The sequence below is a fragment of the Corvus kubaryi genome, unplaced genomic scaffold (assembly GCF_017639235.1).
Source record: "Corvus kubaryi isolate FWS band 111438036 unplaced genomic scaffold, C.kubaryi_AGA036_p1.0 37387, whole genome shotgun sequence".
Classification (NCBI taxonomy): Eukaryota; Metazoa; Chordata; class Aves; order Passeriformes; family Corvidae; genus Corvus; species Corvus kubaryi.
Window position 1 is genome coordinate 1,665,145 of NW_024581129.1, and position 125,398 is coordinate 1,790,542.

Sequence of the window (125,398 nt, forward strand, 5' to 3'; positions counted from 1 at the left end):
GCAGTGCCCACAGGGCTCAGTGCCCCACAGCCCTCAGTGCCCACAGCCCTCAGTGACCCACAGAGCTCAGTGACCCTCAGTGCCCACAGCGCTCAGTGCCCCACAGCCCGCAGTGCCCCACAGCGCTCAGTGACCGACAGCGCTCAGTGACTCACAGGGCTCAGTGACCCTCAGTGCCCACAGCGCTCAGTGACCCACAGCGCTCAGTGCCCACAGGAGGAGAAGGCAGCGTCTTAAGCTGTGCCAAGGGAGGTTTAGATTGGACACTAGGAAGAACTTCATGGAAAAGGGCATTAGACATGGGAATGGGCTGCCCAGTTTGGTGGTGGAGTCACCATCCCTGGACGTGTTTAAGGAAAGACTGGACGCAGCACTCAGTGCCATGGTCTGGTTGACAAGGTGGTGTTTGGTTGCAGATTGGACTCGATGGGCTCAGAGGTCTTTCCCAGCTCGCCTGGTTCTGTGTCCCATAGCCCTTCATCCCACAGCCCTGCTGTGGTTCTCAAATAGCAACCAAAAATCATGTCTATCAATGAGTTTCATTGAGTGACCCTCAGAATGAAGTTAGAAAAGGGTCAGGGAAGTCAGAGTGGATTTTGTCTCTGCTAGCATTAATATTTATACCTGTTCTTAAGCTTGGGAGTGTTTCCAATGCTGGGAAATATTTCTATTCATGCATTCAGTTGCATTTGGCTGGAAGCCAAGGTATGAATAAGGTGCATAAATCTATACTGGAGCTTGTGTCCATGTTGTTATATTTCTGTATGCTTCTATATTATATAAGCAAGGCCATCCAAGGATAGCTGAGAATTCATTTTCTCTGCTAAATTTCTTGCACTGCATTAAAATCTTTCCCTGCTTGTAAGTAACAGAGAACTAAACACACAGGAGGAGAAAATGGTATGAAAGCATAAACAACAGAGTTGTTGACAAGACTAGAGACAAGTTCATATTGCTTTAGATTTTACCTGGACACTGTGTGCTTTTCATGAGAAAACTAAGAAATTAGTAAAGCAATTTTTTTGTTTGTTTCCCTTCCCCCTTCCCACAGTCTAAGTCAGCATTTCTGTTCTTGCTGAGGCTCCTGTACAGGAGGCACTCCCAGAGCAAGAGTCTGTATGTCCTACTAAAATTAGATAATGCCTCGACCACCTCAGACCAAGAGAATAAAAACTCAGTGATCAAAAGGAACTAGTTAAGGGTTTCCACTTTCATTTATTCAAGTGAAAAGAATGTTGTAGAATCCTAATTTTGTGCAAATTGGCTTATTTGAACTGACATAGGAAACAGTGATAAAATCCATGTCCTTGCTTTTACTATTTAATTATATTCTCTTTGCATGCAGTTTGATTTTTCTGATCAAAAGACTGGTCCATATGCAAGAGCAAGCTTAAAAGAGATCCAAGTTCAGTCGGAAATCTGAGGCACAGATAGAACAGCAGAGTTCCCATCCCAGTTGATGAACAATGTGAGTGCAATGACTTAGGGAGTCTGGTTCAGAGGTGTAGATCAGGGTTTCAGATCACTTCAGTTTGCCAGCAGAAAGACACTGGCATGACAAAATCCTAAACCCTGTGAAAGTCACTCTGCTTTCAGATACTATTACTGAATATCTTGATTCAGTAGCTTCATTCTTTTTCACCAAATCTGCATATATTTGTGATTGCACCTTGTAGATGAAAACAGTGAGAAATAAATCTTTGAGTCAAATTGATGGGAATGTCTGGAAGTTTACAGGCTTGTGTCACTGGTAGAAATGAGGATGTAACACCATCATGGAAGAATTCGTGATCTTTCATTCTAGTCACTTTTCACCATGTGGAGATGGAATACTTTAGCTGTGATCGATGCTTTGCTATGATTTGGTTTTTTCTGAATCTTAAAAAAAAGTTATGAATGTTCCATCAAGAATGAAAATCAAATGAAGTTTTCACTTTGCCAGGTACATACGGCAGCCACGTGTGGTCAGCGTTTGCAGGGTGCTGTCACAGGCCGCTGAGTCACTGATTTGAGTAAAAGAAGACAAAATTACTTTTGTGGAAAATAGATTTTGAAACTTATTTAATATTGCTGGAAGGCATGTGACCTACCCAGCTATCACAGGAATCTGTGACCCCTTCTCTGCCCCCTGTGCCACAGAACTCATTGTCTCAGTTGTTGTCCCTCAAGGAAATGACAGCCCAAATCCACTGCTGCCTTAGGAACCACAGACTCATTTTGGCAGACTTGCATGAAAGGTGAATATGGATTACTGACCTCTCGTTGCTGTGGAGAGCTCTGAAAGGAATGATTGATTATCTGCTGCATTAGCAGCAGGAGAGAGACTGCAGGTCACTTTTTAGCTAAGTGGCATCATTTAGCTCTTTAAAAACCCCCAGATATATGAACTTTTCTGCATCTATTTAAATAAACGTTAGCCAAAGAGTGCATTTGAAAATAGCAGCTATGGATTGGGATACAGGGAGGATTGTCTTACGGGCACACAGTATGGAACATGGTGGTGTTCCCTACTACAGTGTTGATACACCATGGTCTTGAACGACAGAATTTACTTCCATAGCAGAGATGTGACCACAGCTTAATTTGGAAGGCAGTCAGCCCAGCAGTTTGTCACTGTGTCTTTAGACTCCTTGCCACTAGCAAACCAGCTGTCAAATAGAAGTTGTATTGCTCATAAAGAAAACATTTTACATCTGAGAAGTTCAAAGCTGCCTTTTCACATTATTTCATGCAGGGTTTTGTTCCCCACCACCCCTGAGCAAATCCAGTTTCAGCACCAGCGCTAGGTGTGTGTTACTAACGTGTGGCCCAGTTAGCTGGGATCTGAAAGAAGAGATCAATTGTTTTAAAATATCCTTTTTTTTCCATGGGCTCTTCCTTTCACCCTTTATTTTCTAAAACTCTCTATGTACTCACTGCTGGCAGATTTTATGCTTAAAGTGAGTGGCTAATGCTTGACTTGAGAAGAAAGGATGAAATAAAATAGGCTGACAGCTTCAGCAAAGGAGCTGGGCAGAGGAGGAGGGTGCTGGACATGCGTTCCCAGCCAAGCATCCCTCGCTGGAAAGCACCTGTGATTTAGCTGCTCCTGGATCTGCGGTCAGTCTTGGTGCAGCCTGACTTCTGTCCGAGCTGTGCTTTGACACTGCACTGTTGGGGTCATTGTATAGTGCAGTTGGCAGATTCCTTTTATTATTTTTATATGAACGTTTAATTTAAATTCTAGACAAGCCTGCAAATAGTAAAATAAGACTGCTGTTTCATTGATTATTCAGATTATTGAACTTTTGCGTCAACCATCTAAAAATCCAAAGGAATGTTTATTTGTTTCCTGAAAGAAAAACTTCCTGCTTTTTATAGTCTAAGGGACTATTTGTTTTAATTAACAGTGAAAAAACTTTGCATCTTCACCCTGCAGTAAGTCATTAACTGCTCAAATCTCCTTCGGAGTTTGGAGGCAATGGGATGTTTCAGGTGCTGGATGTGCGCACGGGTAGGAGGGGTTGCGTGGAGACCGAGGGAGCGTTACCAGCCTGCGCCGTCGGGCTCTGCCCCAGCCTCCAGCTGGGCTTGTTTGGGAGGCAGCGCTTGGCTTCCCTCCACAGCCCCGGTTCCGACACTGGGCTCCAAACTGCGATCCCGCTTTTCCCCACTGACTCGGCTGTGCGGACACACCTACCTTTGACCTCTCCTGGTTTGCTTTGTGGCAGTAAACACCCGAAATTTGCTCAGCTAATACAATAGCCCTGTACTTTTTGACAGAAACGCCTGTGGTTAACCTCTGTGGGCTGCATTCTGCACTAAAATGAAGGGTGGTAGAAGTTAAACAATGGGTGTGACTACCACAAGATGGGTGTTAGTGGGAAAGTGGTGTAACATCCACTTAGCATTCCAGAGATGTGAAACATAATTATGATTTGAATGCCAAAGATGTAAGTTGCAAGATGAGTAACTACAAGGACATGAAAGCCTCCCTTATCTTCCTTTCTATCCCACTCAGAATCATTTTGCACACCCACAAAACTAATACAAGTAGTGTCACTTGATGAAATTATACCTGATACATGACTTGTACCATCACTTACATTTCTGTCAGTGTGGGCTCTGTTTATACCAAAGGAAAAATTCCAATCTCATTTACAACATTTTAAGTTGGAAGTAATTCTGCTCTCAGTGGAATTACTCCCTATTAATACTCCCACTCAGATCAGAATCTGACCCAGGCTTTGAATTCTGTCTTATTTGCTCTCAGCCTTTCCTGTCATTGACAGAGGTCCTTGATCTGTAAAGGGCTCCTCATCGCTTCATTTATGTATCTTTGCAGAAATGGCTTATGAGCAGGTCTGTAATGTTAAGAATTGTTGACTAAATGAGCCCTGGGAGCAGCTGGTTGCCGAGTATACAGGAATAGCTGCTTCATGTCTTTTACATCATCCAGCATACGTGGGAAGGAGAGCAAGAATGCAGAAGTGCAGCCCATGCCTACATGGGGGGCTACACAGTTCTGTAGCAATTCCAGCATGGAGAAGTTAAAGAACAAAAGAGTAACTTGGGGGGGGGGGGGGGGGGGGAAGCAACTAGTGGGGGAAATAATTGTTGGTTCTAAACTTTTCAATAAAATCTTTATATTGGTATGTTTAAAATCCAAGGTCAGCTCTGAACAGAGGGCATGTGCTGTCCCAAGTTGTTACCTTAGTAATTGTCTGATGCATAGATCAGAATTGAAATCTGTATTTTAAACATTTAAACATACCCCGGCATTGTTCCTTTTATTTTCTTTATAGATTACATTAAAACCTAAGCTGTTACCAGCTTCTCAGAGGTGACACCTTCAGATCAAAACAGAGGGGTGAGGCCAGGATTTGGGACTCAGCTTGGTGCTAGGTTAACGCTTGTAACTGAACTGTTTCTTTTCTGTACAAAATATGCACCTAACAGGGGGACGCAGTGATTTGTCAGATACATGTTCATCTGTGCCTTCGTGTCTGACTGATTTCATTGCCTGAAATGAGCTCTAGAGTGGATAAAGCAAAGCACTTACTCCAAAGTGTTTGATGAGCTGAGACTACCTCGTTATATTATTGTGGAATTTATTTCCTAGAAATACCATAAACATTTACTAGAAGTACTTTCTGCTGTGTAGGAAGAATAATTTCCTATCTGGGGGAAAAATATATTATTGGTTAAACATGTTAAAATACAAACAGCAACACAAAAATGTTCTCTCTTAAGAATCAGAGGAAAACAGTTCTTGAAACCACGAAAGGTCTTTAGATCACAGCAACAGTTAAAGCTAGGATTTCTAATGAAAAAGAACCATGAGCCAAATCCTGTGTTCAGGTTAGTATCTGTCATTCCAGCTTTGGTGAGGGAAAAAGGGTGTGAGTGTCCGGAGCCACAGGAGGCCTGTTCTGGCCACTGTACTGGAGGCAGCAGCTCGAGAACAGTACAGCCTGAGAAGCCTTTGGCTCAAGCCCCTCTTCTACAACCCAGAATTCAGGAATTGCCACAGACTGCAGGGATTTGAGCCATAGCACACTGCCAAACTTCCCACGGTAGTTTGGGTGCTGCATTAGGAAGCAGCTTTTCCTCATGGCCAGGAGAGCGCTCCCTCCAGAGGGAAGGTGAGGCTGTCTGAATGACTCTGCTCCAAACTGTCCATTCCCAGCACACGGGTCTGATTTCAGGGTAGATTCACCCACAGTAATTAGAGCTCCAGGCTGGCAAATGGATCCTGATAGTCAGATAATGTCCTGTCCCTGACACTTGTTCCTCATTGCGTCCATGTTCTTACTTGGCAGTGCTGCTGCACCTTCCTTTGGGACAGTAAGGTACCTTTGACAGCTGCAGTGCCCCTTCTGTTAATTTAATTCATGGCAGAAATGTTGTTATCCAGAAGTGGATTTGTCTCAGGGATATTTGTGGTCTGTCATGAAATAGTGTAACCACTTATATGATAAAATACTCATTTACATAAAACAAGAATAAATTTCATTCTTTCTTCTGACAAATAGTCTTATCACACCTGGAGGCTGATTCAGTGGGCTCAGCAGGTACACAGCTCTCTGAAAATAAAGACATTCAGAACTTTTCTAAATCCACAGTTAGTCTGCCTCTCCTGAGTGCTTAGATAAAATAGCTTTCATCACCTTTTCATCACATCAGACTCCAGCTGAATCATTACTGCCTACTGTCATGGTATCACACATAAGCTTCTCAGCCCCTGAAGCCTGTACAAGTTTTCAGCAATGTTGTGGTGGTTTTATCATGTATTTCATTCACAGATTTGCAAAGATAGGGTCAGCATTGGTACAACAATGTCTCAGGAAGGGGGATGCGTAGAGTTTCGGTGACTTGCCCAATGTCTGTTGCAAAACGTGAGTGAAACAGAACCCAGGCATTCTTGTAGCAGCCTTGATTCAGCAAAGCACTAAACCAAGTGCTTAACTTTAAGCAAGAGCTCAAGTTGTTTGAATGGAGACGGATTTAAGTATCTGTATAAATACTTTGCTGGACTGAGTCTTCAGCTTTCAACAGCTAATTATTGTTTACAGCTATTTCAGGGGTTTTTCATATAGCTCAGCATGTCTTTGGATGGCGGAAATATTTTTAAACTAATTTAATGGTGTGAAAAAACATCCTGCTTGCTGGCCTTTTGGCATCTCAGATGTTCATGCATATGTTGGGGGTTTGTCTTGTCTTTATAGATGACACCAGCAACTCGACAAGAAGTTCTTGGCCTTTACCGCAAGGTTTTGCAAATAGCCAAAACCTGGCAGTCGGCATCAGGACAGATAGAGGAAACCATGAGAGAGAAAGAGTACATAAGAAATGAAGCCAGAACGTTATTCCGAAAAAACAAAAATGTGAGTGTCCTTATGGTTTTGAATTTCCGAATGACTCTTCTCTTGCTCTTAGCACTCTGTGGTTGGATGTTAAGATAGGAATATAAGGCTTGAATTCCCAAAATTTCATTCACCTTAAATGCTGGCATATTTGGGTTACAGTTTAAATTTCATCCCTGAGAAAACTCAAACCATTTCAGCTCTTCATTAACTACTGTAGAAGTCTAAAAGGTCTTTTTTCAGTAAAAAAGTGCCAAGAAAAAATGAAATTCCAAAGATACTGCCTGTGTAATTGAAGCAGCTTTTGATCTTTACAAAGTTAGCTAAGTGTATCATTACCCATGCAATGGCAAACAGAGCTCAGCAGCTTCTTTTTTTCTTCTCAAAGCAGCAATTATTGGCACTTCTTTTAAAAGAAGCACTTTAATTTTTTTCTTAAGGAAGAAATTTCAAACCCTGGTAATCAAAGGCCCTTCTTGTAATTCAAGATCACAGCACTTATTTATATCCCATACTGGTCTGGGACTAAATTGAAGTAATGCAAAATCAAAAAAATGAATTTAAGTCATAATTCACACCACATTTCTGACTTCAGAGGGAGTTTCTGGATAGGATGATAACAGAATGTACACCAAGCAGTGTCTTTCCTTTCTCCTCTAGTGACTTTGCAGAGTGAAAAATCGGTGAGTGTGATTTTTTCATAGATGTAGTAGTAGTTTACATGTGTATTGTCTTTTTACAGAGAAAATACCATGTTTGGGTAAAAACTCCCATCTTTAGCCTCAGTCCTGACAGCCTCTGGGCCTTAACATTCAGCACCATCAAGCCTAGAACTGTTGAGTCAAGGAAATATCAATGTTACCTTTTATGGATGTGAAAAATAGAATCATTGTACCCTTGGCATTGCCAAAATAAGCTAAGGAAAGCCACGTGCTGTGCATCATTTACACTTGAGCTTCCAATTGCTAATTACTGTACTCGTATAAAACACTTGTTTGTATGATTGTAGGTAACAGATCCAAAGCTGATTAAGCAGTGCATGGAAGAATGTGAGGCAAGAATAGAAATTGGACTTCACTATAACATCCCCTACCCGAGACCTGTGAGTATAAATACGAAGTCTTCACTGATACCCACTGAGCTTTCCCTGTACAACAAAACCATCAGTTTACATCACTCTCACTGCACTGCATTTTTAGATGAGTTGGCATTTAAATGTGTACTAAAGCAGAGCCAAATGTACATTGAGATGTTATCTTTCACTGTGAAGTGGAGGATTTCTTCTCAAAACAAGGAGTCAAAGCTTAAATGGAGTTTCATGAGCTAAATTCCCAAGGCCTCTGAATATTTAGCCAGTCTTCTCTGACCGATGAATATAGAAATCTCTACTGCTGCTTTAGTCAGTGCTTGTACTACTATTTGCACCTAAACACCCATCTTGCAGGATGACAGCCTCAGCAACAGTAACACCTGACTGCCACCACCTACATTTTTCAGTCATTTAGGGGGGTTACAGCTGCATGATTCCCATGAACAGTCTTATGAAATATAAAGACTTTGTCAATCAAAGGAAGAGTCTGTCACCTATTGCTCCTTCTGCTTATGGAGTCAATGACATTGATTGTGCATTTTAATGTGCCATATATATAATCATGAGAGTAAGAAGGCAGGCTTTCAATACATACAGTTTGCGGTTATTTTGTGACTTGTTAAGTAGGTATGAATAAATCACATAGTGATTCAAGACATCTACTCAAGAATTTTTAGGGTTTCTAGTTCTTACTCTTCTGGAACATTGTCAGCAAACCTATTTCATTAAGTATCATTGCAGTCTGATATCAAACTACAAAACAAAGTTACTAAGGCCTAGCATATCTAGGATTTTATTAAGGCCTAAAATGTATAGGATTTTAATAAACACAAAAATTAGGGCCTGAAAGTTACACCACTCCTCAGAGAGTGCTCCGCCTAGAAATCTAATAACCCGGCTTGAGACAATAGAGTTACCCTCTCCAAAGTGTGAAGAAATTATTTAAAACTCAGTGAAACTTAGTTTGTATACATGCTGCCTTTTTCTTCCCAATATGCACCTAACTGGTGGGATTTTCTTTTCCAGATCCATCTGCCTCCCATGGGCCTTGCCCATAAACAAGGCCGTACATTGCGACACCAGGAAAAGTTAAGGAAGATTTCTAAGCCAATATACCTGAAATCCCACGATGAAGTTTCATAACCCACCCTTTAAGCTGTGATGTGTAATCACATCCTTTAAGCTGTGAACTGCAATCCAGGTGATTTGTGTGCACGACTGTGAATGGTGTGGTCACTTACTCACACATTTCCTGAGGCCAAAAAGCCAACTGATCCATTATGTATGATGGATAAGGTTGCTCTAGTATTTATTACATTTCAACCACTGACTTGTCAATAAAAGTAACACTTTTTAAGGAGGTGTGATACAAAGATTACTTTGACACTAGGACAAACTGCAGCAGGATTTCAACCTCTGTTCATCTGTAGCAGCGTTCTCTGGTGGTTTGAGGATTCTGTGAGCTCGGCTGTGACTCAAGACAGTGCCTTGTGTAAGGTCAGCCAAAATCAAGGCAGTCTGGGAGAGTCAAGCAGACCCAGTTCCTCCAGAGCTTCTGAATGCCAGTGGGAATACAGTCACTGCACCATGCAGCTGCTCTCCTTCCTCTCTGGTCCCTGCTCTGCCTGCTGTCCCTGGAGGAGAGTTCCAGTGTCATAGTACCCTTATGGGGAAGTTTTGTTTCTGAATGGACAGTAGCAAAGAGAAAGCAGAAGTGCCACTACTCCTCCTCCTTTTTGCAAACTGCAGAGGAGTCGCCTAGAGCCTCTATGTCAGCGTTTTTCCCCCTTCCTTTGGAGAGGGTGTGGATGTGAAATGCAAAGTTTGGAATGCCATTACACAACTCTGAGTGAAACATTCCAGTGTTGGCTTCCTCAGGTTCCCATGTATGGACTGGTTGAAAACTCTCGCTTCAGGGTATCACTATGGGAACAAGCTTAGGATGCTTTGGTGTCCTCACTGTGTGTTTTCACATGGTCAGCTTTTCAGCATAATCAGCACACTGGCTTTCTCAACAATTACTTTAATTTTAGTGTTAGGTTTTAACTCTTACATTATGGACAGAACCCCAACTTTAGTAAAAGAAAGTATCTCCAAGTCTCCTAAGTTTGAGGGGTATTTCTCTTTCACAGGTGCCTCATGAATGGAAGTAAAGTAAAATTAATTTTCCTTTCATGGGCTACCAGTTGTTTTGGCTCCCTTTCAGTCCTTTGATTTTACCAGGCTGTTGACACATTCTCTTCAGGGAAGTTAGGGGAGCCCTCCGTCCTTCAAGCTGGAAGTACCAGTGAGACCAAGCTTGGACAAGAGCCACACTGTACTGGACACTACCTAAGCAGAGTCCTCAGCACTTTAAGGACAACCTATTCCAGCCTGACAATAATAGTGGCAAAAGAAAGCAAATTTGAAACAGGCATTTGTGTATTTCCTTTTACAGTGGGAGAAATCAATGAAATCTCATTTCTGAGCTCACCAACTCATTTAAAACTCTCCAAGCTCTAATAAACAATGACAAATAAATAATTCCTGTCTACTTGAAAAGTAAGTTAGAACTGTTCCTGTGCAGAACAGACTGACAGTCCCTCCCCCTGGAATGCACTTATAAGAGTGAAAAAAGTACAAGCAGATGAGAAAGTACAAGAAAATAAGAAGAGTGAATCAGTATGACAGGTACTGGCTGGCCCAGTTTCTCACTACCATTTATGGCTCTGGTCCACAAAGGTCTCTATTCCCATATAATTATTTCCTGGGAATGCCTCATGTGGGAAGTAACCAGTAAAATGCCATTGTTCTGTCAGTGGGAGCTTTGCAAATTTACTGCTGCCAGGAAGACACAAAACAGAACTCCTTTAGCCTAGGAAAAGGGAGATTACATAAAAAAAAGCGAAAGAAAATATTAACATGATTGCACACACTGCTTAATTCTTCAGAGAAAAAAGTCTAAATACAGGCTCCCTACCCTAATCCTGATACACCAGTGTAAGGATGCGTCAGCTGAGCCCAACCAAAACGTGCAGAGCCAAGGGGTTTGAATGGAAGCTTAAGCTCACTGTTTGTCATTAAACTAGCATTTGAGTTTTTTGAATTGCTAAAGTGCATGTGACTAATGAAGGTACTGATGCTCTGACACATCAGGTGAATAAACAGCCATGGAAATGAGCAGTCTAAATTTACTGTCTGTGTTACAGGCACAACTCTTTCCTAAGCATATACATAGATTATTTCAAAAGAACAGCCCTAAAATTACAGAAGATTTACACCAAACTGAAATAACAACAGGAGTTTCAGTTTACATCTGAAGGAAAATGCAAAGAAGCAACTTTAAAAAGGTTCAAGTACTCTCAAGTAACTCAAATGAGTATCCAGTTGCTTAACTGAGAAACCAGAAAGTAACAGCATCAAATTATCTGAGATGCCTTAAAATGCTACACAGCCTAATAATTCTTCAGAGTAAGTGTTTGAAAAATTATTAACTGGTGCTTCATTCTCTTTACTCTTCATCACCAGAAGGCAGACTGAAATTTGTTAAAACTTCAGGCTGTTCAGCTAAAGAAAGGATTAGATCAGCTCTTTTTTCAAGTCTGGAGAGCAAAACCTTTCTTTCACAGCTTAAGTTAAAGTTGCTATGGAAAGGAGAATCTGCCTTAACTAGAATCCTTTGTTTTTGGAGGTCAAACTGGCAAACTACCATTTTGAGGGAGTTTCATTAAAAAAATTCATCTGCAACTCAGTCCAGCAGGTAGGCAGACATCTCAACTGGTACTCTTGTATTAGATGCCAAGGCCCATATCACTCCTGTCAAGAAGTATCCCAATGATTGCACAATATGTCATTCCTACCCATAAATTTTACTTGCAAAAACAGGTTGTCCTAAAATGCCTCTGCCTTCTGCAGAATTTGTAATGGACTGGATTCAACCAGTGTACTCTCTGTCCTGTACTTGCTGAACCTTCTCTTACTCCCCTTCCGGTAAATGCTGTCATTTTCCAATTTATCACCCTAGTCAGGAGATGCTTTAGAATAATTTAGAAGAAAATGATGACTTTATATTCTTCAGAAATAAAAATCCTGAGTCAGTTGCTTGAACTCTCCTGCAAGCTAACTGGTAGGCAAGGCAGTAATAGTTTGTTGACACAGTATCTGGCCTTGAATACCTAAATAACACCTCCTTTCTGGAAGTTCTGTCCCTAAATCCATCATTACTAAGGTTATAATTTATGAAGCTATGCACTTAGGACTAACATTAGCAAGCACACAACCTTTTAAAAAGATGGACGTGGCACCTTGCTTACTGAATGTACCCCTTGACATTGGCTGGGGGTGAGGAGATGCTCATTTTGCTGCAGCAGCACCCCAGTTGGTTCCCAGGGCTGCATCACAGCACTGAAACAGGTTAAGATAGATTAGGTTATCTGGTCCATCTTCCTACTAACACAAGTTGCTTCTTGTAATACCTTTTAAATGTGGAGAAAATAAGGCAAGCTGGACCTCACTGTCCTGGGCCCTACTATGTATCCATCAGAAATGGGACCAGTAACATCCATCTTTTATCCACAGACAGGTCACTTATTTGATCATACCTATACATTCATTTTCAATAATGCTAATTAAAGCAGAGATCCTGCAACTTTCACTAATAACTCTAATCCTATTAGGCAAAACATTCTAGCTATAATTAGAAGAATTTGGGGTCTTTGTATTGTCTTCTGCTTTTTCACCGTATAATTTTCCCTTTAACAGCCCAACAGTGTTTAAATCCACAGGGGTAGTACTTTCTGAAATGAATTTTTGTACAGTTATGAGGAAGGTTTCAGTCTCCTAAGAAAATGTACAAACCCCATCTGTCTTACAGCACCCCTAGCTGGAAATCTGTCTCTGCTAAGGGAAAAATACCTCTTGCTCCATGATGCACTTTTTCCCATCTGCCTTGAGTTATTAGCAAGGCTGTAAATCTACAATTTGCAGTAATTGCAGGTGGGTTTTGTGGCTTATTTAATGAGTGCTTCTAATTAAGAAATGAAAATTCTAAACCTGTAAATCCAAGGGCTCTCATACTACTATTACAAGGTACTTAGTTTGTCCAAAAATTTTTCACATTTCTATCATGTCCAACTAGCAGCTGAGTTGCCTTTTTCTTTTTTTAAAATGCATCTCAGCCAAGAAAGATTGTGAATTCTAATGTTTAGCTAGTTCATCATTCTCCAGGAAGGTCTACACAATGCTCAGGAAATAAGGCTGGGAAGCTCATTTCAAAGAACCACAGAAAAATATCTCTAAGACACATATCCCTTGACAGTAAATGCCATTACTTTTTCTGTACTAGGGAGGGCAGCCTAGGAAATCATGTACTGCAGTAATCATCAGCTAAAGCAACTCAGCCATGCCTGATGCCTGGTGAAGGGGATGCACAAACCCTCTTTCACAGACTCCTCTCTTATCTATATATATTGTTATCATGACTACAAAGGTTTAAAATACATCTTTAATTACATTCCAAGAGATGCCTTCATATCAAATCTAAACATCAACACACAGGAAGCACTTAAGAAATCAACACAGTAACAAATTGCACGTGTGTTGTAGCAAAGTCACTGTATATTCATTCAGTCACTGTATATTCATTCACAAGAACCACAACTGTGTCATTCAATAAACTGTCAATTACTGTTGGTTCACAAAAAGGTGTTAACAAGCAATCCACATGGCAAACTATTACACAGATTTCCAAGAGTTTTAAAGCAATTGATCTCCATAAAACACAATTTAGATAGTGAATCAGTGAATTTTTTTTAATGGTTTAATTTAGAAGACTGTTTGTAAGACTAGCATTATCTGTAAGAGGATTGACAAACCTTCATTTTAGTGTTTTAAGTGTTGTTGGCCCAGCCTCCCTTTTCAGCAGGTGAGGTGGCACCAGTGCCTTGATGCAGAAGCTACATCTGAACAGAAGGACCCTCCTGAGAGCAGCGACTGAGCTGGTCAGTCCGTAGGGAAGGGTTTCACAGCCAGGCCCTGCCCCTTTGCCTGCACACAGAGCTTCCATACAAGGAGGATCATGACTGGTTTGTTATCTCTGATGCCACAGTGACCTAATGAGTGATCTGAATTGTTGATGCAATTACAACAACAATTAGATGCAGACGTTCAAAAATATAGTAATCACCACAATGATTTTTTTAAATGTATAGTAAATTTCTGTTAATTTTAATTATATGAAACGTACAAAGTATCTCTCTTATGAAGTCTAAGAAAATAATTTTTTCAAGGACCAATTTTAATTAATTTATTTATAGATCTACTGAAACATGATTCTCTTCTTAAAAACTGTTGTCTGTTTGGATGAGTGTGTTGTAACATTCATAAACAAGTTTTATTTTGGTTTAGGTGCCAAATATCATTTAGTCTAATTTGTTAAGAGTAGTTTCTTCCTCTCAGTAATTTGAAACACCTGCACATCCCTATCCCTTTTATTAAAACAAACATCCATTAGATGTCCTGGCCTGACATCTTGGCTCTACTCACCACATACCAGTGATGCACCAAATGCCTGCATGCTGGACTGTCAGTGAGGTATCAGGTGTGGTACCTGAAGCTGCTGTTTCCCTGTGCATCTTCCTGCAGAGCAGCACTGCACAACACACCCCCAACACTTCTGCCTTACCTTGCAGTACCATTCTTAACAGTTACTATTTTATGAATATCTGCATAAAACAAAGCAGTGGTTAATGAAACAATAAATGAACACTGTTTTCACCTAATCACAACACAACAGACCAATTCCTGTGACAAGAACCGTGTCCTTCAAGGAGTTGTAGCAGCATCCCTTAATGCTTGTAGCAGGATACTGGGAATTGCCAAATGATGGCTTGAATCTCTGACTTTGTGAGGCCTCCAGCAAGTCATTAAAATGCTGCAATTTGGGCAATGAAAAAAAATACAAGACCCCAAATTAGTGGATGTCTGCGTAGTGCATGTTTTTTTAAATGTTTGCCTTGATCTTTGTGCTTCTCTTGTACTGTGTACACAACAAGTCTAATGATGCATCTTCAGTACCTTCTTGGCATGCTGTGGGGATTAGTTAATGACTGCACAGCTCTTTGAAGATGTTCAGGCTATTTTATTTTTAATTAATGTTTGCAAGCTACTTTGAGCTTCTCTGATGAAAGAGCTTAAACAAGTATGAAATTTCAGGCAGTTATTAGTCCAACAAGCAAGAGAGCAAGATGAGGAAGTGTGCTGGGTTTGGTTGGGGTAGAGTCAGTTTTCCTCACAGGGGCTGGTATGGGGCTGTGTTTTGGATTGTGCTGAGCACAAGGGTTGATAATATAGAGATGTTTTTGTTATTGCTGAGCAGGGATTGCACAGAGCCAAGGCCTTTCCTGCTTTTCATACTGCCAGGCTGGGAAGGAAGTTGGGGATGTCTGGGAGGTTGGGAGGAGACACCGCCAGGACCCCAAAAGAGCAAAGGGACATTGCAGACCATGTGACATCATGATCAGTATGTAAAGTGGAGGAAAGAAGGAAAAGGGGGACATCTGGAGTGATGGCGTTTGTCTTCCCAAGTCACCATTACATGTGATGTGCCCCTGGTCTCCTGGGAATGGCTGAACACCTGCCCGCCCATGGGAAGCAGGGAATTAATTGTTTTGTTTTGTTTGTGTGCATGGCTTTTGCTTTCCCTATTAAACTCTCTTTATCTCACCCCATGAGGTAGTGGAGGGGGTGAGTGAGTGGCTGTGTGGGGCTGGGCTGCTGGCAGGAAGTAAAGTGAGACTGGGAGAAAGAAAACAGCTCCATGTATCGGGTACCTTGAATAGGTAGGTGAATAACACTGGAAACAAAAAAGTTACAAAATTATGGCACAAGCATACTGTTCTGAGAAATGGCAGGCTCCCAATGCATGTGCTGTCCAGAAGTCTTCTGTGGAAACTCTGAGAGACATCATCCAGGAATGATTACAGGTTTATAATACAGCTTTGGTAGTTCATTCTACCTGAGGATTGAAGGATTGGGTTCATACGTTGACAACAGAATATTCTCATCTCCTCCCTCCTTGTCCTACATACTCCAGGGACACAGAAGTGGTAGGCAAATCCACAATCTTTTTGCAACAGATGGGAAGTGGATTCCCATTAAGATCAGCATCAAAACTCTTTAAGCCCAATTTCATTAAAAAAAAAAAACCAAAAAAAACAACAAAAAAACCACAAACAACCATGCAGCCATTGAGGAGTAAAGCAGATCTTTACAGAATCAATACTGCACCCCCTCAGTCGTCCAGCTGGCACAGGGCTGCCACACCTCGATTTATCCAGTGCTTCTGGGGCTTGTCTGAAGGGAGTTCAATCGACAGAACATAGTTGGTTGAGTGCCCAGTGGTGGATAAGACACCTCTTCTTTCACTTGTCTTGTATACAGGGCATGAATAGATGTTCAGATGAAGAAACTTGGAACTTTCTCCAGGTTTCAGCCAAATTATGGGCAAAGGATCATAAAGGATTTTTGGCAGTGATTCTCCAATTACCCAGGATTCTCTATCCCATCGTGCACCTTCCAAAAAAAGGCCTCTCACGTAAGCCCCATCTTCTGGCATTTTCTCCATTGTGTGCTCCTGTTTCATCACCTAGAATGATTAAACCATTGCTTGATTTTATTTTTATCTGAGTATACTAAATCCTATAAGTGACAGTCTGAAATTGCTCCTTTAAATAAAATACCTTTTCATCTGAAAACTCTATTTCTTGCTGGCCCCAGGATACGTTTCAAGCTGTTCAAGAAAAGCAATATTCTTCTGCATTTTTCTTACCTCAAATTCAAATCCAATGTGGTCGATTGGGATGGTGTATTTTCTGGCAAAGTTTTGTAAAACACCGGTCAAGAAAGACTGAGTGAAGAAGAATCCTGAGAGCCAAAAGACTGTAGGTGGCCCATTGTCAACCCAATCCTGAATAGGGAGAGAGAAAACAAATGTAAAAAAACCCCAACACACTTGTGGCTTCACTGTGCCAATTCACCAGAAAAGGGATGTCTTTTCAGATACCCTCAAACAGCACAACGAGATCTAAGCCTTGATGGAACCCTCTGCTTCCGTCCATCAATTCTCTGTTTTTCTGAGACAACAAATCACAGAAGTCAGTTCTTTAGGATAACAACCAAAATAATCACTCATTCTGAAACAACCAGAACTCAGTGCTACTGAGAAAAATTTCAGAAAGTAGCATGTGTTTTGTTAAGTCTAGATAGTGGCCCCCCAAAACAGAAAAGTGATTGAATTTGGACACTTTTATCAAAATAATCTCCACCAATCTCCTAACATGCAAAAAGGCCAAATTCTTTTACTTTCCTGATCAATGTCTCTTCACTGATCACTGTGAGGGCACTCACTACAGCCTACATACCAGATGCTAGCAGAGGAAATCATTCCTGTACAAAGATGCCAGACAGGGAGATCTTGGGCCTTGTCCACACAATGCAGTAGGAAAAAGCAAAACAAGGGCAGAATGTCCTCACACTACTGGAAGTTATTTGGAGTCAGAAGAAGCCCCTACAATGCTCTGATCCAGCGAACAGGAAAGTGCCATTTATACAAATCTCTCAGACACTTCTTCCTAGCTTTCTCCTCTCCTGACTTGTATGGGGTTTCACTACATCTCAGTACCTCACTATTTAAGGTATACCCAAAATTTTAAGTAGTTTTAAGAGTGCTAAGAGTGCAGAGAAAATAATGGAATGGTGAGTTAAAAATTAAAATAGTCTGTTCAAAAAAGTGTGTGGAAGTGGTGTGACATTCTATGAAACTTGAAAGATATTTACACATATATAAAATTTCATAGCTCCTGTTACACACTGGTTCTAAAGCGTTCTTACACCCAGCTCGGTGTCCTTTCAGCAAGGAAGCCATTAAGACACTAATTCGAACTAAAATGAATCTTATAGAAATAGAAAGATGGAAACTACCAAAAGCAGCACTGGATTAGCACCAAGGGATCATACTCCCAGCTCACCCTGCTGAGCAATTGCCCAGCGAACTGCAGTGCTGCTAATGCAGAGGGTATTTGGCCGTGAGTGTGTGTGAGCAGCTCACAGTCTGGAGCTACCCAGGGACTGCTGAGCAAGGACAGCACTGACACACACTCTCCTCATCCAGCTTTCAACTGCAACTACCCACACCCCTCAGTCTCAGTTTAGCAGACCTGGAAGAACTCCAAACGACAGAGGAGATCGGACACGTAACTTCCGAGAGGTTTCAGTGATGGATAGGATTTGGAAGCCCACATTGATGGCACTTTTCCCATTAGCATGCTGTTGAAAACATCTTCAAGCTCAGAAGACATCAACACTTGGCCTTTAATGGCTTTGCCTATATTAATGAGGCTGCTCCGAACAACTTCAGTAAGCCTTCAGAGAAAAGAAAGGAATTGTCATTATTTACTTCTTACTACCTGGCTAAATACCCCTCAGTCCAACTTGAATGAAGGGTTGATAAAGGTGGTAAATGTCCTGTCAGAAATTCCTCATCAAATTTGTGGTTATCAAAACTCTTACTTAACTTTAGAAAAGCAAACAGATTAAAAACAGACACAGAGAAAAGACAATGAAAACTTTCACTCTAGACAAGGGAAATCAAGTGATGAGAGCTTTAAAGCTTGTAGCACTCATTGTCACAGTGTGCTGTGAATTTTGGGGCCTGGGTATCACTTACAAAGGCTAAAGCAGGCTGCTCTCCCTCAACACAACAAACTCAAACCTGATTCAAGTTCATACTCCAAGAATACCATTGCTATATTCAGGTACTCACCTGCAGCTTTCAAGTATTTTTAAAAGATTCATCCAAAGCAGAATCTAACATGTTAAGAAAAATGTCTTGTAAAAGGCTTGGTTAAGGCTTGTGAGCAACTAGCAGCAATGGACACAAGCATATTTCAGTTTAAGAAGTGCTACACAAAACACTGAGCCATACCTGTTAAATCGAATTAGTTCTTGCCTAAGAACTGTATTCATGGACTCTTCATAAAGTACTGGGTACGCCTTCATCACTCCTTCCATATCAAAGCTACTTGGTAGTTTGGACAGGATGTCCTGTGCCAAATCTTCAACAACTTCCTGAAGGCATAAGTTTGCAGTGAATAACAAATATTCCTTTCCCCCCCTATTTTTATTGAATAAATTCCACAAAACACTATAGATTTTATATTTTTTCTGTACAACCACATAGGTATTTTAGTCCATTTTCCTAAAGATATAGTGCTCTTACTTGCTTTGGGCATCATCCTGTCTGCATGTGCTTGCTTACTCCTTCCTTCTCAATAATTTTAAATTTGTTAAATAATAATTTTTAATTTGCAACAAGGTTTTAGGCAAATTCTAAGGAAATAGGCAGGAGAGCAGACAAGCATAATCCTATTACTGCCACAGTGAAGGAAAAGACAAAGCATGCAGCATGAGCAAAATAATGGGAAGACCCCATGAATACCACAGCCCCAAGAGAAGCTCTACTTGCAGTATATTAGACATCAGAAAATATGATCACTGGACAACCCTGCAGGAAATGAGGCTCCATCAATTCCACTGTTCAAGAATCCACTTGTATATAAAATGCAGGATGTCAAATCTGAGAGGCTTGAAAGGTTATTTATCTGTATCTCAAAGAGGCATGGATTTGGCCTGAGTAACCTCAGCTGCCAGGACACATGGTATTAATCTGTTTGAATGCAAAGTCATGGAGGTATCTTCCATCCCTAAAGGTGCTATGCCAAATCCATCTGCTTCTCTCTAAGGACATTCACATCTGCTCCCAATGCTACAGTCATGAGATGAGAGGTGTTGGGTTACTCTGAGGCCTAGGACATGACAGGAAAGGGCACCTTTCCAGAGTGCAAGTTGATCTTTCTTCCCCAGTTACCTGAGGGGACTTGCCAGCTCCCCCTGCTTCTCTAGGCAAAGTCAGGAGCACTGCATGGAACAGCTGGTTGGTCTCCTGGTTATCCTTGGTGATATCTGCATTTTCATGAAGTCCAAACACTTCAGGATGTGTTGTAATAGGCAAACTTCGTATGTATTCAACATAAGACTGTAAAACAAACATTCAGATACCAGACATCATGCAATGTGATATTCATAAACCATCAGTAAACCCAACTGGGACAGAACCTTCCCATTTAAAATTAAAGATGGTCGTTTCCTGTTAAACACATCCAGGAATTGACTGACTCTCCACAGAGATAAATATAAAAGTTCTGAGTGATTCAAAAACTCATGGGGGAGTTGTTATTACCACCCTCATGTAAGTGGCAAGAGAAAGGAAAGTACATTAGAAATATCCAAGGAATGCTGGTAGGAGTCACAGAAGGGGGTAGGATGCTGGATGTGTCATCCCTACAACTTGTGGGCTACACAAATAGGTGGGATTTGAGCACATTCATTATCTCTATGAAGCTGTTAGAAGGGAAAAAGAGGATGGAAACTGAGTATACACCTGCCATTCCACCTCTTCCTCCTGACTGCTGCTTTCAAGGTCAGACTGGTGGCAAGAAAGTGCACAAGCACCCTGTAAATTTCTGAAGCCTGACTCCTATTGGCTTTCTAGAACTGTATTGGAAACCTACACACAGGCTCTTTGCATCAACAAATGCCAGAGTGTTGGATGATCTCTACATCCCCATTGGGGTATGGTAGATATGAAGTACCAGACTCCTATTTCATACATAAGATACATTCCAGGGCTTTATGATCTTATGGGGTTTATTTTCTATTTGGTGTATTCAGCATTATCCAAGCACAGTGTAGGTAAGCTCCTCCCCAGTAACTCAGAGAGAATTTACACTTGTTGTCTTCTCACCTCATATGGGCCATGTGGTGGGATGTAGTAGTCACCTCCAGCTGACAGCATGTACTTCTCCTGCTCTATATCCTTGTTATAGACTATAGAAAGCAGGGACAGGAGGAGACGCCTGTCTTTATCATCTGTCACTCTACCTCCGTAGTTACACTCCCCTGGAAAAGGACAAAGAAAACCAGTTTAATGATCAAATTAAAATTATCTTGCAATAATGTGAAACTCTAGTAAGCTGAAGCTCCAAAGCTCCAGATCTTCCAAAGTTTTTAGGTCTTATACTTGAATTGATTCAATCGAAATTAGACACTTGGACATCTATGGGCCAAATTTATGTGTCTTGATGATGAGAGGTTTAAGGAACACTATGAGTTGGTCTGAGAAACTGCTACTCATGTCCCAAAATTCTTTTTCATAAAGCTAATCATAATATTAACAGAAATCAAGAATGACAAGGCTGACAAGGAGGTGCCAAAAGGCAGCTTATCTCCGTGGAGAAAGAGAACAGAATAGCCACAGCAACTGAGTTATTTACACATGTCAACACCTCCTGCTCTAAACCCCTGAGTATGATCACACCCTCTGGTGAAGCACCAAAGCTTCCTGTGTCAGGCTCACGTTGACCAGCGAAGGTGGAACAGAGGCCATGGATGGTTTTATTTGATGTGTATGAAGCAAAGACCAGGAGGTTTGCTGGACCATTAGTAATTGTAGCCATATGCAAGTCAAAACAACGACAGCTGAGGGTTTGGGATCCAATTCCAGTCACAGTCCAACTCCAATATCCATCCAGTGACAACCACATTGTATGTGGCAGGCCAGTAAAACAAACCTGTGTGGAATCCACTCCGTTTGTTGAGAAGTCACCAGTTTATCAGCGTGTCAGCTGAAAGTGCCTAGCAAAGTCAACAAACACATGTGAGAGGATGTAATGCCTGTACCTGTTAGGTATGTCAGAGCTTCAAATGGGATCTCTTCATATTCATTCAGAAACATCTGGATCTGTTGCATGCTGATTCTGAGGTCAGACTCGTTGAATTCGTATGGAATATTCCAACCTGTTCAATTCAGAAGAGATACAGAGGGAAATGGTGCACTGCACTGACAGCTGGGCTCAGGAAATGATTGGTACTACACTGCTCCGACAGAGCTGAAGATACAACTGCCAGACAGTCTAGAAGGAGCCTGGAATACACCAGGCTGTTTATTAAGCATAGGCATTTTGGCATCAAAATTTCCTGAAAATTATATTTTACCTGCTTGATATTTTAAGCTAATCTGTTGCTATCTGGACACAATGAGAACAGGAGTTTTACTTCACTTACTGATTTCAATTTTTCATCTGCCCATCTATTAATACTGTTTGCAGATGACATTCAAAATAACAGTACAATAAAACAAGCAAGCAAACAAACAGGAACATATTCTCAATAAAAGAATCCTTCAGAAAACCTATATCCCTAATGCAAACCAAAAATAGAGCTAGTGATGCAACTATCCTTCTTCACCAGGATAGCTGGTCACATCAGCAGTAGATGTTGCTATAGAAAATGGCCTCTAGAAAATTCAGTTTTTACTCTAAAGCAATAAATTAGTGTCTTCATACTGGAAGTTTAGTGCTTATTTAAACAGCTGCCTACTAAAATAATGACAGTGGTTTTCAGTCAAAATACAACATTTCCTAACAGCAACCAGTTATGAGGAAGGCGAACTCAGCTGGAATGGAAGACTGAGGACTTCATGTACACCCGTGCAGAGCATAAACTTTAAACAGTTATAAAAATGGAATCTCTAAGTCCATACATTTCTATATGTTAGAAATTCTATCTAGTTTTCTATGTATTTGAAGATTACAGAAAAAGCTGAAGCACAAATCTTATGAATGACATATCTTTTCATTGCTGTTATAAACACCACACTGCAGCTACACAGATTTGCTTCACACCAAGTAAATACATGCACTAGGTTTGATAAAACAAAGTATGCACATAAATAACAAAAGCAGATTAGAAGAAGGCATATTTTTAATTACAAAAATTTAAAACAGATCTGAATTTCATTGTTAGAAAGAACTACAGTAATAAGTTAATAATTTAGTAAGCTATCATTTCATGTAAGTTCTGTATAATATATTTATTTGGAAAAATAGTACTTTCTAGTCTTCCCTGGGGTAATACTTTTAGAAGTTTCAGAAGCAGCTTTGGCTAAATAAGAATCCCTGCAAATAACAGCTTTTAAACTTTATGATGCTCTGTGCAATGCAGATTGCACTCTTGCAATACTGTTAATAGTACTGCCTTTTTACAGAGAGACTCCAGCAATGCATTTCAAAACCACAAATCTTTTTTTTGAAACAAAGTGCAAAATAATCTAAAACTTACCCAGTGGGCCAAAGTTTCTCCTTTCCTGCACAACAGCATGAAAAAAGCAAAGGCCAAAAAGCAGTTTTTGCCACATTTTTGGCTTTTGGCAGCTTTGAAAGAACACGGGGTCAGAGATGGGATCGTTCAGGTAGGAGCGAAGGAGGTTCACTCTAACACCTTTTGGAGGCTCATTTGTCATTTTGATGCCATTCTGGAGGATACTAACAGGAAACTTTTCTGATGGATAACTAGTTAACCACAACCTAAAAAGAAGTTTGCAAAGCACATTATTAAAAAATCACATGATAGTAACAGTAGTAGTAGTAATAACAATAATAATAAAATCAGTATTATAATCCTGCATCTTGATCTATAGAAGACTAAGTTTTACTCCTTGTTTAACTATAAAGATAACATCTAAATTTGTTCTAAAATGCAGACAGAGCAGATTATATTGGACAGGTAGAAAAGATGAACTCTTAATGATGGATCTTTATTTTATCACTGCACATAAATGATATGAATGTCATACTTAGGCATTCTTACAAAAGTAGTTTAATTTCTTGTTAGTAGTGTCTTCAGCAAACAGGAAATACTCACATAAAAAAGTGCAAAATACTAAAACTCCTACCTGAATTTATCATTGGTATTCTCAGGCACTATAACTTCCTCACAGATTTTTTCCAAGGCAGGCATCCAGCTGGTTGCAAGATGGCAGTTTTGTAACACTACCCAGGTTCCCTCAGTAATAGCCTTGTAAATTGTTTTTTCTGCTATTGGGCCCTGGCCCTGGCCAAGCGAAACCGTTTGAATGTTTGAGCTTCCCATGCTAACATCATCAGCAAATTTTAGCAAACCTAGGATGGCAAGTTTTATACATGCAAACAAAGACAAACTATTAGGAAGTAGAATATGTTCTAGTCATCATTTTTGCAATGTCATTAAAGGGAGAAAAGTCAACAAATGTTAACAAATATTAAAATTAAAAATTAAAAAAAATAACAAATAAAAGCACCTCAACAACCCAGAAGTAGCATCATATGCTGTATCAGTCACTGTGTCGCTGAGGCACATACTAAAATTTAGGGGTACAAAGTATTAATAAAAAAAGCCCAACCCCAAAACCAGCCAGGTTAAATGGCTGTCCTCTCTTTGGCCCCTGGGTGTTCAGCTGCAGTCTGCACAACAGCCCTCGGCTCTCTCTGTTGCACAGGTACAATTGTTTATGGGGATTGAGCTGCAAATTTAGCCAGATCTTAAGATCTGGCTAAAAATAGACCTCCAGCTTTGCTATCAAAATCAGTACTTTCTGGAAATACATCCTTACGGTATGGCTCCATATCACAGTTCTTTTGGCAGAAAACCAGATTTAAAAATAATCTGAGTGGTTACACGTTAAAGGACATTTAACAAATGTGGTTTTAAGTGTGGCCAATACACACCATTTAATTAGTAACTGAGAGGGAGGAAACTTTCTGGAGGAGGGGTTGCAATAAAGACTGGGGCAAACCTCCAACACCCACGGAAAGAACTGTAATGCAAGTATAAATTATAAATTGGTCTGGATGCTACAGTCTGTTAGATCCCCAAATTGCTGTTCAGAGACCAAGACATTTCATCACCACTACTTTCATTCCACCCTCTAACAATTTTACTGTCATTGTTTATATATGGGCAGATGCCAATGTTTGATATTCCCTCATTGCTGTATTGTACCTTAGAGACACTTTAAAGATCAAATGAGGGGGCCTACACTATTAACTGTAGTCTGACTATTCATTTAGTCAGACTCAGTGACATTTAACCAGATTAAAAAATGGGTTTTTAATACCAATCTCACCTGCCATGGGATCAGCACCCGGTGATAATATAAAAATCAAAGGGGCACAACAATTTGAATCACTGTAACTTCTTCCAAGATCAAATGTAGGTGGTTCAATAAATGTTCTTCCCATGTTTTCCACAATGAAGATCTGCACTGCTGGGATAATTTTGTCAGGTCGCAAACACCTGAGAAGAACCATGCGGTCTAACCCCGTCAGCGCGCTCCAGGCATCCGGGAAGGCTTCTTCATGGGGTCTGACAGAGTCATAGATTGGCTTCCACTTGGAAGAATTCTCTCTTACGTGTTCCATTAGCCCCTGGAGGTTTGTCAGGCAAGATGCACGTACGAGCTCAGCCCATGATTTGTTGGACAGCCAGTCTGGAGCTGGATTGGGGTGAGGATTATCAAGAGCAACACCTCCTGTCAGTAGGAAACGCCAAACTGCATCATCTATCTGGCCTTTTCCCTTCATAATGCCTACTGTCAGAAGGAAGGAGAATAACAGCTTGTCCTTTTCAAACAGCGAACGACAGACATTATTATAGATGCTTACTGTGAAATGGTCAGTTATATTTTTAATTCTCTCCTGTAGACGTCCACTCTTTCTGCTTTTAGCAATAGATTGAACATACAAGTTAATGAACCAAATCAATGAATACTGGTACATAGGTTCAATGTTTGCCAGATCAGAGATGCAGAAGAAGACAACAGCTGAATGAACAGCAACTGGCTTATACCCCATTCGAGTAGAATCTATTTCCTTCTCAGTTATAGAGGCAATTTTTTGCTTTTCAGAGATTTCTGCTGATAACTTTTTGGAAGAAGACAAAATATTAATTGCTGTTTCATCCTCTAAGATGTTTCCTTCTGAGTGGGAAAGGACCTCCAGGATTTTATCTTCTATTTCTTTTAGTTGTTTCTTATTGGCTGCACTTTCTATAATGAGTTGGTTTTTCTTTTCTTCTAGCTCAGGCTTTTCCTTTGCAGCTACAATTCCGAGGAGCTGGTCCTGAAGACCCAAAGGTGTAATCATGAAATTGAGTAGACAAACTTTCACAGCCACTTCAGGATAATAGTGAGGATTTCTTAAGTGGGTTGTCATGTAAAACCTGAAGTCTTTTGAATATTCAATTATATTTTCCCCTAATTTCATGTATTCTACTCCTTGTTGTCTGAATGTTTGCTTTAATAAAATGGGTTCTAAGAAAGCATCTAATTCTTCACCAATATTTTCTAGCAAGACTGGTGTTCCAAGCTGAAGAGCAGTTTCTAATGTCCTCACATAATGTGTGTCAGATAATTTGATAACTGACAGCTTGTTAGTTTTCTCCATATTTTTTATCCACTTGTTAGCTTGCCTTTGAGGATCTATCATTAAAGCCCATCTTCTTGAGTTAGAAACAATTACACCATTGTCAATGGAAAAAGAATCAACTGGCAATCCAGCAATCTGCCATGCACGGATTTTGACTGGATCCCCTAATGTATTACTTAAGCTAAAATCGCTGGAGCATGGTATGTTCTTTTCAATGCACAGATCCTGCCACTGCTTTTGGCATTTCAGGCGATAATCAACAGTAAAGGCTCCCAAATAAGCCACAGTTCCTGATGACAACAACACATCCCCTACTAGGTCTATGTACTGAATTCCTAATAACCGTGCAGCTTCTGTCCACCTCTCCTTCTCTCCACCAAGACCACTAATCAGCTGCTCAGCTCTCACGAGCTTTTGTGAACAACGTTCAATATTATTTTCTAAGTCTTTCTTCCGGTTATTCATTTTGTCAAACTCATCTTGCAAAGCTTGAAGGCGATCAACAACCTCCTTAAGTTCTGCTTGTTTCACTTGTAGCTTCTGCATTTGAATGTCCAGTATTCCTTCAGCCTCTTGCAAACGCTCACGCTTTGGGGCAACCACTTTCTGAACACGGTCATACACCTCCATGGCTCGCACCCACTTGCAAAGGCCTTCACAGGCAGATGAGACATTTTTTACGACCTCTGGCTGAAAATCAGGATGATTCATAAACTTCTCTCTAATCTTCTTCATTATAGCAGGAGGAATTTTATCTTTATCATATGACTTTAATCTGTCAAGGAACTTAATATCTGAAAGAAGTTTTTTAGCTGGCCCCCAGAAGTCTTCAATCATTTTACCTATATTGCAAATAAGACTAAAATCAGGTGTAATACATGCATGTTCGAAGTGAAAAAAGTACTTTGAAACATAGTATGAAGAATTAACATCAATGATATTGCAATGGAATTTTACTATGCAAAGACTATTAAATAGTTCGGGAAAATCATTACCTAAAGGAAGTCAGACAGGACCTTCAGCATCACTAACCAATGTCATATTTATTAACTGCATATTAATTCTAAATCAACCAAGCACATTAAGGGAGACCAATTACTATACAGTCTTTCTCAGCATTGTCTATTAGATAAATCAGTAACTGTGGAAGTATTCCTTCTTAATCTAGATAAGACCATTTGGGATAAAAGGCATTTATATCATCCTCATTTTTAATTATGAAGGGTTGAGCTGTATAGGCATAAGGTGGATGAAAAGTGAAAGAAAAAGGTCTCTTTCCCACCTCGCAAATCCTGTGCAACCCCACAATAACAACATTAAACCACACAGAAAAGGCTTATTAGAATAATTACCTATGACAGGTATAATTAGAATTCCCTCTCCCAGCATAACTGATAGTTTGGAAGCAGGGGTTACAGGGGGAAACACAGGCAGATGGTGCACAGCACACCTCCAGCACCCAGAGCTCCTCAAGGCAATGCAAATCTCAAGGTTGGGTCAAAGCAAGTTGAAGAGATGACTTTGTGCAGGCGACTGGGATCATATTTACAAAGCTTGTACAACAGTGTCAGGCAAGGGCAGTATGCCAGCATGGCAAAAGCAGCTCTTCACTACTCAGTGTACTTGCCACTGCCAGCAAAATGCACCTCCAATGCACGAGGCTGCGTTCATGCCAGAAGCACCTCACCAGCACACCTCAGCAGCAGCCACACATTCCTGGGGCAGGGATAACAAAAGCTGTGTCATTACCGCTGCCATTGGGGTCGGGTTTCCTCTCTGGCTTAACTGCCCTCATGACACAGATACTCTCCATGACGAGCTTGACAGGACCAGGGGGATTCTGCATGGATTTCACAAGAGTGATGTCTGAAGGATTCAGGGTGTTGAGAGCTGCCTCTGCAGCAGCCAGAGCTGGCAGAGCCTCTGCAAGGTCTGCTTCACATTCGTCCTGTTAAGACATTGGGCAGAAAGCTGTGAACCTTCATACAATACCAGGTCTGCAGCCTGATCACCCCCCACTACAGCACAGCCTCGGAGAACCTTCTGTCTTGTTAAGCATCCATTAAATAGACTCTTCACAACGTTTCTTGGAGAGAAAACTACTTTCACCATTTGACAGCACAGTTTAAAGAGAGAAGGTTTGTAGAGAAATTAGTAACTTCCATAAACTGAACTGATAATTAAAAATGTCACACAAGCTTTCAAGATCAAGGTCTCTCTGGTTTGGCAATGAGAATTAAAATAAAGGTTAGAGACAGCTGTTCTTAGTTAAATCTTACAGTGCTGATCAGGTGAAAAATGGATACTGTGTAGCTTAAATTCTTTATCAGATACTCTGATCTCAGTAATTATCCATATTATATATCACTGACATTTCCAGCTAGTTACAAAAAAATATTGAGGAATCTTGAGGCTTCCCACAGGAAATTCTGTGTTACAGATGTCTGGCTGTGGCATTACCTCTAAAGTTATGCCTAATAGGACTGCATGCAGCATATGCCAAATTACCTCAGCTAACTCTAAATTAACTGTCTTTGGGCATGGAAACAGTATAAACTCGTTATTCAATCTGTTGAAAATGAGAATATATTAGTAAAGAAATAAGAGCTATACAGCTTTTGGAACGTGAACTAGAAAGGGAAGCTATGCAGGACTGTGAGGTGCAGTCATACTCCAAACAGCCCAAATTTACCGTGTTTGTATTAGGAACGTGTCATTCATCATCTCCTGCAATTTTGTTACTCTAAGAGCTTGGCTCACCCCATTAACACATCATCACATCATCACAGCTCCCATTCACTTGGAACCCATCACGCTCCAGGCTCAAGCCCTTGGGCACTACCTTAATAGCTTGGGCAACAGCAGCTGCATCATTGGCTTCCTTTTCATCTGCTGACACTATTGCCTTTTTTGCATCTACTTCAACTGTTTCCTTTTCAATCTTGACCATCATTTTTTCTGTTTCTGCAGACGTTTTAATCAGTTCAGGCTGAAGGTCAGTCAGTTCTTTCTGCATGTCGGCAACCTGATGGATACAACAGGAAATCAAGAAAAAGTCTGTGTAAACATTGCATGCATGTCATATCTTGATGTCTCATGAAGAAAGATTGGAGGGCCCTATATTAAGACAATCAAAAAAAGGACATTTGATCTAAAGAATTAATAATTCTCTTGTTTATTTTTACTAAGAGTTGTTTCATTTAACTGAGTAGATTTTTTTAAAGGTATTTTAATCATTGTCTATGCAATGCACTTGCTTTTTTCAGATTCATTAATGTCAATAATGAGAAATATATTGTTTAATTCTGTTTTTTCCTCACAGTCACTTTCAGATAATGAAAGTCCAAATAATCCTTTATTGCACAGCTGGAAAACAAAATTCAAAAGAAACCTGGAATGGAACACAGAATTAGTGACAGCAACAGCTGCAAACTGGATCTTCTTCTTCATCCTGCAACTATCCAGAAGCCCCTTGAGTTTGTGCCTTGGAAAGATCAATCCCTGGATCACGTGGGTTGAAAAAGGGATTATTTATCTGGAATAAATAAATCTGATCCATTTCCTACTGGGAATCTACTCAAGAATTAATGTTTAATATTCTCTTACAATGTTTTTCAATTTCTCCTCTATTTTGGAAAGGGTAATAGGTCCTAGAACTCTGAGGCATGGATTCTCCATATAAGGTTTTGAGACAATAATGAAATTTATAAGGTTTATTCCTTCAGCATTTAATGAGTACCTTCATTTCAATTTTGTTTGCTATGAAGAGCTATAATCCAAACGTAGAGATTACAATTTCTTCAATTTACTAAGCAGTAATCTAACTTTTCCTGCTGGCTTTCTGTAGAAAACTATCAACAGCATCATGAACATAGTGAAGAACAAATTAGTAAGTTTTATTTTTGTAAGCTTCAACCATACAGACCCCATACATGAAGTATGCATGTGGCACATATTCAGCATTTTCATCTGAAACTTACTTGTGAAGATGCAAATTCAAGCTTTTCAAGTCCCACAAGATAACGAGTCCTCATCATGTCAACTTCTTCCCTTTTTCTACTCAGCAGAGTCTTGAAGGTGAGAATCAGCTCCACGTAGGAAGTTGGTGTCACGTAGTTGTGTCTGCGCAGCGTAGCGTAGTAGCCAGCAGAGAGTTCTCTCACACTTTCTTGGAAGTACTTGCACACTGACACAACCCTAGGGGAAAATTTTCCACATTACTTCGAAAATACAGTCTGTCTTTATGTCAACTATCAAAAAATTACTCTAAGCTTATGAAGTCATGTTAGTGTTAGGGAAGGCAGAAATGTATTTTCCCCATTATTAGAAATATTTTGGACTCCTGTTGAAGAGATTTTCAGAAACATCAGATACATATGTCTGGGTATCTTTGACTTGCACTGAAATCCCAGAGTTGGCTTAGCTTTGTCCATTTATAAGGACAGTCTCCCAATCAAATACACTGGGGGCACGAGGGGTGGGGGAACAAACTTTTGATTCATATGTTTCTTGAGAGATAAACTCATACTCTTTTCTAATGTCATCTTTGAGCTCAATATCCTCCAAAAACTTGTTAGCAACCATTTCCAAAGCATCTGTAGGCCACGTTTGGAACCAGTCAATGGTGCAGCAGTTTATCAGTGAAGGGAACATCCGTAATCGATTCCGAAAAGCATCTCCAATAGGACTCATGGCTACAAAAATAAAAACATGGTTGTCACCTAAGTTTCTTTGCAGTTAGGAAGCTGAAAAAAAATAAACCTAAATAAAAATATTCTGAGAAGCAACACATTGTATACAGACCTAAGACAATATGCAAATTTTTCTTCACCCTTTCAATAAAGAAACTGTACATAGCAAGGGGCGTGGCTTCAATTCTCCTGTTCTCCACCCTTGCTGCACTTTGCATTTTCTCAACAATTTCAGCCTTCTCATCTGCTGCAAAGATATTAGGCACATCCCCAGTATTTAAAAGCATGTTGATGTCTTCCACAAATGATTCATCCTTTATTTGATTATCGCAGAACAAAAAAGACACATTGCTGTTACCAACACCTGCTTTCAGCATGACTTGCTTAATATCATCCTTCCATTCACTGATGCCATAGGACTTGGTAATTTCGATCTGGAAGAGCTCAAAGGAATTCATGAAGGTGGCAAGCTTGGTCGCGCTTTGCCGGCCGCTCCCGCCAACACCCACCAGCAGCAGGTGTCCACTGTCCTGTTTCAGTACCCTGCATATCCTTGAGATGTGCTCGATAGCAAACTGGAACATGACCAGGGACATCGGTGCCTTGCTCATATTGTTGTACTCCTCAAGGTAGAATTCCATCACGCTTGTCAGCTGCTTTAAGTCTGTGATTTCATCATAAATTTTGACAGAACTGCTCGGCTTTATGTAGTCCCCAAAGAACAGGGCACGAATATTATCATCAGTGACTTTTCCAGTAGGTGAGAGATGACCCAGTACCTAGGAAAAAGACAAGGATCAACAGATAATTCTAAATATTAGGGAATTTTCCTTAAACTCATAATTCTGTAGGTTGACATGCAGGTTTCCATATACGAATACCTCACAGAGAGATACTGCTGTCAAATATAGAACAAGTTCTCAAAAGGCTTCTCAGAAAGGTACCCACTACACCCATTGGAGCATCCAAATAATCTTTTATCTTAAGTAAAAACACAGATAAATGCTGTGCAAGACATTTATTCCACTTCAGTTGGTCCTCTGTACCAACACAGAATCCCTCAGAAGCTATAAAACATTCTGATATGAAGTATCTTGAATAAAAATATGTATAATACTCAATGCTGAATAGAAGATTGTCCATACTTTTTAAATTCACTGATCAAAACATTGCAAAATGTCTCCAGTACTGATTTAATCTCAATGTTTAAGTATTTCTGAAAATGCATCAGTATCATCTTGGTCCCAGCACATTACCCAAAAATACCTTATTAAGGTTCTGCTTGAAGCTGTTTAATGTTGTCTCTTGTACCATCTGAAAGAAAACGTTCTTGTCATCCTCATCAACCAAGCGATCATAGAAAACTCTGTAAACCTCATGAATCCAAAGTCTGATCAGTTTATCTCCATCCTGAAAATGTAAATACAAACAAAATTGATAAATATAGCTTAGGCAGGATTTGTTCAAAAAGAAAAGGTTAGAAATGTCCATCTGGACCCTGCTATACCTCATACTAAACTCAGTGGGAATCTTTCAATCCCAAGCCATTCAGCACATGGCCCAGCATCTGCTAACTTAACTGGATTCCTCACCTAGTTACCATCTTGTCCTTCCTGCCAACACAAACTGGGACTCTCATGTCAAACCTTTTTCTCTACTCCGTCCTTCCAAGGTCTGGCTCATGGGCTGTAACCCAAGCCCTAAAACCCACCCTGGCTAAGATTTCCCTTGAATAGCTTGTAGCTGGTTTGTTCTGTTTCTGCACCAAACACATTCCTCCAGCAGAAATAAAACCTTTAATACTCTTTTTATCTGACATTTTACTGTAAAGGGATGAAAAAAAGTAGAAGGGTGAATATCATATACATCTCTCAGTATTAATTTGTGGTTTGTGACAAGAGGCAAACTCAGGATGAAATTATTCAGTCCTGTTCATGACTGTTTGCCATTTGTAAAAAGAGAAACTGAGTCTTTTCTCAAGTTTGTTTCTTTTTTGTATTTAGTTTGCAAGTTCAACAGAGGGGACTGTCTGCCTTGATGTACAGACTTTAACAGGAGGATCTTGGACCTCTGGGCCCAACTGTATTACATGTAAAGAATATTAACAAAATGACAGCTCTCTCCCTCAGAGACAGACAGAAAATACAAACCAAGGTATTCAGGGACTATTCTGATTTTAAACCCTGTAAATCTATTGAAATCACAGTTCATGTATTTTGAGATATTTACTTACTGATATTATAGAAATAATTTACTTTTTCTACTGCTCTCTTCTACATCAACATAATTAAACTACAACTTACTTGCAAATGAGTGTGTGGACAGAGCAGAACTCCTTTAATAACCCTGGAAAAATCCCGTAGATTAAAGACATAGTGGGATTTTGAAGGAGTTGGGAGAAAATTATTAACTGCCAATTTATAAATCACCGATGTCGCTTGGACCATCATCTTACCCAGCCTTAAGAAGGAAAAGAAATACAATTTTAACTTCTGCAGGTAAAAGACAACAAAGGTGCTACAGGAAATAGATCCCATTACCTCAGAAATGAAGCATCAAAGCCTTTGCTGAAGTGCCAGTCAGTGACTGCAGTGAAAATCTTGGTTAAAATGTCATCATTGAAAGAACAGATAGAGACAATATTCAAGTGCCGTGTGAAGCGTCCTGTGAAACACAGATGGATGCAGAGAGATTTCAACGTTCAAATATCCTTCCACCTTTCAGCTAGCATCCTCTAGGACTGACTGTCACTAAAACAACATTGCAATCTGGGACCAGCTTCATGATTTTGTTTCTGGCAAATTTTTGCCCTAGCAGTGATGCAAAAGAAATATAAACTGGTTTATATTTTTTATCAGTATTTTACTTAAAATTACTCTTTTGAGTCTGTAAACCATGCATCTCCATTACAAGGCCGCTATTACCCAATTTGAAATTTCAGCTCACCCAGCCTTATTGATTATGATATTACACAGTAAAACTTTACAAAGTCAAGGATCTTGTTACTGGCTTTCACCTAAAAAGAATCAGTCTCTACCCAAGTAAATTTTAGAAATTCAGCTATATCAGAATAGTCAATTTCATAAAGCCTCCTCAGAGCATATACAGTTATATCTGTACCACAGTGTTTATATGAAGGGAAGTAGAAGGAAGTGCTTTATAACAATGCAGATGTATGTAGCCTATAGTAATGCAGCTGCAGCTACATTAGGGCTTTTATTTACGTAATTTTTTTGTTAGAAAATATAACCTCCCTTATGCTGCTGTGACAGGAATCATGGAGTTGCAGGTAACATGCTTGTAAATAAATGCAGGCAGCCTACTTAGCAGCAGCAGATACAACTTCAGAAGAGACTTGCCAGAGGCATGGTAAGAAGATGTATTCCCTCCCTTTTCCAAAGAATAGAAAATGGAAATAATCTCCATTGCTAATTTTAGAATAACTTCCGTCATTCACCGTTTAATCAACATAAAAACATTCTTTCTAAGGTTGATTAAACTCCCCCTGGAAAAGGCAGAGATTTGAACTTGAACCTAACAGACCTGTACTTGGAATGACCCACTCAGTGAATGCACCTGTAGATTCACCAGTCACAGATAAATGTAGAATTTGCCATGAGCCTGAACCTGAAGTTCAGTCAGCTAGATAACCACTTGCCACACTAATGCATTTCCTACCTGTAATGTCATTCCTGCCTCCCCCGGGGGGACCCATAGCTGAGACAAGCAGCACATCTCTGATACTGATGTGGGATGCATCTTTCCTGTCGTACCAGTGCCCGTGATCAATCCATTGCCTCAGAAGCTCAATAGCTGGCTGCGCTCCATACACTTCCTTTTCAGGCATGTTTAGGTCATCTGTGGAGAACACAGACACTGAATAAAAAACCTCAGTGTTTAGGAATTTCGTTTTCTTCTAAGAAGTAAAAATAACTGAACTAGAGGTAGAAAAAGGCTGTGTGTTTTTATTTATGCTTCCCATTGAAGTAACCAAAATCAAATACAATTATACCTCGCAGGGATAATTAGGGGTGATGGCTTAATTTAGTGTGGCTGGTGATTTTGTTTAATTTCATGTCATGTCCCACTGCAACTCTAAGAACTATTCTGAAGGCAACCACCACTTAAACCTCTCAGCAAGGGCAGTGCTAATTCTTTGATGGTTCTTGTGTGTCCCCTCCAGCTCGGGAGATTCTAGGATTCTATGATTTACTAGTCTCAGTGAACCACTTCTTTTGCCTAAAGCCGGAATAAAAATGATTTTTAAAAATGAAAAATATGTCTTACCCACAAAAATTATAGCTTCTTTCCCTGCAGGAGGTCCAAATAATCCTTTTCTTCTTCTGTCCAGCTTGGACATAATAATATCCTGGGTTTGGTTAGCAGAGGTTCTTGCAGAGAAGTTGATGAAACTCGGGATGTATTTTTCCTTTGGAAGTTTTAGTAGAAAATTGTTTGTTATAGCTGTTTTTCCAGTGCCAGTGGGACCCACAAAAAGCAAAGGGACACTATGCTCCACATATGTTTTAAGAAAAAACATTTGTCTGGCAGTTTCCATTGTTGGAATGATCAGCTCAGATACCTGCAGGAAAGTAAAATAAAACAGGAAAATCAAACATCTAATACCTTAATCAACATGAATTCGCAAGCAACTACAGGAACCCTGCAGCACAAATGCATTTTTATAAAATGCTATTGTCTGAAAACCTAAGCTATAACAAGGTTCTAGTAGATACTATGGCCCCACATCTTGTTCAGGGCTTGTACAGCCAATAGCACAACCAGTATTATCTATATCATGGTTTACAAACATTATATAAAGCCTGGATGGAGAACTATAAAGTATGGCCTAGTTCTGTTACCCTACTGTGCAAAGGGAAAGGAACACTGGTTTGGAAATTTTTTTCTCTTCTTCACTTTTTACTCATGATTAGCAGCTGTGGATTTGATACTGAGGGAAGATTTTCGGCAGCAGAATGAAATGTAATCTTACATCTCTCATGTACTTAATAGACAAGACGATTGCAACTACAATGGAATGAAAAGTTGAACAAGCTTAAGTTATCTTGAAGTTTCATCTGCAGATCTCTGATGTGCTTCACTTCCATTCAGTTCACAGCTGCCATCAAAATCTGAGTGTCCCTATTTGGAAATGGAGGTGATCCAGGACTCTCAGTACTGTTCCCCATATCCCAAAGTAGTAGTAAATCTCTTTGCTTGCTTTCTCTAAGTAACTTATACCATAATATCATAAGATTAACCACTGGAAACAGAAATGAAGGAATGGAAATTCAGGCTTTGGCTTTTTCCTGCCATGGTTTCCCCAATATCAGAGGCTGTTAGAGAACAAAGCAGAACCCAAATTTTAGCCACCAGGAAACCTCAGGGCTCCATGTGCACCTGCAGCGCTGAACTTCCAGTGTCAGTGCTACCAGAACTGAGACAAAAGCATGAACAGGAGCTTACAGAGACTAATGAAATGTTGCAAAGCAATCATTAAACAGCCTCATATAGTTATTTATACCTCTAAATCATTTAGTCAAATAATTATTTTCTACAATAAAGACACCACTGTGCACCTTAGCCCCTGGGGCGATAACTTGCTCTTCCTTTGTGATGCAGTCTGTCCACATGTGCCACTGCCCATGGCCACGCTTGTGAAAATAGAAGTCATAAACACTCCCTGTTAATTGAAAAACACAACATAGGAAAACCCACTGATTAAATTATAAACTTCATTAATTTGAGTGTGAGATGTTCAACACTGAGATAATGGAAGCTTTCTAGTAGATACACAAAATACACCCCCACCCTCCCATTCCCCCCCACCCCCCCACTGCCATTATCATCACCAAATCATTTTAGGTCAGATTCAGCCACATTGTTTGAGTACAACAGAAGGCATATGCTACTCCTGGGTAAAAGAGCCAGGAAAGGGCACCCAACTGTGCAGCCCAAGGCTTGGCAGATGGTGGCTCTGCTGCAGACTTAACATCTGCCAGGCACACTAAGTGCCAAGCTTTCTTACTGCTTTATAAAAGGCCAAGCAAGTACAGTTACAAAGAAGCACCTTTTTCTGGGAAGATATTATTTTTGTTAAGCTTCACATTTTTAGGGCGTGGGTTTTCCTCATTCATTCCATTGAGCAAGTTGCGGAAAAACGAATCAAATTTTCTTCTGCTGTCTGCATCAATGATCCCTCCAATTGTCCACACCAAAGCAAAAAGGAAAAGGGCCTGCAGCCATGAGGTGATCTGCTGATTGGACAAGCTTTCCCTGTCCTCTTCATCAGATTCCTTTATTTCATCTAAAACACGTATTTTGAATTTTAGTTAAATGCCAGTAACAACCATAAACCCCAATTCAAAATGCATTTTTGCAAAAGTACCCTGAGACAAAAGTAAAGCACTGTTTTCGGTGGAATGAAGCCAATCTACAAAAGGAGGATCTTGTCTGTGTAAAATACTGTTTACAAATAAAAATGAAATTAGAAGAAAAATATTTAGAAAGAGTCCTAACTCTCTTCTTCAGATGGTAGCAAACAGCAAGCAAAACATAGAAAATACTCACAAGATCATATTCAGTTTCGTAATGACACCAGTTTCCAAATGTGAAAGCTCTGTATGCTGGTCAAAGAACTATTAGTAATACTGATCAGTGAGATCACTGAGTGTGTTGTATGAACTCAGCAGTAAGGAATTCCTGTGGTATTTCCTTGCATCTTATAACCTGCATTTTGTCCTGGGACATGGCAGGAACAAAAAAGAAAAATTGAAATAAAAAGAAGGTGGCTTAGGGTACTTACCAAGGAGAGAAGAATAGAGTTTCATCAAGCTGTAACTCAGGTGAATAGAGGACGTTTTCACAATGAATTTGCAACGATGGTGAATGAAATCTAAACAGGGCTCGACTAGCCACATAAACAAGTCATTGACCTACCAGGAGAAAAGGAAACAGCTGTGTGACAATGCAGGACTTGCCACATTCCCCACTGTCCCTCAGTTCACCCTCCGTCAAACATAGGGCATCAGAAACTCTCCAGGTTGGCAGAGAGAAGATCAGGAAAGGGCCTGTGTGAGGCAGTACTGAAATGTTCACAAAGTCACACCATCACTATCTGATGGGGAAAACAAGTTGTTTTTACCATGGAGAAGTTTTCAGCAGGAATTCTGTTACCGAGTGACTAATCCAGACAGCAGAGCAGAAGCTCAGCCTAGAGAGACCCCTGTCTTGCTTAGGCAACAACAAAATTGTTCCAACAGAAACAAAGGCAAAGGCTTCACCCTCCCTTAAAAAGAGGCCCCCTACTGAGGACTCAGCACAGATACTGTGCCACAGCAGAAATTCCAGTATGCTGGGGCAGACTGGTGCCTGCAGGAGTGCCACAGCAGGGGGGTTAATACTGACCATGGCTGGTGGTATCTGCTCCATGAACTCAAACTGGAAAACAGGACAGGAATCATGACCTACCCTTTTCCCAGGAACTAGTACTCAAGAAGATGCACCAAAGGGTCAGGCTATCTATTGGTTAAGGAATAATTATTTTACTCTTATGAACTAAGAAAACTATAAATAAAGAACTCTTCTAGTCTTGATACTTCTTGGGAATTTGATTCTAATTTCCTGTAAAAACTGAAAGGGGATCTTCTCAAATCACATAAATAAGTTTTCTACAGCTCCAATCCTAATATTATTCCAATTATTTTACTAGATTTTAATGCCTAATAATAGGGATTTAAAATTTTCATTGAAAGCTGATTCTCACCAACATGTACTTTTATTTGCATCTACTGAAGACATAGTACAATACACAGCACAAAGAGCTCTCTGTCATGCAAGCAATGAGGTGGAAAAGGCTTTCAAGACTAAGCTGTCAATGGTAATAATAAAAAAGTTTTGATTCCCCCTGTCTGCCTTCAAGTGGGCAAACTGTGAATATCACCTTATAGTTAATCTAAATTAGACTTAGGTAAAAAATGAAGTCTCGCACCAGCGCCCGGTGTTCTTCCTGCAGGTTTGGAGGCAGAGTTTTCATGTAGGAATCCTTCAGTGGCTTCCAACCCAACTGTTGTGGGTCCATATAGATCATACCACACCTGGGAAGAACAAACACCTGTGGTAGAGGAATACATGTGCAAGGTGGGACAGTTCAAGCTTGAACGCTCTCACATTACCTGCTGACAGTTGCTGGAGATGCCTCCTCTAAGTCCGCTGGCTCAAAGATTAAACTCATTTTTGAATTCATCTGAATTATTTCACCACTCATTAAGCATAACTGGAAGAAGAGCATCACATAAACATGGTCTAGTCATGTCAGTGCTGATTGTGCAGTCAAAGCAATGCCATACAATCACTGAAAATTCCACTTAGTGTCACTCCTCATTCATTCATTTGTATCCTTACAATACATGATATTTTATGACCTTACCTCAACTTTTCCATGTCTTACTGTAAGGCTTGCAGAGAAACAGAGAACAATGCTCTATCTTTAAATAACTCTGCAAGAAAAAGCAGTTATCACGTGCATCTTTTTTTTAAATTTATTTATTCACTTGGTAATTTAAGCAAGTTCAGTTTTCAGTCACAGAACTGAGTTCATGCATTTCAGTTTCCTAAAAAGGTCAATAAAAAAGCCTCAGTGATAAACCTCATTTCAATGAAGAAGAAGCAAGACAAGGCTTCTAGAGAGAAGTAACAGGTTAATATTATCTAATACCATCTAAACCCATTCATACAATTGGGGAAATAAAGCAATGCTTTTAAGCACATCAGCCTTTCCTGAGTTTCACACTTCCTTTGACTAACATAGTACCAATATTGCTACTACTAAAATCAAGTCTGTTTATTCAAGGACGAGGTTACAGGCAAAAAATTAGGCTACCTTTTTATTATCATCCAGCACAGTGTTCATGTTCTCTATCCAAACTGCATCCACTGGGCCATCAAAAATAATCCACTTGCGATCATCTGTGGTAGAAGATGCTTGTTCCCTGAAGGCCTTTGCAAGAATTCCATCTGACCACTCATGACTTACAGGATCAAAACTGCCATACAACTGCCCCATAGTAATGGCTTTGGGATTAATAACTTTGTATTCAACAGCAAATTCATCCATGGCATTTGCTGTGTAAAAAGGCAAACACACAAGCTTGAGAATTTGACAGGTTAGTTTTATTCAATAGCTGAAGTACAGAACTCAATGATTCCTGAGGATCCTACTCTAGCTGCTCAAAGCAAGAAACCCCAGATATCTGGCATCTAGGTAGCAGTAAATACGAAATTCCCTTACTTGTACAAGGGAAGCAAGAAGTCTGATGTAAAAAAACACATGAAAAAAAGAAAAAGCACAGCAGCATAGATTTCATGTACTTAGGGGAGCTACTTACAATATCCTATCAGAGCAAATTTTTTCAAGAGTATTATGCCAAATAAAATGCCTAACAAAATTCAGAAAAGCATAAACACATTAGTATGGCTTACTGTTTCAGCAGATGTAAACAAAAATACTATCAGACAAATATACCAGACAAAAATAGTTCAATTAATAGAAATTTTGCAGTCAAGGAAGGAGAATATAGGACAATTAACAACCTGGGCATGTCTCGGCAAAGGAAAAATAACAGTCGTAGAATTGACTTCATTTAATGAGAAGTTTGTGGCTGGACAATGTTACCTGCACACAAATCAGCCAGGGCTCCAGCCAGCACTTTGTATGAACTGGTCTTCCCACTCATAGGATCTCCAACAATCATGAAACCATGGCGCACCAGCATCATTTCGTACACCTGCCAGTGACAGGAGAGCCACTCCTTAACATGGCACAAAAGCAAGTGTTATGTGTTATGTGTATGAAAGTAGAAGTCTCTCTCCTGCTTTCAGATGTGACACAACCAAATCTCTGCACTCTGCTGGTTGACCAAAGCCTTCATCCGAATCAGGGGGCAGTCATGCTTTTATAGCAATTCTCACTGATACAATTTAAGAAGTCATTTTCCCCAGGCATCCTCCCTTTCTCCTTGCTAAATGTCATCTCTCAGCTGCAACAGCAGCACTGTGCAGGGTGTGAGGGCACAAACGAGACACTGCAGATCACAGCCCTGAACTGAAAGGGCCTGAACTGGAATCAGTGGTTACCAGAGAAGCTGACAAGAAGGGACTGAAGCTACAGCTCTGAGGATCTGGCATATGGTTGGTCCCACAGAGGCTGTCTTTAGACTGCAGGAGTGGTAACTTCTTCAGTCACCCCACAAGATCTTGTCAAACCTCAAGTCAAAGCAAAACCACCATCAAACAGACTTTTTTATCAGGTTGAGGTTGATATTTCCTGGTTTAGCTCCTTCACAAACTGTCTGAATTACAGAATCACTATGAGAAAAGCAGGCTTTTATTCCATGATTTTTACTCAGTAAAAATACTCCATTTGTAATATTCCATCAATTGGTAAGGAAATTATTAGCTATTCATTCATGACACAGACAGTGAATGAAGAATGTTTCTGCTCTCATGCTTTTCATCCCCAGAAGTATGTGAAAACAAACCTGAATAATTTTTCCAATGAACCATGGCACTGGTTGAAGATTCAATTTTTCAATATTTTCAGTTAGTGCCTTGCAAAATAGGTCATAGTCTGGTGTAGGAAGAACCACTCCAGGAAACAGGTCAGATATGATACCCTGTTAAGGAAAGACAGAATAGAACACCATTTAAACATAGGTTACAAAAAGAGAAAATTCCCAAGTAAAACAATATTCATACAGATAACAGAAGCTTAAAACCAAATGTCCTCAGCCAACTAACTAACAAACTAACAAAACTAACTTCTAGGCAAACTGAAGCCATGGAAGTATTCTGTATACATGAAACTGAAACCTGTGCCTGCAGTTTTCATGAGCATACTGCTATTGCAAAAAGAAGCTTAAACTTTGCAAATTTGCCCCCATCAGGATTACACAAAAGGATGTGAAAGTAGTTGAAAGAATTTCAGTGATTAAATAGAAGGGTATGTGCTCCAAAATTTCAGAGCAGTGACTGTGGCTGTGCTTGTACCCTAGCTTTTAGTCTTTAATATTGATTGCTTTGTAGCTTAACATAGTCTTTACTTCCTATTAAAGCAGCATGCAAACAGAAACTTCTTCATTTTTATTCTGAACTCAAATTTCTAATTGACCTTAATTATCCGCATCTCTTTTGGAGCACAAAGTCAGAATGTGACATTTCAAAGGATGATTTCCACAAATGAAACAGCACAAGATGATTTTTAACAAGATACCTTCTACAACATTTTCTAGAATAACTTTAAAGGCACCATTGAAAGTTTGCTTTACAAAATAATCCTAACAGAACCAAAGAGTTCCTCCAGATCAGTGGACTGAAATAACTCTACACTAATATGGCATCAGCTAGATCAAACCATTCTAAATTTAGATAATGACCTGTTTCTGCAGGTTCTTATAATGGATCTCATCATCATCAAACCTAAAACACACTGGCCTGATACCTTACCTGAAACAATGGCACATCTTGGGACAAGAACTTGGCCAAATTAACATCCAGCAAAGCCCGAAGTAACAACACACTTTCATTTTCAGTTGGGTACTTCAGTTTTAGGTTCCCTGCAGCTGTCAGGACAGATTTAACTGCACGCATGCCATAATCATAGTGGTGCTGAGATGACAACTGCTCTGAGCACAAACGGTAAGTGGCAACAATTTTCTGGGCAAGACTGTGGATAATAAAATATAGCATGTAAAGTGAAAATAGCTCACCATGCAAGGAAAATAATTTACCTATTTATATACACAAAGTAACTGCAGTGATTCTAAGACACAGCAGCTGACAAGATGGCCCAAAACATCTGGGAAGCAAGACTGTAGATTATGCCATGCTAGAGAATGTGTGCATCATTTAGGAATTCTGTCTGATATTCTGATACATTTTCCAAATGATCCTGTGTAGAAGTGCACATCTGGCAACATGAGGTGGTAAATGAGAATTGACAAGGAAGCAGGAGATTAAGAAGTACTTTCTGGAGGAAAAAAAACATGGACAGCCTTCCATGTATGCCTTCAATGCCTTATAGAGGAATGAGGTATATCAGACTCAACTAAGGTAGAAAATTCAGCATGTCTTACCTCTTAGAGTCCAGAAATCCCATTGAATAAAGTGAAATTTCCCCAATCAAGGCATAATCTGGGACCATCATGGCAACTGTTCGGAACAGTGCCTATAAGGAAGAAAGAAAGATGCCAACTTTGGACTATGGAATACTGTAATAAATTGTGCCTGTTTTGTAAGAATAGCATCTCTCCATGAATTCATGAATCATTTGAAATCTATGAGACTTCTTTAGAAATCTGTTCTATTCTATTCTGATCTTATCAAGAGGTTCAAGAGGTCTGTGCTAAGCACTGCAGTAACAAATGCTTAGAAAGAGTCAATTCTAAAGAACTATGAATACAGGAAAAGGGAGGTGACATTCATCTCACTTTCATAACAGACAAACTAGCACATAGTGTGGTTAATGCCCTGTAAAAGATGATGCAAAGAATTGTGGCAATGCTAGAAAAAGAACCAAGACCATATCAGTCTCTCCATAGCATCTCAGCAACTCACAAAGTTGTAATAAATTTAAATTGGGATTGGGATCACCAAGCCATTGTAAACCCAGAGAATTTCCACTTAGGGAGAGCACAGTTAAACCTGTAAACTGGTATCAGTATGATTAGACTGAGCCCTTTCATCTGTGCATTTTGTACAACCCTAACTGTTTACTAAAGCTTGGAGAAAAGCACAGCGGGGTGCACTTGAACAGGTCATCAGTTGTGCTGGTTTTGGCTGGGGTAGAGTTAATTTGCTTCACAGTAGCTGGCCTGAGGCTGTGCTTTGGATTTGTGCTGGAAACAGTGTTGATAATTCCGGGGTGTTTTTGTTACTGCTGAGCAGAGCTCACACAGAGTCAAGGCCTTTCCTGCTCCTCACCCCACACACCAAACAGGAGGATGGGGGTGCACAAGGAGTTGGGAGGGGACTCAGCCAGGACAGCTGAGCCAAGGGCTGTTCCAGAGCATATGGGGAGATGCTCAGCAGAAGCAGCAAGGGAGGGGATGCTCAGAGTGATGGCGTTTTTCTTCCTTAAGCAACCGTTGCACATCAGTTTATTATTCGACTGCTGACTTTTCTCATCACTATAGACTAGAAGTTGAAAATTCAGTTTAATTTCTACAAGAAAGCAGGATTTCAGACTTACCTTCAGATTATCAGGCAACTCTGCTCGTCCAGCATAGCCAGGATTCATCGTAATAAACACAGCACATGTGGGATTAAGAGAGATCTCTGTCCCTTCAAAGATGAATTTTTTGAGTTTGCGAACAATAGCCTGCTGGATGCTAAGTATTTGTTGGGCAACTACAGATAACACTTCAACCTAATACAGACAGAACAGATTGGAAAGCATAAGACACTTGGAGATAATATAAAATGGTTTTGTTTACATATTTTGATGGCTGTGTTTGCATTCCTCCAGGGAAAATCACCCTCAGCCTATATATTAGCTGACTATGGAAGGGATCCTCTGAAAGTTAGTGCCACTATTTCTACTCAACAGAGGCTGATCAACAGAGGCTTCTAAAAGCCTCCACAGGGAAGTACCATGCGCCTGAATGTAGACATCTAAGTTACTTGGACAGGAACTCCCTCTGGAGGCCTCTAAAAGCACTTTCCCTTCAACTCAGAGCTTAGGCTCTCTGGAAAAACTGACTCACTCAATGCCCAAAACTGAAGGTAAATAATAGGTAAGGCTGCCCAGTGCCAATCCTGAGTGTTTTAAAGTATCAAGGTAAAAGAATACTGGACAAGGAATGCTAACACTTGAATTCACTAGAAAACAAGCTACAACAGAAAAATGGAAAAATTAAGGAATTAAAGATACCAATCCTACGAAATAGAATTTAATGAAATTTCCACATTTACTAGTATGTACTTAAATTGAATTCCATCAAAGTAACAATAAAACTTATCCACCAAATTTAAACCAAAAAGACCCGAGTAAGATCAAGGGGGGAATTAGATGTGTCTGTTTACACAGCTTGGTGACCAGGTCACTCAGTTAGTGACACCCAGTTCTAGTCATTACAGGAATAACTCCACTGGGATTTGTCTGTCTTGTGCTGAATATAGGCAAATGCAACTCCACAGCTGTAGCTGGATTTCTCAAGGAGAAGACAAGAACAGTTCTTTCCCAACAAATGAGTGTCACATACAAAAGAAAAAATTGTAAAGGAACTTTTTTTTCTGCAAGACAGCACAGGTAAGCGTGTGCTTCTAGAGCAGGCAGCTGAGTGCCTATTTCTGTGTCACTAATTATCAAAACAAAGAGGCCTCACCACAAGTAAAAGCAGAAAATTGGCAATACTGCTGTCATGTCTAAATCTAAAACTTCTTGTGTCTTAAATTAAAGCTTTCTCATTTTATTTGCCTGAGTTAAAACATTACCTCAATTCTATTGAACTCGTCAAAGCAGGCCCACGCCCCAGCTTGTGCCAGCCCCTTAAAGAACTTGCCCATTGCCTTGTAATCGAGGCCATCAGAGCAATTAAAGACGACACACTACAACAAAAACACAGAGAGCATTTCTCAGTATTAACACAAAGTCCACTATAAAATTCTTAGCATCTAAAATGGGAAGGGATTATAGTTGCTAATTTTGGATTAGAAAACCAGGATGCCATATAGACACAGTCCTAAATGTGTGCTTCTTATCAGCTGGTCCTGTGAATAAAGAACAGAACCACAGGTGAGGAGCTGGAAAAGACCTTAACATGTTCAAGTCCAACTGTAAACGAATAGCTACAAAACAAGCAGCACTTGCTTAAGAATGGCATTTTAAGAAATATCTACGATATATCCAAACATAAACAGTGGAAAGTAGAAAAAAGGGACTTTTGGTACCTGCTTAGCTATTGCTTTTGCTAGATCTTTTGTTGTTTCTGTTTTGCCAGTTCCAGCAGGCCCTTCTGGAGCACCACCAAGATTTAATTTCAAGGCACCCATTAACGTCCTACATTATCAAGAACACAGGCATTAGAAATAGCAATCTTTAACGTCAGATTCTTTCTGAATGGATTGATAAGTATTTTCCTATCCAGGCTCCCCTGGAAACAATTTACTTGTTTCTCTACTGACTTTGCAGCTTGCCCTAAAAACCCAGTATTGTCTCGTAAGTGATCCCTAATTGTGGAAGCTCACATTCAGCCACTTGGCCTAAAAGGAATGTCAAGGCTTTTATTACATGCATCCACCTTGTATATCCACAATTACACAAGCAAATGAACAGTGCCATAAGCAAAATGGTAGAGTCTGCAAAAGCATGCATTTCCCTCAAGTGGCACTTGAACTGGCAAGAGCTTGAAGCTGGTTTTATAAATTCAGCCAATCCTTAGAAATGGATGAGAAAGCATAAAGGTTGATAAACCTGGGAATCACATTGCTTTTCAAGTGAACATCTTACTAAAATGAGATCCCTGTTAACACTGGAGTGATCTGATTATTTTACAAAATCCTCATTCAAAGGCTTTGACTCATGTCCTCAGGGCTCACCAGAAGTGAAATACCACATGCCTTTGAATATTTAAACCTTGAGGACTGAAGCCTTTCCATTACAACCTCTTGCAAGGCAGTGGAGGAACAGGAAGCTAACTGCATTCAAACATCTGTGAAGGCGTGCCGGTTTGGACTATTTGGGCTCTATAATTACTTCATTTATTTTACAGGCAGGCATACCCAAACTGTGTGTCTTATTTCAGATTAATTAACTGACCAGTGCTACTGTAGAATTTGCAGTTCCATTACCATGTGCTGCCACCTCTTTTCGGAAGCACTTTGTTGGATACAATAGAGTCTATTACTCTACTGGTGTAGAAGCCTATACATTGTAAATATTTTACCATATTTGGGCAAAGATATATAAGATTTGCCTCTAAATTCTACAGGAGAATACTAGCTGCTGAGGTTCCTGCTATTATTAACTAGAACAAATGAAAGTAAACATAGATCAATCCAAAAAATGAAAACATTATTCACAGACAATATGGCTTTACCTATAACATCGATCTGTCAGTGGGGTTATAACCAAACGCTGAGAATTGCCCAGATACTCATAACCATATTTCATTTCTGTTGTGATCATTCGCACTATCACATCATTCTCTTCCCAGTAGTATCTCAGCTGAGAAATCCACTGGAAGTCATTCAGATCTATGACTTTATCTTCAAGCAATTTTGAGACCACATCACGAGCTGCAGAGTACGACAGAGATTGAAAAATCTAAACACTTCTACTGTGTTAGTTTACTTAAAACAATTTATAAGTAAAGTAACATTTACTTAGAGCTATATAAGAGTAATTCAACATTTAGAGGCTGGATTTCACATTAGAGAGGAATTTGCACTTGTTTTGAATAGGGAGTCAGGTTAATTTTAACCAGATTCCAGCATCTGTTCTAAGTAGATGGGAGATCCTTGTGCAGTACTGAGCAATCCCCATTTGCCGAAAGAACTGAGCAACAACTCTGTAAAGGCTGATTCAGAGAAAGCATTTTAGGTGCCTCTCTCCAAGAGCCCACCCAGCTAATGAGAGCAGAAGTGCCCCAGGTGTAACAAGGGCAGCAGCAGCTGCACATTACCGTGCACATCGATGACAATGAGAGCTCCAAGGGTCAGCCGGGCTCCACTGGACAGCTTTCCTCTCACTAACTCAACTATGTCCCTAATCTGTAGATTGCTCTTCTCCAAGAAATCCTGTCACAGAAACAAACACAGGCATTAATGAGATGCTGTAGCCAGCAGTTCCTAAGCTCCTATGGGTGCAATCATTGTAGACAGCCCCTCCAACAAAACATATTAATGGAAGTCTGGGCACTACACAAACATTTAAAATTCTCTTTTGCATACTGGCATTTTATTTTACTAGGAACACTTCAAAAATATTTATGGCTTGAAAGTAATATAAGCAGAAGGTTTATCTTTCTTCCTAATGGAAATGACAACACTACGATGGGAGAGGAGCAGATACTCTTTGTTTTGGTTCCCCCATACCAGAAAGGAATGGGCATATGGGACCAAATCCATTAGCAACATGGTTTAGTTGGCTCTAGTTTAAACAGAGGTCGGACTACATGAAGTCCAGAGATCCCTTATATTTTGTGATTCACTGTTCTGTGATTCCTTCTCATTTTTCTCCAGCTGTGGATTGTTCAGGATACTTTCTCTGAAAGTAATAAACATTTTTAGTTCTGTCTGGATCTATGGAATAAGATCTTCCACTGGTGTTAAACAATACAGGCAAGTTAAATCTAAGAAATTCAGTAGGGATACAGAAACAAAAAGCTAGTATTAAAATACAGTATTTGGTGTAAAGCTTATTAATACTTTTCTATTCCAACATTTAAAAAGCAGCCCAAACATTCTGTTGACAGAATTAATCTCCAAATAAATCCTCATCCACCCAGATTAAATAGGATCACAGAAAAGCCTAGTGAATTATTTCCACTGCTTGAGCAGGCATTTGAGTAAAGCCTCAGTGAAGTGACAGTTAAAACTGCTGCAGTGACGGAGGCACTAGGAACACGTAAGAAAAGTCTCTTGTATGAAGTAACAAATTTGGCTGCTGCACCTTCCTCACCAGGAGAGCCAAGCAATAACCAAGAAATCAGTGGTGACCTTATCACTCTCCACAGCTCCCTGAAACGAGGTTGGAGCCAGGTGGGGGCTGGGCTCTGCTCCCAGGTAACAAGTGACAGGACAAGAGGACATAATCTTGAGCTGTGCCAGGGGAGGTTTAGGTTGGACATTAGGAAGAATTTCTGCACGAAAAGAGTGATTAGACATGGGAATTGGCAGCCCAGGGAGGTGGTGGAGTCACTGTCCCTGAGGTGTTTAAGGAGACTGGACGTGTCCCTCAGTGCCAGGGTCTGGTTGACAAAGTGCTGTTGGGTCATGGGCTGGACTCAATGGGCTCAGAGGTCTTTTCCAACCTCATTGATTCTGTGATTCTCTGAAATAACTTCACCATTCTGTAAAGAGAGATTTCTGCCTGCATGTTTCTCTGAGGCTTCTCATGTAAAGACATGAATTAGAAACAAAAACACCTGGTGTTTAACAATGGTCTGTCACTTTTTGTTTGGTACTTTAGCTTACACCAGTATCATTTGTAAATGAAGTAATACAATTTCCTTCAGTAGGATTTCTCCTGATACACACCAAAGTAAATGGGAACAAACCTCTGCTAAGACCCAACACAGAAGGAAAAACAAAATAAAGCACACTGCGTGAGTAAATTGCAATATGTTGTTGATTGAGGCTCTCCTTTGCTAAAAGGAGCTTTTCATTAATTAATCAGAGTTCAGTGCCTAGAAATAGTAAAAAAAAAATCTTACTTGTAAAGCTCTTGTCCTTATAGCCCTGGACACTTCTTCTGTCCAATAAATGGATGAAACACAAATAACTGCCTGTCCAGGCCACTGAAGTACCCACTCCTTTCGAGGAACCTTAAACCAAAAGATCATTCCAGACACAAGAAGTCATATAAACACATTAGATTATGGAACTGATAACAATTACTTTCCCCAAATGTCTTTTGTCTCATGCTGCAAATAAATGGGAATCAGCATGTAAAACTTTAATACTTTTTCTTCATGAAACTTCAGAGTTAAAACTTCAGACTGGTACTACTGAACAAGAAGAGCTGGATTCCACGTAGCTTCAAATATGTTTCCCTGGTTAAGAATTTGAGCAACCTATTCATGTCTATTTGCTTGTGAAATCTAACTTATAGCATAGGTCAGGAATAATTACCTGGCTATATCCTTTTATGCCATCTTGAAGAACTTGTCTTACACTGGCCAACATCATTTCTTCTACTTGCAGAAGCCATTTTTCTACCATGCCCTTCAAGAAAGAAAAGTAGTTAAGAGTCAACACACATTTCCTGGTTATATTCTTCTTCAATGATAAATTATTTGAAATATGTTAGGCTTAAATATGCTTTCTTTGGGTGCTGTATATAAAAGGAATAAAGGTTGAAATTTCCCAGGTTCTGACAGGTAATACTGTAGTTTACACTGTCTGAAGGCAGGTATATTAAGCTAACTCTAAAGACAATCCAGCTAAAGAAACAGCTGGATATGTTTCATATAAGCATAAACAAAAACCACAGATTGCATGGTCAGGTAAGGCTGCTCATTTTAAGTGAAAAGTGTATCTGTAACTCACAATAGGCCCCACCTTTCAGAGGACTTTACTGCAAAATTGGTATGTCTCACTCCTTTTTGTAGGAAAGCCTTTTTATTCTAGAATACCAGTCTGCACTCTCACTTTCTAAACTCCTTTCATGATGTGATTCTAAATGATTTAAACCTAATTCCCCCAAAAACATGCACTTTATGCAATGTATTATGTATTAATCTAATTTCGTATACTAAAAAAATTTTTTTCATTACATTTGCTTTCACTGGATAGATTTTGTCTATGAAAGGAACAATTTCTTTCTCGGAACTGATCATGCCTATGATCTCCAGATCTTCTGTGAATTCCAGTTTAGCAATTCCTTCAAAACACTTCTTTAAATGTGGTTGTACTCGAAGTGGATCCTTTGTTTCAGACAGTATTTCAAGCAGCTCATCGTTAGACAGGAAGAAGAATCTGCCAGAAAAATACAATTACTTTCCAATCATTAAAATTGCCATTAATAATCGATTAATGCAATTGGTTTTATTGTTGCTTAAGACACTAGTGTATCAGAGAGGAAATTATCATCTCAAATCCTTTTCCTTAAGCAATTTTTAACATTATAAAACTCATCACATCTGTTTTTTCAGCATTTCAATGTGACCATCTTTTTATGCAAAGGAAAAAAAAAGGCTTCTCAAACTCAGGCAGGAAAGACCAGATGGCTCCAGGCAGCCATTAATTACCCTGTACAAACCCTGAATCCTGCTCCTCGTGATCATGTACAACTCCCACGGATCACACACCTCTAAAGAGGGTAGGGCAGGGACATAATTGCATATCAGCCAGGGGAAGGTAGCAAGCTCCTTCAAAAATACCCTGTGAGTAAGAAAGCCTTTCTAATCAAAGTTTACATTGTGACAGACAGATTGTGCCTCCCCATCCCCGCCTGCTGCCGGCATTTCGTAACGAGGAGAATGAGTTATGTCTGGAGATGAGAACAGCTTTTCATTTTTTGCTCCATGTGACTGTGTCCCACATATGTTTATAAAATGAGACTTTTCAGTTCAGTAGAAATGGTTTGAAAGAGCTCATGGCTTCTTGTTTCTAACTTAGGCCTTTTAAATTAATTTACCTTGGGAAAAATAATCTTTTTGACTCCAAGTAAGTATTCAGCCCCTTCTGAATGTCCTCTAAGAGAATATTTGCTTCCTGAAGTCTGTCTAACATCTTGGGTTGTTCAGTTGCTACAAGTACCTTTGTGTCTTTCACCTTTGTAAAAACAAACACAAAGCAGAAACTGCTAAAAATTGCACTAAGTTTTGCATTAAAATTGTTAGCATCAATCACATCTATTACAGGAGGCTAAAAAGCTGTATTTCTCCTCTGTAGTCTTCTTTCATGTTATTAAATATGTTTGCATTATTTGATTGCTTTGCTTTTCAGACTGTCAGTTTTACCAATTTGAACTTTATAGACATTAAGGAAGGAAATATCAGGAAATGAGATCTTTGGCACTTGTTTCTGTGTCTTGAGCTTGCTACACTGTTTTCCACTCACAAGTAAGTTCTATCAGAGACACAGTACATGACAATTATTCTCTGTTCTCACTATCTAGGTTGCATTTTTTCTTTCTGATAACACTCTTCTTCAAAGGATTCTATTTCAGTACAGACTTCATTCACAGCATCTGAGCTGTTGGACAGGTCTCAACTTCTATTTAGTTACACTGATTATTTCAACCCCTTTATCACACAACCACACACTCTCAGCATTTTTGACAAACATCTCAGCTCACACCACCACTGTCTGGCCTCTTACTCAACTTCTGATTTACAGGGAATTGAACAGGTTACCAAATTGCACTTCCTATCCCCATTATCTTAACCTGACACACTACCATGACAGTCCATATTCACTTAGGTTTTGAATACCCATGTCATCACATATTAGAAAACAATCACATGAAAAAAAAAATCCACTTAGTTGCTCCAAAGTGTGTACACCTTGTAAGCCTAATGCAAACTCTCATTGCATCCAGGCAAGGCTTTGTACAGATTGCCAGTGAAGTCGTAAGCAGATCCTGAAAGCACAAATCATTCATCTTTCTACCTAATTCTGACTATTTAGAAACAAAAAAGCTAGAAAATTTAGAATTCATGTTCCTCGTCCCTTCAATACCCAGCCTTTATAGAAATCTCAGTGCAATAATGATGTGATCTACCACTTTTACTGCAAGACTACAATTTGTTGGACTTTAATGAAGGTTTTTCCACTCCATGGATACAAGTATCCAACTGCAGAAGAAGAGAACAGTATATGCACATGACATTAATAATCATGTTACCAGATGTGCATAAAAACACACAATTTATGAAATGTTAGCACTTACCACTTCTGTCATGATGTTTTTCCAGTATGAATCCACAATCTTAAACTTTCTGCCCTCTTCAGGCATTTGAGCTATAATGTCTTCTGAACTAAAAATTGGTTCCAAATACAACCACGTTGCCTGACATTTTAACCAGCTGTCTATAATATCTTGCATTAAACACAGCTTATCTTTCCAAGCCTGCAATGAAAACATTTAGTAGTTAAGCAAAATTAGTAGTTAAGCAGAATTACAAGAATAAATCCAGAACTATGAATATGTGTTCTTAGTTAACAACTCTGTAATGTCTTATCATGTCAAAATACCTTGAAGCACTTGGGGAAAGCATACTATGAGACATGCAAGCTCAGTCACACTGGCCTTTCCTTACCACACATTCAGCTTCTATTGGTTTGATGAAGGGAGAGCCACATACTGTCTGAGTCTTAACAATGTGATCATCCAGCAAAAGCTGGATGTCATCCACTGCTGACAGGATGTTGGTGTCCTGTAAATACATCACATTTTGGTAAGTCAAATGGCAGTCACTTTACTTCACCACTCATTCAGCTTCCTGTTTCCCCCTTCTCTATGATGGTTGAAGCAGCAAGGAATTGAGAAAGGCTGCAAATGTGTGAAGATATCAAATGGTATCTCCTCTGTACACCTCTGTTTCAAAGGTCCAGAGACAGATTGTTTTGTGAATAGGAAGCTGGTGCCTTCTGACTCGATCTTTTCCACTGTGATTCTTGTTTCTTCTGAGCAAGTTAAAATTTCGCTACTGTCCAGCTTTCCATACAATACTGGAGAAGTGCTCAGGCCTACATATTTGTTAGGATGAGTATGTGAGATCACAAGCTGTCCAGATACTAAAGTCCAAATAAAAAGATATATAATAACAGAGACATCTGCCCAGCTCTGGGCTAAGATACAACTTTCCATCATGCCACAATAATCAGCAGCAACGTCCCTCTAGTATTTCTCAAGTGGTATTCAGAATCAAAGTAATTCTTTTCAGATATATATATTGATTTGGTGTTTACTTACAGTATCCCTGTACTTCACCAAACCGAACTGCACATCGACCCACTCCGATTTCATTTTCTCTATTGATTTCTCTAAGGAATACTCCTTACTTGCAGCTGCTCCAACAGGTTCTATTCTAAATTGAAATGAAACATATCTTTGAAATGTTTTTGTAACATAGCTGAAGAGCATAAAAACAGCAGCTGTAGGTAGAGTTGCATATCAGACTACCTTTCATAATAATATCATAGACTCTTTCTTCAAGGAATATTTTTCCACTTTCAGCCTCAACAAGTTAGAGATATTGATATTAATTGGAAGACAAATGCAGACAAAATTCTGAATGAGCAAATTAAGTGGTTTAGGAATACAACTGGATTTTTATGCCTCTGTGCTACAAGAACAACTGACAGTTCACTGCTTGATAAAATACAGCTGATTTTACAGCATGTTCTAACAGCACACAAAACCCCCAAAGAACTAATATTTGATATCTGACCTGCGAAATTCAATGTCTAAAAAATGAGACTAGATTAAGCTTCTTACTGTTCCATAAATTTTGAGAGTCCACAGTCCAATATGTTTTTAAGGTTAGTATTTGCATCCGGTTTGATCTCGCATCCTACAATTTGACTAATCTGAAAATAAAGTAAGAAATAAATCTATTATCAAGATGCTTTTTTGTGAAATCCTTTCAAACAGCAAGCAGCAAGTTCTAATGAAGTATTAGTGAACACCCTAATTTGCTTTTCTGCCATAAATTATTAATTTAAAGAAGCTTCTGCCTGTGGTGTTACAAATTTCAGAACTGGATCTATCATGTCACAGGATAAAAGATATTGGACTGTCAGCTTCTGTGGCAGAATATTTCCACAGTTAAAGCAGAGTTTGAAGTACCTGCTCCCAGTGTCTCTCCTTCATTCCACGATTGCAGGCAATTGACAGGACAGGAAGATGCTGTTTAAATTTATCAAGCTTGTATTTCATGGATTCTGCCATGCGCCTAGGCACGGGCACATCTGGGAAGCTCTTACTGAGCTTGTACATGGTCCTCCACATATTTCCAACTTCTTCACTAATTTCATCAGCGTTCAGTTGCTGAAGAGGTCCTGAATACAACAGCATAAAAAAGTGCAGCAGGCACATCAGCACAAAGGAGATTCCCAGGGTGGTTTAATTACAGCTATTTTTAATCATTGTTCTCTAACTGAAAATCAATTGTGTTACAAAAAATTATCTTAATGCAAAATCCAAGTCAGTAACTCTATTTCACACTGCTTCACAGCATTTATTTCTTTAAAATTATTTTCTCACCACTGATCAACACTTTCAGCTTCTAATTAATTAAGTGTAAATAACATGTTTCATCAAATGAGCATCAAAGCCTCACCATTCATCCATTCCTCAGATTTGGTATGGAAGCTATATGCTGTTACCCAAAGCTGCTCAAAGGGTTCTTTGGTTGCAATTATAGATTGCAGTAGAGGAAATTGACTCTTCTCCCGCTCAAGCAAATCTTCCTCAAAATTAATAGCCTTTAGAGGAAACAAAAATGTATATTATTTCCATCAAAAATTCCTATTGTTGCTTAAACTTTTAAACAGATAATATTGAACACAATTATTTTACATGTCTTAAAGCCAGACAGATCTGTAGATATAAGCCTATGGATTTTAGGTACATAAGGTAAATGGTGTTCTTCCCCTGGTTATTTCATGGAATCATAGAGGTCTATTCCAACCTAAATGATTCTAAGATCATCAAGTCCAACTGTTAACCCAGCATTTGTGGGTATCTTTTCCTCCTCAAATAATTTAAAAAATCCAAATCCATTTTAGAATAACATAATGTACCATGGCATTCAGTAAAAACAAGGCTCACAAGTTTCCAATCCACTGTGAAATTTGAATGTAAGCTCCTCAGTTAGAGAGGCTTGCTGGAAATTTTTTTAACTTGTGATTAGGTTTTTTTCTTTTACAGAATTATCTGGGAGCTCCCACCAAAACAGGTGTTAATTGCTCTGCTTATCCATGGTAAGGCATTGTCTTTGTCCAAAAGATTTTACAGTAAAAACCAATGTCCAAAGATTTGGATTTAAAAAAAGTATTGTCTTCTTCATTTTACAGGTAGGGAGGTGAAGCCCAGAGAAATGCTGTCTGAAATGCAGACACTGAATTCAGATTGAGTCCTGAGTATGTGCTTTCATAATGCCAACAGGCCTTCCATAAAACTTGTAATCGTTCAATATGAGCTGCAGGCAGAAAAAATATTAAAGATTGATATTCCAAGATAATACTTAAATTCATGTATTCACTGAGCTAATTGTCACGTCATTGAAATTGTGTGGCTACACCTCTCATTGTGATCATGTATTAAGAAACTTAGGCTTAATTACTTGTTCTGATCTACCTATAACAGCACATCAGTGCTGTTAACTCACACTAATTAAATATACTAGATGCCTTTAAATCTGATTAATAGTATTGATGTGTAGGACTACCAATTTATCTAAATTCTAAACTCATTTAATTGGTTCCATTTTTTCTTTTGACTTAATTAAAATCTTGACCCCTAAGGCTTCATATATGGAGAAATCTTATTGTCTCACTGTGATTTAGAAGCTTGATTAAGCCTCACAATGCCTGTGAGATCTCTCAAAGACAACCCTTCTCATTTCCCAGCAGAGTCACAGCTAAGACAAACTGTTCAACTTAAAATGATACAAGAGATTGGATGGAGAGCCCTGAATAGAATCTAGGGATCTTGGTCTTCAGTTTGTTTCCTAGCATTTGAAATTCCTGTTAAAATGTATATTTAATGCCTATCAGCATTAAATGGAAATTATACAAACAGTTGAAAAACATTTGGGTTTAATTAGAAAACAAGCAGAGGGACTGAAAACAGACCTCCAGTGCACAAACCACGATTCAGGGAAAATGCCAGCTCCCTCACATTCTGCCTCTGCCAACTCTGCCAGAAGAATTGTTTTCTGTAGATAGCATCTTGCTACTACTGACTGCTTGGAAACACTGAAATTCAGTATTTCAATTTTAAAAACTCCCTAACATTTATTTCGCAAAAAATTTGCTCTTCAACTCACTAGTTGGGACAAATCAGCATACAGGGACAAGAAGATATTTGCCACATCTTTGTGCATCTGAAAATTTTAAAGCCACCTTAACAATACACGGTCAGAACCCTGAAAAAAAATCAGGTTCAGGAACCAAACTTTTGGTCATCCAGCACATTGTAACCCACTCCACACTTGATTAATAAATACTAACCTCAAATTCTGTTAGTGCATTATCTATATTCTTATTTAACTCTTCAAATTTCCCAGCATTCTTCCTCAATTCTTCCACGGTCACGATATCCCCGCGCCTTTTGAAGCTTTCTAGCTCTTTATTATAAAGTTCAAGAGTTTTCTTAAACTGAGAACACCTGAGGTAAAGATAGCTAAGGTAATATGATATTGTGTTTCATTCCTTTGCAGGTTTCAGTTATTTTATTAATTACAACAGGCACTGTCACATGAAATCTGATCTCAGCACGAGTGTAAACACAGATGCCAGTGAAAGCTCACTAATCAGTTCTATCAATACTATGCAGTTCACGGGATTGGAATTCAAGACTCACTTTCAAACCTCACAAATTATTTACTTTACTTACATTTGCTACCTTTACTACCTGGAGAAAATAAAGGAAGAATGAAAACAATGTAACAAAACTACATGTAATGCTGTACTAACCAATATAACAACATAAAATTATGAATATTCTGGACCAATCCTCCATTCCTCCTTTCAGAGCTATTTAAGTAGAGAGATACTCTAATCAACCCTCATCAACAGTGTTTTTCAGAAATATCCATAATACTGTAAACTAGGTTTATTCCTTACTTTCTCAGCTTCCTTCTGAGTTTTCCTTCTTCGGCATTATCTCCCTTCAACTGATAGTGAGATTTTTCTGTTCTTTAAAAATACCCAGTGAAAAAAAATTACTTAACACCATACCTTTCAATCAACGCCCTCTCTACCTGAATCCTCCTGTCAGTCAACATATTTTTACTGCTTTCAAATATTTTCGTAATCTCATCAGGCCAATGGAAGACTGTGCTATTCAGGTTTATGTCATCATCTAAAATAAAAAATATATAGCCATCTTTAAGAAAATACCTTTTAACTAATGAATTAATTGAATGGTTATTATATATTAGAATGGCTACCAACAAGAAAAATAGTTAAACTATGTTTAGGAATAAACAAAGAAGCTGGTGGCTGAATTATCTTCACTGCAAAGAAACTCTTTCCTGAAACAATTCTAATTGATGGCAAAACTGTAAAAACAAGTTAAGAATGTGAACTTCTCTAATTAAGATGTTAGTTAGGCAGAGACAGTTAGTAAGAACAGCTATTCCATAATATCAGTTCCATTCAATTACACACAGTGACAGACCACTCCCAACTAAGTGTATATTATACCTACATATGATGGATAAATGTTTAAATCGTTTCTAGTCCTCAATCTGTAAATGCTGAATTATTCACAAAAGCTAGAGCATCACAACTACAAGATGAGCAGGCATCTCCATCTTCATACTTGTCTGTTTGTTCAGTGCACTTAGCTTATTACAACTGACATAGGACACATGCTTATAAACCCAGCTACAGAGGATATGAATTATGAAATACTGCAATTGCAAACACTCCAGTCCAAAATGTGACAGAAAATTGTCCTGGCCTCCATAGGCATCCTAATTTTTATCATAAATTAAGTCTAATAAACATGACATACCCTTGTTATTTCTATCACTTTCTGATCCAAGACTGTATTCTGCTTAAGGAAAAAGTATCATCCTGACACTAAAATAGGTTTGCATTCATATAACTGCCCTTCTTTTTAGGTGCAGTAAATAACAGACTGCATCTGGGAACTACATTTTTGCTTTGAATAAAAATGCAAACTAAAAGTAACTTCAGTCTTAGAGAACAGCCTTTGTACTAAGAACAGCAAACCATGACAGCAAAACAACAAAAGGCATGCTCTGATCTAATCCTCAGCTGCAGAGATGCAAGTTCTCACACTTTGACATACTGTCATAGAGCCTTTTTGGCTTTTTGGATGGCTTTTCTCTGGAGAATTTTTATTTATTAACATACAGCTGTAACATCATTTGGCCAGATTACATGACATTGACTTGATAATACTTAAAACACATTAAAAAGCCCTGACTATGCTGTGTGCCATTTCTCCACCATTCCTTGCTGCACTGGTACATTTTGGCATCTATTGAATTCTTTTTATTTCCCTTCTGTCTCTTTTGGAACTTTCCATTAGCATCCTAGAAGATGCAACATTTAGGCATGCAGAGGCCATTATCTATATAAATATTCTCATATGGAAATGTTATATTCTGTAGTTAGACATACGAGAGAGATCAGCATAGTCCATGAGGATTTGCAGTCTGTGTGCTGCTTTGATGAGCTCCTTATTCAGTTTAATAACAGTAACTTCACTGGATTTCTTTAAGAATGCCTCATACTCCACCAGCTGTTCAGTGTTCTGAGGCACCTTGCTCATTCTCTTTGCAATGAAGTTATACTCATCACAAATTCTACAACAAAAAGAGAATAGGCAAATCACTGGGATTGTAAGCGAAGAGAGATGCAAGATCTGGTAAATTGATTTTGTCTTTGAAACAAATATATTAAATTTCATCATAAATTGAATTATTTTTTTTCCTTTTTGTGAGTTCTAGCCAAAGCTCCCTGTTCAGCCAGGCTGGCCTTCTTGCACTTGTCCAGTCAGCACTAGAAAACCCAGCAGATGAATAAAAGTATCTCATCCCCAGATATACAGCATCAATCCAGGCAGACAGCAATAACCATCCACACAAACAACAGGTACCTTTGGTTTAAGTCTCTATTTTCCATCACTTCAAATTCAATCAATGTGTCTTTGAGATTTTGGGTCCGATTGCAGAGTTCCTCATTCAGTTGTAGAGCATCCAGACAGAACATGGCCAGAGGAACAGTGACATCCATAGAAGCAATCTCTTTTTTCAGTTCTGTGAAGCTATCAATCTTCTAAAAACAGAAAATAATACATCTGTTATTTTTCCTAAAAGTCCACAGCTGAAAAATCTGACACAACTAATAGTTGCCATCCATCAAATTGGATCATTTATTCCAAACAGAAGAAGGAAGACTAATTTTTATCTTTCCAGATCTCTGCTCCTATCCACAGATTCCAGGGCTGAAAGCTTTGCATAGTAATTTTCCACAGTAGGGAAGACCCCAAGCTGCCTAAGGAAGCATTTAGCCATATGCTAACTCAGGGATGCAAGGAGAAGAGTAGACAAGGCTGACTGAGGACAAGACATTGAAAAGACAAGCAAGCTGCAGACTGACCAAACACTCTGGGCAGCCTTTCTGCTGAGAAAGAACAACAAAACTCATAGAAGAAGGTCATAAAGAAACCTCCTCCTACCTTTGCACAGCAGCCCCTCAGTAAGGGGCTATGTAAATTGAGCACTCCCTGGTATTCCCAAGGGTAAAATAAGTGACTTGTTCTTTAGGCAATAAATTAGGAAGTCATTGTGATGTGTTAGCTGCTGTATGAACATGCTGCAGTTGTCAGTAACACATTACCTCAGTTAAAGCATCTAAAGAAGGACTTTTAGCCAAGAAATTTGTGACATCTTGCCGTGAATTGTTGTTCAAAAGATTGCTGTACTTCCTGTACACATTTAAATACCTTAAACACAGAAGACCACAAAAACAAACATAAGTTTCCAAAGCCAAGTTTATCTATAGAAAGAAACAAATACACCCAAACTGTCTCTTCAGTCAAATGGACAGTGTTATGAAACTGAGGGTTTGGAAGGGCAACGGCGTTACCAGCCAAAACTTACTTCTTTGGACCAAGTATGTTGCTTTCAAAGATCTTCTCAAGTTTGTTTATATACTCTGAAAACAATGATTCATGTGGTTTGACTGTATTAAGAGTGAGATCATGTCTTTTTAATTTCGGAAATAGAAGTTTTTCTACCTAAAGGAAATCATTACAAATACTGTAATAAGACACAGAATAGCAAAAATAAGGTATTCTATTACCCATTCACCCACCACATAAAAAAATCATAATTTGGTAAAAACAGTGCAATGTGAAAAGGCTCTGATCCATAATTAACACTTGGTTACTCACACAGTTTGCTTGTGAAAACAATATGAAAATCACACCTTCAATATAACTTGAATCTGAAAAGTATCTTCTATAATCAAAAAGTCCACACAGTTCATGATTCACAATCCTCATCTTTGTCTATTTGTCAGTCTTCAGCCTCATTCATAACTTTTTATATTATAGATAGTTTTTATTAATATTGTATTTTGTATGCAGCTATAACTTATCCAGTACCTTTGGGAGTTCCTCAGCACTCTTCAGGATCTCATGGAAGCAATGACTGATTAAATCCCAACATGCTCTCAAAGGTGGCTCAAAGACAATATCAGGTTCTTCCACACGGAGTTTGACTGTGAGTATCTGAGACAGGAAGAACTGCACTCCTCGATACGGTTCTTTAAAATCATTTCCATCCTTATGGGAAAGAAGGAAAAATTTACAGAACAAAGAAATGAGATATAAGAATAATCATTTCTAAACTGTTCAAACTCCCCAAACATCCTTACCACACAACACCAGTGAGATCATCTCCCCTGATTTTTATACAAAACCTGATGTTCCAAACAAGATATTATGGTGTTGTCTCCTAAATCAATCTATAGAAGCTGGAATTAAGAAACTGGATTTAAGCCTAATTGCCTTGATTTTTCTCTTAAGTAACAGAAGTAAAGCACTAATTATTGTACTGAACAAAATTCCTAAAAAATTTTATCTATGCTATCTATCTGAAATAAAATCTAGAATCTAGTTTTAATTGTCTTGTATGGTCAGTAAGAACTGCACTACCCCCAAATTGCCTTTACAATAACAAGAGTCCTAATGCATGACTAGACTCACAATGTAGATGTTATAATAATTTTAAAAAATCCAAAAAACAAAACAAAATAAATAAAAGAGCACACCCAAACCAACCCACAAGACAAAACCAAAAAAAAAAATTTTAAAACCCAACCATCAGCAACACAATCATCATCCAGATGCAAGGCTTAATGGCAAGGCTTAGTGCAAGGTCTGACAGTACATTGCACTAAGTGTGATCCTCTGCAATGCAGTATTAACCTGCCACATTTATTCATTTTGTCTTATCAAGGTAGGTCCTGGGTGAACCTTTCACCAAAGAAGCAGCTTTATGGTAGCCAAAACAGTGGTAAAAACTCCCATGGTGTAATGCTTATTATTATAATCCTATATATTACTGGAAATAATACAGGGCACTCATCAGGTATAGACAGGGACACCACACACATAGATCACCTCTGCAAGGATTACACACGACTGTGCACACTTTTGACTTCAAAGGGGATTATTTATGTGCTTTCAGAGAAGTACTGTAACTGTCTTGCCTCATTAAGACCAAGAAAAATTAAACTAAAATAAAAATAAAATAAATGCACGCTCACTCAAGATCGAGTTGAGCTCATAGAAACTGTTACTTGTAACCCTAGACCTCCCAAGTGATCATTCAAGTAAGCAATTCTTGACAGTGAAAAAAAATCCACTGAGTATGCACAAGTCTTCAAAGGATACAGCCATTTTTTATGGAGGCAAGAGCCATTTGGGACATTTTAGCCTTCAAAGAGCACTAGATTTTATGGCTGTACGAATGATCTCCAAGTAAGACAGAAAACTGTAGATATACTTGACAGCAGATACCTTGTGGATCATAAAAAGTGCAAGAAGATCTTCTAAGGAGTTAATAACCATCTCACGCAATTGTAAGGACATTAGACTTGCCACGGAACTGAAATAGCTTTCAACTTTCTCCGAGGAATCAGAGTCCTTTTCAGGAGCAAAATGAAGCCACTTATTACCCTGATCAATGAAAACAGATGCACAAGATGGGATCCACCTACAATGAAATAATATGGAGACAAAGTTTTTAAAGGCTTGTTAGTCTTACTTTGCTGCTTGCAATGAAATCTAAGCTCAGAAATTACCCAAAGAATGAATAAAATCCAAAGGGTTAGAAGACAATTGACAACTAGATATCAAACAAAACTGTACCTTCCAGGACTTAGAGAAACCTGAGTTTTAAATCTAAGGATACTTGTTACAATGGACCACTATGATTAGTTTAAATTAATAGTAATAGACAAAATAATAGTCAATTATATTGTTTTATTGACTATGAAACAATATTCAATTATTAGCATTAAACAAGTTTGGAAGATATGTCAGGTGGCAGAGTGCAAACACCTTCTATCATGTGCCTCGTATCATCTCTTTCTTAAATTGACTGATTTCCATAATAAAAAAGGAAATTTCCATCACCATTTTTACAGATATAGACTCCACTTCTGTCATGGTTAGAAACCTCTGGATTTCCTGTCTACGTTTATTCATAGTTTATTACCATTTGTTCTTGTACAAGCACTGTTGCAGTTCCAAAGGCTCTGACAGTATCCAGATGTTTATTCCGCTCAGGGCTATTCACCCTTTGTTTTGGCAGCCTTGTGGTTGGGCCTAGTGTCATCTCAGCCTAAGGTCTGTTTTTAAAAGGGGCCTTCATGTCAGTCAGACCCTAAAATACTGTATTTATCTACAGCTACCACAGCTGGCACTGACTTGTTCTGAAGGATATCACGAGCTTCCACACAGTGCCTTCGAACGATGGCCTCAAACTCGGCAGGCAGCAGTGGCAGGTTTCCACAAAGCACCTCTGCAGTGCGAACAAACCGGAGATGGCTGTACCTAGGGCAGGGAAACAGAGGAGATCTTTACAGAATACTGTTTAAAAAAAAAAAAAATCCATGAAATATAGTCAGGAAGGCTTCAAATGTATCATAAACACTAAAAATATAATTTCATTTATAAATATCATTCCATTGCTAAGCTGCCCAATAAGTGCACTTCTGATTGGGTTTCTGCTATCAACAAACATCTATCAACAACAACAAACAAATGCTATCACATTTTATTTGTACTTGCTGTATTTCAAACTCTTAATTCTTTGCTAAAATTGTCTTGTCCTTTTCCAAGATTCATTAGTGTATCCAGTCATTAAAGAACATACAGAATGACACCTGCTGCTTCTATTCCATATTAATAAGTAGCTATCCTGACTACTCTATGGGGAAAAAAATGAAATTTCAGCAGCATGGCATATATCACAGTCTGTAACATACGAGCTTAAATGCCTGCAAATGTTTCTTAAATGCAAAACCAGCTCTCAGAATTACTAACTACCATATTTAACTTCCTAATTACACATCTTAATTTTCAAATGTCCCCAGGGCAAAAATTCAACTACAGACACTTGAGAGATACTCAGTTTTAAGAGTTAATGTTGTCCATATCAACAACCAGGATGCAAATTCCAAATCACCATTTACTAGAGCATTGAATCTTAATTTAGGCATAGCATCTTTTAACAAAGGGCATGATCTTTTCACAGCATTAATTTATCCATTCTTCACCACGGACATGTAACACATGTTCATTCAGAGATGGCAGGAAACAATAATTTCATGCTGAAATTCTTAGAGGCTCAGGAAAATTAGAATTATTTAGAAAACAGACATATTTTGCCACTCTTTCTAGCGGCTTCCCCAGGATCTCTGTAGCATATGTTGAGAAGTCAGCAGATGCACTCTCTAACCAAATCATTAAATAAAAACATGCTGAATTGCATTAAGGTCCTATGAACAAGCCATCTTACTGAGAAAGCCAGAGCTCTTGCAAAGTGGGCATCAATGAATTCACTATGAACAGATTCCTTTCGTTCCAGCTTTTTGTTTCTTTGTAAGAGCTGTGCCATGGGACTGGTGCACAGACAATTCTCCGGGGAAAAGGGCGTGGGGTATTTCGAATAGAGAGTCTCTTCCTCTCAGCTGGATCCAACAAGACATAATCAACTAGAACAAATCATATGTATCAAGGTGAGACTGCATGTATAGCCAAAATCACTATATCTTCGTAGTTCAGGAAGCTGTAGAAGTCTGCACATTTAAAACTAACATAGTCATAGTTATTTGTATGTTTTTAGCATAAAATACAGCACAGTAACCAAATTACAAATTTTACTCTAGAATTATTTCAGAAAAAAAAAAAAAAGAAGAGAATTGGTCCTGATTCTAAAAATGGGAGGCAGGAGAAACAATTTTTCATTCCTGATGGGATGATGGGATGTAAGGTTTCAGAAGTAGATATTTGCTGAAATTGGAATGACATAGCACAATCACAGGTTATTTTGTCTCAGAGATCTACTGTAGTTCTACTGACCCCAAAGGAATTCTCCATAGATGCTAAGAATAGAATGGAGACTCGCTTTCAAAGTGCAGGAAATGTCCACATACTTGGAACCACCCAGAGATTGAGTCTTACCAATGCCTTTCATGAGGCCGATACGATAGTCTGTCTTAATCTCTTCTTTTAAACCTGCAAGGAATTTCTCCAGCTCTGGGCTAGGAATAATGTGAGTTGGAATATGTTTTAAAATTTTATTCACCACTTCCTTATCCTGAGGTGCCAGCATGTCTTCCTGCACTCCATTGTAGATGTAGTGACAGTACCGCTAAAAAATGTTTAAAAGATTACAGTTATTGCATGAATTTCCTGACAGGTAATTAATTACTACAAAGTGCTTTCAGCTTTTCTATCACTTGAGCCTTTTCTGTAATTGAAAGGTGTTGGAATATAATGGATTTTGGCTATCTATGTCTGTTCCTTTTAAAGCACTGACATCTTTACAATACTTCCATCTGTGTTGATGTAAGCATATAGACCACTAGAACCCAGTGCAGCATACTAAATTACTGATCAAAAAAGTACTAGAGAACAACATGAGAGGTTAAGAATTGGGGAAGATACTTAACTTGCAAACCCTTTACAACAAAAATCAGAGTAGCTACAAACAAATGAGAAAGGAGTTGATAACATTTAACAGCACTTTGCTATATTGAATATTTACATTCCTAATCCTCGTGTACTGCCTGCTTTTCTCAGCTACTTTTTAGTAAACAATTTCCAGATACATTGCAGATGATTACTGCTGCTACTTCCATCTTAAAAAGAAATTCTAGAAATACCTCTATATCATCACTTGAAGGTGGCTTTTCTCGCTTACTTATGTCCTTCTCATGTAAATCCATGAGAGCAAATTGTTCTTCTGGGGTCAGTGGCTGGTTGTCTGTGTAATTTATGACATGCAGTTCTGGTGTATGAGCAGGTGCACTCAGTGAAATGGGTTTCAAACTCTTTAACAAAGTACTTTTGAAAAAAAGGAATAAAAGTTTAGCGAATAAAGAAGCAGTAATGTTTAAGGACAGGTGACAAGGATTATATAAACGACTTGTGCTGCACTGAGGACAAGTATGACCTATGGAAGTACTTCAAATATTCAATAAAAAAACTCTCATTAAAATTGTATAATACAATACACTACTTTAACATAAAGGATGCAATCATGCAAACCTTACAACTGCCCAGTATCACTCAGACAAGCAGTATTTTATGAGCAGTTCTACCAGAGTCAAACCTACTAGCAGAGTTATTTAGGTTGCCCAAGATCTCCACGTACTTTCATGTGATTATCTCACCAAAATCTTGTGACACCAAAGCCAGCATTGATGCACATATATTTTTTGTAGGGACTTAACATTTCATGCTTGGATGCTTAACACAGCATTCAAGTAAAAAGAAATATCAAATCACAACTCAAACTAGAATGACTGCAATAATCTGTACCTTTACAACATTTCATTACGTTACCTGTCAGAACTCCAGCGCCGCTTTCTCCTAGCAGCTTTCAATACCAGTTAAGAAAAATCACATACAAATATTGTTCAAGAAGATATTATTTCATATTGGGAAAAAACAGAGCTAAGATAATTAATCAGATAATGAAATAAGAAAAAAAAAATACAACCTCACAGAGAAGCACTGCACATGATTATTTGGAGGGATGAACCTAACTAGTTAATCTGAAACTGGCCTTTCATTTATTGAAGTTATGCATGCTTGGGCAAATCTGTCTCTACTGACTCTGAGGTGACAAGCTTGTAAGTGTTTACTAGGGATAAGTGATTTCTTCCAGGGATGACACTTTCACAGATAAAGAATTAGAGATAAAAATGCATAGAACAAGCAAGCCTAAACTTATAAACACATTCAAATATGGATACACGGTGAAGCCTGTGATAACTCTATCACTGAAAACGACTTGAATTTTTGCATATTTTTCAATTTTAAATCCTGTGCAGTAAGAGTGTAGTTATTAGCTATGGAGTCACTTGGGTTTCGGTAGTGTTTCTGTTCCTTGAATGGAGCTGCCAAAGTCCATGATGACTCTTGCATCAAAGGAGGATAACAGCTTTTCTCACGGAGAAGCTGAAATTGGAAAAATAAAAGCAAAAGTTTTACACAGCACAGTAATTTTAAAAGACTTCTTAGGGCTAGAACAGGATTAAACCTCAATTAGTATAAAAAGAAAATACATAGGTCTGACATACATTTGACCACTAACCTATTTTTAGATCACAATGCTCTGCACATTTATAAGGATAATTTTATACAACACTTCAGTAACACTCAGGCTTTTTTTTTTTTTTTTGCATAATCAAGGTATTTTTTATAAATAAGAGAAGACAGTACATTATCTCATTCTTTCTACTCCCCCACATCTCTATCTTGCTTCTTTTGTTCTCCTTATATTTGCTTAGATTTAGAAAATTCCTATTTCTCATGCCTTTGTCAATGGCCTGTCTACTTTTAACACTCAATCCTTGTAATAGTTGAACAATAGTACAAGTTAATAAATTCAGCTCTTGTTTTTCTCTCACATCAGTAAGGATTTGTAATGCATTTCTTCTGCCTGTTCATTCCATGTTTTCTCAGGTGACTTAGTATCTATTGATGGACTTTTCATCAGTCCTGATGTCTAAACTTTACTAAGATAGCTCACAGGCAAATGAGATGCAGGTCTCAAAACACCCTCAGAGATAAAAGTACATGAGGTGCAATCATGAATGTGCTTGGAACCATTGAATGATTAAGGCTGGAAAAGACCTCCAAGGCCATCAAGTCCAACCTTTGACCCAGTACCACCATGGCCACTAAACCACATTGCAAAGAATGGGAATTTGCCAGCCCATGGAACGTGTGCATACCCTGACAGCACATACCTCATGCAGGTCTGAAGGTGCATCTGAAGCAGAAGCAGGTGCAGGTGTGTGTAGGAATGGTAATTTCGGTGACCGTTTTGGACGACTCATATTGCACATGGAATTGGTTTGTGACTGGAGAGAAATGAAAAACAACTTCAAAGATGTTTATGAAATACTGTTTCAAAAAAGATTCGTGAAGAAGGAAGAGTCCCTCAGTTTTCATTACAAGTTGAAAATTACATATTGCAACTTTTCAAATTTTAAGGAAACAGCTGTTCTTTGGGGTGGGCTCCTCAGCAAAACATGTTTTTTGCAGTCATTTGATAAAACCTCTAAATACCAGTAAATGTCAGTTAAAAAAAACCAAAAAAAATCCTTATTGTTATATCCCTGAAAACGATTAAAAATATTTGAATGTTTTAAGTTATACCAAAAACTCCACATGGAGTTTGTAATGGTATAAACTCTGGATATTAGAATATTAACTCCTACCAGACTGCCAAAATGACAGTGAAACAGTCCAAGTTGTGTGAACCACTTTACTGGGGACGAAAAAAAGACCCACTACATTTTTTTCATGTCTGTAATGACTCAGTTCCAGAAGAAGCTACTGCCAGGATGCTGCTGGAAGAACAAACTGCTCACAAGTACTCTGCAAAGTGTTTTACAACAAATGTCAGGATATCCAATATGCTTTAGGATTATGTTCCACCTCTTCAAGGTGATAATACTTTGAGATGGCCTTCCAGGACTCCATACAAAGTTCTGTCAGGATATTTTCTCAGAATTATTTAGCCTCACAGTGTTTTAAGATGCTTTTGAATGACAGCTTTCCATAGTGTAGGCCAAAGCCTCACCCACAGTCTGAGTTTCCTAAATCAAATTTGTTGAGCAGATTCACAAGGAACAAATTCCTGAATACATAGTGAGACTATGAGAAAAAGGAGGTGGAAGGGTGTTGTATCCAAACACAAGTGAGTTAAATCACCATGAAAGAGGAAGTTATTGCCCAATATAATTACGTTTTTAAATGATATAATCTTTTTTTTCCCCATAATTTTAGCACATGGTTATTGCTTTCTGATATATCACTGAAAAACTTGGCTGCTGGAACCTAGTTTTCTAGCAGACAAAACTGTGCCCTCATCAATATCAAAGTAGAGCCCATTTACAAATAAAATTTGAGAAAGGACTGATTTGATTTACCTCCTTGGTATTCCCCAGCATGCCTGCACACACAAGCACAGAGAAATAAAGACATTATCACTGCCAGACATAACTTATTGAAGAGAGTATGAATTCCTCTTGATTAATGACTAAAGGATTGGGCCTTAGGGTACTTTAAAAATGAATAAATGATACAGTTTATTAGGACATCCACTAATTCATTCTTAAAGGTACAAGAGTCATTAAAAAAGCCATTGTTCATCCTGAAACAGCTCCTGACTTACATGCCAACTAACCTTTCAAACACCTAAATATTTGCACAAAGAAATCCTTTAAAAGAAGTACATTATAAAGGATTAAGTCCAAAGAATATTCAACAAGAACATGTGTCTTTTAATAAGAGTTCTTCCAATGCCAAACCACTAACCACCAGTAATGGCCAATTTCATCTGAAGTTTTGACAAAGTTATTGATCTTTCACAGTCGCTGCAGAAGTTAACTTACCCTCAGGAGACCTGGGCTCTGTGTTGGCTTTGTTTTGCTTTGCTTTTTTTGTTTGCTAAGAATTCTTTAGGCCTCCCCAGCAGTGTGAACATCCTTGTCGTTACATGCACTGAAAAAGAATGAGAGACTCATTTCAGGTACTACACAAGGTGTCAATCAGCTTCTATCCCAACTGCCAGGAAGAAGAAAAATCCCAGCTCTCCCATTCCCTGTTTACAACAGTAAGCTTTCTCTCCCACCAAACCTCCATGATCTTTTTTCTTCATTCCTCCCAAGCTCACTTTTCACCTTAATCTTTCTAACTCCCCCCAGATGTCCTTCAAGTAAGACTTTCTTCCATCCTGCCCTTTCTGCTTTCTCCAAAACCAGTTTCCTCCCTGTTCCCAGGGACTCTGGGCCCCCCAGCTGTGGTTTACAGCAGAACCACACATTAATTGCCAAGGAGAATAAGCCCATGTCAAAAGGAATGGGAAAAGAGAAAGAGAGAGATGCCCAGCATGCCTCACACATCCACAGGAAGCACAGGTGAGCAGGGTAAGGGCAGGTAGTACCTGCAGGCACTCTTGGTACCAGTCCCTCTGCCTGCCGCAGCTTGGTGAACTTCTCTGACACTGCCTTTCAGTCCTCAGCTTGGTTGCCCCAGTTACAGCATAGCTGGTGCTTGGAGACAGAATTCCCTCCTCCCTCTCCTCCCCCAGCAAAGAGGAAACAGCCCCTTTCAGTGTTGTGCCAAGCTGTGATCAAGGAGATTCAGCTGTGGAACCAACAGGAATTGTACAGGCTCCTTTTGCCTCTGAAAGTTATGAAAAATGTAGTCCTGAGATCCCTGAGATATTCTAACTTTTGAATGAAAGCACTGCACAGAGCTCCCAGAGCAGTAAAGGCTCTATAAACCCAAATTTTCTTAAGAAGATTTGGAAAAAAAATATTCAAGATTCAAAATCTTGAATCCAAACACCTCCACCACTTTTCCACCATTCAGAATCAAACTCCCTGAAGAGCTGAACACAGCAGGTGAGATACTCCCAATTCCTCTAAGCCTGCATGCATTTGCCTCCCACTCAGTCATCACTACGTCCTGAAAGAGCCTTCCATCACATTCCTCCACAAATGGGAATTACAACCATCCAACACGAAATCTAGCACAATCTCTTAACAGCTACCCTCAAGAGGGGCCTTGGACACGTTCTGCCAACACGGCAAGAGTTCCATTTTAAACCCTTCCCCATCATCTTAGCTACTTGTCATCCAGTCTTCTGTGAGCTGTGAGAATGGCTGATATCCCTGAGTTAACAGCAGAGTTTTCATTATACCTTGTCCTTATACCATCTACAAGTGGAACACTGTTGTTGGCCACTGTTCTTTAAACACAGGCCAGCAGTGCAGGGTACAGAAGCAGCACTGCTGGTGCTGGTAATTGCTTGGCTAACGTGCGCCGTAACTCTCCAAATATTTCAGTGCTGGTTTGCAACATGAGTATTTTCCTGCTAATTGGAGCTGACACTGGCATGAAGACAAGCTCAATTAAGCAGCAGTTAAGAGTAACTACTGTTCCTCTCTGCACATCAACTCAGATGCTCATATATGCGTGCCCTTCGAAGTTGAATAAATTATTTGTGCTGCTTGAAAAACATTAAAACCAGTTATTTTGCATAGTGGAAGATTACATATGAATTTTTAGCAGAAGAGCTAATTACACATAGCAAGAAAATAATTTACTAAGAAGTACAAGACTATCTTCAAAACCACAGCTATGGCATGCTTGAAAACAGCCAGAAATTTAAAATCTCCAGTATACTTTAAACTCAGTGACTCCATTAAACTTTATAGTGCCATTATCACTGGATTATGTCACACTGTAATTCTGCCAGTTAGTTTTCCCTTCACTTACTTTTTCAAAAAGGATACAAACACAACAAATTCAAATTTATTACGATACACCCTAGTGTACCAGGAATATCAATACACCATGCACTTTAATAATATGAGAGATTAAGCACTTTAAGAGTTCAAGCAAAATACATTTGCCCAGACCATCCTCTTCTTGCAGGTATCTTGTGCTGGGCTTTTAGACCCCCACCGTCCAAATATGTGTTAATATACAAATCTTACTCCCTCTGTCTACACAAATCCTTGTATCTGCAGAGATCATTGAAATCAGCACTTCAAAGACACAGAGCTCCAACAGTCTGATATGTTAAACCCTCCATACTTCATAAAACCTCTTTTTGCATTAATTTACAAATTAAACATGCTATTTATTTTGTTGCCTTTTAAAAAAATAATCATGAAACCGCTAACATTCAGTTTTGTAATACTCTCATAGGTGGCACCAATTAAATGATTAAAGCAGCCGTGAGAAACATGAATATTGAACTCATTTCTGATTGCAATTTACAGCACGAAAAATTCCGTGTAGCAGAAGCTGGGAATTCACTGAAGCCTCACGCTTGCATGTTAACACCATGATGACGGATCTGGAGAACAGCCAGGCCAAACCATCGTGCGACAACCGCACCGAGCATCACTGCTGAGAACAGTCCCAGCCAAATTCTCAGACACTGTAGGACGCACTGCTTTTGCCGAAAACCCAGCTAAATTCCTACAGTAATTTCTCATCACACGGCACATCTCCCCGAACAGGTTTGCCACGTGGGCACCAAAACACCTGGAGGCAGCAGGACAAGGTGGAAACGTGTGGGAACAACAACCCGTGACGGGGGAAGGCGGCTGTGCCAGCTGAGGCGTTTCACAGCAGCCGCTCCACCGCTCCTCACGGCGTGACTGAACACTCCCAGCCCACTCGAGCTGCCTCCGCTGCCTCGCAGCCCGGGGATGCTGGCATTGCAGACACCCACGGAGCGATTGCTGGCACCGGAGCCGTGAGGCGCGGTGCCCACCGCCTCCTGGGGCCGAGCGAGCCTCCGCACGCCTCCACAGCGGCACGGCGGCCGCAGATACCCTCATCTTCCGTCCTCCGTTCCAAAAAGCTCCAGGCTGCGTGTCCTAAAGCAACACAAATCTCTAGGACACTCATGAGGGTGCCCGGACCGAGCGGCTGAGGTAGGGCCGGGGTGAAGGGCAGGACAGCGAGGGGGACGCGAAAGGACACCAGAGGGGCAACAGCCGCCACCACCCAGCCCCGGCGGCCTTTGGAAACCGGCCCCTCGCTCTGCCCGCCCACGGCCGCGCCAGGCGGGCCCTGCCCGGCCCCGCGGGGAGGAGACAGCGGCGGGAGGGCGGCGGCGGCGCTCCCGCAGCCCGGCAGGCCCGGCAGCCGGGGGGAGCGGCCGAGCGGGGCCGCGGCCCGGGGGGCGGCAGCCGCAGGTGAGCGGGACGTTCCCGGGGCCGCCCGGCACCGCTCCGCCAGCCCGGGCTCCGGCACCGCCCGGCTCAGCGGGAGGGCCGCGGCCCGGTAGCCCCGCGGGAGCGGGGCCGTGTCCCCCCTTACCTCCGGGGGACACACGCCGGGGAGCCGCTGTCCGCCCGGGGCGCTGATTAGTGCGGGTGGCTGCAGCGGTGATTAGAAGGGGGGTGGTGGCGGTGCCCTGGCCGCGGTTCTGCGGTTCTGGGTGCCCGGTGCAGGCCGCGGGCGGTGGCCGAGGTAACGCCCGGGCTCGGGCGCGCCCCGCGGGCAGCTCCTGCCCAGCGCTGCCGGCAGCGAGGGCTCGACCGCTGCGTGTGACAGCGCCGAGTGCCGAGGAGGGGCACAGCAGGGACACTGGCGCCCTGGCTGCTCGGCCTCGCAAACAGGAAAATGCCTCCTCTAACCTGCCCCTCGTAAGGGTCCCCCGGCAACAACAGCTGGACATTTTCAGGGAGATTGCTGCACTGAGGTTTCTTTTAAACTGCCATAATTGAATATGTCAGAGCATCTGGAAGCATTTTGGCTTTACATGCAGAGTTTTGAAGCTGTATGAGATATGCTCTCAATGCTGAGCACAAGGATGCTCACAGAAAAAAGTCTCATTAGCGTGTTACCAGTTTCCAGCATCAATAGCAACAAATTGTCCATGCAGGTAGTTAGAAGTGGTGTTTTTACTGGTAATTGAGTACCCTGATGGGTAAGCACAGGGTTAATGTTATAAAGGAAGAAGGTGAGAGTCGCCTGTATCTTGCCACTTGGCTTTGGGAGTTCCAGAAGAGCTTGCAGGGACAAGCCTACATTAGATGTGTCTTTGTAAAAGTAATGTTTTAGATTGTGTATTGCTTCATCTGAAACCTGAATTATACAAAAAAAAATTTAATTTTCAAAAAGCATCTGTATGAGCCTGTTATTAACTGTACCTTAATTTTTAAGGGAAAGTGGATGGCTGAGTGAGAACTGGCTGTTCAGAAGAGGTCGGGGCTGAGGATTAATAACATGTCTAAAGAAATGCAGGAACTACAGAAGCATTGGCACTCCGTGATACAGACCATCCACAGCAACGCAAATGTGGGTCTGGATTGTAATTTTATATATTTATAATGCTGCTCCTTTCATAGCTATCAGGATAACATACCCTGATTTATTTAAATGCGCTCCCTGTTTTTGCAGTGAACACTGTGAGGCCTATGGGAAGGCCTGTCCTCCCACACCTTCAGTCAAGAAAAAGGGAGGCCTGGTTCTGCATTTTTTTGTTTTACTGGCATAACTCTTTGAGATGATAGAGTGGCATTTTAGTGAAATGGTTGTACTGCTATAAAAATAACTAAACTACAATACATTTCCTTATCGATAAATACCAAAACTAGGATACATGTTTCCTTAAGGGAAGGGAAACTACTGCAGTAAAATTCCAGAGTATAGCTATGACTGCCTCTGTAAAAAGATTTTTTTTTTACTAGTAGCGTTACTAAATTCTTAACAACTCTCTGATACAGACATGCCTGCACTGTACTTAGATTCAACAGGTGAGCAGGTTGCAGATATTACTAAGCCATGGATAAAAGAAAATTGATAATTTTTAAATGTTGCAGATTTTTTAAATTAACAAATTCTCAAATAGTTCAAAACAATGGTTGCAGAGACCCCAGTGAAAACTGCAGCTAGACTGACTTATTTTTTTACTTGTTTTCAGATTGGGTTTTTTGTGGATTTGTTGTTTTTTATAATTTGTGCAAGAATAGAACTGGGGAGTCCAAGAGAAACATGTTGGTAGAATTATATTTGCTCTGAAGTTATCTAAATTTGCAGCAAGTCCCCATGCTTTTGAAACAAAGAGGCAACAGCTGCTCCCTATTCCAGCTGTAGACTGGCAAAAGAGCTATCCTACCTGTAGTTCACTGCAGCGGCAGTGATCTGTGAAAGGCATCTGTGACAAGAGAGAAAAAAAGTCTGAAATGTTTTTCTTTCATCTGCAGGTTGTTGCCTTTATGAATTCCCGCGTTGGCCAATATTTAGATGACCATCCTTTTGTTGCCTTATCACTCCTGATGTTTGTTGCAGTGTCAGCTATTCCCGTTGCATTTTTCCTGGTTTTTGTTGTTACAACAGCTGTAATGGCCTGTATTGGTGTGATAGTCATGGAAGGTACTGTATGCATTCATGTGTGTACTTAGCTATTCCCTTTTAAGGCACGTTATCTTTTCCTTTTCTCTTCTTCCCTCTGGAAGTCTGAGTCCAAGCAATTGAGGATTTCTGTGTGTAGTCCTCAGGTCTCAGCAGTAGTAAAACTCTTAATAGAAGAATAGTAATCTGATTAAGTATAGTTTATAGAGGGGAAATCCTATTTTCCTTTCTAATCTCAGCCACCAGGATATGCCTAAACCAGTTATCTTGAGCATGCATAGCTTTTATAGAAGTTATCCAGATGATTGAGGAAGATTGTTTTCCCAAATGGTTTGAGATTGGGGTTATGGTAGAATATCAACTCTTCTAATTTGTACATAGACTTTTTAAAATAACAAACTGTTGTTGTTTTATTAGGTGTTGTCATAGCCATAGGTGGCATAGCCCTTCTCTGTGTGCTGTGTGGCCTGGGAGCACTGTCCCTGGGAGTTTCTGGAGTGCTGAGTGTTTCTTACGTTGCACTTTCAACTCTGGTCAACTACTGGTGTGCATCAAGGTGAGTATGGTTGTCTTGATCCATGCTTGGATTTCAAACTCTGCAACTGTACTATTGCATTCATTGCTTCATTTTTTTTTCTAATTGAGCCACTGTTGCTTAGTTTAACAATGGCCCTTGAATGCTTTGAATCTTGGGCTACCTTCATGGCTTAATACGCAGCCTACAGGTGTCTGGTCATCAATAGCTATTCTAATGAGTGTTAATACATGCCCTGTTTCCTAGGTGGGAAGGAGGAAATATAAATGGTCTTTAAATGTGAATGTGCTAACACAACATGACATCAGGCAGTAAAATACAACTTTGTCTCACTCCAGTGTGTTGCTTTAAATGTCATTAAAACCCATTGCCAAGTTGAATTTTGTGTAGGGGATGAATGTTTTACAGTTTTTCCTGCATGATGACCCAGCTATCTCTGCTTACCTGCATTTGTAGAGTAAGGCACCAAAATCAGTTGTAGATTTGGGATAGGCAGAGGAGTATGTAAAAGGGACAGTATGGTCAAAATAGAAAGAGCAGGGGTTGTAGGATAGTTTCGTAGGTGCAGGGTGCCAGTTGTGCCTCCCAGGACTTTGGGGTCTATTTCAGTCAGCATTGCCTCAGCCAGGCAGCTGGGAGCAGGAGGCAGCAGCAGGCTGTGCTGGAGTGCCACCTGTGGCCCCCTGAAATATCTGCCAGGGAAGGAACCACAGTAATCACTGAGGCAGAGGGAAGAGCAAGGAGAAAAACTGCAGCTGCTCCCTTTTAGATTTTCTCAGTTTGCTTCTTCAGCACAGCTGTGTTTGCACAGCTCTCAAAGACACACAAAGCTGCCTGAGATGGCACCAGGGGGACAAAAGCATGGTGCAAGGCCCAGTGTGCTCACACTTGCTCCTGGGCATGCTGCCAGGTCCACAACATTGCCCACCAGTTCCAGAAGACTTCCATTTTCCATAGCATATCCAAGCACACAACCCAACCTGCACCCCAGCCCTGTTGACCTACAGCTTTGATGGTAAAACAGATAATACCATCTATTTTTGTGTTCCTCTGTCTTTTGAAAGAAGCTTAGGTAGACCAGCAGCAGATACAAACCTGTCTGGGACATCTCACATTGCTCAGCTTTTTTGAGCAAAAAGTTAAAGGACAATAATCTTAGAGAAGAACAGCCTATAAAACCATTCTTTTCTCATGTCTACAGGGATCAGATAAGGAAGCCAGATGTTAATGGAAGCTTGCCACAGAAGAAGCCTGGCTTGGATCTTTCTGCCAATGCTGCAAAGAGTGAATAAGTGGGTTTCTCCCACTTCCTAGGCACTTAGCTGTACAATTCCAGCCTTTGCTATGTAATTGTTTACTGCTTGAGCATTGAACCATTGTGTACTGCTGGAAACTGAGAAAAACCAATATACACCTTACACTGGCACTGTTAAAGGGATGTTAAGAATAACCAGCAAGCAGTAGTGCATTGCAATAGTAAGTGTATGTGCATGATGGAATGTTCCATAGAGTTTGGTAAAGGGATGCAATAATAATTGTTAATAACTGTTGAGTCAGTGGTAAGTAGGTGGACAGAAAGGGGAAGGAGGTATTTGATTTCTCAGATACTGGAGTTCTGAATATACTCTGCTTAGTACATAGCAGTGGTCATTTTGATACAGAAGTGCCAAAGTTCAGAACAGTAGAAACATGTTTTGAATGTGGAAAAATATTTGTTAGCCTTAACAACCTCTGTTAAAATAGTATGGGTAGCCCCTGCCAATGCTTTATATTTATTATGCAGGGAAAAGTGGGTTTGTTATATGTTAAGTCACGGTCTAAGCTTTTATCTAACCCTTAGATGTTATGTTATGCCAAAGGGATATTTTCCTTATTCTGATTGCCTTATCATATCAGGGGCAGCCTTAGGTCTTGCATTTTTTCCTATTTATTTAGGTATTTAAATTGCCTGGTTTGCTTTTCAAGTTGTACCTTTGTGTATGTTGTTTAAACTTTATTCATTTTTGCAAGTGCTATTTTATTTTTAAGCATTAAGAAGGTATCTAACTACATTAGTTTAATAAAGTGCTGTTTGTTTAACCAGATTGTCTTATTAGTCTGTTTTATTCTACAGTAAAAACAACTTTTTCACATCTCCTTTTAGGAAGGCTACATTTGGAGCTGAGTTTTCCTCCTTGATTAAAGGATTTTATAGGGCAAACATTGCTGAGCCAAAAACTGAAGATTACTCACCTTCTCATGCCTCTAAAGGAAACGCAGGTGTCTAAGGTCTAAATTAGTTTTTACTTAGTTTTGTGTGAACAGGCAGCAGGCTTGACTAAAACACAGACACAAAGCCTACCTGAGCTGTAATGTGCTCCACACAGTAGTGGTGGTAAATAGCTTCAGCCCTTAGGCTGAGCTGGCCCCACACTTGAGCTGTAGAGTGAAATAATCCCCAGAAGACTTCCAGGAGCCCTTTATTTTAATGGCACATTAATTCAGCAAACATTACAAAGCCACATAACCAGCCTTCCCTCAGGCAGGGCTGCTTGCAAGAGCTTTCCAGGGAGCACCTCCAAAGACAGAGCAATAAAGCCCTTAGACCTGTCTAAAGTAACAACACTCAAAACCTTTATAGCACAACTTATACATGGAGACACAGCTGAATCCTTCTTCCTGAATTTCCTTTATGCCCTTCTGCTGAAGGGAAGAGGCATTACTTAACAGCAGCAGACTCTAAAATAAGTTAATTCAGTCCCACTCAGAGTCTGACCCCACATGAACCATTTCCTTCTGCATTTTAAATTTATTTTTCATTATACAATTCGTTCTTGTCATCAACACTTATCAGGAGCTAAAGCTGTGACTTCTCAGTGACCTGCAGGTAAATTTGGAGCAGTTTCTCTCCTGCTGCCCTGACCTTTGCATGCTTATCAGGCATTTCAAGGCTTCTCACTGTGTCCTTTTCACCAAGAGCTGCTTTTTGTGCTGTGCCCTCACTGCAGTGTGGTTTTCAATAGGGAGATGCTGAAGAAAAAACTAGGTCAGCATAGAGTAGGTGTTTTTACTGGAGACAGTAAGGCCATCCCTTAAAAGGAGGGCATAGGTTGTTTTCTTCTTTAAATTATTAAAGACCGCAGTAGAGCTAAGAAGTTCTTAGCAAGACAGGCTGGGGTGATGCTGCCAAGTCCCCTTTCTCTCAGTTGCTCCCAGCTTCCTGCAGAACAGCACCAACCCCACAAGAAACTGGCAGGAGACTCCCACCCCAGTGGCACCATTCCCAGCCAGCTCCTCAGCCTACTCAGCCCTCACAGACCTGGTTCACAGCCCCTTACTTTAGGCATAAACATGCCTTAATAGGCAACCACCCTCATGGCCCTACAGCCCAGGGGACCTCATACATCCCATGTCGAAGGAGAGTTGGAGCAACCAACTGCAGTAAGAGTTCCTGAAGCAGCTGCTTGAGCTCAGGCTGCAGAGTCAATGCTGCCTCCACTTGCAGCAGGTTCCCTGACCAATTCCTCTGGCTCCTCTTGCAGGACCATCATCCTCACCTCACCCCTGCCCTGTGTCAGAAGAGGGGGACATCTGCCTGAATGCGGAAAAGGAATCTTTTTTACTTGTAAGATGAGCTTAAACTTTCCCAATAACACACTTTAACAGGGGACAGAGGGGCAGCAGCACACATGGAGGAAGAGGGAAGGAATGCATCTGGCTGGGCTTTAAAGTAAATTATTTACAAAATAGGGAACAAAATCTTGTGTTTTCCTTGATTTGAATTAATTACGTGAGTCTTCATTCAAACCACCCCTGCAATGTCCCTAAAGAGCACAACTGAGCCACCCTGAGAGAGCTATAGTTAACCCTCCCAGAGACAGATCTCCTCCTGTGCCACAGCTGAAATCTTTCCCTAGAGAGACAAGATCAGCCAGGGGCAGAAACCAGGCAAGAGCAACTTTCTCTTTGACAGCCATCTAGGTCAGCATGTGCAACCTCTTCGTCTCACCTCCTCAGGCAGTAAAAATAGTACAGAACACAGAAGTCAAAGAGCAAAACTAAAGCTTGCACTGTTTCCATTACTGAAGGTACCTGAGTTATTTTAAATACCTTCACTAGTGCAAGTCTGCAGATTCATGTATACAAGATACATGAGAAATATTGTAGCTTATTGGGATGTTAACTAGCATGTTTACATTCACACAACAGTCACTGTAACATTACTTAATAGACTCCAGCCATCCTAGAGCAAAGGTTCAAACTCCATCAATGAGAAACAGGGAAACTTCTCTACCTGAATATGCACTGAGATTTTTTCCCCCATGCCTCAGAACAAGAAGGATGGAGAGGGAGAATATTAAGATTAGCCTTGTTTGGGTCAGAAGAGCTAAAGAGCCCATGCAGTTAAGTACACTGTCAAGTACATAAACCCTCTTCAAGCACCACTTATCTGGCTTTTGCAGAAATACTTCATATTCCAGCCAAGTGCTAAGTCAACAAGACTTAAGTATAGCAGGTTGTTTGCTGGACAATAGCTTAAGTAATCATTTCAACCCTAACTTCCATCAGGCTGATGACAGTAACTGACTTGCTATTAAGTGGATCCAATATGAGATTCATTATTTCATTGTGTTTATATTATTATTATAATTTTTATTAAACACTACCCTAAAGTCTAATAATCATGTTGCTCATGGTCTCTACTCCACATTCTTTGCATGAAATACACATTAATACTTAAAAAATGCAGCCTGAAATCTGTTGCATTAAGAACAGCTCATTAACAATGCCCAAGGGAAGTAGGGGCTGTGGCAGACAAGCCCCAGCCCATGCTGTTTATGCACAGCATGTTTGACAAGGGGCAGGGTTTGGCCACTGACTTGAGCTGAAACCCTGCATACTCAGAACACAGAGCTGGACTTGAGATAATCACTGTCCCCGCTCACACAAAGTTGCCACACAATGTTTAACCTAAGGCTGTTACACTCCTACTGCAACAAAGCGCTTTCACTCTGGCACATGCATTTGTATTTTACACGTCATTTCCTTGACTGTGCAAGGCAAGGTGTACCAAATACAAAATAAGAACTGCATGATGAACTGCCTCACCTCAGGTGGGCAGTGTTACATCTGCAGACAAGACAGCTTTAGCTGTACCCACACTTTTTTCCTCCCCCAGTTTGAGACCCCAAATTACATACTCCTGGTGTCCCTAGTAAGTGGCCAATAGAACTTCCAGCCATCAGAAGGTCAGCTCTGGCAGCAGGAAGAGTCTGTTCCACTGGTTTTTCTAACGTCCTTCTACACTACTGTATGCAGAAAAGGGAGGCTTCACTCTGTATTTCCTTCAAAGACCTTTTGTAAGGATCTGATTCCCATAATCAGGACAAAGGAGTTTTTAACAGTAATGTTTTAACACAAGTGCTGGGTGTTGCTAAACAATTTCAGTAAAGCCAGGTTTTAATTTCCAGGTGCAGTGCAGGGCTCATGTTTACAAGAGCAGCTGCAGGAGCTACTCATAACTGCAGATACTGGCACAAAATGGATGTTTAAAAACCCAATTGAATGGAATCACAATTGTGAATAATGATAAGCAATTCAAGAAAGGAAATTGGCTGCAAAGTCCAACAGGAATTTAACGCAGCAGTGGTCTGTTTCAGAACAAAGGCACTCAGGAAATTAAGTATTATAGTCATTGTTAAAGACAAATCTCAACTAAGGAGATATTCCAAGGATGAGCAGCATTGATTTACATAACTAGATGCAGGAGAGGGGCTACACAGCAGACAATTCACCAAGTGACTACTCCAAGTTTATTTGGAAACACACACTAACCTACCACATTTACCATGTACACTCTTCTTTTTAGGCACTTAAGAAAAGCCAGAAATAGCAGCATTGTGGCCAGAGAGAGAACACCAACAGCAGTCATTGCAATGCCAGCCCATGCCTCCTTGCTCAGGAGAGTGCTCCCTGCAAAGCAAGGGGAAAAGCAGTTTGTTTGTGGAGATAGAACTTCACTAAGCCCAAGCAACACCCCTCAGCACCAACACTGGCTCAGTACCTCGGGCTGCAGACCACTCTTCTGGCACCAGGAGGACAGGGCCCTGCAGGCTTGCCACAGCAGGGTTCACAGCTGCCATCCCACTTTCTACAACAGTAACACAGCACAGTTGAACCCCACAGTGCAGTGGGGTATCTTGGATCAGTGCAAGCTAAAATCCACCCAGACTTACCTCGCTTGCTTCTAGATGGCCTTGGGCATCTCGGTATGCACAACGGGGAGTCTGGGTGAAAACGGTGACAGATGAGAACACTGCAGTGGAAGTACACCTGGGACAGAGAATGAGAGGAATGAGAGGTCTGTTCATTTTGGAACAATAACTGCTCCTCCAAGTAGGGGAATAATGTCACCTACCAGGCCAGGAAGGGCTTTGTCACCACTGACAAAAGCAAAAGTCTTCACTTCCAGCCTTTGGCGATAGTTAGCATAGCTGACACCACGTCCCACAGGGTGAAACACAGTCCTGTAGCTGTCTAGGTCATACTCACACCTGCCAGTAAATAAGAACCAAGTCAGAACATCAGGGTAGAGAAGGTTTGGGTTGTTGGTGTTGACTTCTTTAAGCAGCAGATTAAAGTTCAAGGCTGAGGTGCTACCTTCTTCCTACAAATTCCAGCATCCCAGGGCACTACTTGGAAGGGCCTCATACTTAAGGCTCTCTTACTAAAGAGGGAGCAGAGGAGAATTAGGGAATCCTCCCACCTGCTGCAAAAGCTGCTTCCATTTGCATGGCAGGGCACTCACCCATCTACAACAATATTCCACTGGGGAAGTGATCTTGGATCTCGTGAGGCCGTTGCCCAGCAGTCATCCAGTACCAAGTGGAGGTTGGGGTCATTGCGGTTCAGGACCTGAACTTCCAGGAAGATGGGCTGCCGCAGGTACCTCACTATCGGATACTGATCCTCGCGGTACGGCTGCCTGTACGAGTCCTCTGCAAGAGCCAAAGCCCTGTTAAACACCTCAGGGTGCAAAGAGGGCCTCAAGCTCTTCAACAGCAGCTGCTCCAACAACTGCTGTCCATCCTAGGGCCACAGATCTGAGGCACCTTTTTCAAGCAGCATGGATGGGCAGGAGGGAAGCACACCAGGACAGTAGAAGTCCATGTACCAGAACAGTTCACTCATACACCCTCCCCTCCACAAGCTCCAGATGCTTCCCAGCCACTGAGCCCAGAGCCAGCTTTACCTGGGTAGCTTAGAAGTACTAAGGAGAGGGAACCTTGGTTCACTGAAGAAGGTGGAGGAGAAAGGTTGTCTACTTTTATAGTGAGGGAGGCATCACCATTGCTGAAGGAGCACTTGACTGTTAACCTGCAACAAGGAAGGAGCAGGTAAGTCATGCTGATGTATGGGTAACACAATACTGGATAGCCTAAAGAGGTTTCCAGACACACCTGAGTTCACTGTCCCTTGAGATCCTGCCCAGGGGAAGGTCTGTCCATAATGCCCTCACCTCATTCTCATAATGAATCTGCTCCCCATCAAACTGTGGGTAAATAACAGCATTAGTGAGGGCATTCCCAATGCCTGAATCCCACCAACCCCAGCCACACACGTACCCAGTGCCTGGTCCCGCACCCGTTCAGGGGGACATGGAACCGAACCCTGTCATTCAAAGGTGACTTGTAGGCTGGCCTGCACACAGGATCCCTGAGCCTGAGTGTATCCAAGTCCAGCAGTGGGGTGGTACTCTCAGCAAGGATTTCAAAATCCATATACCCATCCTGGGTGCATACAGCAGCTGTAACAGACATTCAAATAAGTTATCATGCGAGCCAGTGACAGCTCTGTCTGCCAGGAGCTGTTGGTGAGATGAACTAATCCAACACAAAGTATAAGAATGAGCTGTGCTGAGGGGCTGCAGGAGTCAGTCACTTACCTATTGGTGTGTGCTGCTCACAGGGGCACTCAGGGTGCATCACCATTGCCACAGTCTCCCCATGGAAGTGAAAAGCCAGCTTCAAAGGGGACATATAGTACTGAAGTCCTGAGCAGCTCTCCCCAGGCAGCTGAAAGACAAGAGTTACTCTCTTGGAGTGTGGCTACACGAGCTCATTTTAACACATGCACCTGTTAGAGCTGATTAACAAATAAGCTGAGCCTGAAGAGCACAGCTGCCTCAGGGGAAACTCATTTGCATTGCTCCAAGCATGCCAAACACCTATCCCCCTCCAACAGGAATATTTTCACCTCCATCTGTTTTTGCCAAAAGACTCCAGGAAACCCAAGTTGCCTTGCATGGTGCCTCTATCTACTACAAAGTCAGTTTGCATTCATCTTAATCACACCTCAGCCAGCCACAGGGCATGACAGACTTGACAGATGCTTAGTCAAGGTCAAAGCTACTCTGGCTCTGGGCCTCAAAACACCAAGGAGATGTGATCACGCCAACACCTCTGACTCCAAGGATCAGAACTCACCCTGGACTTAAGGACTCTCCTGCTAATATGCAGCCTGACCCCTCTCTGTGTGTCCAGAGTGATTCCATTTTCATGAAGCTGATCCATGGGAATGGTCTTATTCTCTACATCCACATCCATAAGGATCCCTGGAAAGTCTGGGATGGCAACAGTCATGTGTGTTGCATTACAGATTGCTGGACCTGCAACAACACCTTTGATAAATATAACATCATTTTCCCTGGGGCAAAAGCAGGTCAGGTTCTGATTTTTCCCATGCATTACCTGGAGCACAAAGCATTCTTGACTTCACAGTCAGTCTATGCTCAGGAGGGCCGTACATGAGCTTGAGTGCCACAGTGTAGAGCACCTTATCATTGTGCTGACAAAGAAGAGGAAGCTCTATTAGACAGTGCTCAGCTCCTGATCCATCATAAGACCAGCCCCAGAGGGCAGTGTATTGTTGCATCAGCTTCAGGTTTGCTGCTATTCATGTTTGCAACAGCAGTTTCTTCCCACCTCACCCTTCCTAAAAACAGCTGCTGATCATAAGACTGCCAGTCAGATGTTCACAGGGCTGGCTGTGGCTAGAATTCTACTTCTGGAGATTCCCACTCACCCTGCTGCTGTTTGAGGGGCACACTGTGCCTCCCCATTTCCTTGTGCCAGGCAGGTCAGGGACAGCTGTGCAAAGCCCAACAGCTTTGCACACACCAGCTCAGCCCAGCAGTGCAGCAGCTTGACATCAGCTCTGGCCCTGGCCTGGAAATGCTTTCCCCAGGTCTACAGGAGGGAGAGAGCACTGCCCAGACAGGGGCAGTGTGACTCCCCAGTGCTGATTCTCCATTCACAATACCTTGTAGGACACAACTCCTGTGGCAGCAAAGGCCACCTGAAAGATCAGGTTGTGGCCATCAACTAGGAAGTTATAGCCTTGCTGCATTGCTTGCCCAAGGCTCAGCTGGTGTATTCTGGTTCCATCATCAACTGACAGGTTCCAGGACATTGGAGTGGCTGCAACCTGCAAAGCAGGAGATCCTTGCTTAGGGAAGGAAGGCACAGAAGCATCAAGGCATTAGATTTTCAGCCTGCAGGGCTGCCACCTCCCAGCTCCCTCTATTGACAGCAGAGAATTAGGCTTTCCAGCAAGTTGGAACTACATCCAAGAGGTACCTGCCCCAGCTTGGAGACATCAGGCCCAGGTTAGGCCAAAAACCCAGGCACTCCCCCCCAGCTCCCTTCACAAGGAACATACCATATGCTCATCACTGAGGCTTGAAATGAGTCCTGGGAAGGCAACCTGAAACACAGCACAGGAATTAGACTACAGGAACTTGCAGGGTTGTAGCCACAAAGCAAAATCTCAACTACAGCTTCCCAAAGCAGACAGCCAACATCAGCTTCCCCTGCAATAGGACTGGAGCCAGACTGGGTGCATCATTAATGACCACTTGCAAACCAGCTCTCCAAAGAGCCAGCAGCCAAGCCAAAATGAGCATGCAGCCAGGAGACCTCCCTGCAGCCTTCCCCAGCTTTCTGCAGATCCCAGACACACAATTGCAGGAGCCACCCTGCCTTGCAAGCCTCAGAGCAGGATCTATGGCACTCCCACTCCTCTACTTACTGCCATGAAGTCTTTTGTGCAGTTTGTTGCACCAGCAAACACAGGAGTAATGACTTTATCTGCATGAACACTGTCACAGTGAGTGCTGTAGGTGACATTCTTCTCCTCTCCCATTGTGTCATTCACCATCAGCCTCAACCAGAGCTGGTGCTGACCATGCTATAGACAAGAGATATTAATTAGAAAGAAGCAGCAGTACTCACTACAGCATGAGGGCAGCTAAAAGCCATTAGGATTGAACTTTAACTTCAAAGTAGGTTTAGGTGTTTGTACCAGTGCAAGGAAAATATAACTTCTTGTTTTAAAAGCCCAGAGGAAAAGGATGAGCTCTCTAGGAAAGCAGGAGGTGCAGGGTTAGGTTGAAGAGCAGAAGATACAAAGATAACTGCAGAAGTCAAGAAGAAAACTCCAAGGAGTAGCAGGCTGCAGCACCTGTCAGCTATCCAGAAAAACTAAGCTGATAAACAGCAAAACAGAGACTTCTGGTATTTCAAATACCTAAAAGCAACAGATACCAGTGAAGCATCTGGTTTTGGCCTCCCACTTACTACTCTGCCTCAACAGCTGTGATCAGCATGCAATGTTAATTGTCTGTCAATAGATATACATTTAAATAGAGTGGTGCTCTGAAACTCTTGACCCTGGTCCATTCTCCCTACAAGAAAACCTGTCAAGTAGTTCAAGTCCTTTACAGGAGAGCACAACACTTATGGCACACTCTGAGGGATTTAATCAATTAATTTAATAAATTAATTTGTTGAAAGAACAAGAATTTAAGTAGGTTTGGTTTTCTTTTTTCCAACTTTTGGCATGAAGTGTTCTTCTGTAACAGTTTTAAATTATCAGAAGCATAAGTATTCTTACTCTTGAAGAAAGTTAGAAATAGAAACCCTAGTAAACCCAGTCCTGTCCAGAGAAAAAATTAAAATCTCAACTTCATTGCAGCAGCTTCCCAGAATGAAGACCCCTTTACCGGCAGGCTAGTGCAGTTGGCAAACAGGACACGGAGTGTCAGCCTCTCATAATCCACAGTGTGGTCACAGGACACGATCTCCTCACCACTCACATCTAGGAGGGATGTGGAAGATTAGCCCTGCAGCAGGCAGGTCTCAGCAGGAAGGGCCAGGGCAGCAGCAGTACGTACCCACCACACACACGTGCCAGGAGTAGTTGCCAAGCTCTCTGGAAAACTCAACTTCCATCCCATCCCTGTGACAGGTCACATTCTCTGCAGAGGGAAGACCACCATGAGCTGCAGCAAACCCTGCTGGAGGCACACACCCTGCAAGCCCCCCAGCCAGCCACCCTCCAGAGCCCCTTCCATGCCAAGGCAGAGGGGAAGCAGCTCCAAGCAAAGCCAAAGCCACATCTCCCCCACTGCCTGCCCAGGGAGGGCACTTTACCCAAGAGATCCTGATCCCCCAGGCCTTCAGCACAAGGGGCTAAGGGCAGCAAAAATCCAAAGAGGAGCAGCAACCTGCAAGGAAAAGAGAATCCAATCAGAAAGCATCAATAAAGGGGCCCAGCTCCCCTTCTATCCCAAACCTGACTCACCACATCCTTGAGTTGCTCCAGCACCACTGCTTAAGCCCCATCTTCTCACTGACACCACAAGCTTGGGTTTTAGCTGCCCAGGGAGGGTTATATAATCCCTGGGCCTGGCTCACACAGGTGCCACCTCTCTGCTGCCCAGGGAGGAGAGCACTTGCACCTGCTGCCCCTTGAGTGGGGAGGCTCACAGGAGACCTTCAGGTGATACTGAGGCTTTGGCATGGGTTGTTGTTGCCTTCTGTTTTGAAGGCATGCTTTTCTTGCTCTGATAAGGTATTTCCTTTATTCCCTTTCAAGATGTCTCATAGAAAAATGCATGTCTGTTTTGGCAGTTATTTTCTTGAATGGCATTCTCTGTTCCACTTTGCTGTCCCTGTCCCTCACATGTTGGCAGCAGGACAGCATTTGAGACACCAACGAGCTCAACATGGCCTTCCTTGGGACAGTTTGAAGCACTGATAATGATATCGTGGGGGGAAAGATCCCCAAAACCAAGCAAAAGCTTTTAACAAAGCAAAGAGCCTGAATGCCAGGTCAGGACTTCCACTTTTGAGCACTCACAGCAAAACCTGCAGAAGTCCCTGTGATACAACAGATAATGTCCCTGCTCCCAGCCCTACAGTGTGCAGGCTCTGTAAGGGATGCCCTTGGCCCACAGCAGAACAACAATCACGTCAGCTGGGTGTCAGGCAGCACCGGTGTGGGTCACCCTGAGCCTGGCTTTGGTGACCCTCAGCCTGGTGTGGGTCAGGCTCAGCCTGGCTGTGGGAACTGGCTGCTCCAGAGGACATCCAGCAGCAGTGTGCCCTGGGGCACAGCAGCTTTGCCTCCCTACAAAGTGAAGAAATAAGCTCTTATTGTTGTTTTAAATGTTGTCATCATCATCTCTGAATTGTGTAGCCACGATTACCCAGTGTGACTAATTTCATTCTTCTCTAAGCCCATTAGTTCCAAAGATCTCATTAGGCAAGCAGAGACTTCCTTTCCTCCCCTTGCATGGCCTTTACCATACCACATTTGGTGCTTATAAAAGTTGCAATGAAGAAATGTTGTGCTGGATAATCCTCATGCAGAACAGATGCCACAACAGCATCGCTGCAGATTTATGCTCCAAGTTACCTACAGCAACCTAACTGGTGATGCTGCAGCCTTTCAATCCAGATAGTTTATTTAACTGTAATATTTTATTTCAGATAGTTCTCAAATTAATAGAGTAATACCCATATACACAGTAAAATGCAATAACAAATCAAAGCTGCTGATTAAATAATTCATTAGTTTACAACACCATGTACCATCACAACAGAGTTTCTCTTGAGCCTGGTAAGACATTTCAATTGGAAGTGGAATGGTTCTGAAGTTCTTTTCAAACACAAAAATAAAAGCTTCATTCTAACTATCCAGGGAGTTTAAAAAGTTCACAATTTTTAGCTTTAGTCTCAAAAGAATAATCTCCATTCAGGCTGAGAAATGTAGCTCATTTGATGTTGAATCATTTATTGCATTTCAAGTTGAGGTTTTTGGATGGGACAAGGATGAACAAGTACCAGGAGTTTAGAAACAGATGAAGATTTTGTTTGGTCTTTTTTCTTTCTTTTTTGTGATGCCCACTTTTATGACAGAAATAATAACAAGGCTTGCAAAGTTCTGGAGCTTCTCCCCAATTTACATGGGTTTTTCTTTACCTCTAATTGAAACTTGGAACAATAGTTTCCCACTTAGGGAACAGGGTAAGTTTAAGATCAATATTTTCAGATGCTGATGGTAAAAATCACTCTGAAATCAACACTTTGTGTGCTGGATTAATCAAGAGAAAAGCAAATGAAGGTACTTCTGCAGTAAAAACCAGGGATCTTGAAAATTAAAAGGACTCTTCTGCCACCAAATCACTTCTCATGGGTGTATAATGTTTCCTCTCTCCTACCAGGCACTGGTGGTAAAAGCAGTATGTGACTTGGTGCTCATTTTAGTCTTCAAAAAAGGCCTAGTAAAGGAAATAAAATTCAGTGGCATTAAGAAACAGCTAATCACATGTGTATATTCTAGTAGCTGTAAATTTAATTCTGTGCTGGGCCTGGTAAAAAGAAAACAGAATAAATGGCTGCATTTTTATTGGAAAAATATTAAGGCAGTGCAGGGAACTTGAGAAAGGGCTGAGAGTAAAACTGTCTTCTAAAGTGGGGTGGAGGTTGGCCTGGGTGAAGCACAGCCCATCCCAGCTCCCTGAGACAGCAGGACAGCACCAGGGACAGCTGTGCCTGGGGGTGACAGGGAGGACACCCAGAGCTTTGCTTTACTCCCACCTGGACTGGTTTACTCAAAGATTCAAACCTGTCACAGGATCCGACTGACTCCCCATGTGGGGAGAAATAGGTTGGTACAAGTTCACTCCTGAAGAGCGCTTCAATCCCTGTCTGAGAAAATAATGAAGAGAGAAAGCCCATTTTGAGAGGTCTCTGGTGTGTCACAGGGGCAGAATTATGGGATGTAAATGAGGTGGCAGAATTCCATTTGGGGATTGCACCAACGCTGAGCAAGGAGCTGGTTTGTGATTCTCTCTAATGGGGGCACAACAAGCAACAAAACCCCACTGCTTAATTGCTGAGGGTAGAGTCTCGGATCCAGGTTAACTCAGTGAGTCGCAGAAAACAGCTTGGCAAAAAGCAATGTTTATGTGGCAGCTCTTGTGAATGTGGCCAGAAGAACCCTGAGCTCACAGCACTGCAGGAAGCTGCAGTTGCCTCTTACCAACTTTTCAGCTGCTCTTTGAAAACTGGCTTTTTTATATGGCTTGCTCTTAGTAATTCTTTTGAAGTTAGAATTAGTCTAATTCTGTAAGTTTCTGCTTGTAGAGGTAGCCCTTAATGTCACTGAAATCAGGGGAAATGGTTTCTAAACCAAGAAGCTGTTATTTGTGATGGGGAATGGACCCATCTATTCCCAGGCAAGGACCACAGTGCTCAGGTGGGGCAGTGGGTGCAGGCCCATCATGTTTCCTTTTCTGAAATTCCCTGTGCTGTCCTGAGGAAATCCTGCACATACATATTTTTTTTGTATCTAAACCAAAGATTACAATACCTGTAAAAAGAGTTTTATATTTGCCAATTTCCTGATGATCTCCTGACGAAATATACACAGCTGTGGACTTGCCAGCTGTGACTTGCAGACCTGTTGGGGGTTTTATCCAAACACCACCCTGGTCATCATTTCCAGTCTGTGGACACAAAAGGGTTCCATGGAAGTGTCTGGTTTAGCAGGGGAGTGACTTGTTTTCAGAGGCAGCATCTCAGTAAAAGATGGGTTACAAAGGGCTTCCCCAGTAAAGGTAATGCAGGGCTCATGCATTTCCTCCCATCAAACTCGGGGATACTTCATTACTTGGGGTGAAGCCTGGTCACACTGACAATCACAGCCTTTTGAAGGTTTTTTTGAAGTTCTTTTTGTAGTTCAAAGTCCTTTTGCAATTTCCACAGAACAGTCAGGCAAAGACATGGGGAAGATGAACGGATCCCCTCTCTAAGTAGTCAAATTTTCAACAAGCTGTTAGTGCATGGCAGAGCCACCTTCCAGGAAATGAGAGCATTCACACACCACATTCACCACACCACACCTCATTACTGATGCAGAGCTGCAGAGAAAGAGCCTGCAAGGATGAACTTTGCCTCCCCATTCCCCCCCTCCCAGGGACGTCTCAGCTTGTAATCATTAATGAACGATCCCTGCCATGGAAGAGTGACTGTAAAGTCTGGATATTGCTCAGAGCTGCTTTGGGAAACCAGAAGCTGCTGAAAATGTCGAGCAGGTATCACAAAGCAGCGGCTGATGGCAATGTGGACCTGTTGAAAGAAGCCACTAGGAAAGACCTCAACGCTTCTGATGAAGATGGGATCACTCCCACCCTTCTGGCAGCCTACCACGGGTACCTGGAAGCTCTGGAAGTCATATGCCGGAGGGGGTAAGTCAGCCAGCCTCCGGTGCTTAAAGCCTGGGCCCCAAAACCACAATTACTGCTCGTGTTTCTAACACCCCCATGGCCTCGGGCCCGAAAGGCTGAAAATCACAGTAACTTCTTTCAATGCATTGCCAAGAATTGTTTCTTTATTGGCAGTGGTTTAGGTCCAGTATTTAAAAAAATGCCCTAGGGTATATCACCGTGTCCCACAGCTGAAGGGAGGAGGAGGAGAGAAGATCCAGCAGGCAGGAATCGTGCAGCGAGATTGATTTATTTAATTATTTTACAAATCCTTTTATAGACTTTTTCTTCATAGTCTAATTGGACAAAGGGTCAGCCACCCCTTGGGGTGATTGGCTAAAATCCTAAAACATCCATTGTCAAAATATTTTTGTACTATACCATAAACAAGGCTTTTCAAGGTTGCAGGTGTTTGGCTGCTTACATTCCCTGCTACCTCTTCTGTGAGAGAGAAAAGTCTCTCACGGACTTAGAAAATAGCAAGAAAATCCTTGCTAGCAGCATTTTTGTATCCACAGTCCAGAACCTGTAGGTGGGTCTGTTCATTATTTTCTCAGGCAGGGATTGAAGAGTTCTTCAGGTGGTCTGTCAGTGAAGCCACTTCAGCATCCACAGGACCACATCGTGTGTGGAGCCTGCAGGCAGCAGCTCGTAGGAGCAGGGCCCTGGGACCTTTCCTTTTCTCACTGGAGAAGGTGGTCAAGAACCTTTGAGGATATCTTTGAGATAGTCTTTATAGAGAAATGCATTGTTTGAAACAATTTTTTTGGCAAAAAATATCTCCCATTTGCTTCCAAAGTGCCGTTAGTAGGCACTTGTGAAGATTTAATGCTGTCCAGAGGTGAGTCACAACAGTTTTGAGACAGTAACATCTAAAATGGTTATTTCTCTGCTTTGTTAGCATTGATAACTACCATCACACTAAAACTGAGAACGCTGTTTCAGAAGCTGTGGTAGGACCCTTGTAAACCATAAAAAAAGAAAAAGAAAAAGAAAAAGAAAAAGAAAAAGAAAAAGAAAAGAAAGAAAGAAAGGTTTTCTACAGGTTTATTTTCTGGTAGTAAAACGTCTGTGTCATTTAAATGTCTTACTGAAATGGTAATTACCTCTCCACCATCAGTCTTGCTCAGAGCCTGCCTTTTAAGCTGTGATTCTGTAATAACATCTAACAAAAGAAAACCTGCTCTTGTGTAGAGATACAGTTAATAAAATGTTCTTTTGCAGAACGGTGAACAGATTGCAGGGAACAGTTGGAAAACTATTTGGATGCATCTGAGGTTTTTTAATTAAAAATGGAGTTGAAAAAAAGGGTTTTTTAGTAGATTTGCTTTATAGCTCATTGGGCTCAGGTGTGGCTGTAGTATCCCAATAAAAAAGACCTTTGGACTGCGTGGTTGTTGCTGTTTCCTCAGGACAAGCAAAAATAGATTGACAGTTTTCCAGCTTGTGCAATTAAGGCAGCTCCCAGGAAATACCTGTCAATAAGGTTTGTCCCTGAACACCTGCTAGCCAGAACAACTAGCTAAGGAACAAATAACAAAATAATTGTTTTCAAAATTTAAGTGAAAAATGTATCTTCTACCACATAAGCTGACAGAAATCACAGCAGATGACACAAAGATCAAAATTTCTATATATTTGTTATTTCATGTATTTCTAAGTCTCTTTCTTGGCAGAGGACAGCTTTGGGACAGTATCACCTTCAAAATCTTCAAACATATGTGTTTACCTCTATTTTAATCTGAGATTTCTTGACACAATCAGCAAGACAGGGCTGTCAGAGGTATGGCTGCACTCTCACTGTTTTTTTGGAGAGACTCTGAATTTTAGAAGACTTTCAATCTGTTCTCCAGCCACTTAATGTTTTCTTGTGAGAAAGTATTTTAATTATTTTTAACAAATTTGTCCTTTCCTTGAGGAGGTTTTCTGACAGAGGCTCTGAGGTACAGAGCAGTTTTCTTTAGAGTGGTTGCAGATTTTAGGACTCTCAAGCTTGCAACACGTTTGGCCCTGGGAAAGCATAGCAATACTAACAATAAACCCCTTTCATCTTGAAATAATTTATCTTCCCAGGCATCAGGAGATATTTTCTCTGCTTGCCTTGCAGGTACATGAATAAAGGCAAAACCAAATAGCAGAATTTCTCAGCTCCCTTTTGGTGTGAGCCTTCTCCTTGGGAAAGCAGGGAAAGGAGGAGTATGAGAACCCAGAGCAGATGTCAGACCTTGTCCAAAGCCCCACTGAGCTGGGAATAGCCACTCCAGCTTGTCAATTGTTTGAGACTCAAAGGCTGGCAGGTTCCACAGGGAAAAGAGACCACAAACAGCTCCGAAGGGACCTGGGGGAGGACGCATGACCCGGCACTCCCAGGGCTCAGGGTAGCGCAGGCAGCTCGCTGATGTGGGAGTTCAGGCAGCCAGGCAGCTCCCCAGGGCACAGCCACAGAGGCAGAAATATGTACACGTGGTTTCCACATGTCTGAGTGGAGAAACTTCGATCCTCAGCTGCCACCTCCTTGTAGCAAAGCCTGAGCTCCCACGGGCGGCACGGGCAGCTCTGCCGGACCCCTGACCTCACCCCTGCCTTGGGCAGCTCAGGCTGAAGGATGTGTTCAGATCTGGCCCTCAACAAACCTGCTACTGCTTTTCTTCAGAGCCTCCAAGCCAGAGATCAGTGCCTGAAGGACGTTTTGTGACAGGATGTACCAAGTCTTTCACAGTACAGCTGCAGTGGCACCAACCTCTGAAATGTCACTGAAATGCTTGAACTCCCAAGAGTAGAAATTCTCCTTGAAAATTTGGTCCCTGGCTCTGAAGTCAAGAAAGATTTTGGGCTTCTGTGGCCACCTTATTTGTTGGTCACAAGAGGACAAAAGCTCTGTTCTGAACATTGCTAAGGCTGACCTTGCCAAATGTTTATTGAAATATTCAAGCTGATTCTTGTCTGCAGGCAGCAGTTCAGTGTGAAGTCAGTGCAAGAGTTAAAAATCAAGCAGTACTTTTCACTGGCTTTAAATTCAATTGAAAAATGTGGCATTTTATTTTCAAATGAGCTTCTGCTTTTCAAATCATCATGAGCAAAAGTAACTTACGGAGAACAAAAGGGTTGGAAAACAATGGCATCTGTCTGGGCTTCAACTAATAGCAATGGAGAGAAATGGGTAATCAGGGCTTCACTCCTGATCATTTACCTATTACCTACCTAGAAAGTTACTGCAGGAGCTCATCAAAAATACATCACTGTGGCCAGTGAGGAAACCTCTTAATAACCACCCTGTATTTGACAGGCAAAAGGAACGAGTCACAAAGAACACTTTTAAATATTCCATGCAAATGTTCTTGAAACAGTTTTGCCAGTAATTCAATGAGACTGAGTCAAAGCCTGAGCCTACTTTGAGTTGCCAGACGCTGGGATGACAAAGGAAATGCCCTGGCTCCCTTAGGGGGAGATGCACATGCAGTCCCAGTGAGCCCCAGGAACTCGTTTAACTCACAGGGCAGGAACTGGAGCTCATGCCACACACAGAGCCACGCTCAGGGCTTGTGTAAGTGGGTGCAGCCCTGTTCTAGTGGCTGGAGCCAAGCTGAGCTGTCCCTGGGCTGTTCTCAGAGCAGAGTGATCCGTTCAGTGTCTGTTCAGGGCCACTGCAGGGCCCGGCGCGGGTAGCCCAGCTCACGGTGCGCTGTTCTCCCTGGCAGGGGTGATCCGGACAGGTGTGACATCTGGGGGAACACGGCCCTGCACCACGCTGCCTGCAATGGCCACATCCACTGCGTCTCTTTCCTGATCAACTTTGGTGCCAACATCTTCGCTCTGGACAACGACCTGCGCACTCCTCTGGAGGCGGCGGCCAGCAGGGACCGCAAGGACTGCGTCCAGATCCTGGACAAAGCTGCCACCGAGCAGAACCTGCTGAATCCAAAGAAGGTCTCCAAACAAAAGGCACAGGCCCAGAGGAACGTCGAGAGACAAATCAAGGAATGTGAGAAGCGCCAAGAGAAACACCAGCATGAAATGAACCGGAATTACATTAAAGAAAGGGTTGGCACGGTGAATTCTTCCAAAGGAACACACTCCAGGGTAAAGTTGCCTGGTCTATTTGCTTCAAATACCACAAGTACTTTAACCAAAAACCTGAAAGATACCTTGAAACTCAAGGCAAAAAAGACAGCCGACAGCACAAGAAGGCAGGAAACACAAAGAAATGACCAAGAGGATGATGCAGGTAGGAGAAGTGTGATGCATTTGTTTGATGAGAAAGAAGAGGATGAATTACTGGATGACCTCGAAGGGAAAAACCTTGCTGATAATGACAGTCAGCTCTCCATTTTTCAGCGGCCAGGTCTTGGCAAGATTGTGTTTGGAAGGAATTTGGCTGCAGAGGTAAATCCTGAAACTGTGTCTTCTGAGAAAGAAGGGATAAGATTTACAATGGCCAGTGAGCTGTTTCAGTATGAGAATGCTGAGAATGGCGGGGAAGATGATGCTGAAAACAGCGCTGATGTCCCTTGGAATGAGGAAGAAGTCATTTGGGACGATGAGGAAGCAGAAAATACTCCCCTTGAAGTGTTTCTGGCATCACAGATGCTGGATGAATTTCTTCCAGTCTTCATGAGGGAAAAAATTGATTTAGATGCCCTGATGCTATGCTCTGATGAAGATCTACGCAACATTCAGATGGAGCTCGGGCCAAGAAAGAAAGTCCTGAATGCTGTGAATAAAAGAAAGCAGGCACTCGAGAGCCCTGGGAAAGCTGTAGATACTTGCTTATAAATTATCATAGCAATTGTTGTAGCCTACACACTGATTTGTTACCTTTCCCTCTTTCCAAAGAGTGTGCAACTCTTTTCAGAACTCTACTAAAGCAGAAGGCAGAGAGGTTACCAATTGCTTTAGAAAGTACAGCAGGGATAAAATTTTTCTCTCTGGAGAGATAGTTGTGGTGAACAGGATATTAAGTAAAGCATGTTCTGCCAAAGGAAAAAAGAAAAAAGAATGGGAAAGAAAAAACCCAAACGCTTTTTCTCCCTGAACTGTTTATGTGGATTGGATTTCTTTTGGTCCAGATAATTTAAAATATCTGTGAAGACCAGGCCCATTGCATTCTTTACTAAAGGCCTCCCTTTCTTCTCCAAAACCACAATGCAAAGAGCATTCTCAGAGCTTGGGAGCTTTGAGTTTTCTCCATTTGCTTCTGTAAGATCACTACAAACAACTCTTCTTGGTACTGATGGTGTGTTAGAAAAGGCATCTGAATCTTGATTTTAGCTGTGGTTCATTGACTCTAATCAGATCTGAATTAATGTAAATAATACTAATTTACAGCAAGTTTCATATTTTTGTCAGTAAAGTTTTTACTTCTGTATTGACAATAATTTAAAAATACATGAAGTATTCTCCCAAGAGATGTTCAGTGTGAGTTGTATATTCCTTTCTTATCTCATTAGACTGGATCCAACTACCAGCACCCATCATGTCCTAAATGCCATCAAGGCTGCAGTACTTTTATCTACAAGAAGCTGATGTTTAATTTTCAAAATTTTGGATCTGTTTTGGTATACCCTCAGCTTGGTTCCTATAGGCTGCATTTTCCATGCAAAGTCCCAGAAATGAGGATTCATATCACACACCATTTTCTGTGGGTTGTTGTCAGCCTTAGCCTGAAAGCTGTGTATCACACACACACAGAGAGCCCATCAAAATAAAAAGAAAATGAGATGTGCTGCTGTGGAAGCTCCTGCTTCTCACAGTCTATCTGGAGGCATTCACAGCAGGGTTCCCCTGTTCCTTTGGGAAGCCAGCACTCTCAGATATAAATTAATCACTCCTGTTGAGTTTTGTGACTCTAATAAGGTGTTTGCAGCAGCCATGCTCTGGCTAAGATCACACATTTTAGATGCACATTTATTAGCAGAACATTCATCTTTAAATCTCTTTTTATAGCTTTCCATTAGCCAGCTGATTTTTTCCTTAGGGGAATGTGGCATTTGTGGACACTAATCCTGGTTAATGATCTGTGTTTTTTCATGTTTCTTCTTTCCATATCATCTTGTGACTTTGATTTGTGTATTATAGCACCTTGTCTTGGCTGAACTTTATACTGCACTCTTCCCTGCTTGGATTCCTGCACTACAGCAGGTCGATCTGTCCTTATATGAAGCAATCACATCAAAGTCCTGTTCTGTGCAACCTTCCATGGTTGCTGTGCTCAGCACAGTAATTCAGACACCTTCCCCCCAGACTCTGTGCCTGGTTGTTTTCATTTTGGATAAGAAACTCCCAAATGTTTAACAAAGCAAGAAGGAACCAATTAATCTTTCATATTTGAAGGCATATGATTAAGTGGATTTTCAATCCCCCTTCCCATTGCTGCTGAGGCCAGCCCAGCCTCATCCCTCCCTGCATCCCCTGGTCCCTGCAGCAGCTCAGTTCCACACCCCCAGCACACAGGGCTGGCACAAGGTCTGTACTGCTCCAGTGACTCCTCTCTGCTGCAAAGTGCTGAGCATGATGCACCCTTTTCAGGGCAGATTTTAAATAACTGGGTTGGATTCAGCTACCCAGGAAATACTTTTGACAACTCTAAGCGTGCAAATGCCTGTCACCGACGGGAGGCAAGTGTAGGTAGAGGAGAAGGCACTGCAAGGAACCAAGGATCTCCATACTGCACTGAAAATCTGCCTCTCTGCTTACTCATCTGCAGCCTCTGACAACCAGAGAGAACAGCAGAGACCATCTGCACATAAATAACTCAGTTGCCACAGGCATCCTCAGTGTTCAGGCATCTCCTTAGGTATTTGCAGTGACTCTGGAGCTAAAAGGAACAGCACCAGACCTGTGGGCGTCCCTTGTCCTCCAGAAACTGTATCAAGAGACTGCAAGAAGCCCCAGAGCACCCCATATGATACTTATTTTTAGGCAACTGAATAAATTTTTTATTTTTATACTTTTTAATTTAAAAAAGTGCGATAGTGCTAACCCTTTTCTTATGGGATGGTATAAAGTAGCTCTGTGGAAAAAAAATGGGGGAAAAATAAATCAGCCACAAACCAGAAAAGTAATGGACAACAACATGAAAGTCAAAGAAAACCAGCAGTATCTATTTGATTTTAATATAAATGCAAGTTACACAAGTTCATAATCCACTAATTTGTAAGAGAAGGAAACATAGAAATTGATGCTATTATTTCCCCTCAGAAAAATCTAAAGGTGGCATTCAAGCAATTTCCATTGTAACTGAACCAAGTCCTCTTCATGACATCAGAGGTGCAACACTGAAGCCAGGCTCCCAAAATCTCCCACTGCCAATGAGGCTGAGAACAGTGTGGGTTTTCAGAACCAGGTCTTTGGACTGGCTCCATTTACTCTTTAAAGTGCATAGTCTGTAGGACAGTACATGTGAAAATAAACTGGACTTGTCTTCTTCCCAAACACATCAAATTACAAATCTGGCGTCACACTGGCACAGAACTGGGATAATACTGCCATAATTATTAACTGCAAGTTTCCATACAGTTCTTGAATAATGGAACATCACTGGCTTTCATGTTTACCTCAAGTTAGTGTAGTTCTGCATCACTGAAGTAACAAACTAAGTCAACACATACACTTCTGAACACCTCAGAAATGACAGAGAAGAAACAAGACATGTAAAAACAGAGAGTAATTTTGCTACAATTAAAATGCAAAAGCTCATAGAGAAATTTCTGTTGTTCCTTCTGATGGAATAAACAGGATCAATGGAGTTCACGTTGGATCCACAGGAAACATCCTTCAGCCCTACTCACTTAGTGGTCTGGTACCTTTCTATGCTACCTGTGCAAATTACAAACTCTGCCACTTAGTACATTTTCCAACTAGCTTACACCAGGCTTGTAACTGGGAGTATTGTTTACATCACACCTGCACTGTACTCATTAACCTCTTCTACACTTACCTATGCACCCTCCAGGGCTTTAATGCCAACTGCTTCTGACCCTCCTTCCTGTTGCTCTGCTCTATTCTACAGGCATGTTATAAAATGCCCTGTCATCCAACTTTTCCAGAGCACGAAGAAACACTTAATAGCCTGCATGAAATAATACGCAAATGGAAATAAAATTTCACAAGGCAAAACTCGTGAGCCTGAGACAGGAATTTGTTTCCAGGGCAATAGCTGTTTTTCAGCAGATCCTCAATCTTTTGCAAGGCAGTTGCATAACAGCACAAAACTGGAACTTTTCCTTATGTCACTGTGTTCCTCTGCCAGGAAAGGATCATGAAAATTCCTGCCCCAGCTAATATCTGCGATAATGGAACAATTAGCAATTGAAGCATGGCACAGCCAAACCGAAAATAGTTGCCTGTATACGTGAAATCAGTTTGGGTGGTTCCTTCAAGAAGCTTAGAAAAAGAACTTAGAGGCGCCATAGATTAATAGCAAAATCTCCCTAGACAATACAGATAAATCAACACACATATTAGTCCTCACATTCTGTGTGACTCCTTGCAATATGAAAATGGCAATATCCCAGCAAGGCATGTGCTAAGGGAAGCACTGAGCAGAAACCTAACTGTATGGAGGCCTGGTTATTTACATAAATCCTCACTCAGAACTGTGCTCCTAAGTGAAAAACCATTGAGTCTGAGGGCTAGGGAAGGTGGATGGCAAGGGGGGATAAAAATGGTGACTTCCAGTGTGAGCTGGAAGGGAAGGTGTGTCCAGGAATTAGTGTTGAGCTGTGTTCCCAGGAGGCTGAAGACAAGGTCACTGTCACTGTAGCACTGAAACCCAGAGTTGCATTTAAAGTACCTTCACAGGTAAATATGATGCCAGAGTCCATTCTACAAACTGATGCATTTTACACCAGAATGAACCAACCCTCTAAAAACCATGAAATCTACACACAAGCTTCTGCTACATAAGTAATCAGGGAGGAAAGGCATTGATTCCAGAATGATACCAAAATATGTAAAGATACCCTTGTTAGTGTCACTGCAAACATCTAATACTTGCTGTTACAGGAGAGAGACATTTATTAGCAATAATGCAAGTATCTAACACTTGAAATTAGAAAACTTGAGAAATTAGTCTATTGCTGAAATTTTACTTTTCCTTCTTGAATGTTCTAGAAGGGCCACATTCAGATAGGATTGGTGCCTTCCTTGTTAACACAGGATTCAGGGAAACTAAGTGCAAACTATTTTCTTGGCCTCATTGGCATTGTAGACTTCTCTCTTTAGTTACCAGCTGACCACGCGTCATAAACAAATTTTGCTGCTACTGTATCTTCAACTGCCATCCCTGAAAAAGAATTAAAGTCACCTTCAAACAGCTATTCAGCTGTACAAATAATTTAGCTTCAGAAGGGAACAGGAACACTCAGGAGCTTATCTAACTGGACAGGAACAGGAATTATTTCCCATCCCAAACACCTACAGTGCTACATTCAAAGTCCATAGCCATCATGTGGTGTTGGGTGTGCTGTAAGAAGTTAATGTAACAGTAGGAATCTTAATTTTCAGTGTTCATATCACAACCGGGCCCTTTTGGAGATGTCATGTAGCTCAGAGCATGGTAATTCATCCCCAGGGCCACCCTTTCCCAAAGCCCAGCCCCACGGGACACTGTCACATTGTCTCAGGTCAGACAGACCCCACGGGTGGAACAGCGGGGCAGTCGGGCTGGAGCTCTATTAATAAATGCTGCAGTCATGTCTTGAACAACTGTGAAATGGAAAATGGACTTCCTATTGTTTGCCTGCTTTCCTATCACTTTTCATTACATCAATCCTGCTAGATAAATAAAAAGGGAAATTAAAAGGGAAAATGCAAATCACAGTCTACGTTCCTGTGGGCAGTGCACTGCCACAGCCGTTCTGAAGATGAGCAGCAGCTTTCCCACGCATGGGGGACCTAATAAAGAACAAGGCATTGTTTTCTGTCAGACTTGTACACAGGAGGGGCTGTTCTTACCCAATGATTTAAACACTGTTGTTTTCTCAGGCAGGGCTGGTTTTGTACCCTTCAATACCTCCCCCAGCTCAGCAAAAATCTCTGCCTGTGAAGAAAATACATATTAATACAAAAACATAATACCCATACGTATGTTAAGAGAAAAAAAAACCCTTTTCTTCTGAATGACTTCAAAAGAAAGAACTCCTCCAGTGCTGCATCCCAAAAGTGATTACTTTCCATGGTGAAGCAGATCAGCATTCAGACAAATAATATAGAAACTGGACAGAAATCAGAGGAGCAGAATGGTTTTCAAAGAAAAACAGCTGGCAGACTTTCCTCAGCCAGCAAGGTTTTTTACAGTGGATAGCTTGTTACTTATCCAACAAAACACATGGGATTCCACACACATTACCATATCTGGAGCTCTTATGTTAAACCTCAAAAGTGTAAATCATATTTATTCTGCAGACACATGAAAAGAGAAAAAGAAAACTCCACTGAACCTCAAAGAGTCCCTGCTGGCAAATCTGTGCAGATCATTGTCTGCTTGGCTTGTGTGGTCCATTCTTTGGGCTGGTCCATTCAGTGTCAATCACACTGAAATCTCATGGGAAGAAAGTTACAGGTTTGAATAAATAGACTTGAAAACACTTAAGATAACCAAACACTGCAGGAGAAGTAGGTCTTTCAACAGCAATACATTGTTATCATCACAAGCCAATGCTGCAAACATGCTACTGTAACATGGTGCCATGTAATGGTAAATACGGGGGTTGCATGGTTTGGTCACAGACACAGCAGTCTCAGTTTGAAACCAGTTTATCTTTCAACCCCTGCCTGGAAAGTGTTAACAATTACATCTGATGCCCTAAAGGTTTCAGTGCAGGACATCATCAATACCAACTCATTTCAAATGCAAGTCAATTGTCACAAAAATAAAGCCCATCATTTCAGAAAGTCTTACCCCTGATAAAATAACATCTCCTGATTCTGTCAGAGCAGCATCTCTGGAATCCACGAACAGAACAGAATTCTTCATCAGCTCATCATCCAGCTCTCTCCAGTCTGGTCTGCTTGCTCCAACAGCTAAAGTAACAAAACTGATGAACTTGGGAGCAATGTTTAAAACAAATTCAAACCACATTTTCTTCAAAAGACACGTGTGAAGTAACAATGGACGTTACTATTGAAATGTAATATACAAAATATACAGTGTTAGCCTTGGAGAAATACTGATTGATAGGACAACAAAACAACGTTTGATATGTCAGTAAAATATCCTTGTCAAAAGAGTCTGAGTAGCTGAGACAAAAGAAAGTCCTCTCCCTTTGTCTGTTATCTCTAGCACCCTTGTTTTCATCAGATCATTACCAAATTAATTTTACACACCTTTATTAGATTATCACTTACCCAGAGAAACTGAAAACAAATCATGGAGCTTAACTTTTTACACACAGTACCAAGATCATTATCAACTTGTTATGGGCTTAAAAAACAAGCAAACAAGAAACCCAACAAAAACTAAAAGGACTACCCAGTTATACTATATTCAGATATTTTTACATGTCAACTGTTACGGAACAATGAATTCCATGTTGGTCAAATGCCTCTTCAAACTGTAAAAATGCCTCAAGGAAGGGTAAAAAAAGGCAAAGAAAGGAGAGAGGTCTTTGTGTCTGTGTCGCCTCAGCAACTGTGGACCTTAATTGATTTTGTTGTATTTCTGGCTTCCGTGCCATGACATAACACAGACAGCAACTTTCAATGACAAAGGACTAAATTGAGTTTAAAAAATTGGTAGGATGCTGCTGGAATGTGGGACCTCAAATTGTTCCCTTTGAGAAGTTGCTTTTGTCTTATTACCATGCTATCTAGAAAGTGCACAAGGTCATCTGAACAAGGCCCACAATTAATAAAAATAAACAAACAAGGGCATGTCCAGAGACTCCAAACAATAGTGTGGCAACATCATTACAAGGCAGGCAACAAAAAAAAAGCAACCCCCCAAACCTCACTATAATTAGAGGTTAAATGATGATGCTCTTATCAGTTATTGCATTTTCAGAACTCAAGTAGAAAAGTAAATTGGTGTGATCAGCCCCAAAAGAAACAAATAGAGGAGCTTAAAAAATGGGTGGAAGAAAAGATGACACCACCAGGGAAATATAACAATGAGCAGTAACTACTTAGGAAATAAGACATTCATGTGGGTTATTTAAATGGAGAGCGAGGTGAGAATAATGACAACATGAGGGCAAAGATGATGCACCACTAAGAAAAAAGAGCAGATGGGAAAAGAGAAAATCCCATGCTCTAGCAAAAATCCCCTGCTGGATTATGCAGGTGTTCTGGCTCCAGGAAGACAGGGCTGGGAAAAGCAGTCCTTGCTAAAATGGAAAAGTCAAAATGGAAAGAACATTCGTTCCATGAAGCACAGAGAACTGTTTTTCAACAGAGGGTGATGCTAAACAACGTGCTAATGGACACATGCTGGACACCATGGGAACAGAACATACCATTGATGTGGGCACCTGGCTTCACCCAGTCTCCAAACAAGATGGGAGCTGTTGCCATAGTGACTGTCACAATCACATCAGCCCCTGTCACTGCCTCCTGGGCAGAGGAGCAGACCCGCACGGGACCGCTGACAGAACTGGCAAACTTCAGAGCCTTCTCCTGGGTGCGATTCCATATCCTGACCTTCACGGAGAGAAACACGGAAAACAAAACAAAACAAAGACAGATTAACTTGGAGAATCTCTCCTTGCTGAAACAGAACACTTGGTTTAAGTTTTCAGTAGATAAACGTATCCTAAGGGTTGGGGGTTTTTTCCCCTTTAGTGGTCTTATCATACAAGTGACTAAATTTCATGAGTGTTTGGCTACATTGCAATGCCTGTTTTGTGATGGCAGAATAACAGCTCCTTGTAGAGCTGCTCTTATAAAATGTAAATATTTCCAAAAAAAACATTTAAGGGAAAGTCACAAAAAGCTTATGCAAGCATGGCATACACAGTAGGATCGTCTCAGACAAAAAGCTATCTGAAACAACTTTGATTCCAACCTTTTATGTTTTTGAAATACCAACATCTGAACAAGAAATTCTACAGTTGCTCCAGTTCTTCTTGGGTTCTGTAGAAACAGAACCAAATATGATTAACCTTTTGTGGTGGATTGACCATGGCTGGACACCAGGTGCCCAGAAAGCTGTTTTATCACTCCGCTCCCCAGCAGCACAGGGAGAGGGAAGAGAAAATAAGATGGAAAAATTTGTGGGTCGAGATAAAGGCAGTTTAATAGAACAGAAACAAATGTTGGAGAGACAGCCTTGATGTTGTGTGAGCACTGCTCAGAAGTAGCCAAAACACTGGGGTGTTATCAGACCCTTCGAGCTGCCAGTGCACAGCACTGTGAGGGCTGCTCGGGGGAACAGGAGCTCCATCCCAGCCTGACCTGACACAACTTCATTGGCTGTAATTTTTTTATAATGGATCCTGCAACATAACAGAGACAGATAAATGTATCCTCTTAAGATGTGTCTGTTACCTCTTTAAACGTGAACAGTTCTGTGAAGATATCATAATGGCTGTATGCTTGAACACCAGCTCCCAAAATGCATAGCACTTCTGCAAAAGCTGGCATTAGCAACTGAACAGTATCAGAAATAAAAAAAAAAAAACAAAAGAGAATATGCAAGAACAATATATTAACAGGCATTAAAAATACATATCAAAATACTACAAAAGAAAGCAGTAGTGTTAGTCCTTTTAAACAACAGAAAAGTATATAAACAAGTATTCAATAATCACTATATATATTGGGCTTTTTTTAATGCAAAAGCTAGCATCAATAGCACCAAAACACATCTTGGCTTAATTCCAGTGTTGAATTGTCTGACTTGAAATTCAGATCTAAGATGCAACAGCACGAACAGCAAGTTCTGGAGCCTCAGCACACTCCAGTACTGACACACCCATGGGGGTGATTGAATGTAAAACCACAGTGCTGATGTTCTGCACTGGCTAAAAGCAGGGCTCAGAACCCCACAAACCATCAGTACTGAGAGTGGCAGCTGCACAGGTAAACTGGTCCTGGCAGCCCCACACTAAAACAGCTTTTTGAATTCACTGAAGCCGTAAATCACACCACAAACATATCTCGGCATGGCAAGAGCCATAATACACAGACATTGTAAAAACAGGGATGGTTCTGAGGAACAAATAATACAATTCAGTCCTACAGTTGCTTTTGGTTTCCTGATTTAGTTCTTGCCTGTGATTCACCAGTACTTGGCAAAGGAGAAGACAGGGCTGCTGGAGTCCAGCCCTAACCTACCCTTGTTTATGCATTTGCTGTGGCCACTCAGTCCTGTCTAAAAAGCTTTAGAGTCTAGGCTCTCAAGGTTTATTCTGCTTCAAACAAATGGAAAAAAAATCTCATTAATCCCATTTTCCAGTAACAAGAACTTGTTTTAGTGTGTCTTTTAAAGACTCTGAAGCACTGATTTCAAAGGTTCTTTGCATAAGACCATGGGTCTTTGAAAAGCAAATGCCATAAAGAGGACAAGATGACAAATACGAGCTAAACTCAAACACTCCTGAAAATTTCCCAAAACAACAGATGATAATGAAGGATCTGATCTTGAAGTACCTTCAGCAGCCAAGCTCCTTTGAAGCCAGCATGGACTGCATAAAAACCATCAGAACTGACCCAATAAAGAATGGCCAAAATGGATGAGGTCCTGTAACCTCCTGTCCAAGGAGCTCATTGTAAATCATTCTGTCCTTTGGTTCAGGAGAAGCTCCTGGGGACAGGTCCTTCACTCAATTTTATGCCAGCGCAGCTCCATTGCCATGGATAGAGTCACCCTGGCATGAAGTCTGCCCCTCACAAAGTAGTGAGATCAGCCTTTATTCTGGTCCAAAGCTGAGGGGTGACAAACAACAGTATTTTTCAGCTGGCCCTCTTCTTATTGCCTCACCCTTTGAGGTGAAGGCTAAAACCCTCCTGTGCAATGCATGGTCACTTGCTCTCTTCCTGCTGTTAGCAGCCCAACCAAAAACCAAAAATTCTTTTTAAAAAGTATTCCAACACAACAATTTCCCACTGAAATTGAGGTGATGTAAAGCAACACACAGCCAGATACACCTCACCTGCCTTCAGACACTGAAGTTTATGGCCATGGTCAGGGACAGTCATCTGGACATCTTCCAGTGACAACAGAGACACTGACAGACAGACACCTCTGGACAAGTTATCCATCTATACTGGGCATTATCTATCTTAAGAAAAATGGAAATGTGCTTTTTCCCTCTTTTCACAGGTCCAGTGCAACCCACTTGTCCTGTCCTGACAGCAGAAGGCATCTATCTAAATAAAATTCAATATATCACCACAGCTACATCACCCAAAGCCATAAAGGGGCATGTTAAGACAAACACAAAAGAAAGAAAATTACAGAGAAAGACAGCTCAGTAAATTCGTAGAAGAGCATGCAATAGAAGCCACAAAAATGTAACTCGGGTCCTTCTCCAATCACACGCAAAGTGTTAAAGCCAGACATGATTGACTCAAAACAGTGAGCTTAAGTTTTCCCTGAAAGTACATACATTGTCATAAATCTAACTTAAAGCTGTATTGGATGAAAAGCCATTTGAATCATTCCTTCTAGTTATTTTGTAACTCCAAGCCCCACGTGAGAGAACAGAAGACACACCTTGGTAGCGATGGCAGAAACTGCAGCTGTCCGTTTTGCTGTAATGACACTGCCATCCAGGACCTTCAGAAAAATTCAAACAGATTGACATGAACATTGAAAATATGAATAATTGCCAAACATTTTCATCCAATTTGTGAATGATGTGGTATTACAGACATAAAACATATACACATGTAAAAGATGGCAATTATTATTATAGCAACCACAAACCATAGAGTAACGTTCAAACTGGGCAGATTCTCTGTTTGTTCCAGTTCTTCCCTGTCATTCCATCAGCACAAAAGGAGTGATAATGGTCAGAGAAGAGCCACCTCTAACTCACCCAACTCCTGATGCACTGCACTTCCCTGGCTCTCCAGTGCAGGGGATAGATGGATATGACTCCAACGCTCTGCACTCCAGTAAGACCAGGGACCAGTGCAAGCTGGCAGTGGTTCCCCAGTCTGCACTGTCTTGGTCTGTACAGAGGGGTGACAGGGAACCATGGAATTCCTTAAATGTGTATCACACATGGGACACTACAGCCTCAATGTGCATTAGCTACTGAATATAATATAATATAATATAATATAATATAATACAATATAATACAATATAATATAAATTACATATTAATTATGGGTCTTAAAAAGCCCACACAGTTGGTAGAAAAACCCAAGATAAGTTTTGGCCCTTTAATAAATCATTATTATTAAAGTGCAATGCAAATCATCACTGTTCTTAAAAAAAATTCTTAAATTCTTTAAATAAAGCAATCTGAATACTATTCTCTGCAATGCAAATTGTAAATCTCTTTCAATTTGAGACTTAAGATGGTTCAGGATCCACTCTTTATCCACAAGGTAAGGGGTATTTTTGCTTTCAAATGCAAGATAAGTTTTTCCTGATCATTTCTCTCTTCCAGTTCCCCTCTGAGCTATCAGATTTAAATCACGAGCAGCAGTAAATAATAGTACGGTGAGTACAGTTTAACACAAAGGAAACATAGGCAGCTTTAGGCCAAATCCTGATTTGACACACTGATGATGTTGGTAAATTCAGGCCAATTTACACCAGCTCCAGCTTCCAAGAAGCAGAAGCGAGAACTGACAGCATGAGCAGAGAAGAATGCAGAAGGACACACGAGACTTACAGCTTTCAAAGTGCCATTGCTGGGGTCAAACAAGAGGACAGTCGCTTGGTGAGAAGGCACAGAGGAGTCCTTCAGGTGCTCATAGAAAGTCACCAACTTGGTTGTGAGCGCATCGTCCGCAGCACTGTACGCGGGCATGACTCCGAGGTACCTCGGGGGAGAATTACCCGCGTTACTCACGCACCGTTATCCCGGGAGCCCACAGCCAGCGGGCTGTGCCCGCCACGCCGCTACCGGCCGGTTAATCAGTAACTCGGTACCAAGGTTCTGATGCTCCAAATCCGCCCACCCGGTCCCTTCCCCGCCGCGAGTCCGCCACCCCCGCTGCCGCTACCCCGCCGTGTCCCTCACCCGCCGTGGCGGGGCACGGGCAGCACGGTGCGCACGGGCTGCACCACCCCGCCCGCCGCGCCCGCGGAGAAGTTGGCCAGGGCGGCCTCCAGCGCCGGCAGCAGGAGGCTGGCGCGGTGCAGGTGCTTCTCCACCTCCTCGGCGCCGATGAACACGGGCGGAGTCGAGCCCATGGCGAGAACCGGGCGGACGGGACAGGATGGAACGGGACGACGGCACTCCGAGACTGCAACACCGCGCACCGCCCGCACGGCCGGTAGGAACTCGCCGGGGCGGCCCCGCTGCCGCCGGCCCCGCCGCCGAACCGCCCCGCCGAACCGCCCCGCGGAACCGCCCCGCCGCTCTCGGCTCCGCCTCCGCGCCCCACGCCCACCACGGGCACCCCGCTATGTCCCGTCTGAAGTCCTGCTCGAGGGGAGCTCCGGTGCCCTGGGAGCTGCCGCGCCCGCAGGCACCGCCGCTGTCCCGCCTTACCCAGGCAGCGCTCGGGGGAAGGAGGCTGCGAACGCCACGGAATGGCCCCGACATAGGTTGGGCACAGCCACCCCGGGACCCCGCGCCCCGAGGGACAGACCGAGGGACAGCCGCCACCGGGGCCCGCGCCCCGAGGCACCGCCCCGAGGGGCATTCCCGAAACACGTTCCGGAGGGACATTCCCGGGGCACATTCCCGAGCGACCGCCGCCACCGGGACCCCGCGCCCCGCAGGGTGTCACGGCCCCCCGTGCCCGGGAGGGGGCGACACCCCGGCAGGCGCACAGCCCCCGGTGCCCGCGCGGCGGCGCTGTTGCCTCCCGGCGCGCCGTCCCGCCGGAGCAGTAGAGTTGGGGGTTCGCTCGCTGGAAGGTCAGCGCGGCGCGGGGCGTGCCGGGAAGGCGGGGTCTCCCTCCGGGACAGCCATCTTGTCCTGGCCGGGGCCGAGCCGAGGGGCGCGGGACGATGAAGGGGTTCCCGGTAGCTGTGCGTTCCCTCTCGGTGAGCGGGACCCGCGCGCGTCGTGCGCGGTGCGGGAGATGCCCGGCTGGCGGTGACAGCCGCAGTCCGGGCCCGGCGGTTGCGGGCGGGCCTGACCCCGGCCAGCCCAGGGCGGCGAGCCGGGCGGAGGGCGGCGGACGGCGGTCACGGCAGCGGGGCTGCCGGGCTGCCCGCGGGGTCGGGGCGTGCGCCAGGGTTGGGGGCGGGCCGGGCGGGCAGGCGGCGGAGCGGGACGGCGGCTGAAGGTCAGACAGGCCGCGGGCCGGGCCCGGAGCGCCGCGCAGCGAGCGGCGCCCGAGGCTTTGTCAGAGCCGCCCCGGCAGCGCCCGACGGGGCACGGGAAGAGGGGAGGGGAGGCGGTCCCGCCGCGCTGGAGAAGCTTCAGCTGCTTGGGACAAGGTGGTGCCCTTGGCATTGGGGCTTGGCGTGCCCCGGAGGCGGGCAGGAGGCAGAGGGCTTGTCCTGCTCAAAGGCTCTGATGGAGCCGGCGGACAGCTGGGGTAGAACCTGTGCTGGATCCCGCCTGCGAATGCGCTCGAGTGGGATGGAGAATGACCTCTGAGTGACAGCGTGTATTTGGGTCAGTTTTAGATATGCAGTGGTAGTTCATAAATAACTAGACTTAGAGGTTAAAACTAAGTGTCTTACCAAATCCTTGGAGGGGGAAGAAAGGAGTTTTTCCTAGACTCACAGTGGACAGTCTCTGATAAAGCAATGGGAATTACATCACTGGCATCCTTACAGCTGAGCGCAGTGGTGTTTCTGTCACTAGGCTTTCACCTTGAGATGTATGGGAATTAGTTTATTTTTTAATGGGAAAACAAGAATAATATGTAAATTTTCTAGTATAAGCAACTTCTAAAGTGGGTGGAAGGTAGTATCATTTCAGATTTGAAATCCATAGTCTTGTCATTTCTGTTGCCAGCTGCTGAAGGCAGGGCTTTTGTGATATTCACCTTTTTTGTGTGAAGGACTGCTTCTGGTTATTGGAATCCTCGAATCATGGAATGGTTTGGGTTGGAAGGGACCTTAGAGATCATCTCATTGCAGGCCCTTGTCATGGGCAGGGACACCTTTCACTAGACCAGGTCGTTCCAGGCCCCATCCAACCTGGCCTTGAACATTTCCAGGGATGAGGAATCCACAGCTTCTCTGGGCAACTTTTCCAGTGCCTCACCACACTCACAGGGAAGAGTTTCTTCCTAAAATCTAGTTTAAACTCTCTGACAGTTTAAAATCATTGCCCTTTGTCCTGTCACTGTCTGCCTGTATAAAAAGTCTCTCTCCATCTCTTTTAAAAGCCCCTTTAAGGTAAGGTCCTGCAAGGCTGGAGTGAGGTCTCGCTGGAGCCTTCTCTTCTCCATGCTGAACTCCCCCAGCTCTCTCAGCCTGTCTGTGTAGCAGAGGTGCTCCAGTCCTTTGATCATCTTCATGGCCTCCTCTGGACCCATTTTAGCAGGTCCAAACTGCAGTCTGGGGACTTGCCTTCGTGTCCTCTTTGTATGCAGCAGTCAGTGCAGACAGGTTGGAGCTCTGAGGTGACTCTTCGGGAGCTGAACTGCCTACACCTAAGGAATTTAAAGTGACCTCCAAAGTGTTGTGCTGCATATGTGGATTGCTGTGGCTCTTGGTTCAGTTAATTGCTCTGCAGGTGTCCTGCAGACTGTATAGGATTGAGAGAGATTCCCACTGTACAGCAGCAAAGAGAGGAGGCGAGGAAAGCATTCTTACAGTGCTATTTCTTGAAATTCCAAAGTCCTTGTGTAAGTCATAGCACAGGGCCTGACTGATGTAAAAAATAATCAGGGGAATTACAAGGGAATCACTCTTTTTACTCCACTGTTTGAAGTCCTTCATTGTATTTCTAATTTAAAATTAGTTTCTTTTTCAGTATATAAGGAAACATGTGATAAACTAATTAAGGAAATCCATTCTCTTATGCTTTCTCCCCTAGAAGAGATTTTACTCACTTAAAGTAGCTCCTAAAGTTTCACCCTCAGCAACTGCAGCAAAAGTGAAATTATCTCCAGAGTCTCAGGATCTTGAGGTCAGTGTAAAAATACAGGGTTGGTTTTTTTTGTTCTCTTTTTATTTTTTTTTGACTCAGTCAAAGTAGAGCTGTGATAGTACTTACACTGAATGAAAACAAAGCGCTTTTTTTGTTGTTTTTAATACAGATCACAAAATTACCAAATGGCTTAGTTATTGCATCTCTGGAAAACTTCTCTCCAACTTCAAGAATTGGTGTGTTTCTCAAAACAGGCAGCAGATATGAAACCACCAGTAACCTGGGAACTGCTCACCTGCTTCGTCTTGCATCTAATTTGGTAGGTGTTTATGGCCTTTGTTATTATGTTGAGAGTAGGTGAAATGGTCAAAGATTTATTATTACAAAGATAACTGGTATGGTAAAATTTAATGTAAGAGATCTTACAAAGTGGAGAACAACATACAGTGGCACTTGGTTATGTGGTTCAATGCAGGAGAAATGTTACTGCTTCCTGGAAGATGGGAAGTAATATTTATTAATAATTATGCTTTCTTCTGGTGTCTTAAACTAGATATGTATAGTATATCTATATTCAGTTATGCACAATAACTCATTTTATTTAAGCTGCAGTGAAAATTAATTCACATGGCTGATACAAACTCGATTTTGGGCATGTGGGGAATATTTCTGAGTAGTTTTTCTTATTGCTGCCATCAACACAAAATCTGTTTTATAAATAGCTAGAATTGTAAGTTGCCCTTTTTTTATGTTTGTTTTAATAGACTACTAAAGGAGCTTCCTCCTTCCGGATCACTCGTGGCATTGAAGCTGTTGGGGGCAGCCTGAGGTTTGTAGCCACATAGAAAGATAATCTGTGTTGGTGAGGTGCAAATGAGCTCTGTGACTAAAGGAAACATAAGACAATAAGCACAACAATGTGTAGGTGGGTAAGCTCAGCGGGGAAGTGGTACTTGAATACTGAATGTTGTTAAGGAACATCGTGTACTTTTTGTTCTGTTAAGCTTCAAGGGTGCACTCATGAATTGTATTTTAAAAACACTTTTCAATAAACAAAATATTGTGCACATGGAAGAAATATAATTTGTCTAGAAAGCTTAGTTTTCTTTCTGCCTTTTCAGATTTTGAGAATAAACTTCCTAAAGTCATTTTTTCCTTCATCTTTTGTGAATAGATACTACTCATACAGACAGTAGTTGGCTTTCGTGATTTGAGGGTTTTAAGCCTAGAAAACAATAGTAAGAGAAATAAGAGGGATCTCACTATGCCTGCTTTCTTCTAGTGTATCTTGAAATCATCCAGTAAGATCTTTTTATCTAGAATTTGGTTTAAAATAGTGTTTTATGACTTGAGACTCTACCTTTTTCTGGTCCTGTCAATAATAAATATATTGAAGTAAAAGGACATGATAACTGTGTTTTCTGCCCAAAGAGAGTAATTACTAAATTGCTTTTTTTAGTACATACACACATTTTTCTTCAAGTTTTGCTATTCAGCCTTATTTGCTGTTTTACCTTTAATTATTGCGGCATCTTAAATTCTGATGGTCACAAGACATTTGTTATTACTTGAATACTGAAAATGTGAGTTTTAATTATGCCTGTTTCTACTGTGTGTGTGTTTATCACTTCTTTAAACAGTCATCCCAAACAGATTTAAGGTTAAGTAGTTATTCCAGTCTGTATCTTGCTGATGAATTTGATGAATGGGGAATATGTGTGAAAATTCACTTCTGTGTTCTTTGCTGAAATGGATTTTGGTTTTTTTCTCATGTAGTGTGCATGCAACAAGAGAGAAAATGGCTTACTCTGTTGAATGTCTGCGAGACTACGTGTAGGTATCTGGATGGGCTATAAAGGGAATTACTGCCTTCTTTACAAACTGCTTGGTAGTGAAGACCTGTCATTTTACAGGGTGGGAGGAATATCTATTCTCATGCTTTTGTAATAAATCAGTAAATTACTATATTGATATTCAACTTCTGTGTCATGTTACCGAGCATACAAATGCTACAGAATTGAAGTTGAATTATCCTGCTTTGTACAGCAGTGCTAATAACTGCCCTGGCTGGAGTGATGCATTTGGCTGTTAATGTGTTGCTTACAGATTAGTTTGAATTGCTTTCAACTGCAGAAGAAGTACACGTTACTTGTGTTTAATGCCTTTGTAATGTTTTTTATCTAGTGATACCGTAATGGAGTATCTCCTGAATGTCACCACAGCACCAGAGTTCAGACCATGGGAAGTAGCTGATCTTCAGCCAAAATTAAAAGTTGATAAAGTAATTGCACTTCAGAATCCCCAAGCTGGTAAGTGTATTTTCTGATCCATGGTATTGGCTCTGTGGGAGTTCCTTCAAAATGGAAAAAAAGTGGAAAAAAACAGTTTCCCTTTTGCTGTTGCATGACCATTTAATTTTTCAGCTTGTTGATAGGTATGGTCTTTCTGTTGTTTTGGAACTTTTTTTAATACACAGGTTTTTCCAGCCTGTAGTAACATTCAGCAAGTAACATGCTGAAGACAGCTTACACCATTCTCCTTGGCACCTTCCCTTTTACATTTTTGGTTCTTTTCGAGTACAACCAAAGAATGTGCAAGTCATGATTGTTGTTGACAATGTATTTGCAGAAGCTTGTGTTCTGAAAATTGTATTTAGGTATTACTCATGGGTGTGAAAACAGTACCCTACAAAAGACTTGTAAATTTTGTATGGTTATTTTGGTATAAAAACAATATATATTTTCATCATACTGAAAATGGGTTCCAGCTTTAGGATTGTAAATTTAGATTTGTGTGTTTAAGGAAAAACAAAGAGGAAACACAACACAAAGCCTCAGTCAGATCAAGCCTAATCCAGTATATCTTGTGTTACTAACTCTTGTCATGCAAGATCACCCAGGTAGTTCTACACAATAAACATAATTTGTACCACTCTGAAGCATGTTTACCTTTGTAACCCATTGCAGGTGACAGTGTAATGTTGGAAGAATCTCGGGCTTATACTGAAGTGCTACTGTTTTTTTTAATTAGTCACAATCTTTTTTTTTTTCTTTAATTTATACAATTGCAGGTTGGTTTTCATAGTAATGCAGTATTTTCAGTTACAGTTCAGAAACAGAACTATGAAGAAAAGAATCTTTCTCTTGAGGAAAAAGTATGAACAAATACAAGGACAATATCAAACAGGAATTACTAGAATGCTGTTGGAATGCAAAAAAAAACTAATGAGAAGGGAATTGAAGACACTAGCATCCTTCATCTGAGTAGGGAGATAGATGAGACACCTCACAAAGCTACAAATAGTATTCTAGAGAGCCCGTTCTTCCTCAAGAACAAGGGATGCCTACAGTGAAGATGATTATGAAATTAATTAAGAGGATATTGGGGTGTGGTTTTGTTTTCTGCTGCTCCCCTTCTAAACACTGGTTGCATTTATAGCTTGCTGTTGAAGCCAAAAAGTGTTGAGCATATAAAGGTTACTAGTTTGTTTGGTTTCTTTCTAATAAGTTACAGAAGAAAAGAAGGCCTCAGGCCAGATTGCTCCAGCCCAAGGCTTTGGATGAAACTTCCGTATGAATTGGATTATTCCAGACCTGCTTTTGCAGATCTTATGGTCCTTAAAGTGGACCACAGCTCTCCTCCATTTAGTTTCATTCATAGTCTTCATTACATGTGGCTCTTACATTAATCATCTGAAACTCTGTTCCTCTCAGGAGTGCTGGAAAACTTGCATGCTGCAGCTTATAAAAATGCTCTGGCAAACCCCTTGTATTGTCCAGACTACAGAGTTGGAAAAATTACTTCTGAGCAGGTAGGGTTATTTTTATTGTGTTACGTATCTGTTTCAGTTTTTTGTCAGGAATGGATGCTGGCACTTGTGAGAGAAAATTAATTTAGTATATATACCATCAGTATTTATTACCTTATTGATCTGGTGTTAAAATAATTTATTTCCGTGCAGCTTTTAGTACTGGGTACAGAACTCATGTTTGCATTTAGATGGTTAATGTCAGTGGCTTTCTGTTGACAGTAAGGCTGTCAATGAAATGCAGGTGTTCTTCTATAAAAGGGTTTTGTAGTTGTCACTGGGGAGTGAAATAAAATGATATTCTATAGACAGTTCCTTTTGGAAGCTTTGGAATTTGCTTTAAGAAGTGTAAGGGGCTATGTCAGAAACACACACAATTTTTGTTCTTTAAACAAAATACCCTAAAATATGAATTTACTGTTGCAGCTTCACCATTTTGTACAGAACAATTTCACAAGTTCAAGAATTGCTCTCGTAGGAATAGGTATGTATGTTCCTGAATGAATGCTGCAGGTCATGTGGGAAAACTGCTGGAGAAATCTGAATTCTCTGTACAAGCAAAATGTTACCATAGGCTTCAAACGCTTTTATTTAACTGCTGTAGCTTTTCAATGTCATTGCATTACTCAGAGTAACTGTTGTATTGCAGGTATAAAGCACTCTACCTTAAAGCAAGTTGCAGAGCAATTCCTAAATATCCGAAGTGGAGCTGGTACTCCTGGTGCAAAGGCTGTTTATAGAGGGGGTAAGGATGTTTCTTGTATCTATTCTGAGTGACTGACTTTTCTGGTTATAAATGTAGTAGTATTCAAAGTTACAACTGAAAACTATACAGCTGCACTAAATGCTGGGTGTTGGAAGTGACAGTTCAGATGCATATCCTGTTTAAATAAGCAGAAGTTTCCACCATTGAAAGTTCTGGGATAAAACTGAACCCAGCTCTTCAACAAAGTTGTACCTGCAACATCATTTTTTCTATAAAGTAAAAAACAAGATGGCATATGGTTTCTCTTGGCAGTTCTGGTAAGATTCCTGTAAGAGTAGATGAAGGGCTGTCAGGAAGTGGAGGTAGGATTTCTATTTAGGGAAGATGTGTTAAATGTGGTAAGTCAAAACAATGCTCAGCTCTTTCAGAGCAGTGTCTTGTACCATTACCAACAGCTACTGTTTAGTTGGAGTTTCACATGTCTCTGTAAAGACATGAAGGGGAAAAAGAAATTTTCCAACATTTAATATTTGATTGGAATAACTTCAGTTTCTGTAAGCCAACATAAGTATTATTATGAACAGAAGGTACACTATTTTCCTGGGAATTTGTTATGTGGAGTTTTATCATCCCACACTCTGCATGGTTTAGGGTCACATTTAAATAAGGTATACTAAGGTACTGGTTTTGTGTTAACAAGAAAAATTTTGAATGTAAAGGACCTTTTAAAATTACCTGCAGCCTCATGCTGCCTTCCTGAGTGGACATGCAGTAATTTCAGGCCCTGGCTTCTCTCTCGTTAAAGGGAAATACTTCTTTTATGTGCTGCTGAATGTACAGTAGTTTCTAATTCAACACTGTATTACCTTTTATTCTGTTGTATTTCTAGGAGAAATCAGGAAACAGACCGGGGATAGCCTTGTCCATGCTGCTATTGTAACAGAAGGAGCTGTTGCTGGGAGCACAGAAGCAAATGCCTTCAGTGTCCTTCAGTACGTTTTAGGTGCTGGGCCCCTTGTCAAGAGGGGAAGCTGTGTTACCAGCAAATTGACCCAGGGTGTTGCTAAAGCAACCAGCCAGCCATTTGATGTAAGTTCCAAGGATTACTGTTCTCTGATTTTTAAGTAAAATGTGTATTAATAATCTTTGAGAGGTTTCTACCTTTAGCTAGAATCTTAGTTCATTCTTGTACATATTACAGTGTATCAGTGATGGGCTTCCAGTCTGATCTTTCCTCAGCACAAATGGACTTTAGCTTCTTGAATTACAGTATTTTAGATCCTAATAGTAATTATTTTCCTATGCTTGATGCTGAATTACTCTGATACTTGAAACAGTTGATGATAATGTTTGTTTTGCAGGTTTCCGCATTTAATGTTAATTACTCTGATTCTGGGCTCTTTGGGATTTATACCATATCCCAGGCTCCAAATGCTGGGGAGGTGAGTTGCTGATTAGACTTTAAGTATTAACAACATGACCTTCAAAGTAGTGTTTTGATTTGAGATAGTGACTGATTCATCTTAAAAAAAAAAAAAAAAAAAAAAAAGAAAGGAAATTCATCTGATTCCCTGTATAGGAATGCTGCATGTTCAGTTATGACTTAGCTCTGTAAACTGGGAATGAGACTTGCTTTGTGGGAAGGACAGATATATAATATGAACTGGAGTTAGTAAAATGCCTTGAATTGCTGACTGTAATTGCTGATTTACATTTGTAAGCCTAAGTATATGATGAAGAACATGCTGTCTCTTGAAGCTGGCAGAACTGAACACTTTCATGAAAAATGGTGAGACCATATAAAGTAATGCTGTGGTGCAGTTAAAATCCACACTGCTTTTTGTGCATTTTTGGGCATTCATTACACTGGTTTTAGTTTTTTTTATAAAACTGCTCAGAATCGTGTTCAGGCAGATAATCCTCACATTGTCAGCTGCTCTTCCCTTGAAGTTTCCAAGATGTCAGATAGAAGAAATAACATGTTGAAATGTAATGTGGGAAGAAATCTTAAATGATTTGATTTTCCTCAGGTCATTAAAGCTGCTTTGAACCAGGTAAAGGCAGTTGCTCAGGGCGGTGTCACCGATGCCGATGTCACAACGGCAAAGTAAGTGTGTAAAGAACTCTCATGTGCTGTAAAGAGAAGTTTCTTAACATGCAGCTACTTGTCAAACACTCAGACTATTCTGGACAGCAGCGCTTATCCTGTAATTATTTCCATGGGGAACTGCTCACAGTCCTGCATTAAAACTGAGCCCCTGTCAATATTCTTTTTCAAAGCTGCACTGATTCTCCAGTAGTGTTATTTCCTAATAAAAACTTGGTAGAGAAGTGTTAATATTTTCTGAAGACTGTTTCAATGTAAGAAATTAGCAAGTGTCAGCAGATGCTGTCGTGTTAATCATATTCTGTAGTATTAAGATATATTTTAATTAGAATCCTAAATTGCATTATTTAAGTAATTCCCTTTACAGTTACACTGAGCAATTCCCAAAACAATTATAATAAGCAATCTGTGCCATCTTCAAAGAAAAAGAGTAATGAGGGTCTGCAAGTGTAAAGCACTGAATTAGTGATGTTACACCAAGTGTTTGAAATACATGCCCCTAGGAATATTTGGGGGAGGGGGTCTCCAAGTGGTGTTAAACTGCACTGAGCTTTTAAAATTGCAGTTGTGCAATACAACAATATAGTACAGACTCAAGTAGCAAAATGAAAATATTGTCTGTTGCATATATAAAATACTTCATGTAAAGCATAATTACACAAAATATGATAGCCTAGGCCTAATTGGTTCTGCCTTAGTTACTAGGAGCTAAATGGTGGATTCTAGACTTTTATACTGGGCATTATTTGTTTTGTGTGTTGTGGGTTTTGTGGTTTTTTGTTTTGTTCTTTTTTTTTTTTAAACAAAGCTGCCTGGTATTAGGGAGTTACACACAGTGCTGCTGTGGCTATTTTTCTTTTTTTTTTAAGGCGTTTCCTTCTGGAATGGCTTCATATATTTCCTGTGTTCCTCTTTTTCCTTTATTGAAAAAGAAAAACCCCAAACCCAATCAGTTCTATTTGCAGAGTCTGGCAATTCAACCAGAAACACCAAGCTACTTAATAATGTGCTATCAGAATAAATGGTTTTCTATCTTTCTGTCTTCAGAATAGAAGGATTGGCTTATAAAAATAAGGTTTTCATGTGTAACAGTGATTCTGCAAGAAACAAAAGAAACAGAATTCACTGTCTTTTAACAAAACATGGAACTATTACAGGAGGAGCCTGACCATTTACATTCACTGCTGCTTTGTCACTTAGGGCAACATTGCTCTGCATGCATCTGGTTTTGACGAGAAAATTAGGTTTAAACTTGATAGTTTGTCTGACTGCATTAATTACTTCAGACAGAAACAAATCCTGAGCTAGAGATTTTCTCACTGTGTGGGGAGGCAGTAGGTGTTGAAGTACCTGTCATTTTATGCTTGGTCTGTTCACAGTGCCTCTTTCCTAATCATGGAATCCTTCCCTGTTAGGAAAGGAAAACCTTTCAAAATGGAGTCTTGAGAGTTTAAAAGGATCAAAACCTCATTGTATTTATGGGGTGGTGGGGAAGGTAATAGCAGGACTTACACTCATTCTTGATGCTTTGTTTGGTGGCAGAAATCAGCTGAAAGCCAACTATTTGATGTCAGTGGAGACCTCAAAAGGGTTACTGAATGAAATAGGCTCTGAGTCCCTGGTTTCTGGCACACACACATCCCCATCTGTTGTTGCTCAAAAAATCGACTCTGTAGCCACTGCTGATGTTGTGAATGTAAGTATGTGTCAGCATCTACAGGTGTTCCTTAATCACTGTGTCAGGTTTTTTATGGAAAACTGATGTTTATAAACACACACATATACTATCTTTAAAAATAGAAAAGGCAGCTCATTTACAAATCCCAGCTGGGTATCTTTTGATGTCTTCACTTACTTTATTAACAGAAGACTCTTTAATCCAATACACTGTAAAACTAGTGTAGCTGTGAATTATGTAAAATTCTCATCTTTTTCACTTAAATTTACCAAAACTGCCAGCTAATATTCTTGGAAAACTTCATATTAGTTCAAGTGTGGGTGATTCTGTGTCAAGGTTTTTAGGTTTCCTGAGTCTGGGATAATGGGTGTGTTTAAAAAAGCAATTAGGCTTTCGGTGATAAATTGATGTAACTTTGTTGCTGCTGCACATTACCTTGTTGCTTGTACGTGAAGCAAATTTCTAAAAATCTATCATAAAGAGAAATTCTGAGATACAAAATTTGCTTTTTCACAGTCGTTGCTTATTTGTATTGCAGCAGCAACTAGCAATAGCTCTAGTAGTAATGAGATACACTGTATTTTATGGTGTAATAATTATTTCAGGAATAACCATTTTTAGAGTTTACGCCTTTTATACCCAACTGTTGATCTGCCATTTCTGTTTAGATTATAAAGTAATGAGCATTAGAACAAATTAGGTTTATACAGCAAAAGGAGGAGGATTGTTTACATGATGGTATATTATAGTAGTGCCAGGATTTGTTCTTTGTTTTCGTAACTTGAAGCTGATGCTATGAGTAGCATCAGCTATCTTGTTGTGAATATTTCCTCATATCCACTTTCCTGATTTATTTTCAGGCTGCAAAGAAGTTTGTAAGTGGGAAGAAATCAATGGCAGCTACTGGGAATTTGGGAAATACTCCTTTTCTTGATGAGTTGTAAAAACTGGGATGGATTTGATTCAAGATGGACCTGAGCTCTAAGTCGCCTATGTTCTAAATGAATTACTAACTTGTTATTTATGAATTCAGTTCTTTCAGAAAATTAATCTGGAGTAATTGTGGGCTTGCACTCATCAAATAAAGTGCTGAGTTCATATATTTTGTGTAGTTTTTTTCACTGAAAGTAGTATATAAAAGGCTGATAGGTCTGGCTCTGTACACTGCAGGTTAAAACTACAGTGTGAAAACAAGGTGAGTTTTGGTCTATGTAAAAATATAAATATATAAAAAATGATCACTGCAGTGAAGACAAATGCTGTAATTACCACTAGTTATCCATGTATTCTTGTATATTCAGGAAAAGTTCTTGATAGATTCTCTACCATCCTTACATCAATTAAATGAAGAAACTTGTGGAATGTTCCATTTTTTTCAAACTCTTGTTCTAAGGACAAATTCTTTAGTTCTGAAGCTCCTCTAGTATCAAACTAATTCTATTGTCCATAGTCCTTTGTATACCATTTCCTTTCGTCTCCAGTAGCTAAGTTGCAGCTCTTCTTTTTCTGCTCCTTCAGCATAGCAAATGATTTACTAATATGTAAGCTTAAAGGTTTAATCTCTTGGAAAGCCCCTTGCTGTGTGAGCTTCCTTTCTGCTGTTCTAGCCTAATTATCTCATTCTAATACTTCTCTTCCTTCCCCCACCACCAAGGTTTATTTCTATTAAAACTTTGTGCCCTGGGAAAACTTGGAACTGCCTTTTAACCCACCTAAACTAATTCTACTTACCGCAGGGACCACCCTTAGCACTGACAGAAATGTATTCTTAAAAGCTGTATGCCATGGCTCTCACAAAAAGTGCTTTTTTTCCCTGTTTAATTTTAAAAGTCCTAATCTTTAGTCACTGTCAGGAGTTCAACGGATTAAGAAACAGATAAGCTATTTAGAGGATTAACAAGAGCTCCATCTTGGTATCAATTACAAGCAGCTGATGTCTTGATGTGTGGCCATTACAAGTGGACATGGCCTCTTTGACTTCAGGGGCTTTACTGCCACCCAGAATTTATGCTCACAGAGGAGGCAGGAAGCAGAATGTCAAAACAACCAACACATGGGCACCTTGCAAGACCCTGTCAGGAGAAGCCAGAGGCTAAGCAGGAGGTGCCTGCAAGAGCTGAGGCATTCCAGCAGAAAGCGGCCACTGAAGATTTTTATGGAGATACTTCTTGCACCATTGAAGGTATTTTGAGGAGACACACATGCTCTGCAGCCCTGTTTCTTCTTGCTGGCATGGGGAATAGGACATGCATGCCTCTGTGCCAGTTTGGTGAGTAACTGTAGGATTTTAAGATATTAGTACCTCCCCCTACCTCTCTTAATTTCTATCTCCTCTTATATTCAGCAGAGTGGCACCAACTTGTTCAAGCTACAAGCAGTCATATACTGTTCTTTTAGGTTCCTGTTTTCAACTACAGATTATACTCAATCAACTGGGGGAAAAAAAAGTCCCTAAAGATAAAATATAATTTGCTGCAAGAAAAGCTCCCAAATAGTGCATTTGTGCATCTTACTTGTTCCAAGTCCTCAACCTGCTTTAAACCTTTCTGTATTTGCTCCAGTAAATCAAACACATCCCATGCCATAAATAATTTGACTCCTTGTAGCCTTTATTGAAAATGCTTTTGGAGCTTGCCTTCTTCAAATTGTTGCAAATAGAACTACTTAGTTTCAGTGATGCATATTCTTAATGATTAGTATTCTAATTATAGATGGAAAAAACCCAAACAAACCAACAACCAAATCAGTATCATATATATACTTTTGTAAATCAAAGGGATTTTTTTTCAGGGAATGGATGAGCTATCATGTCCTAAGAAAATAATAATAAGTTCAAATTTGTTCTCTAGATTTTTCCACTGATTTTTATACTCAGATCAAAAGTGCAAAGCCTTTTTCCTAAGAAGAGGCTAAGAACTGGATGGATTTTATTTCATCAAGCAAGTAGATATTTCTTCGTGGCGCTTGCAATTCTGAAGAAAGGACTGCCCAAACTATAAAGGCATTGCTAGGAAAATTGTTCTAATTTAAAGATATGCATTTTACCTGTACAGCCAGTAAATTTCTAAATTACTTCATTACGCTCCAGTTTTTGCTTCATAGATTTCAATGTTAGAGACAATTTCATGCTGGGAATTACCATAGCACAGTATCTTCCCCAAACTAGTTCATGAGTTTAATGTAATTGGGCTGGGGACTCATGTGAAGCACTCACATTTACAGAGCTTTCAATTTCAAGTTTAATACAGGTGTCAGATGTTCCACAAGAAACCTTTAATAACTGGTAATACTCTGCTAGTACTGACACGGTTCATTTCATTTAAAACATTTAGCAAATGAACACCTGTGTGGATTATTAAAGCACAGAGATTAGTCCATTGCCACTTTGTAACTACTCTGTAATAAAGAGAAATAAAAAGCAAATTAATTTCAAGCCTTGGGAAGATTTGTGTTACTTGTCGAGTGAAATTACTTGAACAATAATGCACTGAATAAAGAATTATATTAGTCAAGTTTAGTTGTTACATAAAGGTAATAGTCAAAATATTTTTTGGAAAAATCTGCTGGTGAATAGGAAATCTGTTTTTGCTGGAGAACAATGTACAGACTTAAATCTTGATCTGATTATGGAACAGTTACTGTATCAGCTATTTTAAGATCACAGGTATTTCATCACAGTGGAATGCTGGCACTGAGCTTTATACAGTTTGTGCTAGTTTCTTTTCTCTGTAATTTTAAACTGAGTTTCTTTTGATCTGTGTAAGTGTAAAGAAATCAGAGACAGGCTCAAAGCATAAATGCAGAACAAGGATATTTTCAATGCTATTAAATTTTAATATCACTATTGGTTCTTTTTACCTGGTTTCAGCTTTCCATCATTAGCTGCAGAGCTTTTTTCAATAAGGCTTGTTATCTGGAGATAAGGCCCATCCTGTACCACTGTGAGAGCTAATCCTTGTTCATCCTTCCTAGTATCTGCCATCAATGCTGCAATCTATGTGTGCTGAGAGAAGTTTTCCAGTGCTGTCAACTGCCCTTTGAAAAGTGAGAGGAAAACTTTACTAGCTGAAAGTGTGATACCATGCTTCAATAAAAGGTTTAAGGAGACATTTGAGCAGGTGCTGTGTTCAAAATAGTTAAGCTGTGTCCAAATAGTTAAGCTTCTCATCCTTAGTTACTCTTTAGACAGGCATTGTGTGCTGAGTTGCTGCCAAAAGACTCCATAAACTTGCTTTCTGCAAATAAATACACTGAAAGTAGTTTTACTTAGAAACTTATTTCTTAAAAAGTCACACATTTTGCCAAGGGAAGGAGTGATAGTGCTGTTACTTAAGGATTCATTACTAAGGGCAATATATTCAGGGAAGGTAGGGAACAGGGCACAAAATAACAGAGGAGTTTCCAGCTATTAAGGACTTCAAGAAAATACTGCATGCCTATAGCAAATGGATTTTTCAAATCACTATTTCTTCCATGCACCAATTCTTTCTGGTTTAAAGGGAATAATTTCAGCTATTTTTCATCAAAAGCCTTGTATTTTCTCCACCCTTAAGAAAATTGGTCAAGTACAGGCGATTTCAATGGGAGGTAAGTACAGGGCTTGTTCTCCAAATAACAAATCCTACTGCTTGCTGTTGAATACTTTAAGATTACTTTCCTGATATCTCCATTTTGTTTGTATAGTCTGCCATTTACATAAAATACTTACATAAAAATAAACAGTGCAGACAATCACCCACTTGGCTTCCCAGTATGTTCCATATAGACCAGTTGTGCTGCTCTGGAAAAAGAGGTGGGTGTTCACTGTTGGAAGGAAAAAAATTATGCAGGCAATTAGATATTTTCCAAGTACCTGTAGATGTGGGGACTGTTTGGTTCATTTACTTCAGCATTCCCCTACCAGAATGACAGTATCGAAGGCACAGAGCTATTGTGGCCAAAACCGGGCTGGTTTCCCACATTTGGTGCATTGTTCATTTATTGGCTACAGATTCCCCACAGTTCTGTACAGCTGAATCCATGGAAAAGCATGCCATCAAAAATGGCTGTATTTGGGTGAGATTTCCAGTCACAATTAATTAGGTTTTCTTCCAAAGACACAGCATAGACACAACACCGTGGCGGCTTCTGAGGGGCTCCACAGCCGCCAAACCTCAGTCGTTCCACTTCCCCTGTTCTCATCAGCGCTACAGAAGTAGCTCTGGAATTCCACCTCATGCCCAACCTTGCAAAGGGATAGAGAGCAGGGACTCGAAAAACAGAAGGCAGTTTTTGTGGTGAACACAGACCTGTGGTTGTTCCTCAGCCCTTGGTACTGACCAAGCGGCTCATTGTCGGTTCCAAAACACCTCTGGGGATCGCGACGCATGAGGGCCGCGAAGGAGCAGGCGGCAGGGCAAGCCTTGGGGCTCCCCGCACCGGAGCCGGTCGCGGACCACACACGGCGGGGTCCCCGGGCAGCGCCCGCCCCTCACGACGGACCCGCCCTGGGGCACCGCCCGCCCCACCCTCGCCCCGTGCCCCGCCCCCTCCCTCAGGCCGCACCCACCGGCCTCGGCCCCGCCCCGCCCGCTCCGCGCCTTCCGGCCAGCCCCGCCCACTTTCTCGCCCACCGGGGCAAACCCCTCCGACCCCGCACGAGCCCCGCCCTTCTCACCGCCCCCAGCGGTCCCGCCCATCATCGGCAGGCCCCCTGCCCCGCGCCGCGCTCCCCGGAGCTGCCCCGCCCCGCCCCGCCCTGCCCCGCCCGGCGCCGGCCCCGCACTCGCGGGAAGCACCGCCCCGCCCGGGGCGCGCGCTGGGGACCGCGGGTTCCCCTTCCGG

At 41.0% G+C, this 125,398-nt stretch overlaps 7 protein-coding genes and 1 long non-coding RNA gene across 13 annotated transcripts in view; 4 read left to right on the forward strand and 4 right to left on the reverse strand.

The window, feature by feature from the left end:
- The window catches only part of LYRM1 (LYR motif containing 1), an 11,827-nt gene extending 733 nt beyond the window's left edge, over positions 1 to 11,094 (forward strand). Inside the window, exons 2-4 of the mRNA XM_042037617.1 lie at positions 6,708 to 6,866; positions 7,855 to 7,947; positions 8,962 to 11,094. Of these exons, the coding sequence (XP_041893551.1) occupies positions 6,708 to 6,866; positions 7,855 to 7,947; positions 8,962 to 9,078 (369 nt within the window). The 3' untranslated portion in view covers positions 9,079 to 11,094. The remainder of the gene's footprint in view (positions 1 to 6,707; positions 6,867 to 7,854; positions 7,948 to 8,961) is intronic.
- A 4,975-nt stretch (positions 11,095 to 16,069) lies between these two features.
- On the reverse strand, positions 16,070 to 73,122 carry DNAH3 (dynein axonemal heavy chain 3). 2 transcript variants are annotated; one of them, XM_042037219.1, is made up of 62 exons: positions 72,990 to 73,122; positions 69,539 to 69,647; positions 67,886 to 67,999; positions 66,887 to 67,091; positions 66,474 to 66,507; positions 65,792 to 65,972; positions 65,088 to 65,277; positions 64,423 to 64,618; positions 63,330 to 63,455; positions 62,418 to 62,613; positions 60,999 to 61,178; positions 60,493 to 60,629; positions 60,230 to 60,335; positions 59,487 to 59,665; positions 59,009 to 59,193; positions 57,593 to 57,716; positions 56,864 to 57,020; positions 54,970 to 55,114; positions 54,477 to 54,688; positions 54,126 to 54,217; positions 53,601 to 53,715; positions 52,945 to 53,061; positions 52,575 to 52,754; positions 51,318 to 51,454; positions 50,455 to 50,656; positions 49,811 to 49,903; positions 49,393 to 49,503; positions 47,641 to 47,755; positions 47,056 to 47,254; positions 45,908 to 46,016; positions 45,452 to 45,565; positions 44,208 to 44,384; positions 43,093 to 43,184; positions 42,464 to 42,683; positions 41,500 to 41,634; positions 40,635 to 40,746; positions 39,843 to 40,084; positions 39,136 to 39,236; positions 38,952 to 39,057; positions 37,767 to 37,896; positions 37,032 to 37,268; positions 36,541 to 36,644; positions 35,249 to 35,543; positions 34,640 to 34,819; positions 33,502 to 33,625; positions 33,265 to 33,421; positions 32,228 to 32,371; positions 31,074 to 31,740; positions 30,799 to 30,964; positions 30,251 to 30,467; positions 29,113 to 29,295; positions 28,020 to 28,218; positions 24,971 to 27,112; positions 23,762 to 23,987; positions 23,149 to 23,393; positions 21,709 to 21,825; positions 20,774 to 20,928; positions 19,838 to 20,005; positions 18,896 to 19,038; positions 18,129 to 18,333; positions 16,742 to 16,879; positions 16,070 to 16,558 (listed from the first exon to the last, which is right to left on the reverse strand). In XM_042037219.1, exons 3-62 carry the CDS (start codon positions 67,982 to 67,984, stop codon positions 16,205 to 16,207), a joined length of 12,117 nt encoding a protein of 4,038 aa, XP_041893153.1. In that variant the 5' UTR covers positions 67,985 to 67,999; positions 69,539 to 69,647; positions 72,990 to 73,122; the 3' UTR covers positions 16,070 to 16,204. The 2 variants fall into 2 exon arrangements, with proteins under 2 accessions (XP_041893153.1, XP_041893154.1); XM_042037220.1 differs by lacking the exon at positions 72,990 to 73,122 and adding an exon at positions 70,090 to 71,976.
- On the forward strand, positions 72,486 to 77,648 carry LDAF1 (lipid droplet assembly factor 1). 2 transcript variants are annotated; one of them, XM_042037221.1, is made up of 5 exons: positions 72,486 to 72,601; positions 73,839 to 73,973; positions 74,882 to 75,050; positions 75,447 to 75,585; positions 76,766 to 77,648. In XM_042037221.1, exons 2-5 carry the CDS (start codon positions 73,902 to 73,904, stop codon positions 76,854 to 76,856), a joined length of 471 nt encoding a protein of 156 aa, XP_041893155.1. In that variant the 5' UTR covers positions 72,486 to 72,601; positions 73,839 to 73,901; the 3' UTR covers positions 76,857 to 77,648. The 2 variants fall into 2 exon arrangements, with proteins under 2 accessions (XP_041893155.1, XP_041893156.1); XM_042037222.1 differs by lacking the exon at positions 72,486 to 72,601 and adding an exon at positions 72,760 to 72,865.
- Positions 77,649 to 81,337: 3,689 nt separating this feature from the next.
- On the reverse strand, positions 81,338 to 88,128 carry ZP2 (zona pellucida glycoprotein 2). Its single transcript, XM_042037558.1, has 17 exons — positions 88,094 to 88,128; positions 87,036 to 87,109; positions 86,606 to 86,700; positions 85,633 to 85,791; positions 85,264 to 85,308; positions 84,865 to 85,029; positions 84,294 to 84,390; positions 84,030 to 84,211; positions 83,489 to 83,618; positions 83,169 to 83,350; positions 83,004 to 83,095; positions 82,796 to 82,920; positions 82,352 to 82,541; positions 81,962 to 82,097; positions 81,780 to 81,876; positions 81,608 to 81,694; positions 81,338 to 81,516 (listed from the first exon to the last, which is right to left on the reverse strand). The coding sequence occupies exons 1-17, from the start codon at positions 88,126 to 88,128 to the stop codon at positions 81,374 to 81,376; spliced, it is 2,034 nt and encodes a 677-aa protein (XP_041893492.1). The 3' UTR covers positions 81,338 to 81,373.
- A 2,758-nt stretch (positions 88,129 to 90,886) lies between these two features.
- ANKS4B (ankyrin repeat and sterile alpha motif domain containing 4B) lies at positions 90,887 to 96,561 on the forward strand. The gene is made up of 2 exons (XM_042036812.1): positions 90,887 to 91,138; positions 94,855 to 96,561. The coding sequence occupies exons 1-2, from the start codon at positions 90,975 to 90,977 to the stop codon at positions 95,927 to 95,929; spliced, it is 1,239 nt and encodes a 412-aa protein (XP_041892746.1). The 5' UTR covers positions 90,887 to 90,974; the 3' UTR covers positions 95,930 to 96,561.
- Positions 96,562 to 98,235: 1,674 nt separating this feature from the next.
- Positions 98,236 to 108,467, reverse strand: CRYM (crystallin mu). The gene is made up of 8 exons (XM_042036811.1): positions 108,295 to 108,467; positions 107,944 to 108,094; positions 106,809 to 106,871; positions 104,639 to 104,740; positions 103,609 to 103,792; positions 102,057 to 102,178; positions 101,111 to 101,195; positions 98,236 to 100,439 (listed from the first exon to the last, which is right to left on the reverse strand). The coding sequence occupies exons 1-8, from the start codon at positions 108,465 to 108,467 to the stop codon at positions 100,375 to 100,377; spliced, it is 945 nt and encodes a 314-aa protein (XP_041892745.1). The 3' UTR covers positions 98,236 to 100,374.
- Position 108,468: 1 nt separating this feature from the next.
- On the forward strand, positions 108,469 to 120,675 carry LOC121668751 (cytochrome b-c1 complex subunit 2, mitochondrial). 4 transcript variants are annotated; one of them, XM_042036807.1, is made up of 14 exons: positions 108,469 to 108,550; positions 111,223 to 111,315; positions 111,446 to 111,595; positions 112,041 to 112,105; positions 113,053 to 113,109; positions 113,461 to 113,585; positions 114,990 to 115,087; positions 115,511 to 115,568; positions 115,734 to 115,829; positions 116,680 to 116,879; positions 117,152 to 117,232; positions 117,821 to 117,897; positions 119,440 to 119,593; positions 120,436 to 120,675. In XM_042036807.1, the coding sequence occupies exons 1-14, from the start codon at positions 108,494 to 108,496 to the stop codon at positions 120,517 to 120,519; spliced, it is 1,395 nt and encodes a 464-aa protein (XP_041892741.1). In that variant the 5' UTR covers positions 108,469 to 108,493; the 3' UTR covers positions 120,520 to 120,675. The 4 variants fall into 4 exon arrangements, with proteins under 4 accessions (XP_041892741.1, XP_041892744.1, XP_041892742.1 ...); XM_042036808.1 differs by lacking the exon at positions 108,469 to 108,550 and adding an exon at positions 109,161 to 109,268; XM_042036809.1 differs by lacking the exon at positions 108,469 to 108,550 and adding an exon at positions 109,161 to 109,268 and having other exon boundaries at positions 111,226 to 111,315.
- A 1,185-nt stretch (positions 120,676 to 121,860) lies between these two features.
- On the reverse strand, positions 121,861 to 125,053 carry LOC121668755. Its single transcript, XR_006017550.1, has 2 exons — positions 124,284 to 125,053; positions 121,861 to 123,610 (listed from the first exon to the last, which is right to left on the reverse strand). It is a non-coding gene; the product is annotated as an uncharacterized LOC121668755 (long non-coding RNA).
- Positions 125,054 to 125,398: the final 345 nt, after the last annotated feature.

Excerpts from the sequence above, each read along its gene's own strand:
- DNAH3 (XM_042037219.1), bottom strand. The coding sequence starts at position 67,984 with ATGTGCAATATGAGTCGTCCAAAACGGTCACCGAAATTACCATTCCTA. Across the intron at positions 65,973-66,473 it reads CGGCGCTGGAGTTCTGACAG|TACTTTGTTAAAGAGTTTGA; the intron begins GTAACGTAATGA and ends TTTTTTCAAAAG. Across the intron at positions 21,826-23,148 it reads GAGAAACTTTGGCCCACTGG|GTTGGAATATTCCATACGAA; the intron begins GTAAGTTTTAGA and ends TGAATTGAACAG.
- LDAF1 (XM_042037221.1), top strand. The coding sequence starts at position 73,902 with ATGTCTAAAGAAATGCAGGAACTACAGAAGCATTGGCACTCCGTGATA. Across the intron at positions 73,974-74,881 it reads CCATCCACAGCAACGCAAAT|GTTGTTGCCTTTATGAATTC; the intron begins GTGGGTCTGGAT and ends TTTCATCTGCAG. Across the intron at positions 75,051-75,446 it reads TGGTGTGATAGTCATGGAAG|GTGTTGTCATAGCCATAGGT; the intron begins GTACTGTATGCA and ends TTGTTTTATTAG.
- ZP2 (XM_042037558.1), bottom strand. The coding sequence starts at position 88,128 with ATGGGCTTAGAGAAGAATGAAATTAGTCACACTGG. Across the intron at positions 82,921-83,003 it reads TCAAGGGACAGTGAACTCAG|GTTAACAGTCAAGTGCTCCT; the intron begins GTGTGTCTGGAA and ends TCCTTGTTGCAG. Across the intron at positions 82,098-82,351 it reads TGGAATATTGTTGTAGATGG|GTGTGAGTATGACCTAGACA; the intron begins GTGAGTGCCCTG and ends ATTTACTGGCAG.
- ANKS4B (XM_042036812.1), top strand. The coding sequence starts at position 90,975 with ATGTCGAGCAGGTATCACAAAGCAGCGGCTGATGGCAATGTGGACCTG. Across the intron at positions 91,139-94,854 it reads GAAGTCATATGCCGGAGGGG|GGGTGATCCGGACAGGTGTG; the intron begins GTAAGTCAGCCA and ends TCTCCCTGGCAG.
- CRYM (XM_042036811.1), bottom strand. The coding sequence starts at position 108,467 with ATGGGCTCGACTCCGCCCGTGTTCATCGGCGCCGAGGAGGTGGAGAAG. Across the intron at positions 103,793-104,638 it reads AACTGTTCACGTTTAAAGAG|GTCAGGATATGGAATCGCAC; the intron begins GTAACAGACACA and ends CTCTCCGTGAAG. Across the intron at positions 100,440-101,110 it reads AACAGTGTTTAAATCATTGG|GGATGGCAGTTGAAGATACA; the intron begins GTAAGAACAGCC and ends ATTCTTTTTCAG.
- LOC121668751 (XM_042036807.1), top strand. The coding sequence starts at position 108,494 with ATGGAACGGGACGACGGCACTCCGAGACTGCAACACCGCGCACCGCCC. Across the intron at positions 115,088-115,510 it reads GAAAAATTACTTCTGAGCAG|CTTCACCATTTTGTACAGAA; the intron begins GTAGGGTTATTT and ends TTACTGTTGCAG. Across the intron at positions 117,898-119,439 it reads GCCGATGTCACAACGGCAAA|AAATCAGCTGAAAGCCAACT; the intron begins GTAAGTGTGTAA and ends GTTTGGTGGCAG.